The 141,393-nt window shown below is 51.3% G+C and overlaps 2 protein-coding genes, 1 long non-coding RNA gene and 1 pseudogene across 40 annotated transcripts; 1 reads left to right on the forward strand and 3 right to left on the reverse strand.

Moving 5' to 3' along the window:
• Positions 1-20,618: 20,618 nt before the first annotated feature.
• LOC100624421 (proteasome subunit alpha type-1 pseudogene) lies at positions 20,619-21,429 on the reverse strand (annotated as a pseudogene).
• A 7,765-nt stretch (positions 21,430-29,194) lies between these two features.
• On the reverse strand, positions 29,195-94,839 carry FAM120B (family with sequence similarity 120 member B). 27 transcript variants are annotated; one of them, XR_014839082.1, is made up of 12 exons: positions 94,772-94,839; positions 82,076-83,797; positions 79,718-79,898; positions 68,369-68,470; positions 61,419-61,660; positions 59,461-59,633; positions 55,420-55,512; positions 40,518-40,724; positions 39,037-39,145; positions 36,238-36,330; positions 31,052-31,100; positions 29,195-30,327 (listed from the first exon to the last, which is right to left on the reverse strand). XR_014839082.1 is itself a non-coding variant. In XM_085015075.1 (12 exons), the coding sequence occupies exons 4-12, from the start codon at positions 83,774-83,776 to the stop codon at positions 31,060-31,062; spliced, it is 2,700 nt and encodes an 899-aa protein (XP_084871201.1). In that variant the 5' UTR covers positions 83,777-83,797; positions 88,050-88,147; positions 89,301-89,566; positions 94,386-94,839; the 3' UTR covers positions 29,195-31,059. The 27 variants fall into 27 exon arrangements, 15 of the variants coding, with proteins under 15 accessions (XP_084871201.1, XP_084871205.1, XP_020941179.2 ...); XM_085015075.1 differs by lacking the exon at positions 61,419-61,660 and adding exons at positions 88,050-88,147; positions 89,301-89,566 and having other exon boundaries at positions 29,195-31,100; positions 94,386-94,839; XM_085015079.1 differs by lacking the exons at positions 61,419-61,660; positions 94,772-94,839 and adding exons at positions 88,050-88,147; positions 93,354-94,567.
• Positions 94,840-102,115: 7,276 nt separating this feature from the next.
• DLL1 (delta like canonical Notch ligand 1) lies at positions 102,116-119,416 on the forward strand. Of its 12 annotated transcripts, none has more exons than XM_085015132.1 (12): positions 102,116-102,611; positions 107,860-108,257; positions 108,442-108,738; positions 109,416-109,476; positions 109,689-109,946; positions 111,815-111,875; positions 112,374-112,504; positions 112,626-112,795; positions 112,911-113,127; positions 114,470-115,265; positions 115,667-115,784; positions 115,872-116,515. In XM_085015132.1, exons 2-12 carry the CDS (start codon positions 108,204-108,206, stop codon positions 115,875-115,877), a joined length of 2,169 nt encoding a protein of 722 aa, XP_084871258.1. In that variant the 5' UTR covers positions 102,116-102,611; positions 107,860-108,203; the 3' UTR covers positions 115,878-116,515. The 12 variants fall into 12 exon arrangements, with proteins under 12 accessions (XP_084871258.1, XP_084871251.1, XP_084871257.1 ...); XM_085015125.1 differs by having other exon boundaries at positions 102,130-102,611; positions 107,857-108,257; XM_085015131.1 differs by having other exon boundaries at positions 102,189-102,424; positions 107,857-108,257.
• A 14,068-nt stretch (positions 119,417-133,484) lies between these two features.
• Positions 133,485-135,673, reverse strand: LOC110259813 (uncharacterized). Its single transcript, XR_014839186.1, has 2 exons — positions 135,495-135,673; positions 133,485-134,941 (listed from the first exon to the last, which is right to left on the reverse strand). It is a non-coding gene; the product is annotated as an uncharacterized LOC110259813 (long non-coding RNA).
• Between the last annotated feature and the right edge of the window lie 5,720 nt (positions 135,674-141,393).

Here is a 141,393-nt window from a genome sequence, read left to right on the forward strand (position 1 = left end):
TTTTTTACAGCATTTTAAAAATTACTCAATTACATTTACAGATGCACAACAATCATCGCAATCCAATTTTATAGCATTTCCAACCCAAACTCCCAGCCAGTGCCCCCACACCCCAACCTGTCTCATTTGGAAACCATAAGTTTTTCAAAGTCTGTGAGTCAGTATCTGCTCTGCAAAGAAGTTCACTGTGTCCTTTTTTTAGATTCCACTTTTAGTGATAGCATTTGATGTTGGTGTCTCACTGTCTGACTTCACTTAGAATGATAATTTCTAGGTCCGCCATGTTGCTGCAAATGACATTATTTCTTTTTTAATGGCTGAGTAATATTCCATTGTGTATATGTACATCTTCTTGATCTACTCTGTCGATGGACATTTAGGTTGTTTCCATGTCTTGGCTATTGTATAGAGTGCTGCATTGAAAATTGGAGTACATGTGTCTTTGGGAGTCATGGTTTTCTCTGGAAAAATGCCTAGAAGTGGGATTGCTGGATCAAATGATAATTCTATTTTTAGTTTTCTGAGGAATCTCCATACTGTTTTCCACAGTGGTTGCACCAATTTACATTCCCACCAACAGTGTAATAGGGTTACCTTTTCTCTACACCCTCTCCAGCATTTATTGTAGACTTGTTGATGATGGCCATTCTGGCAGGTGTTAAGGTGGTACCTCATAGGATTTTGATTTGCATTTCTCTAATAATGAGTGATGTTGAACATCTTTTCATGTGTTTTCTGGCCATCCGTATGTCTTCTTTGGAGAGTTGTCTGTTTAGATCTTCTGCCCATTTCTTGATGGGATTATTTGTTTTTTTGGTATTGAGCTGCAGAAGGTGTTTATAAATTTTGTCAGTCACTTCATTTGCAAATATTTTCTCCCATTCTGTGGGTTGTCTTTTCGTTTTGTTTAGGATTTCCTTTGCTGTACAGAAACGTTTACGTTTAATTAAGCCCCATTTGTTTATATTTGTTTGTATTGTCATTACTCTAGGAGGTGAATCTGAGAAGATATTGCTGTGGCTTATTTTGGAGAGTGTTTGGCCTATGTTTTCCTCTAAGAGTTTTATAGTATCTGGCCTTATATTTAGGTCTTTAATCCATTTTGAGTTTATTTTTGTGTATGGTCTTAGGAAGTGTTTTAATTTCATTCTTTTATATGTGGCTGTCCAGTTTTCCCAGCACCACTTACTGAAGGGGCTGTCTTTTCTCCATTGTATATTCTTGCCTCCTTTATCATAGATTAGTTGACTGTAGGTGCGTGGGTTTAATTCTGGGCTCTCTATCCTGTTCCACTGATCTATATTTCTGTCTTTGTGCCAGTACCATATGGTTTTGATGACTGTAGCTTTGTAGTATAGTCTGGGGTCAGGGAGCCTGATTCCTCCAGCTCCATTTTTCTTTCTCAGGATGGCTTTGGCTACTCTGGGTCTTTTGTGCTTCCAAACGAACTTTAAAATATTTTGTTCTAGTTTTGTGAAAAATGTCCTTGGTAATCTGATAGGGATTGCATTGAATCTGTAGATTGTCTTGGTATAGTCATTTTGACAATATTAATTCTTCCAATCCAAGAGCATGTTATGTCTTTCCATCTGTTGTGTCATCTTTGATTTCTCTCATTAGTGTCTTATAGTTTTCAGAGTACAGGTCTTTTGTCTCTTTAGGTAGGTTTATTCCTAAGTATTTTATTCTTTTTGATGTGATGGCGAATGGGATTGACTCCGGAATTTCTCTGTCTGAACTTTTGCTGTTAGTATATAGAAGTGCAGTAGATTTCTGTGTATTAATTTCATATCCTGTGACTTTGCCAAGTTCCTTGATGAGCTTTAACAGTTTTCTGGCAGAGTCTTTAGGATTTTCTAGGTATGGTATCATGTCATCTGCAAATAGTGATAGTTTTACTTCTTCCTGTCCAATTTGGATTCCTTTTATTTCTTTTTCTTCTCTGATTGCTGTGGCTAGGACTTCCAAAACCATGTTGAATAGTAGTGCTGCTGGCATTTTTGTGCTTTGGAAGAGTAACATTTTTTGAGGCAGAAAAACAGAAGCTTCTGGAGGAACTGCCCAGAACAGGCCATGTGCTCAGAAATGCCTGTCACTTGTGGTCATTTTCAGAGAACACCCAGATGGTGGCTCTGCAGCCCCTGCAGAGCCCACCCCTCCCCTGGCCCCACACTGCCAACACTGGCACCACAGCTGCCAAGCTCAGACTACTCTGAGCCTGGTGACATCTCCAAGGACAGGGGGCACATGTGTGAGGGACAAGGTCTCTGGAAGGACAAGGGCCCCGGAGGATGATCTGTGACCAGAAGGGATTGGCTGCATAACACAGGGATCACAAAGCTATGAAGGTTCTGGGGGTCACAGCTGCCCCAAGCCAGTCCCTGGACCGCCCCCGCCCCCAGCCCAGCCCAGCCCTTCATACCAGGTCCTAACAGGAAACAATGGTGTCCACAAGCCCAGAGTCTCCAGGTGAGGCCTTTGGTGGCCACAACACTGGGCCCTGAGCCCCATGAGCCCTGGGAACCTCCTGTAGTTGTGCCCTGCCTCACATGTGCCCCTCACACACGTGCATGGCATCTGTGGAAGCAGCCACAGCACTAGGGTCTTGGTGGGAAGATCACATTTTCTTCCCCTGCCCAGACCCGCTGACCCCAGAGGGGAGCACGGTCGTCACTCAGGGAGTTTGGAGAAAAGCTGAGTGTCTTTTCCTGGGTTTAAGAGCCACGTGGACACCTTCATGTGCACTATCTGTCCTGCCCTCCCCCTTTTTGCTCTTGACCTCTTGGCCTCTTCACTATTGATTTCTGTGAGCAGGAAACCAATTTCTGGTTCTGATAGGGGTTACAAATATTTTTTACAGCTTATCATTATCTTTGACTGACTTACAGTGGCAGTTTTGTTCTTCACAGAATTTTTTTTTATTAGTGCATAATCTTCTTTTACTATTATTATGGCTTCTGGGTTTTGTGTTATATTTAGGTCTTCCATACTTCAATATTAAAACAAACAAACAAACAAACAAAAAAACCCTCCCGTAGTTTCTCTTAGTACACTTCTGCTTCTTTTCTTTTGCATCGAGATCACTGATCCGTCTGGAATAAACTTTGAACCTGCACTATGGTTTTCCCAGAGGTCTACCCCCTTTACATCAGCACAGGAAAATCAGGTTCCCCAGTGATGGAAACACTTTCGTCCTAAATAACATGTATTTTGTGTCTCTTTCTGCACTTTCTAATTATTTGCTTGCCAGTAATATATAGCTTAAAATGTAACTTCACAAGGTGTTTAAAAAATCTGATAGGACCAATTCCTCTGATATTTTTTCTTTTAGGTTTGTCCTTCCTACTTTTCTTCCTTTCTTTTATACGAATTTAGATTAAACTGTTTGAAAGAGTTATTAGTTGTGATTGCATTCAATGCACAGATTAACATTGCGGAAACCGGCATTTCTGTGACACAGGCCGGTCCCTCGGGACCCTACGGTTCTCCTGCCATAGAGCTCTCCGATGTCTTCTGACCACACTGGTAGATATTTTATCTTTTCTGAGTGCTGTGATAGAGGCAATCTTTTCTTCTATCATCTTTCCTAGCGGCTCTTATTTCCAGACAGGAAGGCTACTGATACATTACTTTGCCAAATTCTCTTAAATCTTCGTACTTTTTTTCCCATTGGCTTCTCTAGGGTTTTCCAGACATGTAATGAAATTATCTATAAGAAATCATCACTTTGTCTCAGGCTTTCCCATTTTTTAAATTTTGTCTCTTTCGCTTGACTGAACGGCACGGGCCAGAGCCACGGGACAGTGTGAGGGCGGATGAGGGTGGCGAGGGCCTGACTTCTTCTGACCTCGGGGGTGGGGTGTGGGGCATGGGGTGGGGGTGGTGTCCTCAGAGCTGCCCATGAAGTCAGCTTTCCGGCTGAGAGGATGGACACATTGAAGAAGTAATCATCAATTTCCATCTTATTCGGAGTGTTTGAAAAGCAGAGTATGTTTTGACCTTCATCAAACATTTGTCAGCATCTATAGAGATACTATTTTTATATTTTCTCTATTAAGTGGTGCTTTATATCAAGAGACCTGATATTGAGCCATTTCTACTTCACTGGGAAAAAAAAAACACTTAATCATGGTGTATAACCTTTTTAACACACTGCTGGATTCTGTTCACTAATAATTTATTTAGGATTTTCACACTGCTGTTTATACATTAGTTTAGGTGATAGTTTTCCTTTTGCCAAGCTGTTTGGTGTCTATGTTATGTTTGTGTCATCAAAAAACTGGAAGCTTTCTGTGTTTGGGATGGTCCCCATACTGCTGGAACAGACAGGAGACGGCACAGTGGGAAATCCGCATGTTCCACCCTTGGCCCAAGCAACCTGGAAATAGGTCTTTTAAGTGCATCTGTTAGAAATTAAAAGATAAATGAGATATTACAAAGAGATTTCGAGTTTAAAAATTGGTTGAGATGGTAAAGTCTAATAGGAGATCTGCTTTGGGTAAAAGCCCAGGTTTGATTTGCTCGTAGATCCATCTGGTGACCAGCAGTGTTTGCTGGTTAATCTGGAAGCTGAAGGACAGGTTTTGATTTTATTTGACTAACACTCTCTTATGCTCACAAGCGGATAAAAGGCGTTGAATAAGAAGCAAAGCAGCTGCTTTCTTAGCTCCAGGAGATAAGGAGGACCTGCCTCCGGTGAGCCCTGGGCGGCACGTGCTGCAGAGCCTGGAGACGCTGGGCAAATGGAGCCGTGAAAGGAGGTGGCAGCTGACGGCTGGGGAGGGCTGAGGGCCACTCGGAGAGGCCGCACTGACGGAGTGACCGCAGGACTCAGCTCCCAGCAGTGGCGCCCAGCCTCAGGAACTGAGGGAGGGCACTTTCTAGAGCCACAAGTGCCTCTCTACAGCAGATTCTGTGAAATCCTGGGGGCCACCAGCTCCGGTATCTACAGAAAAGCTCAACGGCAGCCTGGGGCTCTGTGCTGAGCGGCGTTCGGGGAAAGGCCTGGGTAGGGTTTGGCCATGGTGGACTGACTCCTGCCCAGAGGCGGCTTCTCCTTATCCCACCTGGAGTCCCTCAAGGACTCTGGCTTCTCGGTGGCTCTGTGGAGACCCCCGGATACTCCAGGCCTTGCCACTCCACTTCTGCCCACACCTGAGTCTGGCCGCACACAGCACTGAGGAGGCCCCAGAAAACTCCAGGGCAGACCCTGTGCCACCCTCCTGCCTGGTCCCAGATCTGGGTGGTGCCACCAACTTGGAGGCCTGAAGCCCCTCCACCTGGGAGGGACCGCCACGCGATGCCCTCTCCCGGTGATACTGGAGCGGTCCCTGTGGATGCAGCTACTTGTGCGTGAGGGCTCCAGAGCCTGGCCTGGCCTCCACATGTCGTGCCCTCAGACACGGGCCAGTCCTGACCCAGAGAAGCAGCCCGAGGCCACAGCGAGACCCCCGAGGTGGCCCCATGACACTGGTTCACACACTGCGAGCAGCGGGGGAAACAGAACCCAGATCTTGTGTCAGAAAATAACTGTAAGCAGATGGGGCAGAGGGTCCCCGGGGAAAGAACCAGGCGTGGCTTTCTGGCCGTGCTTGTCCTCGAACAGGGCGCGATGATGTGATCGTAAGGGAGGTGGGGAATTCAGGAGCAGAGGGCAGACAGTCAAGAAAGCACAGCTTGGCAACAAGACAGAGTCCGAGCCCCTCCTCAGGGGTGTAGGCAACCATCCGATCCAGTCCTGGGTTCGGCAGGACTAGGGGAGCAATGCTGACTCAACTTCAATCCGCTGCGGCTTGGACTCTGTCAGCCTCGGCCCTGATTCTATGCTGAATTCTCTGCTCATGCACCTTAGCTTAAAATCCCCCCCCGTTTTGCTGCTCTGAGAAAGAGCCCCCAGTCCTCCTTACTTGCTGCAAATAACCAGTTCTCCTCCCCGTTTTGGCTGGCCTGTGTATTTTGGCTCAATGCCCACCGAGAGGTGAGCCCGGTTCTTAGGCAACATGCCAAGGGTTTGGTTTTGCCCGAGGCCCCTCCCGCCTCCCTGGGGGCTCCAGCCTCAGTGCCTGACACCTTGCTCCTCTGGGCGGCTGGGCGTGCCCTGCCCACTCCCTCCTGCAGCTTCCCAGACCCAGCTGAGAGCGCAGCCTTGGGGGCGGGGTGTGGGGTGTGGGGTGTGGGGGCAGCATTCCCATGGCTGCCCCCCAGGGAAGTTCCTGGTGCCACTGGGAGGGACGGGATCCCGCAACTGGGCCCACAGGAGACCCTGCTAACGGCTGATGAAAGCCTGCCCATTTGTCCCCCTAAACTAGCTCCCCAAGAGTGCACAGATGCTCCTTGGCCAAGGGGCAGCGTCCCAGCCAGTTGGCACGCTCAGACACCAGCCTGAAACTTGGGGAATCTTCTCTCCTGGAGTCGCCCATCAGGGGAACAGAAATAATCCCCCGCCCAGCTCTCCCACTTGTCAGCTGAACTCCCAACTGTACCTGCTCTGAACTGGGAGCCGAGGGGCCAGGCCAGAGCTGAGGGGCTGAGCCAGGAGGCCCAGAGCCCGTCCGCCCCTCCCCCAGCCCCATTCCAGAGCACAGATAAAAGGGAAACCTGAGCAGGGTGTGTTTGTGGTGCCACCGCCAATCAAGGACTCTGTCGCCACGGCAACAGGGACACTTCATCAGCTCGAGCAGATGGTCAGTGAGCAACAGGCAGCATATGCTCCCTAAACCCTGACGTGGGCACAGATGGAGGGTGGGCAGGGCGCGCACTCCGGGAACCTGACATTTCCTCCGCTGCCCTCCCCTTGGCGCTGCGTCACGGAGATTAGGCTGCTCCGACTCCAGGCAGCGGGGCTCCAGTCAGTGAGCAGGACCCTGGCCCCTGGACAACAGCAGAGGCCCAGGGCCTAGGTAACAGCCCTGCCCTCTGGGCTGTTCCTGCGGCCTTTACAGCAGCAGCACGGTTCCTTTTGGGGATGGAGAGCACAAAACATCTCCCCTAGCGGTTTCAGAGACGGGGGTGGGGCAGGTCCCAGCTGGGGCCAGGCACGGAGCGGGGAACTTTCACACTCAAGGTCGGGAAGCACATGGTCACGCTGGCTGCTCCCCGGCCAGGGTGTGACCCTGTGGTTCTGTCTTGTGCTGCTTGCAAAGAGTCACTGCATTTGGTCTGACCCTTTGCTGTGAGGGTTAAGTGTCGGCTTCCACCTCAGCCTGTAGGAGCCCTCGGTGCTGGAAGAAAGGGCCTCGGGGTGACTGGAAATCACCAGCTGTCTGGTTACACCCACTTCCCGAGAGGCCTCGGGCCTCCAGAGGCAGGTGTGACCACCACCTGGCCGGGAGGAGGGCTGGTCTTGGGCAGGGGTTCGACCCCTGGCCTTGCTCAGTGGGTTAAAGCTCTGGTGTTGCTGTGGCTGGTGTGTAGGCCAGCAGCGGCAGCTCCGATTCGACCCCTAGCCTGAGAACTTTCTCATGCTGTGGGTATGGCCTTAAAAAGACTAAAAAAATAAAAAATGAAGTAGTAGCACAGGGTACTACATTCAATATCCTGTAATAAATCTTGATGGAAGAGAACATAAAAAAGAATACATATACACACATATAAACGTATAACTGAGTCACTTTACTGTACGGTAGAAATTAACACAGCATCGTTCAACTATCCTTCGACTTTTTAAAAAAGCATGTCTTGCTCTTTCTTATTGGCTTGCTTTAAATAGTTATTAGACTTTGCAAAATAAAGAGAGAGAACAGTTATTAATATTGATTCCTAGTAAAAATGATTTAAAGAAAATCGTTTAAACTCAGCATCATGTGGGGAGGCCGGAGGGCCAGGCTCACCTCACTGGGTGGCAGGAGCTGGGCCAACCTCAACGACAGACCAGCAGCTGGCAGGCCACGTGGCCACAGTAAACGCGAGGACGGAGGACAAGGATCGGAAGGTCGGGGGGCAGCCTCCGTGCAGACTGTCTTCCGACAACCAGACAGGCCGCCCACCAGGAGCAGGTCTGGTCGAGGGCGAGTCCTTCGGGGCAGGCGCGTGCAGGCGGCAGGGCAGCCAAACTGATGGATTTAAGGGTTGGGCTGTCAGCGCTGATCTGCTTTTTAGCAAGTTAATGTATCTGCATGAAGTTTGAAGCTGGAGGTGGTTCTGAGTCTGAATCTCTCATATTTTGGTATTTAATCTGACCCTTTCTAAAGCCTACACTTCCCTGAGACTGTTCCAACCCGACATCCCGAAGGGTGGCAGAGACGAAGGGAGACAAGGAGCCGCCTCGGGCTTGTTACCTTTGGAGAACACAGCAGGTTCCCCTCTTACCCGATGCCTGCCTGCCGCTGCGGTTCCTGGACACCTTCTGTCCTCCCCTGCGGTGAGCTGCTTGCTCCTCTGCCACCCTCGGGTCTGGCACTTTTCCTCTTCATGGAAAAGCCCGAGGGGCTCCCGCGAGGCACGGGCGCGTCTGGGCTGGAGGGAGAGACCCAGGAAGACAAGTGCCCGGGACACACAGACTGGAGCCCAGGGCGGCCACAGCTGCAAACACGTCCTCCACATGCAGCCCTGGCAGGCGTGTGACTGGGACACTTCCCACAAGCCCCACCAACGCCCTCCCAGGCCCGGGGCTGACCTGCATGGTGGGGACACACCCCCGTGTGTGCAGGGGGCGTGCAGGGACCCCCAGGCCAGGATCAGAGGCGCGCATCCTTGAAACACCTGGCTGCTCCAGCACCTGCAGGGCACTTGGTCCTCAGGCAGGACTGCCGGCGACAGCAGCAAGCGTGAGGCTCTCATAAAAAACAGGGCAGCATTTGGAAGGTCTGGGGAACTCAGTGAGCCAGAATTTTCCCAGCGACCAGCCACCTCACACAGGGAGCCCAGGGCACAGGGCAGACCGACGGCGTCACACACACTGGCTGGGCCACCTGCACACGCCGTTCTGGGTTCCACCGCAGTTGTTAGAGAACGCCCCTCCGTGGGGTTTGGGGTGATTCTAGCCACACGTTTCTGAAAAGGCCCCCAAAGCTACAGGCCTGGAGCCGGTCCTCCTCTTCTCTCAGCCAGACAGCCTGGCTGCACAGGGCTGCTGTTCTTCCCAAACCCGGGCCCTGAATATGGGTTTGCAAAACCGTAAGACCAGGCTGCTGCTCTCACTCGTTCCTTTTGGGAAACGAGAGGAGTCACCTTGGAATAAAAAATATTCGTGTGTAATAAAATTTATTTTAAAGTGTTCATGTGTGGTGTATTCTTACTTTTAAATGAATAAGTGCACATTTAAAGTCTTCCTCATTTTCAATTTTCAATGCGGTAACCGAGTCCTCCACAGTTTCTAGGTGTAAAGGGTCCAAGCCAGCAAGAATGAGAACGGTGCTCGAGACGATGAAAAGCACGTTTCCTATGCTCTCTGTGCACTTGCTACGGCCCATCGCAACCTGGAGAGGACCGTTCGGTGACCTGCTGCTTCTCTGTGAAAGAGAAGCCTTCTGCATCCAGAAGAAATAAGAAGGTGACTTTCCTGACATGTGTCCTGACAGAAGCTCAGTCTGACAACCCCCACTGCAGCTGCAGCCACTTCTACGAGGAGCCAAGGACAGAGCCTCACTGGCAACCCGCTGGCCTCGATTCAAACGAGTTCAGATCAGCTCAAGGCTTGGGAAGGTCCACTGGTAGAAGCTCCAAATATCAGAAAAGAGCAAAGGAAGAGGAGGATTTCTGAGCGGGGAAGAAAGAGTATGGCGCTTTGGTAAAACTCCTTCAGAATGAAATAAAATTCTGTAGCCTTCCATTGGTGCTGCTCCTTTAGGACCTAATAAGTATTGTTGCTTCATGGTTCCTCAGCCACTGCAATACCTTCCTCTCAGAAGTGGCTTCTTCTGAGGCCAACGCCAAAGTGATTAGAGAACTTCCTCCTTTCAAACTCAACTGGCACTGCCCTCTTCCAGGCACAGGGCAATCTGAACACCTGCAGCCTGGGACAGAAGGCAGAGTCGGCTGGGCTCGCAGCAAAGGGCCTCAGAGGCTCAGACAGTCTTAGCTTGATTTGGATCTGAAGTGAAGGGCTGTGGCTTGAAACATTTGATTCAACAGACAGATTGGTGGCTTAACTGACTTGAATGATCAGATTTTCCCGTGGTTAACATCAAGAAAAGGGACAGCATATCTATGTCATTTTACACAAACTCGTGATCCAGTTGTGACGCAAAGGACGGACAGGCTGAATCAACACCAAGAAACAGATCTTGGACAGAGTTTTGCTCTTGGTACTAGATTTGCCACAAAGCAAAAGGGTTTAGGAGACAGTGAAACTGGAGAAACAGCCAGCAAGAAAATCCAGAGCCCCTCAAATCCTCCTGGAAGAGGTTTCTTTCCTGGCTCATCAGTTTTACTATAAACTCCATTAAAATTCAATGACCGTGTACAGCAGGAATTGACAGAACATTATAAATCAACTACAATAAAAGCATTTTTAACAATTCAATCACCTCTAGTGGAGACTAGCGCACAGGCGTGAGGCTGTGAACAGGGGACCCTGCTCCTTGCCGCCCACAAGTCACTGCCCCCGACCATCCTCCTCCTCTGCTGTGACCGCTGGGAAGCGGGGGTGCCGCGGGGCCCTGGGAAGGCCCTGCCTCTCCTGTGCTTGGTCATCAGCACACGGATCCCCAGGACTTCCGCACGGCCCGCTGGCCCTGACCCAGCTTCTCAGGAAGGCTTTCTCGGGAAACAATAAAGAAGCGAAGGCCAATCTGGCTTTTTTTTTTTTTTTTTTTTGGTCTTTTGTCTTTCTAGGGCCGCTCCTGCGGCATATGGAGGTTCCCAGGCTAGGGGTCTAATTGGAGCTGTAGCTGCCGGCCTACACCACAGCCACAGCAATGCCAGATCCGATCAAGCCACGTCTGTGATCTACACCACAGCTCACAGCAACGCTGGATCCTTAACCCACTGAGGGAGGCCAGGGATCGAACCCACAACTCATGGGTCCTAGTCAGATTCATTTCCACTGCGCCACGACGGGAACTCTGCCAATCTGGCTTGAGAGGCTGCTGCTTCTCCTCCTTTTTGCTTCGGATGACTTGCCAAATAGAAAGGGTCAAAGCTAACTTTATCTCTTATCTAGCGTCAAATGAAGATACTCTCACCATCCACCCTCTCACTAGGAGCCGTGAACACCCTGCAGACCAGGGCTGTTTCTGCAGGAGGCAGGGCTTAGCTGGGAGGCCACTGGGCAGTGAGGGTCTTGGGGGCGAACCAGGCCCATGGGCATCACCAGAGTCCATGAAGGCGACATGGCCGAAGAGCTTTTCTAACCAAACAGGACCTTCCTGTGCACTCGGCTCAACGCGAGGGGATGTCACCAGCTGGGGGGCTGTGTCACCTCTGTGTGATGGAATTTCACGGTCAGGTCTGAAGAGCTGGCCTCCAGTCCTTAATGCTTCACAAAGAATTCCCACAAGTCACAGAAGAAAGGACGTGAGTCAGTTTTTATTTTTTATTTATTTTATATTTTTGCTTTTTAGGGCTGTACCCGTGCCACATGAGGTTCCCAGGCCAGGGGTCGAATCAGAGCTAGAGCTGCTGGCCTCCGCCACAGCCACACCAGATCTGAGCCCCGTCTGTGACCTACATACACCACAGCTCATGGCCACGCTGGATCCCCAACCCAATAAGCAAGGCCAGGGATTGAACCTGCAACCTCATGGTTCCTAGTTGGATTCGTTTCCGCTGCGCTGCAACGGGAGCTCTGAGTCAGCTTTTAGTAAAGTAACCAGAAGGCAGCCCAACTGGATGTGCGTCAGGTTGGTACCAAACAGGAGGAGGTCGCAAATATCTTTCAGAAGGGCAAACGCAGGCCCTGGTGAGCGGCCCAGGGTCCCCTCTCCGCACATGAGCTGCAGGCACCGTGTTTAGGGTCCCTCTTCCAGCCAAAGGTCTCAGTCATGGTCTGACAAGGTCATGGTCCATGTGGCTGAGACGGCAGCACAGGAGGGCGAAGCACCCACTGGGCACAGAGCCAGCCCAATGCTGAAGACCCACTAGGATGCACAGCCCCCTGCCTGCTACCAGCTGAAGCTCCACCACCACAGACAAAACAAGAACCCACCACACACCACATGCACTTTGCCTTTTGTGAAAAAAAAAATTGGGGGGGCTGAGCTCAAGGCATACTGAGTTCCCGGGCTGGGGATCGAGCCCATGCCAGAGCAACCTGAACTGCTGCCGCAACGGTGCCAGATTTTCACCCCTCTGTGCCACAAGGGAACTCACGTAAAATTTTCTTTATTGGAATAGTCAGGAAATACTCCTGCCCACTTATTTTTCTTTCTAAGTTGCAGCAGGTGCCTGAAGAACTTGAAATTTTAAACAAAAAGTTCAAAGGGTGGGAAAAAATGAACATGACCAATCACCTGGGTGCTGAAACCTGAAAAAAAAATCAGATTAAATCCAAGTAATCAGAACTTTAAAAACACACACTTTATCTGCGACGTAAACAGTGTCACTCCCATAACACGCGTTCCTGCTGCAGACACACAGCACAGTGTAGGCAGAAGGCTTCCTAAATCCAGCACCCCCAGCAGGGGCCCCTCCTGAGGGTCTCAGAATGACTTTGCTGGTGCAGGCCATACCGGATGCTCTGCTAGTTCACGGAAGCAGAAAGGGGGCTCCAGCCTGGGTACCGAGGGGTGTGAGAGGCAGGAGGACCCGACACTACAGCCTCAAGGATGGGGCTGGGGTGCTCGGGGAGGGCCCTCTGCAGCCCTTGTCCCCCTCCCCTGGTCCTGCCTTCAGAGCTGGCACTAGAGGCTCCACAAAGGCTTGACTGCCACTCTCTCATCAAAGCACCCCTCTGAGCACAGGCCACACAGTCCCTGCTGGGCTTATGGTAACGACATTACTTGTGTTATAATTTAGTTTCATTTATCTTAGATTGAAAGCTGTGCTAACATGGATGGAACCTGCGACTCTCGTACTGAGTGAGTCAGAAAGAGAAAGACAAGTACCATATGACATCACTTCTGTCTGGAATCTAATATACGGCACAAACACACCTGTCTAAAGAAAAGAAACAAACTCGTGGACATGGAGAACAGACATGTGCTTGCCAAGGGTGGGGGGGGGACTGGAGGCACTGGGAGTTGGGGTTGGTAAATGCAGACTATTACTTTTGGAGTGCATAGCAATGAGGTCCTGCTGTACAGCCCAGGGAACTAGATCCAGTCACTTGTGATGAAACACGATGGAGGAGCACGTGAATTAAAGTGTAATGTTTGTATAACTGGGCCGCTTTACTGTACAGCAGAAACTGACAGAACACTGCTAATCAACCATGATAAAAATTTTAAAAAGCTGTGTTAAGGAGCTGAAAACCTAAGGAATCTAATGCATGGGTGCGCGACTTTAAGTAATGTTAGAAGAAAAACAAATTGACACAGGAATCACTTTTCTCCTTTGCAGAGTTCCCCTGTGGCACAGTGGGCTGAGGGTCACCAGCACAGGCTGGAACTGCAGCCAGCGTTCCATCCCTGGTCTGGGAACTTCCACATGCGGCGGTGCAGCCAAAAAAAAAAAAAAAGGTGTTCATGCGACTTACATTTGAGGATGGCAACACCAGGGCCAAAAAGGAGGAGGCGGCCAAGCAGAGCCAGGACTGGGCCCCCTGCTGCTGCCACGGCAACCTCGCCAGACACGGCCGGCAGCCTCCCAGGCTGGTGTTAGGCCCAGGGCCTTCCCAGGTCCAGAGCTCTGACAGGTCCAAGTGACAGAAGCAGTCAGTCATGTCTTCTCACGAGTAACATCCATCACTCATATGTGGCACAAACCACAACCCTGTGCCACACGTCGCGCTCAGGCCAGGAGAGACGGTACATGGAGACGACTGTCTGCCCTGCTGCGGGTCCCTCGAGGACCTGCCCTAAGGGCCACGGGGCAGAGCGCGCGCCTCCTCCCTCCCGGCTCTTGCATGCGTCTCGTTTCGTGAGGATGCCTGGCTAATTCCTAGAAGCAAAAACGGCAACCACAGCCAGTCATTTCCACTCACCAGTGGAAAACTCTAAACTCATGCCCACATGACCTTTTTAACCAATTTAAAACATGGAATCAAAACCAACGGCTGCCCCCGGACACAATGCATATTCTACAAGGATTTTTGTCGGCGGGGCCACCACTGTGAGAATAACTTCTTGTGAAGCCGTGTTTTTTGTTTGTTTGTCTGCTTTTGACGGCCGCCCCAGAGGCATCTGGGTGTTCCCTGGCTAGGAGTCGAACTGGAGCACAGCTGCCGCCTACGCCCCAGCAACGCAGGGCCCGAGCAGCATCTGAGACCCACACTGCAGCTCAAAGCGATGCCAGATCCTTAACCCACTAGCATCCTCCTGAACACCAGTCCGGCTGTTTCCCTGCTCCACAACAGTAACTCCAATGCAGTCATGTTTTAGTGCCCAGGCTGGGTGGGCTCTGCCAGCTGCCCTCCGAGGCCCCTCACCAGGAGCAGAAGCCCTAGAGGCACCGCTGAGGGTCTCCCGCAGCTACAGCCAGGCCTGCTCCGCTGACTGGACACCACGGACCACTCACTCCTCCTGTGTGGCCCCTGGTGGCCTCAGTGCTCAATGTTGTCCTCATCTGCTGGGTCACAAGGGACAGCACTGACCCCTCTGCCCCACCCCTGCGGCTCTCCTCCCCCACCCCGACCTCCCTGCCTCCTGCACCCCCCCGCCCCTCCTCCACCCATGGCTCCCCTCAGCCTCCCCCTTCTCCACAGTCGGCAGGTGCCAGGGGTGGGGGGGCAGGCACTGTTCCCACGTCTCTGCAAATGTTCCGACCCCCCCGCCCCCAGCCAGCTGTGGAAGCAATGGGGCACGTGCTCAAGGTGTGTGGACACACTCTCTCGGGGGAGGTAAGAGGCTGCTCCCAAGGCCACCCACGGAGCAGGTGGCAGAACAGGAACCACTCCAGGGTCTTCCTTCCGGCTCCTAAGCCGCACAGGTGGTGCCTCAGTAGCAACAACCCAGTTCCCACTGCTTCCAAGTCAAGTACCAAACTCCTTACCCACCCAGGCTAGAAAGCTGGGGCTACCCCAGGGCACCTCGCCACTGCCTCCGGCCCCCTTTCCAGTGGGCACTCAGAGCTTCAGACTCTTTAACTCCCTCCATGCCTCCTCTAAGGACACTGACCAACCCGAGGAAGGGGTCCAGCGCCAGGACTTGCCCCATGGCTCCGGGACTGAGGAGACAGCAGCAAAGCCTCGTCCAGCACAGACATGTGGTCACCTTGTTAATGCCTCACTCGTCAACAAGAGCGGGCGCTCAGGAGCAGGCCACTTAGTGTTTGAGGAAAGAAAAAAAAAAAACTAGACTAAAAACAGAGATCAAAACAAACACATAGAAAAAGAACCTTGAAACTGTTTATAAAGGAAGAAGAAAAAAATAAAACAAACTACAGGTGTAATTAATGTCAGATACGACAGAAAATGCACAATCGTGACACAGGAGGACGCCACACAAATGAGAAAAAAGCCGCAGAGATCTCAGAATTTAAGTACAGAAAAATTCAAGAATTAATAGAAAGGATGGAAGATAAAGTGGAAGAAATTTCCCGCAGAGTAGAGTCAAAAGACAAAAAGGTATCAGGAGAGAAAACAGAAATCGTGTCCAAGCTCTGAGGTTGAGAGCAGAGGAAATGAGGAGGAAATCGTCCCAGAAATCGTTCGAGAAAGTTTTCCCATCTGAACGACGGGCACCAGCTTCCTGGCGCCCTCTGCTGTGCAGGGGCTGCGCTGGGGGCTGGCTGGCGCCCCCACTGGCTCTCTCAGCAGGGGGCTCCCTCGGAAGCTCCTGCTGGTGGGTGGTCGCCTGGGCGCCTACAACTGGGGTGGGGGCTGGACCTCCCGGCTCTGGGCCCGTCAGGACAGCCACACCTAAGGCCGTTCCGTGGAAGCTCACCTGCACCTCTTCCTTAGGGAGAGAAGGGAAGCCCCACTTTCCCCATCACAGGCCAGAGGCAGACCTACTACGCCTGCAGAAGGCGTGGAGTTAATTCAGCAGGGGCCGTTACATTACACCGCATTAGCTCTTAGGCCTCAGAAGCCCAACTATGCCAAGCAGAGCTGTAACCCAAGTGCCTCAACACTCAGAAACCAAAACCTAGGGACAGTCCATCACAAACAGTCAAGGTGACCGGAGTGACGGCCTCCTCAAGCGGCTCTTGTCTGTGAAGCCTCCTAACAGATTCTGCTTTGGTGCCGCATAGTCTGAATTGACTTCTTTCTCAAATAAAGTCTTAAAAATTTCGTATGCGTTAGTCTGTCTTTTAACAACGTGAACGAGAATTAAATCAGCAAAGACATGGGAAGTTGAAACAGATACGGCAAAACCTTGACAAGAATCTGGAACATTCGTTCTGAAGTTGATACTTCCGTTACTGCACGTTAACCAGTGGGAAACCAAAGGCAGGTTAAGAGAGGGAGGGAGGGAGCTGCCCAGCGGAGGGCGGGCGCAGGGGGCACTGGTTTCATTGCATCACGTAAGTCTTGATGTTTCGTGTTCATTTTCATTTGCCTCAAGTATTTTCTAACTTCCCTTGTAATTTTTTTTTTTTTTTATTTTCCCACTGTACAGCAAGGGGGTCAGGTTATCCTTAGATGTATACATTGCAGTTACAGTTTTTCCCCCACCCTTTCTTCTGTTGCAACATGAGTATCTAGACAAAGCTCTCAATGCTATTCAGCAGGATCTCCTTGTAAATCTATTCTAGGTTGTGTCTGATAAGCCCAAGCTCCCGATCCCTCCCACTCCCTCCCCCTCCCATCAGGCAGCCACAAGTCTCTTCTCCAAGTCCATGATTTTCTTTTCTGAGGAGATATTCATTTGTGCTGGATATTAGATGCCAGTTATAAGTGATATCATACGGTATTTGTCTTTGTCTTTCTGGCTCATGTCACTCAGTATGAGATTCTCTAGTTCCATCCATGCTGCTGCAAATGGCATTATGTTATTCTTTTTTATGGCTGAGTAGTATTCCATTGTGTATATATACCACATCTTCCGAATCCAATCCTCTGTCGATGGACATTTGGTTTTTTTCCATGTCCTGGCTATTGTGAATAGTGCTGCAATGAACATGCGGGTGCATGTGCCTCTTTTAAGTAGAGTTTCGTCCGGATAGATGCCCAAGAGTGGGATCGTGGGGTCATATGGAAGTTCTATGTATAGATTTCTAAGGTATCTCCAAACTGTTCTCCATAGTGGCTGTACCAGTTTACATTCCCACCAACAGTGCAGGAGGGTTCCCTTTTCTCCACAGCCCCTCCAGCACTTGTTATTTGTGGACTTATGAATGATGGCCATTCTGACTGGTGTGAGGTGGTATCTCATGGTAGTTTTGATTTGCATTTCTCTTATAATCAGCGATGTGGAGCATTTTTTCATGTGTTTGCTGGCCATCTGTATATCTTCTTTGGAGAACAGTCTATTCAGGTCTTTTGCCCATTTTTCCATTGATTGATTGGTTTTTCTGCTGTTGGGTTGTATAAGTTGTTTATATATTCTAGAGATTAAGGCCTTGTCAGTTGCATCATTTGAAGCTGTTTTCTCCCATTCTGTAAGGTGTCTTTTTGTTTTCTTTTGGGTTTCCTTTGCTGTGCAAAAGCTTTTCAGTTTGATGAGGTCCCATGGGTTTATTTTTGCTCGAATTTCTATTGCTTTGGGAGACTGACCTGAGAAAATATTCATGAGGTTGATGTCAGAGAGTGTTTTGCCTATGTTTTCTTCTAGGAGTTTGATGGTGTCCTGTCGTATATTTAAGTCTTTCAGTAATTTTTTTTTTCTGGTAAATCAACTACAATAAAAAAATTTTAGAAAGTCAATGCTTATTAGCTAACTATTTTGAAACAATTATTTCTGCTCCATTATAGTGCCTGGTACACAGAAGGCGTAACTTTTTTGACCCATCGGTTGTTTAGTAGTATTCCGTTTAATTTCCACATACTTGCGAAACTTCCAGTATACCTTCTGTTACTGATTTCTAACTTCATCCCAGGGTGATCGGAGAAGATCCTTTATGCGACACATGTTGTTTTAAAACCTACCGCGACGTGTTCATGGCCTGGCACGTGGCACATCCTGGAGAACGTCCAGCGCACTCGAGAACGTGGGTGCAGGCGCCGCCACTGGTGACTGTTCTCAACACGCCTGTTAGACCAGGGCCATTTCTCGCGTGAAAGACCGTCCTTGTCTTCCGATCCTTCTGTCCATTTTCCAAGTGGGATAATGACGTCCCACTGTTTTTGCTGAACTCTTTCTCCCTTCGATTCTGTCAGTTTTTGTCTCACATTATCTCGAGGGTCTGTTACTTGGTGAGCAAATGTTTATAACTGTTACTTCTTCTTGCTGTATTGAGACTTGTATTAACAGATACTGTCCTCTGCCCTGTGTAACCCTTACTAACTCTACTTTTAAAAACATTTTATCAAAGTATGGTTGATTTAGCGTTCCTTCAACTTCTGCTGTACAGTCACACATGCATCAGGTTCTTCTCCAAGAGACTGGACACAGTGCCCTGTGCTGGACAGCAGGACCCCCCTCGTCCAACCGTTTGAAATTAAACAGTCTGCATCTACCAACCCCAAACTCCCCGCCAGCCCCCTTGTCTCCCCCGCCCGCTCGGCAAACACAAGTCTGCTCCCCATGTCCACGATCTGTCTCTGCTCTGGAGAGATCGTTTGTGCCATTTTCGGCTCCGCTTGTGTGTGGATATCACATGGTGTTCGTCTCTTTCTGAATTACTTGTATGAGGGTCTCAGGTTCCACCCATGTTGCTACAAATGGCATTATTTGGTCTTTTTCATGGTTGAATAGTTTTCCACTGTGTATATGTACCACATCTTAATCCATTCATCTGCTGATGGACACTTAGGCTGTTTCTATGTGGCGGCTATAGTGAATACGGCTGCGATGAACCCACGGGTGCTTGTATCTTTTTCAATGAAAGTTTTGTCTGGATATGTGTCTAGGAGTGGGAATGCTGGATCATATGGTAGTTCTACGTGTAGTTTTCTGAGGTACTTCCACACTTTTCCATAGTAGTTGTACCAATGTACATTCCCACCATTAAAGTCCATTTTGTCCGACAGTCGAAAAACCATCTCAGCTGTCTTTTGGCCACTTTGTGTATGAAGTATCTTTTCCCATCCTATCCTTTTCAACCAATTTGTCTTTGGATCTAGGTGAATTTCTCAGAGAGCATATATTGTTTATCTGTTTTATCTGTTGGCCCAATCTCTGTCTTTTGATAGGAGAGTTTAATTCATTTAAATTAAGATTGATAAGGAGGAACTTCTGATGTTTTGCTCTTTGCTCTCTATGTGCTGTGTAGCTTTTTGGGGGTCTCTCATTTTCTTCAATCCTGCCTTCTTTGGTGTTTGGTTGATGTTTTTTGTAATGACATGTTTTGATTCTCATTTTCTTCTGTGTGTCCGTCTGTGGTGACCACAGGGATTACCCTGAGCATCCTCAAGTTAGAACATTCCAAGTAGAATCCATACCAACTTAACTCTGATAGCCTAACCTGCTCCTATGCCGCTTCATACCCCTTTCTGCTACCTTTATCGCAAATTACATCTTTTTTAAATTTAATTTTATTTTGTCTTCTAGGGCCGCACCCGAGGCATATGGAGGTTCCCAGGCTAGGGGTCCAATCGGAGCTGTAGCCACCTGCCTTCGCCACAGCAACGCCAGATCCGAGCCGCATCTACGACCTACAGCACAGCTCATGGCAACACCGGATCCTTAACCCACTGAGTGAGGCCAGGGATCGAACCTGCAACCTCATGGTTCCTAGTCGGATTCATTAACCACTGAGCCACGACAGGAACTCCCACAAATTACATCTTTATACACTATGCTCAAATTAATAACTGAATTTCCATTTTGTCTCTCAAATCAAATAGAAATCTCCCTGCTCATACCTGCCTTTGAACCACTCTAGAGATTTTTTCATTTCAGTTTCTGTACTTCTCTGATCCAGAATCTTTTTTTTCCCTAAATCTTACCTCCCTAGATCACTTGATAGTCTCATTTTGCTCATTGTTCCTTGATTTTGTCCATGTCTTCTTTTAGTCCTTTGAGCATCTCTAAGACAGTTTCCTTAAAGTTTTATCTTGTAACTATGACATCTGGGCTTCCTCGGGGAGAGTTTCTTTTATTTTGTTACTTTGAATGGGCCATGCCTTCCTATTTCTCTGTATTCCTTGTGATTTTTTTTTTTGTTGAAAGCTGGCCATTTAAACCTTACACTGTTTTAATTCCGGAAAGCAGATGCTGCCCGGCTTCTATGACTGCGGTTGGTTGTTGCTGTCTCTGTGCTGACCGGCCTGAAGGGAACACGTAAGTAAGGTCTTTGCTTGTCTCTTCTGAGCCTGCGCCCTTCCCTGGCCAAGTGTGCTGGCTTCCTAAACTCCTGTGTATGTACTTGCTTCTGTTTTTGTTTGCTTTGTTTTGTTTTTTGGCAGGTAAAACAATTTTATTTCACAGTTGTCTTTAAAACCACAAAGACAGTATGTTCTTCATGTAAAAACAGTAGTACAGACAACTATACTTTCCAGAAAACGATTATACAGACCCTCTTAAAGAAAAATGCAACCCATTATATGGCCTTGGTGGAGTTGCTTGGGAAAAACTCACATCTGGACCAATTCCTAACACACACCATTACCCCACATTCTGTATCTTTTGGCTCAACGTATAGACTGCTGTCATCAGCACTGTGTTCCTGCTTCTTACACGCTTGGTGAGACACGTGTACACTGGTTTACCACGTAAGGTTCCACTGGTTCATCAGCTTTTCTGCAGGCTCACCAGTAGGCTGAGCAGGCCGCGCCCTTCCCTGTGCTCTTTCGTCAAGGCCTTCCAGGAGTGGAGACACATCATCGTCGTGACTCGCAAACCCGAAGTCTTCACCAACAACTCCAATGGAAAAGGTCTTTGTAGTTAGGTCCTGTTCTGCGCACAGACCGTGCTTAACCAGTTCATTCAAAGTGCGTTCCACAACCTTCAACGTACGTCTCTCCGAGTAAGCACAAACGGATTGAGAACAAGCTCCAATGGACACAGCTCTGCAGCTGAAATAGTCAGCAAATGGACAAGTTTGAAAATGTGAGGCCCACATCATCATAACCAGCGATAAGCAGCGCAGCACCACACGGTCCCCGGCCACGTCGTCGCATTGGGATCTGGGTTTTGCTTCCAATGAGGCACGAGACGAGACACAGCAGAGGTCTGCCAGATACAAACCTGGAACCCAAACACTCCTGACGCATACAATTACCTGACAGTCTAGCATCAGCAGTACGTCCCGCAACTGAGGTGTCGATGTGGTTATCGACATGGAGAACTCTTTTCTGAGGAGCTGCAAGCGCTGACTGCGCCCTTCAATGCCACCAGCACTGCATGGGTTTTTGACGTCATAGCAACTGCGGCTGAACCTTGTTTGACAGCTTCCACTGCACATTCAACCTGAATGTGGCCCTGAGGGCTCCAAACAGTGACATCATTGTCATACTGGTTGCGAAACACGGTTCCAGCCAGAGCCCGAGCACGGCCTCTGGTAAACCTGGGAATCAAGGCGCCAGTACTTGCTTTTGAATGTCTTAATCCTGAAGTGTCTGGCTTCCAAAGGAGCAAAAAGGGGGGAAAAACCCTCCACAGGTGCTGCTCCTTTCAATGCTGTGGAAGCCACTTCAGCAAGTTGGGGGCTGAAACAGTGATGGCCCGTGCCTGCCCCGCTGCGATCAGGAGCAACCCCCACTGCACAGGAGCCCGACCCGTGGCCAAGGACCTCACTGCCCATCCTGGCTCTAGTAAGCTGCATCAGCAACATGGGCACGGCTGACTGCCAAGAGGAAAGAGGATGGGCAGCCAAAAGGGGTGGAAACTAACCACAACTAACCAGGCAAGCCTTCCCCCGGAAGCTGCAAGCCTTCAAACAGGCTCCAGAGTTCCGAAATCACTCCTTCAGAGGTCTCTGCCAGCACAACCGCTGTCCAGGCAGAGACGGGTCCCCAGAGACGCCTACTCCACCGTCTTCCCAGCATCACTCCCCTCTGCTCCCCTCCCAGAAACTCTTAAATGCAGTCCTTTTATTACTATTTCCTGAAGTAATTTTGATCGGTTTCCTCAATAAAAATGTAGAATGATGAACTAATTTCCAAGTGGGAAAATTTTTGTTTTCCATCCTGTTGATTTCTCAAGTTATTTCCTGTGGTCAGAAAACACGGCTTGTGGGATTTCTGCTTTTCACTAAATTGGCGGCGATTTACTCTGGAGCCTGTAACACATACTTGGATTTTGTGAACTGCCCATATGTGTCTGAAAGTAATATAAACAAAAAGGCACCTATTGTTCTGTAAGTTTATTAGAATAAACTTGTTAATGGGCTTATTCGTGGTGTCGTTGTTTGTCGACTCGATCTGTTCTTCTCTGAGGGAGGTGTGTCAGACACTGCTGTCAGGTCTGCTTTCCCTCGTGTCTGCGTGTGATCTGACTTACGAGACCAGGCGCTGGAGCGCGTGGCAGACGCTCCTCTACCACCTTCCTTCCTGCTCCCTTTCCTTCCTTCCTCCAGAGCGTGCCCTGTGCTTTACACTCGCTAATCTGCTTTTTCTAAAAGCCTCCAGATTTATTCAGGATCTATCCTCCAAGCAAGTTACATTTAGTCTCCCTGTTCTTTGATTTTATTCCCCAGGAACACTCATCACTTTCCTTGTAATAGTCTGGGATTTTAGTCTTCAATTGTTTCTGCCTCCTGCTTTTTACAGTTAGTAATTGTTAGCAACAACTATATATTCTAATTTCTTTGTTCAACACTGTTTCTTACCTCCCATGCAGTCCTGTTCGATGTAAGTGTTCGTTTTTTTTTCTAGAGCATGTCCACCTTCTTTTGGAAAAGATATGTTAGTCAAAATTTTATGGTTCCTGAAAATGCATTAATTTTTGCTCTGATGCCAGAAAGCTAATTTGACTGACAAGAGGATTCTGGACTCAAACTTATTTTTCTCTAAAGGAAAGCAAAGAAATGACAGGAGTGCTGGACATTACATAGATCAGAGAGAGGCTTTTGCAAAATGGGAGGGAAAGCCACTGGGGAAGATGTAACTGATGCTGCAGGGGTTGGAGGGGTGCTGCTGACCAGGTGGTGGGTCCGAGTGCACCACTGGAGACTCGGGGTCAGGTCAGCCGTCGTCCTCTTAGTCTGGACCGTCTAGTTCTCCTGGTACTTAGTTACACAGTTTATGTTTGACGATACATAGACGCTTGAAAGAGGGCAAAGGCGGCTACAGGAATGCAGAGAAAGCAAGGTTGGCGGCTGCGACTGAGGGTGGGGAAGAAGGGTTGGAAGACTAGGCAGAGAGGATGTGAAAAGTCTGGGTACTGGGAGAGTGGGGACGCCTTCTCTGCAGTCACGGGTGAGCACTCAGGTTGGGGCTGGTAAGGATGACTGTGGGTTTCTCTCCAGCCCCATTCCGAATGCAGAGGGTCTGATTCAGCCTAGGTCTGTGGTCCTACCACATCAACGGAGTAGTGAGAGAGGCAAACAGTCGGGATTGGATACAAGGAAGTCACTCTGATTACCAGCCTTTGAAGGTCAACAGGGGGACGGGTGAGAAGGAATGGGAGGCCCAGCGGCCTGGAGTCCTGACCTGACCGAAGGGTCACCCGGATCAAGAAGCAAGAAGCTGTGTGGGTGGACAGCACGTGTCTGAAACCGAAGTTCTGAAGGGGCTGGGCCACTGGTAACGAGAAGGCCAAGGTGGAATACACGGTCACTGGAGAGGGAGGTCGAGGGATTAACATTAAGCTACAGGCTATGAAGTCACCGCAGGTTATTACCAGAGTCAGGCTGGGAAGAGCGAGCCAGGAGCCTGAATCTTGAAGAATCTGAGGGCCATCAGGAAGGGTGGTGGTCGGGTGGTGACAAGAGATTTAAAGGCCACTGTTTCCAGGGAGGGGCAATGGTCTGTGTGGGAGGTTCTATTTTCCAAAAACAGCCACAGCGATACTCCGGTCCCCTGTGCTCTTCCAGACCCACTCCTATCCCATCAAGAGGAAGAGCCCCTGACCCCCACCTGAATCTGGACAGGCGTGTAGGCTGCCTTTTTGGATGGAGCAGGCAGGGGAACTGAGGTGTGACGAGTGCGCTTGGGTGCTAGAGGGCCATGTGGCATCTGCCTGGCTCTTCAGCTCTTGGGGTGTTTGTCTGTGGTACCCAGTGGCCATGCTGGGAAGTAGCCCCACACTAGGCCCCATGGGCAGCGGAGGTTCACGTGGAGAGAAACAGAGGCCCCAGGGCAGAGCCAGCATCGGCCAGGCACGGAGTGAATGAGCGTGTGTGTCACTTCACGTCTCCAGCCGAGGCTGCGGACACGGCGGAGCTGAGACCGGGGGCGCCTGGCAGCCTTCCTGACGCAGAGTCGAGGGCTCGCCACGGACGCTTCCCACTGCTGGGTGCGCACAGTCTGTCAGCAAGTTCTGATTATCACAGGAACAGTCTGGAAGCGGGAATGAGAACTATGAAGGTACAGGGAAGCAGCTACTTAAGGGGATGTCAGGTTTTGGTCAGAGCAGGACGTGAAGGCATAGCCAGAGAAGAGGCATTTTCCTCTTTATTTCTGTGGCATTTCAGAGGCCACAGAGACAGGGACGCTTGCAGAGGGGACAGAGGCTTGGACTACGGTGGCAGCAGTGGACATACTAAAAGGAGTATAAATTCAAGATCTACCTCTTTCCGACAGACTGGATGCATGGAGCGACTGAAGATTTCCAACACCAGGAAACCAGGAACAAGGAACAGGGAAGAAACACTTGCCACGTACTCACCGGCAAAGGGTTAGTATTCGTAATGCGTAAACAGGTCCTACAGATGGATATTAAAACATTGGCCAGGAACAACTTGGCCAAGGATGCTACTTATTTTGTGAATAAGTCATTCACAAAAGGAAATACTAGGAGCCAATGTGTGTGAAAAAAATAAGTGCTGTAAAAATCTAATATCTAAATCTCATAGAAATGCAAACGAAATTGATGAAATACACTTTTTGACCAAGAACGTGTAAAAATTTAAAAGACTGAAGGTCTTAGTACAGTGAGAGGTGGAATGGTCAGCATACTTACATACCAGTGGAAACTGACCCCCGAGAGGTGGGGAAAGGGGTGTCGGGGTCTCAGAAGGTAACATGACGAAATCAGAGCCTCTGCCTCCATCTCTCTGTAAAAGGAGGTGGCTCACAGTGCATGTGTCCCAGCGGGCATTTCTGATGACAGAACGCTGAATAAAGACACATTTCTGATCTTTGGGTCCCTTTCAAATAAATGTCTCTCCTGATTATACAAACTATAGAGGAATGTGAGAAATGAAAAGTCTCTTGTAATTTCATCCCCACCATAAAGACAACCACTGTGGATCAGTCTGATGCCTACACCTGACTGTCTCACACGCGTCTCCGTTCTAGCGGATACGTACACGGGAAACTGATCCTCGTGGGAAGATAAGCTCTGTCAACCCAATTCACACCACCATCAAGCACGTAGTTGACATTTGTGTGCATGTGGTCAGAAGACCTATTTTCTTTTTTTCTTTTTCTTTTTTTTTTCTCTCAGCCCTCTACCTTTTATTTTTTATTTATTTATTTATTTTTTAATTTTCCACTGTACAGCAAAGGGATCAAGTTATCCTTACATGTATACATTACATTTTTTTCCCCACCCTTTGTTCTGTTGCAACACAAACAGAGTATCTAGACAAAGCTCTCAATGCTACTCAGCAGGATCTCCTTGTAAATCTATTCTAAGTTGTGTCTGATAAGCCCAAGCTCCCCATCCCTCCCACTCCCTCCCCCTCCCATCAGGCAGCCACAAGTCTCTTCTCCAAGTCCATGATTTTCTTTTCTGAGGAGATGTTCATTTGTGCTGGATATTAGATTCCAGTTATAAGTGATATCATATGGTATTTGTCTTTGTCTTTCTGGCTCATGTCACTCAGTATGAGATTCTCTAGTTCCATCCATGTTGCTGCAAATGGTATTATGTCATCCTTTTTTATGGCTGAGTAGTATTCCATTGTGTATATATACCACATCTTCCGAATCCAATCCTCTGTCGATGGACATTTGGATTGTTTCCATGTCCTGGCTATTGTGAATAGTGCTGCAATGAACACGCGGGTGCACGTGCCTCTTTTAAGTAGAGTTTCGTCCGGATAGATGCCCAAGAGTGGGATCGTGGGGTCATATGGAAGTTCTATGTATAGATTTCTAAGGTATCTCCAAACTGTTCTCCATAGTGGCTGTACCAGTTTACATTCCCACCAGCAGTGCAGGAGGGTTCCCTTTTCTCCACAGCCCCTCCAGCACTTGTTATTTGTGGACTTATGAATGATGGCCATTCTGACTGGTGTGAGGTGGTATCTCATGGTAGTTTTGATTTGCATTTCTCTTATAATCAGCGATGTGGAGCATTTTTTCATGTGTTTGCTGGCCATCTGTATATCTTCTTTGGAGAACAGTCTATTCAGGTCTTTTGCCCATTTTTCCATTGATTGATTGGTTTTTCTGCTGTTGGGTTGTATAAGTTGTTTATATATTCTAGAGATTAAGGCCTTGTCAGTTGCATCATTTGAAGCTGTTTTCTCCCATTCTGTAAGGTGTCTTTTTGTTTTCTTTTGGGTTTCCTTTGCTGTGCAAAAGCTTTTCAGTTTGATGAGGTCCCATGGGTTTATTTTTGCTCGAATTTCTATTGCTTTGGGAGACTGACCTGAGAAAATATTCATGAGGTTGATGTCAGAGAGTGTTTTGCCTATGTTTTCTTCTAGGAGTTTGATGGTGTCCTGTCGTATATTTAAGTCTTTCAGCCATTTGGAGTTTATTTTTGTGCATGGTGTGAGGGTGTGTTCTAGTTTCACTGCGTTGCATGCAGCTGTCCAGGTTTCCCAGCAATGCTTGCTGAATAGACTTTCTTTTTCCCATTTTATGTTCTTGCCTCCCTTGTCAAAGATTAATTGACCATAGGTGTCAGGGTTTATTTCCGGGTTCTCTATTCTGTTCCATTGGTCTGTCTGTCTGTTTTGATACCAGTACCACACTGTTTTGATGACTGTGGCTTTGTAGTACTTCTTGAAGTCTGGGAGAGTTATGCCTCCTGCTTGGTTTTTGTTTCTCAGGATTGCTTTGGCGATTCCGGGTCTTTTGTTGTTCCATATAAATATTTGGATTGTTTGTTCTAGTTCTGTGAAAAATGTCATGGGTAGTTTGATAGGGATTGCACTGAAGAAGACCTATTTTCTTAGAAAGTTCCAAGTACACATTATTAACGTGGCTACCGTGCTGTTCGTTGGGGCTCCAGAACTTGGTTTCGGCTTATAACTGCACGTTCATACATTTTGACCGACATATCCCTATTTCCCCAACCCTTCCACCTCTGAAAACCACCACTATGCTCTTTCTAAGTTCAATTTCTTTTAGATTCCACTTAGAGGTAATACCATGCAGTATCTGTCCTTCGGTGCCCAGCTTATTTCGCGTAGCCTAACATCCCGCAAGCTCAGCCACACTGCCACAAGTGGCAGGATTTCCTTCTTAGGGCTGGACGGTGTCCCTTTGGTGGGTACACCACACTCGACCCATTCCTTCGCTGATGGACCCTTAGGCTGTCCCCCAGCAGGCTCTGCTGAATACTGCTGCAATGAACACTGCAGCGCAGGAGTGCAGCTGCAGCTTCAAGACACAGACTCCACTGCTCTTGGATACACACACACCTAGGACTGGGCTGCTGGATCGAATGGTAGTTCTATTTTTAATTCTCGAGAAACCTCTATGTTGTTTTCCACAGTAGCTGCACCAATTTACATTTCGACCGACGGTGCAAGGTTCCCTTTTCTCCTCATCCTGACACCTGCTGTCTCCTGTGTTTTTGGTGACCAGCCATTCTGAAAGCTGTGAGGTGACATCTCATTGTGGGTTTGATTTGCATTTTCCTGACGATTAGCGATATTAAGTGTCTTTCATGTACTGTTGGCCATTTGTATGTCTTTGGAAAAATGTCCATTCAGTCCCTTTGCCCATTCTTCAACTAGATTATTTTGCTTTTTGCTACTGGGTTGTAAGGGTTCCTTCCATATTTGGATGTTACCCCTTATCACATACGGTTTGCAAATATTTTCTCCATTCTGCCCTTTCATTTTTTTCCTGTCTTTTTAGGGCCACACCCACAGCATATGGCGGTTCCCAGGCTAGGGGTTGAATTGGAGCTGCAGCCACTGGCCTACACCACAACCACATATATAAATATAAATGTATACATGTAAATATATAGAGAAAATGTTAACAGAAATAAAGGGAGCAACAGCAATAAGAAGCTACATTGGTTTTTAAAAGATAAACAGAATGGACTAATCTTGGTAGATTAGTAATTAGTAATTAGTAATCTTGGTAGACTAACCAAGAGGAAAATGATGACTCGAAGAAATTACAAACAAGGGATGATATATAACTGACACCACAGCTCTACAAAGAATTGTGACCACTAAGAACAATTACACAACTAGATAACCTGGAAAACGGATACATTCTTAGAAACGTACAACTCACCAGGACCGAATCATGATGAGACAGAAAATCTGAACAGACCAATCAAAGAGAAGGAAGACTGAGTCAATAATCAAACCACCCAAACAAAAGCTCAGGACCAACGGCCTCACTAGCGAATTCCACTAAACATTTAAAGAAGACTTAATTCTAAATCTTCTCAAACTCTTCCAAAAACTAAAGGGAAAGGAACACTCCCAAACTCATTTTACAAGGCCGGCACCACCCTGACACCAAAACCAGATAAGGACATCACAGGAAAATCACAGGCCAACATCCCTGACGAGCACTGATACCAATTCCTCAACAAAATATTAGCAAACCGAATTCAACAATACACGAAAAAGGTCATACACGACCAACTGGGCTTCACTCCAGGGATGCAAGGATGTTTCAGCATTCCCAAACCAATCAGTGTGATACATGCCACATTACAAAATAAAGAATAAAAATCACATGATTATCTTGATAGATGCAGAAAAAGCAAATGACAAAATTCAACATCCTTTTTCTTCGCAAAGATCTCAACACATTAGATGGTAAAATGTCTTCCCAACAATTAAAGAAATGCGAAATTACATTTAATTACGAGTAATAAATATATCATTTTATTTTCATTTTTAAACTGATACATGGAACTTTCATTAGAAGACTTCACTGCAGAGATAATTTCTGTAACAACATGAATATTACAAACAATCACTGCATTGTTCTTCAAACGTAATAAAGAGTATATCAACTCAATGGCTTACTTAAGCTTGCCAAAAGAACACCAATATCTGACCGACACGTTAGAGTTTACTTATAAGGGGAAAATGATAATAGTCACGGAAGTCTACTCTTTTAGTCTCAGGAATGAGAAATTTATTTCAATGTTACACAAATAAGCAGCAAAGGAATGAAACTTCTAGAAGCAGTGGTCGTCTCAAATTAGCAAAAGGGAAAGAACAGGGTGCTAAAATTTAGATAGGAGACATTCATACGTGAAATTTTCCAAAGCTGGGAGATAATGCTCTGTGTCCTACAAGACCACGTGAAAAGCAATTAAACACGCCAATTTCCTTCAGAAGGAACTGCAGCAGTAGCGAGGCTACTTCAACCATAAGAGATGTAAATACAGTAACACAGAGGAGGCTGTAGCCCTTTTTGGTAAATACTAATGGGATTTTAACACCTGACAGAGCACGAGCTGGGCATTCAGGGCCGTGAGTTGGGGGAGCACATGGCAGGCAGCGCCACGGCCTGGACTGCAAGGCCTCAGGGCTCACCCCGCGAGGACAGGTCTGTAAGCACTGGGCGTCCTGGGCTCCGAGGCGTGGGGTGTGGCCCGAGGGGTGGGCAGCCACCCCAGCTCCAGGCTAAGGGGACAGGCGTCACCAAGAGCTGAATCTGGACGTTTTCCATTATTGATACTCCAGGGGTTGAGCTCGGGACAACTGGGGGCATAAAACCTCAATTCTTGGATTATCTGCAAATTCTTCCAGGAACAGGATTTCTCTGAACTTGGATTCACTTAAAATGCTTTTTAACAAGAGCCTTTCAGGGCTCACAGAAAAAGAGCAACACATGTACCGCTCCCGAGGCACTGAACCTGCGGCTTCCAGACGCTCAGCGGCGGCCTCTGCTCCTCGCGCCGGCGGGGTTCCCGTCTGGTGTCTGGTGTCTGTGGGGACCCAGGAGTCTTCCCCCGCGCTGCTGTAAAAGCTCTGGGCCGAAGCCTGGCAAACGCAAAATGAAAAGGATGCACGGCAGAAACAGACCGTGAGCTGCGTGCTGTGCCAAGACAACGCGGTCACCTCTCCCACCAGGAGGGCGAGGAGGAGGGCGGTTGCCCTCTCTCTGTGCAAACACCCCGAGGACCAAGGACAGACAGGGGTGGACGTTTACTCCTGGTTAGACCTTATAGCTGGAAAACAATTCCTGAAAATGAGACGGCTGTCAGACTCCATGTCTTCTGAGACAAGGTGGTCTGGGAAACTCCCTCACGACCCGGTGTTAACATTTTAAAAAGCGGGATACAGTAAGATTCCAACTCGTTAAAAGAAACCAGCCACTCCTTGTACACACAGATGAGGAGACCAGCATGAAGAGGCGAGTACACTGGGGCCATGGATCAGGCACAGACTCTAAAAATGCGCTAAGGAAGAGACGGGAAAGAATGCTTTGCTCTTCACGTGACACCAGGTCTGAACCCACAGGCCATCTCTCCTCGGAGAAGAGGGTGGCGCCCCGTTCCTTTGCTCTGACGGAGGCCCTCGGGGGGAGGGCTGGATTCTGCCCACGCACACTTTTTCTTGAAGAAGCAAACCCATCCTGAAACCGAGTTAACTCAGCTCCACGTTGGGAGGATTTCAATCTGAATTCTTTCTAAGTCTGGCGCTTGACAGGAAAGATCCACGGTACAAAGTCGGGTTCACCTCGATCTTTGATGTGGGGACTTACCCAGATGACTAGTACTTTCTCCATTGGTCAGGCTCGTACTGTCTACTTCCTGCGCCAAACACACGAAAACAAACACTAAGTATTAAATTTCTCTACAATTCCAACGGAAAAAGACGCACATTTCTAAGTATATGTAACAACATCTGAGTTGTATCCTCTTTTCAGGTGTGGCCACCTGTCATGCATGTTTTGTCCCATTCAGGTGGGAAGCAGTGGTGAGGCCATCCTGTTGGGGGAAGGGAGCAGTGTCACACGTGCTCCTCCGCCCTGCAGTTCCGGCCACCGCCCTGCGTCTAAAGGCCGCCACTGCCAGCGCTGCAGGGAGATGGAACCTCTCGGGCTCACAGACACCCCGCTCGGTGCAGAGACGCTCTTTGCAGCGTGGAGCCCAGAGCCTCCTCTCCCAGCCCGGGCCAGCTGTCCGCTGTCCGCGTCCCACGAGCATCAGAAGAGAACCATCCTCCATGGCAAAGGCGATGCCTTTCACAGCTACAGTGCCACACGTGTCCTGGGAAACCTTCTGCGCTCTGCTGGCTGATGGTGGGCAGCCTGGTCCCTGACACCTCCCCGGGGCGGGGGGGGGGGGGGGGCGCGGATGGTCACAGCAGTGGCCAGAATGAGGTTTCCAGGCCCCAGGCTTGTTATCACAGATGACCAGAGGCAGCTTTACAACGCCTGGGCCTCTTACGGAATTACTCCAGACAAGTAAAACTGAAGAAATCACAGGCAAGCTTGTGGCTACTGACTGTGGAATTTAGCACATCGTTTCTCACCAACTGCAGGAAGAGGTGGCTCTTCTCACTTCAGCTGCTGGCTAGCATTTTAACAGCTCTGAGAGCTTTGATGTTCACCCCTCAGTGAGTAGGGTCCCCACCCCAGTTTACTGGATCTCGGCCCAGAAAGGCCTGATAGGCTTTTGTGGTTCTCACCTCTCCCCACCAGGCCCAAATGGGGCGGCCGGCTCTCAGCAGGCCTGGGCGGCCGTGGGAAACCTCCCAACTTTTGGCAGTAGCTGAATCCTGCCAAAATACTGTTTGGAGGCATTTTTAGTTTTTCACTAACACAAAGAGTTTGGCCTGTAAACTGTGTCTAGGAAAGAGTGACAATTTTCTACTTTGACACCGTAGTATCTCCAAAAAAATACTAAGAATTCAAAGGTGGATATAACCCAGCCAAAAATACGCTGGTCAAATGAAGCTTCCGTAATCCAATCACAATATGAAACTGAAAAAGTAGGTTGCATGACCCCCAAAACATGTTTCTGTCCTACTAAGACTGTGTGTGTGTACACGACACAGGTTTCATGTGGCACGTCCGCAGCCAGGAACCACAGGTGCTGAAGGTGAGCAAGCACCGTGCAAGCTAAATGCACATGTATGCACTCGGCGTGCTTGGCGTCCTTCCCATTTCTCCCGCTACCACATCCCTAGATTCCGGGATCTGACACCAGCTCAGCGCTCATCCCCTCAACTTTGCCTCCAACCGGAGGCCTCCTGGAGCCCAAACGCTCCAGCACCACCATCCCTGACTCCGTGTGGCTACTACAGGGCGGAGGGGAGGTGTTCCTTCAAGGACCCCCAGTGAATGTGTGCACTGCATCCACCCCACGCACAGCCCGCACCCTGCTCCCCCAGGACGCCGGCCCAGCGCGGGAACCACTGACTCCTGTGCCTCCGGCCTCTGCTGAGTTGCTGGCTCCTTAGTGCAGGGTCCTGTGACTGCTCTCGAGGCCCGGCAGTCACCGCAGGTCTCGGGCAGAGGGGAAGGGGGCTTGCTTCCAGGCTGGACGGACTCACAGACACGCACGGGCCTTCCGGCAGGTGTCCTGCTCTCCCAGGGGACAACCTCCCACCCTCCCTCTCCACAGACCCAATCACTTCCCGAACCGCCCCTCCAGGAATTTTAAACTCTGCCAGAGCCCATCACCCTCCTCGCCAGCCCAGTCCTCGGAGACCCAGTCTCCAGCTGCCAGGTGCCCGGCTCCCCTCTGGTCCAGTCCCGGGGGAGCCACCACCCCGGCCTCTCACAGGCCTCGGCATCTAGGCCTCCCTGCTGCATCGACTGCCTCACCCCCACCACTCTTTTCACTGACAGCAGCCTGACCTCAACCTGCCTGGGGACTACTCACACAGGACGCGGCCACAGGCAGAGCCCGGGCTTCCACTCGACCAGCAGGGCCTCGGCTGCTCCCCAGGGGCCGGCCATGCAGCGTGTGGGGTCTCAAGAGTGAGTGAGAGCCTCCCTGGCAGGGAGCTGGGGCCAATGGTGAGTGTCAGCTTTCCACCCCAAGTGAAGTGACTCTGTTTCTAATCGGCATGAAGAGAAACGTCCAGACACTGATACCACCTCCTGCCCACAGAAGACAAGGAAACCCAACTCTTCGTTACTACTGATCCAAGGAAAACGGCGTCTCCCTCTTCAGGGTAGGCACGCTCCTGAAATTTCTGCCATCACAAGAAGTAAAGAGGAAGCCAACATTCACAGCCTTTTTCCTCGGCCCTCGGCCGGCAACTAGAAAACTCAGAGCAGGTGGAGGGCGGCGCCCCGGCGAGGACCTGGGGTTTGTGCGACAGGTTCTGCTCAAGTGGTGACTGAAAGCCCGTGGGCCAGCCCACAGGCAGGCTTTGCTTTATTTGTTGCTTTATTTTATTTTTAAAAAGCAGGAGTTCCTGCTGTGGCGCAATGGGATCAGCAGCGTCTCTGGAGCACTGGGACGCAGGCCTGAGCCCTGGCCTGACAAGCGGGTTAAGGATCTGGCGTTGTTGCAGCTGTAGCTCAGGTCTGATCTCTGGCCCAGGAACTCCATATGCTGCAGGTCAGCCAAAAAAGAAAAAACAAAACAAAAAAACAACACAGCTTCTCTGAGATATAACTGATTTTTCTTTTTCTTTTTTTTCAATCTTTTTGCCTTTTCTACGGCCGCTTCCCGCAGCACATGGGGGTTCCCAGGCTAGGGGTCTAATGGGAGCTGTAGCTGCCGGCCTACGCCAGAGCCACAGCAACGCGGGATCCAAGCCGCGTCTGCAACCTACACCAGAGCTCACGGCAACGCCGGATCCCGAACACAACTGAGCACGGCCAGGGATCAAACACACAACCTCATGAGTCCTAGTCAGATTCATTAACCACTGAGCCACAATGGGAACTCCTGATTTTTCTTTTTAACAGAAAAAACTCTAATAAAACAGATCAACGTAAAATACGAAGAAAACACTTGAGCCGATGCCAGAAAGGAAATGAGACCTAAGGCTGAGGCCCCGGCCCCTCCTCTCCTGCCCTCACAACAGCCTGCAGGAAAGCCTGGCCCAGCCCAGAGCTCAGGGAACCGCCCTGGGGGCTCTGCGACTTGTTCAGGCCTGGCCTCTGGAGGTTGTGGACCCAGAACTGGAGACGCTGGCTGCTTTCCGAGTGAAGCAGAAAAGAGCCGTGATGTGTGCTATTCTAAGGGGCGTCAAGTTCAAGGGTCCACCAGATCCGACTCTGCCCATCGGGGCAAGATGAGGCCTGCCTCTTGCTCTGAGGGGTAACTGACCCACCAGGAAAAAGCAGCATCGAGGGACCTGGGGACCCAGAGTGTGAAGGACCCCACTGGCTACCTGGCTGGATGCCTGCCTTGAGCCCAGGAGGCAGTGGAGGAGCTGACTAAGCTGGTGGGCCTGCTGGCGGACAGTCTGAAGTATAAATGCGCCCATGGGGCCACGTGCTCCACTGCAGGCACCATGTGTCCCAGGCCGAGGCGCCCGTCCACCCGGGGTCACAGCCCCTCCCAACCCATGCCCAGTTCAACCTGCAGCCTGCCCACCCTGGCTCTGCCGCCCTCCTGAGGCCAGTGCGAGGGTGGCTGCCATTCACAGCTGGCTGCGCACCAGAGAGGGGCCTTCGGGATGCTAGGCAGGGCGCTTCCCTGGCAGGTCAGCCAGCCTGACTCAGCTGCCAGCCTCCCTGGGCCCCGTGCTCTCTTGGGCCCGACCCTGAGGGGCAGGCGTGTGGCTGCGAGGGCATGGTGGATGGGCCCTCTCTCATCATGCCAGTTGGCGTGGAGGGCTGTGCCCAGACAAGGTGGCAGTGACCCCACAGCACGGGTGTCACCTTTGGATTCTAGGTTCGTTTACAAGGACCCTATCATTTTCTGGGCGCCCTGTCTGTGGCTGAGCCCAACAAGCTACAGTATCTTCTCAATCAAGTTCAACTCAAACACAGGAGATGACAGGAGGACGCCAATTCCTGCCTGTGAGAGTTCAGACGGCTCAGTGGGCGCTGAGGTGGAAGAGGCCCTGTGCTTCATGGACCAGAGCTTACCTTGTATCACACGCATAGGACGTAAAGGAGGAGTTCCCGCAGTGGCTCAGCAGGTTAAGAAGCTGATTAGCATCCATGAGGACGCAGGTTCAATCCCTGACCTTGCTCAGTGGGTTAAGGATCTGGCGTTGCCGTGAGCTGTGGTGTAGACTGGCAGCTACAGCTCCGATTTGACCCCTAGCCTGGGAACCTTCACATGCCGCGCGGAAGCAGCCCTAAAAAGAAGAAAGGAAAAGAAAAAAAAGAAGTAAAGCAGTCGTTTTATTTTCCAGATCACACTGGAAGGCTCTTAGGTACATAAGCCAAGTCACAGAAATTATCAGAATTTCTACCACTGTTGGAAAGCCGCTGTCTGTGCTCCCATCTGATTGGAAGGGTGAACATGTACGTGACCTTTTACAAGAGCCTCCCTCTGAGTCAATTATAAAAACGGGGTGTTGGAGTTCCCGTGGTGGCTCAGAGGTTAACAAATACGACTAGGAAGCATGAGGTTGCGGGTTCGATCCCTGGCCTTGCTCAGTGGGTTAAGGATCCGGTGTTGCCGTGAGCTGTGGTGTAGGTCTCAGACGTGGCTCGGATCCCGCGTTGCTGTGGCTCTGGCGTAGGCTGGTGGTTACAGCTCTGATTCGACCCCTAGCCTGGGAACCTCCACATGCTGTGGGTGCGGCCCTAGAAAAGGCAAAGAGGACAAAAAAAACAAAAAACAAAAAGTGGGGTCTTGAACAGATGAAGAATAGCAAGGAGCAGAGGCAGACCAGCACTGGGCACAGAAATCCTGTCCCCACCTCACTAGGCACAGGAACGCCTTCCGTTGAAGCACTTACCTGTTTATGTAAATACACAACCTATGTCCAAAGCAGGTGTGAGGCAGACTCCAGACCTCTTACCTGGGCCCTGGTCTCTCCAGTGCTGCCCTTGGCCAGACCGGCTGTGCCCGGAACTCGTCCTGTGGGAGCTGGATTCCTGCCGTCCCCACCGCCCTGTGGGGACATGTGATTGGCACGTCAGCAACACCCAGGCACCTAACCCCAAGAAAATCACATTTAAGTGTGCGGCAAGGTGGCCCTGGGCCGGGCTGGCGTCCTTAAAATCACAGGGATGCCCGCGAAAAGCGCAGGTTCTGGGGTCGGGCGAGCACTGGGCAGGGGGGGGCGGTCACTGAAACCTGTCTAGGAGGGTCTACTGGTCCCTCAAGCAGAGCAGTCAGTTCTGAGCTCTGCATCCCTGGGCAGTGGTCCCACACTGATGGCCACCAGCACTCAGGGCTCACGGGCTCGGTGACCCCGACCACCTGTCCTCCCCGCCAACGTCATCAATACCTATTCATCCCCTCCACCTTCCCTCGCTAAACCCCGAGGCCCTGACGACCCTCTCCTGTGCGTCCCTGCTGGAAGTCAGCACGGGCAAGTCTAGGGACAGGTGTATATGTGACTTTGAGAGCATCGTGGTATCTCACGCTACTCCACAAATAAAGGAGGCCAAGGCTGCCCCACATCTGGCCCCAGTGCGCTGAAGATGCGGAAGGTGCTGGTCACTGGCACCAGCCTGGTTCTGGGCAGAAGGCAGGACAAGACGCGACCCCCAGCTGCACCCATGACTCGCCTCTGGTCTCTGGCCTCCAGCCCCGTGGGTAGAGGGCTTTCCTGCAAGCATCCCTGGGATCACGCCCCCACCGTCCCTCCACCTACTCATGGCTCCCTCCTGGCCCCGGGGTCCCCGGGTCTAACACCACCTTTCAGGGGTACCAGTCTTTCCTGCTGTAGCTCCAGCTCCTTCCTCCTCCCAGCACCCAGAGTCCACAGGGGCTCAGGGCCACGGCCCTCCTGCCTGAGCGAGACCACCCGCTGTCCTATGTACCTGCCAGAGGACAAGCAGCATCCCACCCCAACCCCTCCCCGCCAGAGGTAGCTGTGCCTGGCTCTCCTTGCCAGCACAGGACAGCACGGGACAAGGTGGTAAAGCCTGCAGGCACCACCAGCACTGTGCCTAGCCCTGCAGCACATGGTACTCAGCTGGGGGTGGGGGTGGGGGGGCTGCCCTTCCAGCACAGAGACGTGGGTGCTGGGGCTCAAGGATGCCAAGCCAGGGGTGCGAGGCTGCATTCTGCCACCAAGAACCTGCTCGGAGTTGGCAAGTCACGGAAGGCCTGGTGGGTGAGCCGCAGAATCACAGGCTACACCTCATTGTGAAGAAAATGATGACTTTCTGGGGGACAAAATATGAGACAGTTTCCAAACCATGTGAGCTGGCTCGTCATATCTGCCGAAATGGTTTCCTCCATAACTGGGAACAATCTGATGGGTCACCCAAGTCTGCTACATGTCCACGCGTCAGAAAGGGGCCCCGGGCAAGGCCACGCGTACAACCCAAGCCTGGGTGCCCGACTCTGAAACGCAAACGGGCTCAGGCATCAGACTCTAGCAACGACTGTAGCTGAATACAGCCTGCATCCTGCCGTCTGCATCTCCAGGCAGCCCGTCCCTGCCCTGCCAACCGCCCCCTTCATGACAATGCCTTGCAGGGCTCACAGGGCCAATGGCCTGAGTGACGGCCTCGGGGAAGAGGTGACATGGAGTGTGCTGCCCCCTGAGTCTGTGAGGTGTGATCTTCTGCCAGTGTCCAGGCGGCGGCAAAAGGTAAAGGGAAAGAGAGGCCAGGGTCGGGCCAGCCGGTCCCTTCAGGAAGGCCCTGCCCACGCACTGACCAGCAGGAGCGGGACACGGCTCAGAGCACAACGCCCTCAGGGGGAAATGTGCAAAGCAGGCTCCTAAAGACAGTCTGGGGGCTGGGATTTGGGTGATTCTCTTCTTCCATCAAGAAAAAATGGGGCTGCTCTAGTTACAGGCAGAGATCCTAACCCAATGAGAACATGGAAAAGTAATTAAAATGAACTCATTAGCCAAATAAGCTCCTCCACAAGATGCCAACTTCAGTGAGAAAGAAGCACCCAGTCAGTGCGATACGCTTCGTCGTCTATCACATTAGCTAGAAAAACCAACTTTTAAATGCTGCCAAGGATTCGCGAAACAGAAACTCTTAATCCTGCTGGTGAAGCTGTGACGTGATCACGTGTTTTCAGAAAACAAGTTGCAAATTTATCTAAAATTCGTCAGGTTTCAATCTGTAATTCTGTGAACGCCACTCAAAACGAAAAGCATTATGTGAGGAGAGGAAAACGGAAGCTCAAGGCAGGGGCTGTTAGTGGTGAGAGGGACGCACCGGTGGCCGCGATCACCCTGAAGCCAAGTGCACGCGGAACAGGACACACAAGCGCAAAGTGAACATAGAAAACATGGCAATGGTGCGTCATCTACCACACCTGCTTCCTCCTGGGGACAGAATTAAAGGTTATTAGAGCTCCCTTTTGATGATATTCTCTGTCTTGCAAGTTCTTCTCATACGCCTGTACCATGAGGAAGAGTAAATCCACACCTCTGTCAAATAAGGGACTGTCGCAAGCTGCGTGTGCCCTTCGGGCCTCCCGGAGAAGAGGCTCTGCCCCCAGGGGAGCGCGCTCCACTCTCAGCAAGCGAAGCTTCTGAAAACTCCTTCCTAGCAGGACCGGAGTGTAAACTGCCCGGAAGCAGGCTATCAGCTGAATTTTGTGTCTTCTTCCAGTCCCATCAGCCTCTGCCTGGCCTTCCTTACCAAGCAGCTACATGGCGGGGGTCGCCCGCGAGGCCCACCTGAGTGGTGTGGTCGCCAGTGCCGCCTGCTGCTGATAGGTCTGTTCTCCTTGACGCAGGCCCTGCACACGGCCGACTTCAGGGCCTGGAACTTGGTGAGTCGGGACCTCTGCAAACAGACCAGACACAGGCAGCGTCAGACATGGGTAGGCCCTCGGGAGGCGCAGCGCACCAGGGACTGTCCCCAAGTACCTGGCTGCAGTCTCCCTCCACGCTGCGATAATAAGAGGCTCCCAGAACCTGACCTTCTCCTGTGCCCTGGAAGGGCCAAGAAGCAGCGACGTCTCTGTCCTCAGGAGGCCAGATGAGCATTTCCAAAAGGGCCTTCAAGTTCTGCTGTGACACCTACATCCCCACCACACAGTCGTGCCTAAAAACCTGTGCCGGGGACGTGTCATCACGTCAACTCCTCTACGTTGTAAGACAATGGAAACAGCAGTGCCACAGACAACGGGAACACGTGACCTTCCCTTCCCGCCCAACTTTCTCTGTGCTATTGAATATTCGAGTTCATCTGCCTTGACTTGTTTTAAACCAGTAAGAGGGAATCATTTTGTGTGTGCATGTGGCGGGGGGGGAAGAGGAAAGGAAGGGGAGGGTGGGGAGGGACTGCTGGTGGGTGACGTGCAGGCTGTGGCATAAGCCTGGCCTACCGTTCGCTTCTGCTGATTCTGTATTGAGAAGCTGTATCTATGGGACTTTGTTGTCAGTACTTGGCTTTGCTGATGGTACACCATCTTGGCTGCTTCTGAATTCTAAACACAAACTCCTATGAACTCTGGATAGTGTGTGCGTGAGACAGCGCTCTGGACACACGAGCAGTGTCTGCTCTCCGATGTGAGCGGTAGAGCACAGCAGCGCACAGGCCACCAGCTCTCTCTGCTCCCAGGTCTTGGGGCAACAGTAACAGCACACATTCCAGATGAGCCTGGGGCGGCCTGACTTGGGAATCATCCAGGAACCACGGAGCATTGTCCTTACAAAGCCAGAACCTGTCAGCCTCCAGGGACTATTTTCAAGTACTAAATCTTCACTACCTCTGCCACAATGATGAGTCTGCCTCTGCAGGAAACATGCATTCTGAATTCAAGGGGGGAAAGGAGTGAAACGCTCGAAAAAGTAAAAACTGTGAGGCTGGGTGGGACGCTGCTCAGCCCCCCAGCTCATGTCTGCGCAGGAGCTTCAGCTATGGTGACCCCGAGGCCAAGGCCTTGCTCACGCCTCTGGCCTCCTGGAATTGCACAGCCCTGGAGTGGGAAGGCCACCAGCAGCCTTGGGTCGTCTGCATCAGTTTCAGAGCCTGGGCCATCCAGCTCTGCAGAGGGATGCCTGGTGTCTGTTCCTGGAGTAAAGGGACTTTCAGGACAGGGTCACTGACTCTTTGACATCCCGTCAAGAACACTGAGTTTTCATGACGCATCTCAACAACTGACTTCAAGCCCACTCACTGCTCCCAAATGTGAAGAAAACAGTGAACTCACGTTCTGCTCTACAAGAACCTCCACTGTGCACCCTTTCTCAGACTGCAGGTACTTCTGATGAAACAGCTTCCCGTCGAACAGGTTCCAGGGCATGAAGTCAGCTGTCTTCCAGGGAAAGCCGCAGGCGCTGTTGACCAGCACCAGGGTGGTGAGGCCGCGGACCAGCAGGGAGCCCAGCTGTACAGCCCTGGGGTCGACGTGGTCGAGCTGTGGAGACAGACACGGAGGTCGTGAGAAGGGCCCTCGGAGCTGCGGCGGCCAAAGCTCTGATCCACCAGGAAGTGACGGGCTTGCAGCCTTGGGGGCCTACCTTCCTCCGAGAAACTAACTGTGAGCACTAATTATTAAAAACACCATTTTACATGAATGCCTATCATTTAAGAATAAAGCGGTTATTATCTCATAAGGCTGATGGGCTGATACTTCTTACAAATTAAAGTGACACACACAAAACGCTTTTTTTTGCTGTCAAACATCCCTCCTGTTCTTGGACAGAGAGGGACTCTGCCTGGTGGGAACCGGAAGATGCCTTTCACCCTTGGGTCACTGTGTTTCTGAAACTGGTTGCCTGTGCTGACCATGCAAAGTGACCTGCCAGCCTGTACATGTCCCCAAAGTTTTGTTGATGAGGGACATTCAAGCCTGTCTGTCATGTCAACATGTCTGCTGCTTAACATAAAGGGCAGTGAATTTAAACGTCATCTGTGTCTAATAGTTTATAAAACTGAAATTTATAAGCCTTTCCAAGGCAGGCTTCACCTCACTGAAAGAAAAGAAACCCGACCACCACTTTAAGACATTTGTCATGAACAAGGACTCCCCCAGGGTCAGCGGGGGTGGATGGAGTGTGTCTGTGGCACAGGCCACCCCTGGCTGCTCCTGGCCATCGTCGGCACTCTCCACCACCTGCGTGTCTCTGATGCAGGAAGCCCTGGCACTGTGCAGCCAAGCACTCAGGTCTACGCTGTGCTGTCCACGCCAGACACCGGATGGAGAGACTCCTCTCCTCAGATGCACGAGCCCCGGTTCAAGGCTCAGCGGCCATGTGTGTGGCACAGATCCAGCCGTCCACCCCTGGATGGCTGTGGTCTAGAGTGGACTTTCGTGCCCCTCTCGACAAACTGCCTGGCCGCAGGTCAGGGCACCTACCACCGCTGCTCCACACCAGACGGACGGACACAGACGCTATGTGTCTTCCGAGTGTTGGGGGCAATTCTCTAAGGAAGCAGATTTTGAACAGTCAATTTTGGTTCACTTCTTCTATACCTGTCTGTTTCGATTTTAAATGAAGTATACCATCCTCCAAAGCACAGATCCTACGTGGGCCACTTGACTTCTCACAAGCAAATGAAGCAACCAACGCCTGGGCCACAAGGCCAACGTCACTAGCATCGCAGAAGCCCCTCTGCCCCTCCCTTCCACACCCACGGCCCCCCGAAGGTGGCAATCGGCAAACTACGGACAGGCCTGTGCGCTGGTGACTTGATGGACGGGTTCCAGCATGCAGAGTGTTGCCCGGCTGCTGCCCGGGCTTCTTGAGGGTTCACCCCGCTGTGCGGGAGCAGCTGGGGGGCTCCCTCTGGGGCCAGTGTGCAGCTGTAAGCAGGGAGCTTTCCTCCTGCCCAGGAGCACACTCTGTCCTAAGTGCCCAGCTACTGTTGTTTCCTAAGCAGTTCATGTGTTTTCTTAGATGTGTGGGTAATTTTTGTCACCGCTTTTGCAGAATACATCTGGACCGTGTACGCGGACTCTGCGCCCAGCCTGTTAAACCTGCTCAGTGATCCTCCTGATTTTGCCCTGTGACAAACACGCCAGCTGTCAACGACGGTTCTGTGTCCTTTTTTTTCCAGTTTAACAAAGCAGTCAAAGACGACACCCCTGACGCACTCCCACCACGGAGGAACCACTTCCACTATTTCACCACAAGGTCTGATTTCTGCTGTGGAGACTCTTTCAGATTACAGAAATTCTCTTCTGCTCCTGGTTTGCTGAGGCTTTTCACCACGACAACTGGAGTCAACCAAATACGTTCTCTGCACCATGTGGGGCGGCAGCGAAGTGCATCGCACTGGCTTTCAGACGGTAAAGCAACTCTGTGTCCAAAAGTAAACCTCAAGCCGAAAGGGGCTCCTTCCAAGAGAAAAGGGGGCACGTCCGTCCTAAGGATGGGTGCCTCCCAGGACTATCCAACCTTACCGTGGCATGTCCAGCTCAAACGAAGGCACAAAAATGAAAATGAACAGAACTGAAAAGAAAACACACGTCTCCACAGTCCATGGTGGAAGGCCAGATCCTATGAGATGACAATGGTTTTTCACAGTTTTAAAGGGTCATTTTAAAGAAAGAACATGCAGCAGAAAGCCTAAGAGCCATAAGGTCCAAGAGCCCTGCTGAGACCCCTCCCTCCGGAACTGACAGGACAGGCCAACGGAAGACTCCAGACCCGGGGGGTCTGAACACAGTCAGCACTGACCCGAGGCCGCCCCGCAGGCACTGAGAGTGCACGTGGGTTCTTGGAGGGTGACGCGGCAGCAGGTCAGGCCTGCCCAGGAGTCGCACCTTGGAATCCTCTGTCCGTTCTCTGACAGTAGAAAGGAGCCAGAAATCAATAACGTCAAAAAATTAAAACTCTAATTACTTGAAAATCAAATATATTTCTAAATAACTTGTGGGTGAAAGCAGAAAACACAGCGGGCACTACAAAATCTTCTGAATGGCAGTGAAAACACTGCATTTCAAAACTTTTAACAGGAAGCTAAAAGCTATTCTCAGAAGGAAATTTACAGTTACCTTAAATTAATATATTTGAAAGGAAGGGAGGCTGAGAATCCGTGATCTCAGCAGACATCTCTATAAACCAGAAAAGAGCAAATCCAGCCCAAGGTAGGAAGGAAGTAGTATAGAAAAGAACAGGAACTAATGGAACAAAATAAACTTTTAAGGTGCTTCTTTGAAAAGACGAGCACCTGAGCCAGTCTCTGGATGAGGTGCCACCACCTCTCAGCGTCAGCACCTGAGCGTCCCTCCAACCCAGGCAGGCATCCTGAAGGCAGCAGAGGGCTGGTTCCATGTTCTTCAACTTTTTCTTGGAAAACGATTACAGATTCACAGGAAGTTTCAAAGATAGCGCAGAGAGTCCTATGGACCTGCCACCCATTTTCCTCAATCCTAACCTCTTACCCCCGACAGCACGGCATCAAAGGCAGGAAACCGGCCATGGTACAAGCCACAGACATGCCACATGCTCACGCGAGGGTGCGCGATGCCGTTTCTGCACAGGGGTAACCTGGACAGCTGCCACCTGACCCAGCACCACAAAGACCCCTTGTCCTGCCCTTCCTCCCACCTCACCCCGAAGCACTGGAGGCCTTGAGTCTTCCTTCCGTTCCCGCCTGTATCACTTGGAGGATGCCAGATAAAGAGAATCACGGAAAGCGGATGATTCGGGATTGGCTTTTCTCACTGAGCACAAGGGCCCTGAGACCCATTCAGGGAGTTTCATCAGCTCGCTCTTCCTTTACCGCAGAGCCTGCTCCGGGGACAGAGGCACTGTGGGTTACACGGTCACCTATTTAAATCGTTCGGGCTGTTTCCGACTTCCACTATTACAACACAGCTGCTGTGAACATCCACCTGCAGGTTTTGTATGAACATAAATCTCCATTCCTCGGGGACAAAAGCCAGGAGTGGGACTGCTAGGTCCCGTGGTACGTGCGTGTTTAACTTTTTAAGAAATGCCAAACTGGTTTCTAGGGTGACAACTGAGATTTTATGTCCCCACCAGCAAGGTTAGAGACACTGACATTACACACCTGCCTCCTGGCCCTCACTTGCTGCCATCACTGTTTCAAACCCTGGCTGCTCTAATCCATACGCAGTGATCTATCACTGGGGCTCTGCGTTCCCCTGACGGCTCATGATGTTGAACGGTTTTTCACGTGCCTCTCGGCATTCTGAACATCTTCTTCAGTGAAATGTCCACTGACATGTTCCTTTGCCTACTTTCTAAGTGGCTTGCTTTTATGGCTGAGTTTTGAAATTCCTTATATTTTCTAGATTTAAGACATTTGTCAGACATGTGTTTGCAAATATTTTGAGTTCATGCATAGCCTGTCTCTTCCTCATCTTTATAGACAAAAGTTTTAAATTTTGATGAAATCTAACTTATTAATTTTTTCTTTTACAGACGATGCATTTGGCATGAAATTCACAAATACTCTGCCTTGCCCTAGATTCCAAAGATCTATTCTTTCCCGAAGTTTTATAGGGCTCTGTTTGGACTACATTTAGACTCTACTGGAGCCCTATACCAAGGGCGAGGTTGGGCCAGGCGTCCTTTCTTGTCTGTGGCTGCCCAGCAGCTCCAGCATGGTCTGTTGGCAAGGCTCTGCATGGTGCCAGGGTCAGCAGACCAGACTTGCTTGGTTGTTTCTTGGTTCTTGGCCGTTTCCCGCTGATCTGCGTCTGGCCCTCTGACCATCCACACTGCTTGGATTCGTGTGGTTACACAGCAAACCGTATTATCAGGTACAATGATGCCTGCACTGCACCCTTCTTTAAAAGCTGTTTTAGCTATTTTAGTTCTTCTGCCCCTCTATATAAATTTTAGAATAATCTCATCTACAGAAAAAAATTCTCACTGGAACTTTGCTGGAAATGGTATACCAACCTGGACACCTGCCCTCTTGACAATGCACAGAACCCTGCAGCCACAAGCACAGCGAGTCTGTCCCTCCACTTACTCAGATTTCCTTTGATTTCTTTTACAGAATTTCATAATTTCCAGCATACAGATTCTACACATTTGTTAGATTTATACCTAGGTAATTCATTTTTGAGGAACAATTTAAGGGGGGTCATCATTTAAATTTTAGTATACGGAAATGCCATTTGGGGAGCTCCTGCTGCGGAGACACCAGATTGACGGCATCTGTGCAGTGCTAGGACCCAGGTTTGATCTGCGGCCGGCACAGTGGTTAAAGGCCATGTAGGTCGGAACTGCAGCTCAGATCTGTTCCCTGGTCCAGCAACTCCACAGGCCGGGGCGGGGGGGCGGGGGGGAGCAACTGATTTTCTTGAATGCTGACCTTGAAGCCCAAGTTTGTTTGTTTGTTTGTTTGCCTTTTATCCTTTTAGGGCCACACCACAGCATACGGAGGTTCCCAGACTAAGGGAACCACAGCCACAGCCACACAGGATCTGAGCCACGTCTGTGACCTACACCATAGCTCATGGCAATGCCAGACCCTTAACCCACTGAATGAGGCCAGGGAGCCAACCCGTGTCCTCATGGATCCCAGCGGGGCTCGTGAACCACTAAGCCATGACAGGAACTCCCATCCCAAGAATTTAAATGGACACTTGCAAAGAACAAATGGAGAAGAGGTAAAATGAAATAAATGAGAAGCTGACAAGGGTTGCTTGTCACAGGACATGGGCTGGCTCCAGCAGCCTTGAAATGTCCCTAAAATACCCACAATGCCCAGCAGAAATAGCTGCAGGTTCTCTGAGCTTACCGAGCATGGAGACAAAACCTCCGCCCGGCCCAGGTCTGTGGTTGCCTCGGGACTGGTAATAAGCCTGCTACCCTAACTTTCTCACCTGCAGCCCGACGGCATGCAGTGCACGAAGGCATCCTTTGAACACATGTGTCATTTCCACTGCGACCCTGACCTACACCTGAGGGTCAGAGTGGATGACCCCAGACAACAAAGCGGTGAAACCGCAGCCGTCCAGAGTGTCTTCTGGTGGCTTACAGAAAGGACCGAAGAACAGAGGAAAGAAGAGAAGATGCAGCTTGGTCTGAGGCCAGGCTGATGTGACAAGGTACAGGAGGAGCACCGTCCAGGCGCGGGGGACCCGGCTTGCAGGGCGAAGCCTCTTCTACCCACAGTATTACTGCCTGCACCGCCCACTCCAGACCGTCTCCTTGGCCCTGATCTCAGACTCGGAGCCAGCCGAACAGACATATTCCTACCTGCACAGCCCACACATGTCCCATGGCTTCACAGCTGAGCTCGGCTCTTCCTCCTCCAGCCCGCCTCAGACAGCCCTTCCAGCCGCACAGGGACCCAGTCAGAAGGAAGGGCTGCTCCAGGGACCCTCGGCTACCCTGAGCTGACAAGGTTATGTGTAAGTATAAAACCGTAGAAAGGACCCAGATTTAAAAGAATGGTAAAAAGCGAATCTTTACACGAAATTCAGTGAGGTAATACCTGAACTATTAACCATAATTCCACCGTTCTCCCTTGACTGTCTTAACACTTCAATCACTAAGGCTGAGCCATCGACACCCAGGTACAGGAAAGGGTAAAATTCTCACGTTCTGACCTCCAACTTTCAAAAGCCTCACACCAGGAGTTCCCGTTGTGGCGCAGTAGAAATGAACACGACTAGTATCCATGAAGATGCAGGTCCATCCCTGGCCTCGCTCAGTGGGTGAAGGACCCGGTGTTGCCCTGAACCGTGGTGCAGGCCAAGGCGTTTCAGGCCGGCTGGAAGCACGTGAGGAGGATGTGCACAAAGAGCAGCGTTAGATTAAGAGAGACCCTGCGGAGCAAGGGAAGAACACAGCTCTGAGGGCGGCCTGGCAACACTGGAACGGGGTCACCCGGCACCTGTGCAACTGCCAAGCACAGGTAACCTGGAGAGATGTCACCTTTGCAAGGGCTTAAGAAAGAGGCGGCGAGGCTGGGTCTTGGTGGGCATGGCAAGCTGGGGCCTGGGGAGGCCCACTTTGCGGGCGCTGGACTGGAGGACAGGGACTGGGAGACAGAGGTCGGAGGGCCAGGAAGGCCAGGCCACTTGCAAAAGTGCCCATTCTGAGCATCAAAATCTTTAGTCTATACTAGGGTATGAGTGGCCTGGAAAGGGGAGACCAGAGGTAGAGACCAGGCTCAAGTCGGAGTGGGGGAGCCCTGACACTTGAATGTCTGCAGTACGAAGCGGAGAGGCGGGTAGCATCTGCTTAGGACTGAGGGCAAACAGGAAGGCCGAAAAGCCCGACCTGGACGCTCTGATGTGAAGCCCAGCCGCTCCGAGTATCGCCAGGAACTCAGGCGGGGGAACCCTCCTCTGGCTGTGAGCTCGGTGTGGGCCGGCCACCAGCTCAGGTCCACGTGGAGGACCTGCTGGCCAGCTGTTTGGAGACAGAAGGGCACAGCACAGCCCCTCGTGCCACATGGCCCACGCGGCACCTCTCGCAACCACTCAGTTCTGCTGCTGTGGCGGGCGGGTGTCCACCGAGGACGGGTCAGGGAGCGGGCGCGGCTGTGCGGGTGGCAGGCTGGGCCTGGCCTGCTTCTCCTCACCCTGCAGTGCACGGGCCGGTGTGCGCCACTCTGGGCCAGGCCAGCGGGGCTGACCTCCCGACGCTTGACCTGCGTGGCCCTACTTAACCAGAGCCACCACCCCTCCTGCCAGCCCTGCCCAGCGAACCTGTCTGCACACCGGGGCGAGACGCAGAGGGAGGACCGCGACCAGCCCCTGCGGCCTGTTCCTGCCCCAGGCTCACCTCCACCGCCACCTCCAGGGCGTCCTTTGCAGCGCTCCTGCTCACAGACGTACCTTCTGGACCACGTGATATGTGACCTACAGGGGACATCGGGCAACACCCATGAAACTGAGGCTGCACGGCCACACCCAGGTGCTGGGCTCTCTGGCCTTACTGGCCTCGTGGTTCCAGGCACCTGAAGCCTTGAGATAAAGTCCCTGCACCAACCTCTCTTCCTTCCCAAAGTCTCTCAACAATATTCTGCCCAGGAGAAGCCTCCGAAAGTCGTAGACGCAGCAGAGTGAATAAAGATGAAGAAAGCGCGGAACCCAGGCCTCTGACCCATTTCTCCGACTGGGAGCCCTCATTACGTGTTTACACAGCAACTTAAACAGTCTTCTCAAACTCTCAAAAGACTCTAATTCTACTGTTCATTCGTTCATCTAACTTTGAGTTGCCTAATAATGAAAGCATTTTTTCCAAATCTCTTTTACACGATCCTGTGCTGCTGTGGCTGCTCCAGTGATTTAATCAGCAAAGTGTCACCCTCAGGGCTTTATTCTGATGTCCTCAAAGCACTTTGATTTCTTTCCGTGGAATTTAAAGTATTGATTTGGGACATGAAGATGCACCAGCCCAGGCAGGATTACGCAGAGATCTTTCAATGGAAGACGTCGACTCTGGGATGTACCCGGGATGTGTTTGCACCCACTCCAGAGCTGCGTGGCCGCCGGAGAGACCGTGTGAAGCGGGGGACCCCATGGGGGAAAAGCGCCTTGGCTCCTTCCCACGGCCGACCTGCTCTGGGGTCTGAGCCCAAGACGCAGGGGGCTGAGACTGGTCTGCCCTGGGTCCCACACGCCACTCCAAGGACAACACTGTCTTCAATGCTGAGGCTTGCTGGGCACTGGCCCTCTGGCCAGCAGGCACCCCAGAGGCGCCGAGAGGGTCCAGCTGCCAACAAGCCCCAGAGTCTCATGTCCAGTAAATGGGCTAAGCCCTCGCCAGGGCAGCAAAACGTAATGCGTACGCAGACTCCCTTCCAATGTGGTTTGGCTTAAATTTTAGAACAGAATTTCCTTTCCACTAACTCATAATGCTTCTCCTTTTAATTCCTTCAGGGAAAACGACCTGGAACTTTCCAAGGAGCCACAGCAGTGCCAGGAAAGGTGGTAGCCGTCTTCTGTGAGCCAAGCCTCAGGCGGCTCCGACAGGGATCCTGAGTCCCTGGGGCGGAGGAGGCGAGCCCTGTGTCCCAGCGGTTGGGAACCTCCCCCTGAGAGGAGGCCAGAGTCCAAGCAGGGGGTGGGTGACGGTTTAAGGCTCTGCTGGTTTCAGGGACCCAATACAGCAGAGATAAATGATGGGCAAAGAAAGCCACAGTGCCCCTTGGCTCTTCCCCAAAGAGAGTGAGAGCAGATCTGCAGCGCAGTACACCCTGGGGCGGAGCTCAGGGGCTCTGGGAGCACTTGATCTGGCTGTGGATGCCAGCCTGGGGCACACTCTGCTTGGCTCAGTGACAGCATGTTTTACAGATGAGCTTTATACAGTATTCTGGGCACCTGCCCAAGTCGAACAAAACACTATGCTTTGGGTGGGTAGTGGGGAACAAGGTAGCTACGTCCACCCCTTTCACACCCTAGACAGGCACAGGTGAGCCAAGCTGGAGGGTCTGCTCACAGGACAGTCAGGAGGCGGGATTCCTGGAGGCCCAGGGCTCCTCCCACCCCTGAATGGGCAGGAACAGGAGAGGCCCAGGGCGAGTGTCCAGAGCAACACATACCTGGTGACACGGTACCTGGTTATCCCTCCGGCCTAGGCAGCCTTGTCTGAAATTACGGGGCGAAGGGTCTGAGAACCCACCTGCCCCCTCAGAGCTGCTTCCAGGCACTGTATTCAGTCTGCCGCCGACAGAGGCGCCCTCCCAGCCCTGCTCCTGTGTCTTTCTCCTGATGCCGACACGTGTGTTCTCACACAGCTGTGCAGACCACACCCTCCAGAACACACGGACGGCTAGGACGTGACGGGAAGACCAGCGAGCACAGACAGAGAGGACAGAGCAACAGCTGGAACCTGACTGACAGGGGCGGCCCGGCCCCACCAGGCCCTCAGCTCTCAGGAGGCCAGGGTCCCCGGTCACTGCCTTCTCTGCATCATGCGGAGCCTGCAGTCCTTGACTCCATGTACAGCAGACTTCCCCATCCGTATGTGAACGTGTGTGTATATATTCAAATATGGGAGGAGTTCCTGCTGCATCTCAGTGGGTTAGGAATCTGACTGCAGTGCTCAGGTCACTGTAGACAAGCAGGCTAGATCCCTTGTCCAGCGCCATGGGTTACACGGGTCGCAGCTGAAGCTCGGATTCAATCCCTGGCCCAGGAACGTCCATGTGCCTGGGTGCAGCCGTTAAATTACATAAATAAATAAATGATATGATCTTCACACGTCTAAATTAATCACCCGGATTTTTAACAAACATGTAAATACAGGTACCATTTAAAAGCTGTATGTTAGTTTTTAGACAGGAAAAATAATATTGGGTAAAAAACTAAGAGGGCATTCAAAAAACTTGCCACAAGCCTCAGTGAGCAGGAAGGCCAGGCGCAGCAGCTGCGTGGCCGTTGCTCCTGCTAACGGGCTCCTTAAGCAGTCAGAACAGAGGAAGACCTGGGGAGGGACCAGCCTCTCCTCCAACAAGTGGGGAGCCAGGAACAGACAACCCAGGGCACTCTGCCTCCAGGGCCAGAGTGGAGGTGGTTAAAAGCCATCATCCTCCTTGAAACACTTCCCACGGTGGCTCTGGCATCAAGTGGGGAGAGCACAAGCCGTCCAGTCGCAGGACTCAGAGAACCAGTGACCAGTGACAGCTACCCAGGCCCCTCTGTGCTGGAAACGCCAGCACCAGGGGAAGGGGCCCAGTGCGTCTGGATGGGTGGTAGTTGTAATCAACCGTGATGCTCCCGCAGTCCTTTCCCACAAGAAAGGGCAGACGCAGAAGACTGCTGGGCACCAGGAGCCTGATTCCGCTTCAGCTCTGCCAGTAACCAGGCGGGGGGGATCACACATCCCAGGCTGACAACACCCCCATGGCCACGCGCCCCAACCTGGTAGCAAGCAAGGTGGTGTCCCCTTCGATATATGAAAGAGGCACATTAGGTTCTGCTGTACCTTCATGAGAACCTGTCCAAGGTCACGCAGCAAGTGACAGAATCAGAACCTACCCTCACCTGCACGACCCCAACCACCAGCTCAGTCTGCTGCCCTAAACACCTCAGCTTCCCATCTGCATGACGCAGCAGGAGACAGCAGGGAGCCGGGTTCCTTTCTCCTTCTGCCTGGCTGTTTGGTTTCACTGGGATGGAAGAGGAGAGCAGTGAGGGCCCAGGCTCTGGGTGCTGAGCAGGTGGGCGGGAGAGGAGGCCAGAAGGAAGACATGCGGCTGGGGCTGCAGACTCGTATTAAGACGTAGGGCTGCTCTAATAGTAACTCGAAACTCACGCTTTACAACTGTTTTTGCAAAGGAACAGCAAACAGCTATTTACACTCAAGAGAGAATGGTTGAAAGGCTTTCTCTAAGGTCAGGAACAAGACAAGGACGCCCACTCTCTCCACCTCTATTCAATGTAGTACTGGAAGTCTTAGAGCAATTAGGCAGAAAAAGAGCTTACAAGATTGGGAAGGAATTTGTCACTATTTGCAGATCACATGACATTTTATGTAGAAAACCCTAAAGACTCCAACAAAAAACTTTTGAAACTAATAACTGTGTTCAGTAAGGTAGCAGGATACAAAATCGACACACAGAAATCTGCTGTGTTTCTATACAGTGATAACAAACTGTAAGAAAGAAATTAAGAAAACAATCGCATTTACAACTGCATCAAAAAAAAAGATGACTAAGAATAAATTTAACCAAGGATGGGGGAGGGTTGTACAACAAAACCATAAGACACTGATGAAAGAGACTGAAGACAACACAAACAGATGAAAAGACACACCATGCTCATGGATTGGAAGAACTACTATTGTTACAATGACCATACTACCCAAGGCAATCTGCAGATTCAATGCAATCCCAATCAAAATACCCAAAGCATGTTTCACAGAAATGGGAAAAACAATCCTAAAATGCATATGGAACCACAAAAGACCCCAAATAGCCAAAGCAGTCTTGAGAAAGGAGCTGGAGGCATCACATGCCCTGATTTCAAAACATACTACAAAGCTACAGTAAAGAAAACAGTACTGGCACAAAAACAGACATACAGATCAGTGGAGCAGAATAGAGCCCAGAAAAAAAAATCCAAGCAGAAATGGTCAAAGAATTTACAACAAAGGAGCCAACAATAGACCACAGGGAAAGGATAGTTTCTTCAGTAAGTGGTGTTGGGAAAACTGGACAGCAACATGCAAAAGAATGAGCCTGGACCACTATCTACACCACACACAAAAATCAACTCGGGTGGATTAAAGACTTGAACCTAAGAGCAGAAACCATAAACCTCTTAGAAGAAAACAGGTATTACGTTCCCAGACATCAGTCTTAGCAGTGACTTTTGGATGTGACACCAAAAGCACAGGCAGCAAAACAAAAATAAGCAAGTGAGAAAGCATCAAATTACAATGCTTCTGCAGGAGTTCCCATTGTGGCTCAGTGGTTAACGAATCTGACTAGGAACCATAAGGTTGTGGGTTTGATCCCTGGCCTCGCTCAGTGGGTTACGGATCCAGCGTTGCCGTGACGTAGGTCGCAGGCACAGCTCGGATCCCATGTTGCTGTGGCTGTGGTGTAGGCTGGCAGTTGTAGCTTCAATTCGACCCCTAGCCTGGGAACCTCCACATACCGCAGGTACAGCCCTAAAAAGACCAAAAAAAAAAAAAAAAAAAAAAAAAAATGCTTCTGCAAACTGAGAGATATAAACTATGGTGTATAAAATAAATAAGCTACAAGGATATATTGCACAACACAGGGAATAAAATCAGTGTCTTGTAACAACTATAAAAACTATAAATGGAATGGAAGCTTTAAAAATTGTGAATCACTGTTGTTTACCTGTAACTCATAAAATGCTGTACATCTACTATACCTCAACAAAAAGGGGGAAAAAAAAAGCTTCTGCACAGCAAAGGAAATCACCAACAAAATGAAAAGGCAACCTACTGAATGACATTATTTGCAAATCATATATATGACAAGGGATTAGTATTCAAAATATGTAAATAACTCATACAACTTAAACAAAAAGCCCAACAATCTGACTTAAAATGTGGCAGAAGATCTAAAGAGACACTTTTCCAAGAACACATACAGATGGCCAACAGGCACATGAAAAGATGCTTAATACCACTAATCACCAGGGAAATGCAGATCAAAACCACAATAAGATCACCTCACGCCTGTGAGAACGGCCATCATCAAGACAAGAAATAACTGTTGGAGAGGGTGTAGAGAAAAGGGCACCCTCCTACACCGCTGGTGGGCATGTCAACTAGTGCAGCCGCTTTGGAAAACAGTACGGAGGTTCTTAAAACTTCAAAACAGAACTACTGTATCACCCAGTAATTCTATTTCTGGGTATTTATCTGAAAAAAATGAAAACGCTATCTTGAGAAGATCTGTATGCCATGTTCACTGAGGCACTAATTACAGTAGCCAAGACTTGAAAACAACCTAAGTGTCCACTGATGGGTGGATGGATAAAGAAACTGTGATACACACACTCAGTGGAACATCATCTGTCATTACAAGAATGAGATCTTGCTATTTTGCCACAACATGGATTGAGGGTGTGATGCTAAGTCAAGTCCGACAGAGACAAATGATGACACACGGGATCACTGCTAATGGAATCTTAAAATAAAACAAACAAAAACAAAATTCACAGACACAGAACACAGACTGAGGGCTTCCAGAGGCAGAGGTGGGGGTGGGCCAAACGGGTCAAGGGGTCAGAAAGGAACAAACTCCCGGTTATAAAAGAAGTCGGTCATGAGGTAATATACATAGCAATTCCGTGCTGCGTATTTGAAAGTTGCTAAGACATTCAATCTTAAAAGTTCTCTTCACAAGAAAAAAAAATGCCCTAACTATGTGTGGTGATGGACCTTAAATAGACTTACTGTGGTGATTACTTTCAATATACACAAGTACTGAAATGAAACTACTACAATGTTGTGTGTCAATTATACCTCAATAAAAAAATTAGTATTAACCTATTAAGAACTCAAGATTCACTTCTCTTTTCCTTTTTAAAGGGACACTGGGGCTGCATATGGAAGTTCCCAGGCTAAGGGTCAAACTGGAGCTGCCTCCGTGACCCACAACACAGCTCATGGCAACACCGGATCCTTAACCCACTGATGGGGTCAGGGATCAAACCCACATCCTTGTGGATACTAGTTGGGTTCATTTCCACTGAGCCACAACGGGAATGCCCACAAGATTCACTTTTGAAAATAATTTGTTTTGAAAATGATGTAGCAAAACTGCAAACACAATGTCACTGTTTAACTGGACTGCTGTGAGAAGCAGTATGTGAATTAAACTCAGTGTGTTCGAGTTCTGAGATTAGATGAAAAGGTGGTTTATAAATGAAATTTATTCTTTTTTTTTTTTTTCACTAGAAAGACAAGTAAACACTAATTCAATTAACTGAAAGCTAAGGATAAAACTCATGATCATTATCCAAAGACGTTTACAAGGAAGGTCTTAAGTGTCCATCACAGCTGACCGGGCCCTGCCGTTTCCCATAGGAAATAACTATCGGCTCCAAAAGCACGTGGCCACAGAGAAGCGCTGCTCGTTAAGCTGTGAATGGGCCATTTTGTGAAATTAAAGGAATGAGCAAACACTCATGAATGGCAGGGTCTGAATAAACAACACGGGATGTGGACGTCAGGATGAAGCGTCATCTCCGCCGTCAAGCGTTCTTTCCCGCACAACTGGCCGGCCAGGCGCTGGCGGATGACACGAGGGAGGGCCCGCCGGCGGGGACACTGTGTCCTGGGGGACCGGGCCCACGGACAGAGCACGCAGGACAGCATGGGCATGGGCCAAACTACCAACAACCAGGAAAATGCACAGACAGCTACCTTTTCCTAAAGTTAGTAAGGCTTACAAAGGAGCAAATAAGCTGTTCTCGTCAGGTTACGAGCCCATGGAGACAGGCTTAGGCACTGCAGGTTCCCCAGACTGGAGGGAGGCCGCGCTGTGATCCAGCCAGGCCCACCCTTCGGCTTTCACCACCCTAGCAGGGCTCTGGGTGCACCACAGCACCGCATCATGAAAACATCCTGTCTGAAGAGCCCGTCCCATCTTTTCCGTGAAACGTCAACCCAGTTTTCAAAGAGGCTGGCCAGTGTGCTGCCCCTCTGCCTGGGCGGGCTAGCCCAAGAAGGGACAGTTGGTACCTCCAGGTCCACAAGCTGAACAGTGGGCTTTCCTTGGAGGCACAGGGCCTGGGCAATGAAGGCGTGCAGATCCTCCAGGCAAAGGGTGTCCACCTGCAAGGGAGAGAGAGCAGCGTCAGCCCCGGAAAGACTAGCTCTCTGACCAAACACAGGCACACTGACACGTGCTCCCCGGCACGCACACACAGGCCCTGGACGGCAGAAGAGACACCAGTGAGCTGGGTCTTTTCTTCCACTGTCCACAGTCCCCAGGGTAAAAACCTCCATGACACCCAGGGCCAAGCTGGCCAGGGGCCTGGTTACTCACTAGGAAGGCAGAATGCTCCAAACAGCTGGAGGAATTCTGAGCTACGGTCAAGTCTGAATCTTGGAGCATTCTTTGACAAAAATTTCCAGGGCTGAGAGTTCACGGGTTTGCAGATGATAAGACTCACAGCGAGCCTGAGCCACAAAATCAGAGCTGGGATAAACACCCGCCCTCGCCAGCCCCAGAGGCCAACTTGTGTCCTCGGATCCCAGTTTAAAGGAAATTGGGATTCCCAAAATACGAGTCCCCCCCACATCCTTTGTGGAAGCAGAAAGGCTAACCAAAGTGTGAGCGAGAAGCAAGGAGAGACAGTCCTGGAGAACGAGACGGACCATGGAAATGAGGAAGGGGCGGAGAGCAAAGACAGCGCCAGGCCTGTGCCAGTCCAGCCCTGGCCACGGTAGCACCTCTGCTACTCCTCACAGGATGGCGAGGCTCAGCCCCCAAGTGCTGCCGGTGAATAAAAGCGCGATGGCAACCACTTGCTAAATGATTCCACTGCTGTCGCGGGGGAAGGCATTCTAAGGCAAGTAAACATTTTAGGGAAAAAAAACCAGGAAAATAACAAACCTAAGGTGAGCCATATCGATTCTTCCTAGAAGGTAAAAATGGCTAATAGGCTTATTCCTGATAAAAACTGCTCCCACCCTAAAAGGAAGACTGTTCACTGGGGACTCCAGCTTCCCTGACCACAGCTGCTGCACCCTTCCTGGGGGTGGGGGGACGCAGAGTGCTGCTGGATCCAAGCTCATCTATGCTGGTCCTGTCACCATCCGAGCCCATATTTACTCCGAAGCAGTCGCTCCTCTGTATAAATGACTTCAGGAAAAACAAGACATCTATAGAAGTGCAGCCCTCACAACCAAGAAGACAGACCAAGCACAGTATATTTTAAGTTCATAAACCCTCATCTCGCTCTGTTTAGACAGGTTTGTTGCATATACTTGGTGCTACTTCTTGCCATTAGCAACTTTTAAAGGAATCTGATTTTTTTTGGGGGGGGGCGTGTTCATGGCATGTAGAAGTTCCCAGGCCAGGGATCAAACATGTGCCACAGCAGAGACAATGCTGGATCCTTAACCACTAGGCCACCAGGGAATTCCAAAGGGGACTATTTTAAAAGACCGACTTTTGAGAAAAGAGTAATTATGTCAAGTCATATTTTTTCAGTAAACCTATTTCATGCTCTGCCACCATCTTTGTAGTTAACAAATCTAAAACATCAAAGGCAAGACTCTCAGTAACACCGATTTTTTTAGTTAGGGTTTCACAGAATAGATATGATTATTATAAAGTACTTGCTCTACTGCAGATTATGAAAGACATGTACATTTTCTATGATGCAAACTCATCCTTCCAGAAAATGTTCTCAGATAAGCCTCTACTAGGAAGTGCTGTTCTTTTAACTTGAAGGCGGCATTAAATGAGAGGGTTTTGCTCCCCTGCAGGTTTAGGGCACTGAACGTGTGCATTCATCCCATACTGCACATCCAACATCTACTTCAGGCTTAATTATATAAAAGCACAGTAGTTTTAACATTTTACCTTTTTAGCCTTCTTAATCCTGAGAGAATAGTTAGCCCTGTAAATAACAACACAATAACTTTTAACCAAAAGGACAACACTGATGTGTCCATTTGCTGTTTTCTGGTTTAAAAAGTTTCAAACTGAACGCATCCTTTAAAGTCAAACCAACCTTGAGTCCATCTCATGCTGACCTATATGAAGCAGATTTTGATTTAAACGGTAATTACTAGCAGAAAGAAGGCAAAAGGAGAAATTTTCCTCTTGATGCTTGTCTTGCTTCAGGTTTATACAAATGTGTGTGAAGTAAAGCAATTGTTCTGTTTTGGGGTCTTTTCTGTTGGGAGTGTGGCTGACAGTCATTTGCACAGCGGACAAGGAAGCAGTGCTGGACTGAGCGACTGTGAACAGGCTCAAGAACCCTCTCTCCTGCTGGAAAAACAATGCAAAATGCAGTCCCAGGAATGCTAACTCCCGGCATCACACACAGTACTGAGAAGAAAAACACTTCTTTTTCTTGATGAGAACATTCAGCTTTTGGTTGTCTGCCACTTCCCAGTGCCCACTGCGGCTCAACCTCAGCCACCTACAGATTAATGAACAACGGACAGAAAGTATTAACTGATGTTACACGCATATTTAATAGTTAAGACTAAGGAAATGTATTTTTACTGTTAAATATTAAATAAGCCTTCCATCCTTTATTAATTTATACTTTGCTGAGGCTGGTGCAAATAAAGGAAAGTTCTACTCAAGACAAAACTAAAAATTAAACTGGTGCATGGAGACCAACGAGAAAGCAGTAACATGTCTGAGAAGTATTTAACCACAGTGCGTTTGTACAAGAGGTAAAACGCAGAACTAGCTGTAACATGGCAGAGGACTGGGAGAAAGGACAAAATCCATACACGAGTCCCTTGAAACGTGATTCTACTGCAAGGGTTTCTCAATGACAATCAATAATTCAGGGTGAATTCAGGTCTGAAAAACAGAAATATAATTTTCTATTCCAAGCAAACAAAAACTTAACGGTTATGCTAAAGCAAGAGAAGACCCATCACATTCAGAGATGAGCGGGGACAAGATGCTGGGGTCAGGAGAATTTACGAGAAGGTCAGATGGCTAGAGAAACAGACACCTGGGGCACTCCCATCATGGCGCAGTGGTTAACGAATCCAACTAGGAACCATGAGGTTGCGGGCTTGATCCCTGGCCTTGCTCAGTGGGTTAAGGATCCGGTGTTGCCGTGAGCTGTGGTGTAGGTCACAGACGCGGCTCAGATCCTGCGTTGCTGTGGCTGTGGTGTAGGCCGGCAGCTACAGCTCTGATTGGACCCCTGGCCTGGGAGCCTCTGTATGCCGAGAGTGTAGCCGGAAAAGACGAAACAAGAAATAGATATCTGCTAGCAAAGGACAGTAGACCCAGGGGAGGGCAGTGGAGGTGGAAGGGACGTAAGCCTTTCCTCAGCTGAGACGCGCCAGTATCGTCATTTATGTGGAAACTAGCAGAAGGTGAGTCTTTTCAGTGGTCTTTGTAAGCATCACACGCAAACCACTCAGACGTATGAATGAGGACGTGGTGCCACACCCCTGTGTGTGGCCGCGGCCCTCGGTCAGCAGGTGAGGAGGGTTGACGGTGACAACCGCAGTGGCGGGCTTCCACTTTGTGCTTTCTACACAGGCATCCCCAGTACCTCAGGGAGGTAACCCCCTGCTCAGACTGGAAAACGAAGCCAAGTGCTCAGTAAACATTTGCCAGATGAATGAAGGCCTGTGACCTAGGAAAGCTGAAGTCATCAGTCCAGAAGCACAGGGCTACCGAGGAAAAGCTGGCACTCCCGCCAGGTCAGCCAGGCTGCAGTGCTGGACCTTCTCACCATGACAAGAAAGCCACCGCCAGCAACAACCAGCCAGACAGGGACACGAGAACACCCCCATCCAAAAAGCTTGGCACACATGAGCCACGTGCCACAGGGCTCCCGCAGCTCCCTGATGCCTCGGACCTCTCCTCCTTGGGTGCAGAGCCCACCTCTGCGTCCGGCAGCAGAAAGGGCTTCTCGAATGTGCACCAGCAGACCCCTCACTGGAATCGTGCGCTCCAAAGGCCTGGTGTCTATGGAATAGACGCTGGGCCACACCCAGGGCACGGCACCCCGAGAGAGGCAAGGGCTGGGGCCGGGGACGAGGCAGTGACAACCAGGGCGGGGTTACCTGCACGAAGAGGTAGATCAAGAGGCAGCACAGGGCCTCAAAGGGGCTCCCAACGGCCTGCAGCTCTTCCCTCGAGGAAGACAGGTCGAAACAGGCCAGGAGTGTGTCCAAGCGCCGGGCCTGCACTCCTGGCTCCTGGCTTAGCCACAGTAGCTTCAAGCTAGGCGTTCCCCCTGTTAAAACAAAAGCCCGTTTGCCATTATTCTTTGCACGAGCTTCTGCAGAAACACCAGACACCGCCGACTTACTGTCTGTCAGTCTGCTCTCTGTTATTTCCTTAGACCAGTGATTGTCACACTTCAGTGTGCAAAAGAACCAAATGCGGAGATTTAAAAAAACACATTTTCCTGGGTTCTGCATGCAGCATTCTGCTTTGCTAGCTGAGCTGCCCGGGAGTCTGCACTGGGGTCAGCAGGGCGCCTATGGGCCCCAGGCTTTGGGAAGCGTATCCCTAGAACCATTAAACAAACAGAAATCCCTAAAATAGTTTCAGCGTTACATTTCTACATTTTATATGGACGTTTAAATTACTAAAATCAAGGAAAAAGAAAACCTCTCACTCATTACCTAAGTCCCAATGAATGGCAGCAGAGTGGGGGAGACAGCAGGCCTGCTCCCCGCGCCCACAGAAGGCCAGCCCTGGGCCGCCAGGGCCACAGGCGCAATTCTCCGCAGCACGTCTGGAAGCACGAGGACAGCTGGAACTACCTGTCCTGTGCTTACTATGGAAAAAAATATCGCTAACCAAATGGTATCAGAATTAAATGACAAAAAAGGAAGTTTTTCCCGTTTTCCTTACGCTTCTCACAATGTCATTTAATATTCTCAGCTGCGTATTTCCCACCATCAGAAGTGAAAGAACCCAGCAAAAGTTGCTTGCGTTTCTGAATTGGCTGAAGTGTTCCTCCCCTACCCCCCATATACTTTTCATTATTTATTAAACTATATTCTCTTGGAAGAAGGAAAATGAAGATAATTGGCAAAAACAAAAAACTATGGCAGAAATTATTAAGGTAGAGATATTACTCAAAGAGAGTCACAGGGCCAGCTATTACTTCTTAGAAACATACTATTCGGGAAAATAATCATTCTGCACGGTTCTGCAAACTGGGCAAACTTGGGTGGAATTCTGCTCATTGTCTGTTCTTGCACAACCCACAGACTAAGAATAATTTTCACATTTTTAAATGGTTGAAAATAGCAAAAGATAAATGATATTTCACAACAGGAGAAACCCGCATGAAGTTCCCACTTCAGTGCCCCTGAATAAAATTTTCCTGCATCACACCGAAAACTCTTGTTCATGTGTGTACTGACCCTTCGCACTTTAAGTGCAGGATGGAACAGCTGCACCGGACACTCTCTTGCCCCTGAAGCCTAAAACATACCCTACCTGACTCTCCAGAAGAGTGTGCCAACCCCAGACCTAAGGAAAGTGATGAATATTCTATTATTTCAATTATTTCAAATGCACTAAATACTAAAACGCTGAAAAACATTTTTCTGACTATAAAAAGTCATGCATTATAAAAATACAGAAACACAGAAAACATAAAGAAAATAAAAGTTGTCTACAATGCTACTGCCCAGTTAAAACCTATGTTAGACTCTGCTCCCATCCTAATGGCACGGCTGAGAGGTCCACTCCCCCTCAAAGTGCACAGACAGTGCAAGCATTTACCCTGAGTTTCACCTGCTTACCTGTAAGAGTTTAACACAAAAAACCCAAAAAGTCCTTGAAACCAAGTGGAAGCGGTAAACTTGGGATTCCCTGAAGACTAGCAGTGGCAGTGTTTGAGACCTGCTATTCATTGCCAGCAGGGACAGAACGGGGGGGGGGGGGGGGGGACGGGCTAGATATGCAGGTGAGGGACCGCCGGGTCAGTCATTGCTGGCCTCCGTCTGGGCCAGGTGGGGGGAAGAACTCCGTGGGGAGACTGTGAGCCACCCCCGCTCACCTGCGCTGCCCAAGTCTGCTTCCGGGTGCCCACACGGAGATCAACGTTGCTGTTTCGGAAAAGCGAGGGAGCGAAGGTCGAGCAAGCAGGACACGACACGAGCTGTGAGGGTCTCCCCAGAAGAGCACTGAAGGCGGAGGAGCCACACGCGCGCTGAGGCAGGGGCACCAGGGGCTGTTCACGGAGGGGAGACCCGGGGCCTCTGGCTGAGCTCTGCTCCATGACGGAGGTTTCTTTGGGGACTGAGAGGAGGCAGCAAGGGGCAGCTGCTAAGACCCTTCCTGCTTTCCGCCCCTCCCATGCACCCAAACGTCCAAACCACGCATTCCACGTGGACTTTGGGGGCACCACGCCCTGGCCATCAGGATGGGTGCTGAAGCCATGAGTGGGAACAAGCAGGGCCGGCTGTCTGCCTCGGGGAGTGTGCCTCCAAGTGACAGTGCCACAGAGGAGCAGGCCCCCAAGGGCAGGAAGCAGAGGGCGTGACCTGGAGGCGGCCGCGAGGAAGTACAGTGACTGGCGAGGGTCTCTGCCCTGAGGCCATGGGAAGAAACCCACGGGCTAACCCAGAAAGGGCACGGTCCGCCTGGAAGACGACTCAGGCTGCAGCAGGCATGGGCTGGAGTCATGGACCCAAGAGCAGGAGACAGGCTGCGGGGAGGCGGACCCCCGGCGTGTGGCTTCTTCACCACCACACAGAAGGTCCCAACAGATGACCCCTGAAAGCAGAGGGGCAGGGGCTGCTGAGCCCCCATGGGTGAAAATCCATGTACTGCTATCTCTGCTCGAAAACAAAGGAACTGATGAGCGACTTGGACAAGGGCAGGAAACCAAGACATGTGGACAGAATCGGGACTCAAACCCCAGTTCCTTCCACCCCACAGACGGGGTTCTCCAACTGAACACACGTTCTCCCCGCTGAGCTCACCCCTCCCCGGCCTGGACTAGAGGGTCAGGTCCCAGCCACTGCTGTGCTGCCCAACGGGCACCGAGAGGGGCTCAGGATGGAGACCAGGACCAGAGGCCCCTCAGATGTAAGATGTCTATTCCAGGAGGGGTTTAACGGACCCAGATTCCTGCATCCTCCCTTACAAAGGAAAGCACTAAAAGCATGAACTTACTTGGGATGTCTGCTCTTTGTGTGCTTAGCCAGCATCTCTGGGGCAGCTTCCTCAGAGCTACTGAGACTGCCTACCAGGCTATAGTCCTGCATAAGGTTTCTGGAAAAACTTACATTCACAATTCATACAATGAAAACACAGAGACTGTATTTACTGAAACACTAAGTGGACCCGAGCATTTCCAGCCTGTGCTGTTCAAGGGTGGAGAACAGTTTAAGGCACGGGCTCTGCAGGGGCTACACAGGGCCTGGCTGGGCACCCAGCGCGACACGCACCAGGGCCTGCCCACGGCAGGAATGAACGGATCCTCAGCCTCCCGAAGGTGTGACACGTACGGGGAAAAAGCTGGTGAACAACTTACAGATTGACAGGTTTTATTTTTCTTTTCGCTTTATCCTTTATCAGATCAACAGTCTAGTGCCATCTGGGAAGCTGCAGAAATGAGAATTCCTGGGTTCCTCTCCAGACCCTCTAAATCAGAAACTCTGGGCGCGGGAGCAAACTATTTCAACATGCCTCCAGGTGATTCAGATGCAGGTCAAGTCTGAGTATCACTCAACATTTTTCGACAAAACAGCCCAGGAAATCACTTGTACTAATGAAAAAAAGAATAACTTACTGATAATAAAAGAAACTGGTTCTTGAGAAGGCCTAATGATATAATAGATTATAGAACACCACCAGAACCATGTCCTCAAAAATCTCTGGATATCAGAGAATTTTAACCCTAAATTCAATCGATAATTTAGTCAAGGAAGATGTAGTGAATGCCCATCTGTGTGTTAACATCCCCACAGCTCTCTCCAGAACTGGAGGGTCTTTAGTGGAAGGGAACATATTCTGAGGCGACTGTCTTTTGAGGCCTCAGATAATATGTCATAGAACGTGGAGACCCTCTGATCCTGCTCCCTAAGGGCCTTGCTCATAAGGCTGTTTCTGCTCCTAAGTGCAGTGGAATGTCAGCTCCTCCCTGGCACACACAGAGACTAACTTCCCAGTTGACGGATCTTCCAGCCTCATTTGAAGCAAGGACCCTGGGTGGGAATTTCTCTACAGGACTATTTAGATCAGGTCTCTTCTGCTAGGAAGTCACCAAGCAAAGTGGTTTTGAAGTCTGCTGCGATAACCTGCAAGGGCCGAGCCCACCAAACACACAGAAAATTGTTAGCAGATTCAGCCTAAAAGAAATATATATATATATATATGTATGTACGTATGTATTTTTGCTTTTCAGGGCCACACCAGCTGCATATGGAGGTTCCCAGGCTAGGGGTAGAATCAGAGCTGCAGCTGCCAGCCTACACCCTACACCACAGCCACAGCAACCGGGATCCTAGCTGTGTCTGCGACCTACACTGTGGCTCACAGCAACGCCAGATCCCCAACCCACTGAGTGAGGCCAGGGATTGAACCTGCATCCTCATGGATACTAGTTGGGTTATTTTCCATTGCACCACAACAGAAACTCCCTAAAAGAAATCTATTTTGATCAGAACTGGAAGGCAGACTGGGACAGTAAGAGTAGCTAACACTACCCTGTGTGGAAGAGAGCTCTGCTCTCCAACACACACACATACACACACACACACAGAGGCACACAGGCACAGACATGCACACACACACAGACATACACATGTGCGGGCACACACACACAGACATATACATGCACAGGCACATATACACACAGAGACACACAGAAGCACACAGGCACACACATACACAGAGGCAGGCACACACGCACAGGCACACACAAACAGGCACAGGTGCACACACACACAAGCACACATGCACAGGCACACACAAACAGGCAAAGGTGCACACACGCACGCACTCACACACAGGCACACATGTCGGTACTCACTCACTGAGCTTGCAGGGATTGAGACCCGGCCAGCAAAGAGCAAGGTAGCCCCTGCACTTCACCCAGAGTCCCATGAGCAGCTGAGATGTTCCAATGAACATTCCAGAGATCTAAGCAAGCAATCTAGTCTGTAGGTCATCAACTACATGCATCTGAAACACATCAGTTTTAACAAACCAAACAACGTCATTTGGCAAAGGTTTTTGTGTGAACTGATGGGCAGCAAAGCCTTGGACTTATCCAGAGAGATGAAGCCCTGGAGGACCGAGCAGAGGGGCAGGAAAGGAGGCCACTTCTGTGAATAACCACTCTGCAGACTGTCTGAGGTGCCTGGGAGGACCCGACCCAGGGCACAGGCTGCTGGACGCCCCTCTAGTAGCAAAGCGATGGTCCTGTGTGTGCTTCTACAGTAGAAACACACGAGAATAAGGACACTCCTACACACCAAGCCACGGCACTTCTGAGTGCTTTCTATATGGAAATAATACAATCACCAGGTTTCAGAGATATCTTATGACTATTTTCCTTGCCTATTCCCAGGGTAATAACCATAAAACTATCCGGCTTGTGTCCACTCTCAGAACATGAGAGGCGACACTTCTGCAAGTTAATATGCATACATCTTATGTCTCAAATTTACTTGTGAAGGTTTTAACTCATAAGCTCAATTTAAGTGAAAATTTATTTACTTAGAGCATTCGGTTTGATAGAGCACCCCTGGCCAAAAGAAAACAAAAAACCGACTACTCGCATTCATACTGAATCTTTACTCTGGTTGGATAAACTTCCGTAACTACTTATAGTAAGCAAACATAGTCATTCAGATACAAATGGAGCAGAATGCACTGGTATCTCAATATACCAAAGTCTACATGGACCAGGATGTCTAATTTCATGCTTGCACAATGGCAGTGTTACACTGCTCCTACCTAATACACTCAAAACAGTGACTGTGGCTATAAAAAGCAGTCAGTGCAAAATTCAACCATTGGCTTGTGATTTAAATGTGTATCTGTAACACATTTATTTGACAAAGCTTCAAGTTATTTCTACAAATGGAGAAAAACAGCACTGAGGTTTTAAAACCCTCGCTCTTGATCCACAGCATGTCGGAGGCTCCAGAGGCTGGTGCGCTGACAGCACCTCCTCAGCAGGTGCACGAGCTCTCACCACAGAGCCATGGAGATAGCTGTTTACCACCCACGGAAACCTCTAAGGCCTGACAGGACTTTTCGAAACATTTTTTAAATCTTTTGGCCACACTCGCGGCATATGGAAGTTCCTGGGCCACGGATCGAACCTGAGCTGCAGCTGCAACCTATGCCACAGCTGTAGCAATGCCAGCTCCTTAACCTCGTGCAACGCAGCAGGAACTCTAAGACTTTCTTGACCTGTATCATCAAGTGTCAAGAGGAAAACCTTCACCAGTTCAAGGAGGAGGAGCTGAAACAAGGAAACCTCACACAGTTGTGTAGCAGACGAGGAAAGGAGACGAATCTGGCCCTTCCCATCGTAGATATGCCCTCCGCTTCATTTCACTTTGAAAACAGTCTTCCAGGATGGTCTGCAAGGCTCTTGGGAATGAAACGTCCTCACGTGGCCAAAAATACTACGCTGATTTCTGAACGGCCTTTAAAAATCATTCTAGAGAGGTGCATTCCCAACTAGACTCAGCCTTCCTAGATGTGTGAAAGCTGATTATGACTGAAAAATGGCTCCATGAAGAGAAAAAAATCACCCCCACTTTGTCTGAAGAAGAGTCTGCAGTTCTGGAGACAAAAGGCTCCTTCACATGCCTGCCTGTTGTGTGGTCCAAGACCCACCCTGCAGAGGCTGGAGCCGGAGTAAGTGACGCGTGTAGAGAATGAACACCCCATGTGGACCCAAGGATCCCGTAAGGGTAGGTCTGGGGAGGAAAGCGGCGTGGCGAGGTACAGTCGTTTTGTGTCATCAGGAACATCATCTTCCATGATCTCGTTGAAAGGTAAGTGAACTGCAATATCTATAATACTATACATGAAATACATATAATGTATCTGAACATGGTACCCCTGTGCCCCCCCACTCTGCACACAAAGACGGGGCACTGGTAGGACATGAGCATGCGAATGAGTTCCCTGAGTAAAATATATCAGTAAGGAAATTTATTTTCCTGCTCCCTGGCTGTTCAATTTTATTTCTTTCCCCTTCCTAATTTTTAGGCAATCTATAATTTTTCCACTTCCTTATATCTCTCTTCCACTTTGTTAAAAAATGTATCTCTGATTTTTATTTCTACCATTTAAGAAAGCAAGCGTTAAATCATATGTGCTGACAGAGGAAAAAGTCTTTTTTTAAAAAAAGGACACTGACCACTACCTTGGGAGACTCGGTGAAAATGTAACATTCACGAGATTAATCTAAGTTCTCTCAGGTATGGTGCCCTAAGGCAACGATCCAACGACAGCTCTGCTGCTGGCCCTGCCTGGAAGGACGGCTCCGACCTGGCAGCAAGGACACCTTGCACCTGGGCTTGAGGGGCCCACGCAAGGCGAGAGTCATGCGATGGCAGCCAGTTTTTAATCCCACATTGTCAGGGCAGTGGAAGCTGCCTGCCACAGGAATCTGCCCATTTTAGTGTAAAAGCCTTTGACACTTCTCATGGATGCAGAAGAGCATTTATATATTACAAACTTATCATTTTGTATTGCTATTAACATACACAGAATCCTTCACCTGACCATCAGCAACAAAAGCTCAAAACCCCATTTCCAGTTTCCTGGCAAAGGAGGGCACATGCCCTCCCTCAGGGTGGGGTACCACGGCTCTTTCTGGACACGCCACCCGCATGGGCTGCAGGTCAGCAGTGCCAAGGAGGATGTGTCCACCAGCCCCAGAAGCCGTCCCTTGGATAACTGAGTGACTTCCAGAGGTTACACACATTGTATGCAGTGGCCTCTAAGATTAACTCACATAATGAGCAGCCAGACATTCTGTCTAATTCAAACCAGGGAAAGAACTAACACAATCCCTTTCCACATTAATTTTGGAAAGATCCTATAAAATGAAAATATTACAAGCCATTTCTGGAAAATCGTTTTGGCTATGTTTCACAAATACTTCTTGTTGTAAAATCGAATGTTGCTTCATCTTAATTTGTTTCCGTGATAAGCACCTTTTCAGGTTTGTGTACATCCCTCACCACCTGAGAGAACAGGGAAGATTCCTCCACTTCTCTTCCTACAGAATTCTACTTATGAAGAAATGTTTTGCAGTAAATTACAGGCTTGAGTGATGGAAAACAATGGTGACTTGAGAGAATTCAACACACATAAGAACAGAGTATGAAAATGCTGTAAGAGTATCTGTTCTCTGAAACAGTAACGAGGACCACTGGGAACAGACGCCAAGCCGCCCCACCTGTCTGTATGGAGACCCCCCCCAGCTAACCTTCCTCAGATCCTAAGAACTCAAAGGAAAGAAGGATTTACTCCAACTGATTTTTAGGAGAACTTTGTTTGTGCTTCCCTCCCATCATGTGTTGTAAGATTTCTCCCTTGAAAAAACTTATTTTTCCAGTGAAAATAACTTTCCTTTACCTCCCTTCCCGGTTCGTCAAATCCACCTTCAGCAGCAGAGACAAGACAAACACGGGCTCAAGCAGAGGATCAGGAACCCACTTTGTCGGAACTCGGCGGGTACCCATGACGGCAACCAGACGCCACATCCTGGGGCCTGGGCTGTGAGGACACGGGGCCACAGGCAGGGGCGCGCGGCCGGGCGACTTGGTGGACTGTCTCCGGGGAAATGTGCACAGTGCCCCTGCCTCTGCTGTTTCAGAACTTTAGACACACTGCTCTTGAGCCCACGAGAGCAACGGCAACGAGCGTAGGTGCTGTTCTGGAAAAGCATGTCCCACAGAGGCCACCCCTGGGCCCGCCTCCCGCAGTGAACCATCAGCGCCCCGTTTAGGTCAAGGTCGTCTGTACCTGGAATGTTCATCTGCAGAGGCCTGACGAGGTCCGGGTGCCTCAGCGGGTTCCCAGAGTACACAAACCACTCCTTGACAGTGGGGCAGGCGCTGGTGTCACCTGCACAAAGACAGCCGCGTGAGTGGACGCGCGCGAGCACCGATGCAGCGCCAGCCAGGGCCAGGCCCGTGCTCTCAGCACAGGGAGTTCCCGCAGCCCAGGCCACTGGCAGACCCGGGGCATCTGGCATGGGTGCCCCACCCTCTGGCCTGAGGGTCATCCACTTATCCCAGCAAGATCGAGAACCTGGGTGAGCGACAATCGGGGCAGAGAGGTCACCACCTAAGTGGCTACTGCAGCGTCCAGCCTCCCTTCCCTGCCACCTTCTCCCTGTCCCAGAAAACCCTTGGGGGAACTGCAGGGACACGACAGGCCTTCCTGTTCTCAAAGTCACCCCTTTATGCAACTGCCGAGGCCTCTGCCGCGTTGGGCAATTCACAGCTGGTAGAAATCGCCTGCAGCAACGGCCTTTCCGTCTGAGGCCAGAGGACGCCTCGCTGCCCAAGCCTGGCGGCCTCCCCTCGTCTTGCGCGTCCTCCGCGACATCTCCCTGAGCCTCGCGGAGCAGCAGCAGGACCGCCGCCACCTGCAGGCCCCGTCCCCCTTGGGGCCTCGCCACCTCCCTTCTGGTACTGGTTGCTGCCCCCTCTTCAGCCACAGCCCCTTCTAAGCCACTCTCCACATAAATGGAGGCTTTGGGGGTTTTGCCTTTTTACAAATGAAAATCTGACCAGGGCAGTCGTTCTAAAGAAGATGCCTTGGCAGCTGCCCAGGGACCCCCTGCACCCACTGCAGTTCCAGGCTTCGTGCTCAGCTTGACCCAGAGCGTGATCTCCCCGTGCCCCCAACTCTGCAGCTCCGGGCCAGGCTTCCACAGCGCATTTCTAACCCATTTCCAGGGGAGCCGAGGCCGCTGTTCCCGGGACCCCAGAGAACCACAGCTCCAGCTCCTGGGTTCTGCTCCACTCGGCCTCGGCCCCCAGTCCCTGTGCTCACCTGGCCTCCCCTTACCTATGCCCCCTCGACCCCCCATCCTGTGAGGACCACTTAGCTAACTCCTCCTCCTCACTCTCAGCTTAGGCACCAGCTCCTCCACTGTGGGCTCAGACGCCTCCCAGCGCCTTCCCCCAGTTCTCTGGCCAGAGGCCCTGAAGGCCTGCATACTTCCTCTAGCTCCCCACCCTGACGTCAGCTCCGGACAGCAAAACCTGTGTCTTCACATAACGCCAGGCTCACAGCGAATGCTCAACTGCAATTCAACTCGGTCTAAATTTCCAAAAAAATTTTTAAAGAGGCAAGAAGGAGTTCCCATCGTGGTGTGGCGCAGCAGAAACAAATTCGACTAGGAACCATTAGGTTATGGGTTCAATCCCTGGCCTCGCTCAGTGGGTTAAGGATCCAGCGTTGCTGTGAGCTGTATGTAGGTCGCAGACACGGCTTGGATCCTGTGTTGCTGTGGCTGTGGTGTAGGCTGGCAGCTGTAGCTCCAATTGGACCCTTAGCCTGGGAACCTCCGTATGCTGCAGGTGCAGCTCTAAAAAGCAAAAAATAAATAAATAAGTGAATAAAATAAAAAAATAAAAAAGAAGGAACATCTGAGGAGTATTCTTATAGTTAAAAAGAAAACCCCTCTCTGCGTAATCCCCTTGGCCTGGGTTTTCATTACATTAAAATATAGCCAAGTGGAGTTCCCACTGTTGCAGCTGGGGCTTGGAGTCGATCCTTGGCCTGGGACATTCTGTGGATACAGCCAAAAAAAAAAAAAAAAAAAAAAAGAAAAAACAAACACGAACAAAATACAGCCAACTGAGTGAATGCTGTCTTAAACCGCTATTTCAGAAAGGAATGAGGTCTCTCATGCCAAAAGACAAACTTTACTAAGTTTTAAAAATTCACACTCAACCACTGCCATTAACCTAGCCTGCCAGCTGACTTCTTGAGAAATCACGAAAACGTTTTAAAAATCTCATTTCAGAGTTCCCGTCGTGGCTCAGTGGTTAGCGACCTGACTAATATCCATGAGGATGTGGGTTCAATCCCTGGCCTCACTCAGTGGGTTAAGGATCCGGCATTGCTGTGAGCTGTGGTGTAGGTCGCAGACACAGCTTGGATACTGCGTTGCTGTGGCTGTGGTGGAGGCTGGCGGCATCAGCTCTGATTCAACCCCTAGCCTGGGAACCTCCATATGCTGCTGGTGCGGCCCTAAAAAGACAAAAGACAAAAAACAAAACAACAACCAAAAAAACAACTCATTTCGTATCGCATGGAAATGACCTTCTTTCATCTGAAACTGTTCATAGCACCAAAGTTGAACGTTAACATCTCCGAGTTTTAATTCTAAACACACACAAAGAATGCGAAGACAGGTTCACGGTGGGAGCTGGCACCTTTACTGAGAAACCCCAGAGACCTTCTACTATTTTCTTTCTCAAGACCCAGGGAAGTCATCTTTTGGACAAATATTCCAAGAGAAATGCCACACAGCGTCAGCTGTTCAGTTCCAATTGAGAAGCAAAGAGCTGCCCATCAAGACAAATTCAACAGGATCAATGAACGAGCATCAGGTTCAATAAACCTGCTTCAGCATCAACGAGGAAGCATCAGGCTCAATGAACGACCATCAGGGCCAATGAACTTGCATCAGGTTCAATGAAAGAACATCAGACTCGGAAAAGAAAACAGGTCCCAAATCTCTCTTTTCTCACAATGTGGACCAGCACCAACACCCAATAATTTCCTCATAATTTAGACCAGCACCGAGAGCAGACTCTCTTTTCTCCATAGTTTAGGCCAGTGAGGGTGAAGTGCATACTAATCACAAAGTATTTCTTAATAAAAGAAAGATTCTGCTTGTAAAGTGGTTCACGCACATCTGATGAGATGGACGAGTGCTCAGGACAAGAATGAACCTGCCACGTGCTTACAGCTATTTATTTACTCAGAGCTTTGACGAGGACTCTTAATTTTCAAGTAACAAGCCAGAGGATAAAAGTTAAATCAGAGCAGCTGCTATCAATGTTCATTCCCTTAATAAAATCTTACCTGAAATTGTGGGGAAGAATACAGGAAAATAGAAAGAAAAAACGAGTATTTTTTGGAGTTCCTGCTGTAGAACAGCGGATTAAGGATCCATCACTGTCTCCACAACACCACATTGATGGTGTGGGTTCGATCCCTGGCCCAGCACAGTGGGTTAAGGATCCAGTGTTGCCACAGCTGTGGCGTAGGTCATACATGTAGCTCAGATTCGATCCCTAGCCTGGGAACTTCCATATACTGCCAATGTGGCCAAAAAAGGGAAAAACCAAAACAAAAAACGAGTATTTTTGCTGAGGTAGAAGACAGGTATTTTCTTTATATTGCTGGTTTAATCTATAATTATGTGTGGCTTTTGTCCTTAAAAAAACAGAAAAGCTGTCCATTTTTTTGGGTATATACTTTTGAAAAAAAAAGTCACCTTTGAGGTCAATCTCTATGATTTGTAAGAACTGATGCCCTGTAGGCACTTTGTAAAGGTGCCACAACTCCCCAGCCGCCCATCACGAGACCATCAGCCTGCTGCAACTCCCATGGGAGAATGACAAGAAAAAAAGGACAATTCACCTTCACCATTAAAAGCTGCCATAAGCACAGCCTTTCTCTGGAGCAGTGAACTAGCGAGGTGGGAGAACAGAACAGAGCCGGCATCTTTCTGAGTTTCTTCTATTTCCTAAAATGTATCAAGTTTCACGGTGATTTAAGCTAATCTTACCATTAGGGAAACTAAAAAAATACAGTTAAAATCATTGGTAAGAATGGGTGCGAAGCCAAGGACGGGCTGAGGACTGGGCGATTTCGGGGTTTCTTCCGCCCTTTTGGCCACAATGCCGTTGAGCTGTCTAAACACCATATATTCAACTATATAAAATATACACAGGAGTGACAGTGACCAACTGCTCCCTGGCAGGCACTCTCCAGCATTCTAGATGAACCAGAGCATCCAACAGATCAGTTACCCACACTTTGCCCATGATTAGGAAGTCTGAGGTACAAAGCCATTAACACAGTGCCTGCCTTCTGGCTCAGAGCTCGTGTCCACAGCTGTGCACCTGCAGGAGCCCTGGCACTGAGAGCTGATGACCAGGGAGTAAAAGGCACCTTCTCCTCTAAACCTCATTCCAAACTTGTGGGCCCCACCTGCCTGTCAGACAGCTGCTCACCTAGTGGGATTTGAGACCATTGCTCTCCTCCCATGTGTGAAATTCAACCATTAATTAGAGCAACCCTCCTCTAAGGAATGCCTTACTATATACAAGTATTGCTGAAAAGGTTACACTTGTATTTTTAGGGAAGTTCTGAAGCTAGGAGTTGAATCAGAACTACAGCTGCCAGCCTACAACACAGCCACAGCAACATCAGATCTGAACCACATCTGCGACCTACACCACAGCTCACGGCAACACCAGACCCTTAACTCACTGAAGCGAGGCCAGGGTGTGGCCAACAAAGAAAAAATCCTCATGGATACTAGTCAGATTCTTAACCCACTGAGCCAAGATGGGAACTACCGAAATGGGAATATTTTAAAAACACACTCCACACATTCATTAACAGTCACCTAATTCACGCTGAGGAATGCCCCACAACAGACCCTGCCCACTCAGCTACAGCCTGGAGGGAGGAGGGCCACCAGACAATACCCACGGGCAAGGCTGCAAGTCCAAACCATGATAAGCTTAAGAACGAAAAGCACAAGGTGCCTTCAGAGAGGAAAATAATTTTTTTTTTTTTTTTGGTCTTTTGTCCTTTTAGGGCCACACTCACCGCATATGGAGGTTCCCAGGCTAGGGGTCTAATCAGAGCTGTAGCCGCCAGCCTACGCCACAGCCATAGCAATTCAGGACCTGAGCTGGGTCTGCGACTTACACCACAGCTCATGGCAACGCCAGATCCTTAACCCAATGAGCAAGGCCAGGGATCGAACCCGCAACTTCATGGTTCCTGGTCGGATTCATTTCTGCTGTGCCATGACGGGAACTCCAAGAGAGGAAATTCCTTTTGATGAGGAATTTGGGGAAATTAGTTTTTAAAGGCATGCAGTATTAACAGAACTGATCAGAGGAATGGCCTGAGCCAGAAAAATAAATTTTGTTATTTGTCAGCGTGGATTTGTTTTTTAAAACAAAGAAAGCCAACAAAATCATCCGGGTGTAAGGGGGCAGACCCAGCTCTGACGGCTCCCCACTGAGGAGTCACAAAGAGCAGGAGCCCGGATAGGTGCAGGGCCGGCAACCCGAGGCTTCCAGCAGGAATCTGACTGCCCGGGAGGAGCTTCAAGGGGGAGGAGAGGAAAGCATCTCTCTAAGAGCTGAGGATGAAGCCGTGCGATGTTCCCACACGGGGGAAGAACAAACCAGGAAGTAGAAGATGAAGAAACACAGCAGGGTCCAGCAAGTCCAACAGCACCTCTCAGCAGTTCCAATTAAGGAAGAGACATGCAGACAGAGAAAAACGTAAAAGCATACAGGATAAAACTTTCCAATCAGAAGAAAAGTCACCAAAAAAGGAGCAAGAATCACACCAGCACTCCACTTCGTCAGCGCCCAGAGCTCTAGAGGAGGGTGGGCGGCTGAGACGGGACGGCCTGCTGACTACTCTTCCAGCCAAATAAATCCAGAAGCCAAGGCATTCTCCTGGGGGCAGGTTTTGCCCGGAGGCACCGTGCAGAGCAAAACCAGTCCTGAGGGGACCTGGCTGCTGAGACAGCTGCGGGCAGAAGAGAGGGCTCCAGAAACCTGCAGAGGAGCACCCTAAGGGCCTGGCTGAGGACAGTCCTACACGACCAGGGCAAAGCTCAGTGGGGCCAGGCAGGACAACCATGGGGAGGCCGATGGACCGACCCTAGAGCTGCCTAAGGCTCCCCGACCCTGGGCCCCCAGCAGCCGAGGCGCAGAGGCCTCGTCAAACGCTAGCATTCAGGCAGCAGCCCAGGGAAGGCCGAGCCTCAGGAGCAGAGCCGCTCTGTCTCTTTTTAGTGTCTAGAGACCCCCCGATCAAGGCTAAGGCAAGCCCTGTTGGGTCTGGAAAATGAACTGCCTGGCAGAACTCAACTCAAGACTCTCCACAGATCCAGAATCTTCTAGAACACAATAAAAACACGGGCCCTAGGAATAAGCAGAAACACATGGATTCACGAGGAGAAAAGTCATCAATAAACAGACACAGACCCAGCAACATGGGGGTGATGGAATTAGCAGACAAGGACCTGAAAACAGTTACTGTGAGTAAGTCTAAGGATTTAAAGGACACCATGAAGACAGGGAAGAAGAAATGGAAGATTTGTTTAAAAACCTGAAAAACACAATATCCGAAATGACCACGTCATTGGATGGGTTAGTAGCAAAGCCTGTAAATGTGAAGACAGAGCAGTAAGAACGACCTGAACCGACGCACAGAGAAGAGGCTTCAAAAGGAGGGTGGTGCCTGCGGGACACTGAGCTCTGAACCATGCACGTAACTAGGGGCCCAAAGTGAGAGGGAGAGAGACAGGAAACAGTGTTCAATGATATGATGCTCCACTTTGTTCAAGGTCAGTACGGAATATAAACTCACGGACCCAAGGAGCTCAAGAGTCGTAGGCAGAATAAACACGGAGGAGACTGCCAAACTCAGCCTGAACTAAGGCTGAAAACCAGTGACCAAGAAGAAACCCTAAAGACAGCCAGGGAAACACACACTCCAACCTGCGGGCACAACTGTTTCAGAAGGAACATCTCATCTCATGAGAAACACAAGCCAGAGACAACACGAGAACACCCTGGAAGTGACGAACAAAAATACCTCAACTCCTACATCCAGCAAAATTACACTTCTGAAAGAAAGAGCAGCAGAAACAGTGCCCAGAGGAGACGTCATCTCCTGGTTATTCTGAAAGACAAATGACCGTTCGGAGGAAGAGTTCGAAAATCAGAGCTCACGTGCCAAATCTGGCTTGCTTGCTCTAATACAGTGTGAAAGCTAATAATGCTTTTTGTACAATTTTATTTTATTTTACTTTATTTTTTTTTTTGTCTTTTTGCCATTTCTTGGGCCGCTCCCGCGGCATATGGAGGTTCCCAGGCTAGGGGTCGAATCGGAGCTGCAGCCACTGGCCTACGCCAGAGCCACAGCAACGCGGGATCCGAGCCGCGTCTGCGACCCACACCACAGCTCACGGCAAGGCTGGATCATCAACCCACTGAGCAAGAGCAGGGGTCGAACCCGCAACCTCATGGTTCCTAGTCGGATTCACTAACCACTGTGCCACGAAGGGAACTCCATTTTTTTTGTATAGTTTTAAATGATTGGAAAGTTATCAAAGAATATTCCACAACACAGAATGACAATGTAAAATTCAAATTTTGTGACATGGGGAAACTAGATAAAACTTCATTGGCACAGCCCCATCTTCTGGACGCAATGTCCATGGCGACATGGCTCCACAGCAAAGAGCTCAGCAGCTGGTCCAAAGCCTAAAATGTTTATTACTATCTGACCCGCCACAGAAAACGCTTGCCAACCCATGGTTTAAGGTAAAAATAAGAGTCATGTATTACGGGGTTTAAAACAGATGCATAATCTCACAAGGATCCTACTATGTTTCCAGTTATGCGACATACGCAAAATGACCAAAATATAGAGCTGGAGGACAAACTGGTGGTCACCGGGGGACAAGGACAGAGGGCAGGTAAAGAGTACATGGAACTCTATGTGCTAATTCTGCAACTGCTGTGAGTAAATAACTACTTCAAAATAAAAAGTTTTACAAATATACAGGATAGCAAAAATGACAAGGAGAATGAAAGTACACCATTGTAAGTTTTTTGCAGTATACATTACATGGTATCACACTGAAGATAAAATATGACAAGTTAAAATTATATTTTATAGGAGTTCCCGTCGTGGCGCAGTGGTTAACGAATCTGACTAGGAACCATGAGGTTATGGGTTTGATCCCTGGCCTTGCTCAGTGGGTTGAGGACCCGGCGTTGCCGTGAGCTGTGGTGTAGGTTGCAGACGCGGCTCGGATCCCGTATTGCTGTGGCTCTGGCGAAGGCTGGCAGCTACAGCTCCGATTAGACCCCTAACCTGGGAATCTCTATGCGCTGCAGGAGCGGCCCTAGAAAAGGCAAAAAGACAAAAAAAAAAAAAAAAAAAAGATGTATTTTATAAACCCTAGAGCAACCACTGGAAAAAACAAACAAACACAGGTAAATCTAGTAATCCAAATCCAACAATAATCCAATATAAAATAAAATACTAAAAAATATTCCATTAACACAATTCTGACAAAGGAAGTCAGAAAAGGAGAAAATAACGGGAAAAAAGAACAGAGCAAAGGGGAAAATGAAGACTTAAATCCAATCATGTCAACATGTACATTAAACATAAATGGCCTAAACAATCCAATTAAAGGACAGAAATTAAAAGATTGGGTATGCTGCTAAAAGAGAGGTACTTTAAGTATAAAGAAATAGCTTAGGGAGTTTCTGCTGTGGTACAGTACGTTAAGAATCTGACTGAAGTGGCCTGGGTTGCTGTGGAAGCATGGGTTCAATCCCCAGCCTAGCACAGTGGACTGAAGGATCTGGCACTGCCACAGCTGCAGCACAGGTCATAGCTGTGGCTTGGAGTCAGTCCCTGGCCAGGAACTTCCATATGCCACGGTGGGTGTAGCCATTTAAAAAAAAAAAAAAAAAAAAAGCTTAGGAGTTTCCTATCAATTACAGATGCGGTGTTGTCACTGATCTGGCCCAGGTTACTGCTGTGCCTCAGGTACGATCCCTGGACCACGAACTTCCGCATGCTGTGGGGATGGCCAAAAAGAAAAGAGAAAAAACCCTGAAAGTAAAGGGTAGAAAGAAGAGAGCAAATAATCATAAAAAACTGGGGCATGAATGTCAGTACCAGACAAAGCCAACTTCAAAACAGGGAGTACAACCAGACTTTCCAAAAAAGGGAAAACTCATAAAGTTGTAGTCAAATCATTAAGAAACATACACTCTTCAATGTACATGCACCTAGCAAGAGAATCTCAAACATACCTCAAGTAAAAACAGAGCCGAACGAATAAATAAAAAACATCCATGATAGAATCTGGAGATTTCAACACTATTCTCTTAAGAACTACAAGCAAGCTGACAAAAAGTCGGTAGATGTGTACAGCCCTCTTAGCACTCCTGGTATTTACTGAACACTGTACTCAACAAGAGCAGAAAATACATCTCCTTAGGCACACAAGCAACAGAAAGTCAGCATTCAAGCAAGCTGCACTGAATTTATTACCCTCATCATAAATGTATCTGCAATAGCAGCTTTTTATGTTTGCACTCTAATAATGCAAAGTTCATGAAGATAGCCAAAAAGCTGAGAAAAAGGAAAAGTGAAGATCATTTATGATGATAAGTTCAATTTATGTAATTTTCCTGTTATTGTGGTTATGCAATAAAGTCACTTTTTTTTTTTTTTTTGTCTTTTTGCCATTTCTTGGGCCGCTCTTGCGGCATATGGAGGTTCCCAGGCTAGGGGTCGAATCGGAGCTGTAACCACTGGCCTACGCCAGAGCCACAGCAACTCAGGATCCGAGCCACATCTGCAACCTACACCACAGCTCACGGCAATGCCGGATCCTTAGCCCACTCAGCAAGGCCAGGGATTGAACCTGCATGGTTCCTAGTCGGATTCGTTAACCACTGAGCCATGATGGGAACTCCTAATAAAGTTACCTTTATGGCTCTCAATAAATTACATTAACAAAGTATGAAATTTAAGTTAGTGAAGTTTATATATTTTAATCTCATTTATCAAAATACTCTTGGAGTTCCCACTATGGCACAGTGGGTTAAGAACGTGACTGCAGTGTCTCAGGTAGCTGTGGAGGCATGGGTTCCATCCCTGGCCCAAGGCACTGGGTTAAAGGATCTGGCCACAGCTGCAGCTCAGATTCAATCCCAGGCCTGGGAACTTCCACATGCCCTGGGTGCAGCCATTTAAAAAAAACCAAAAACGAAAAAACCTCTAAAAACGATTACAAGCAAATATTATTCTATAACATAAAATTTTCTCATGATGAAGGTACCTTTTCTTCATCAATGTGCCATCATTCATGTTAAGAAAGAATATGGGCAGAGCCACATAAGATAAAGAGATGGAAAAAATTATTTCAAAACTATTTGGTTTCAAAGTTTATTATACAGGTTCTTCTGTTTCTGTTTCCAAATCAGTGTAAACATCTCTCTCAAGTCCTCCTCAGGACACGTCGGTGTCTGATCGCTCACAGCATCTATGGGAGAAGGCGGGACATACCAGCTGGTGCTGGGAAGCTAATAAAACTGGGTGCAAAGAACTGGCCACTCCCTCCCCCGCCCCCAGAGAAAAAAGAACAATCACAGCACTTCAAGCGGATGGCTCTATCCCACCTTTAGATTATGGAAGTGTTTGCCTTCTGGAATAATATTAATAGTAATACTGGTAGGTTTGGAGAAAATGGAGTTTAGGCAAAAAAGCCACAGGCATCCTTTCACCAGGATTTTTCTTCTTCTACATCTTGCTCTGACGGACCCTGCTGGACCCCGTTTTTCAAGCCAGCACCTCCCATCAGACGGTGACGCTGCAGCAGCCTGTCTCAGGTCAGCAGGCTTGCACAGAGGTGACTGTGTGCGTACAGCAGCACCGGTCTGTACTAGGAGTGCTCTCGGGCACTCCCAGTGCCCCCAGACTGTCCCTAACGGAGCTTCAAAGGGTCTGGTTAATTTCCCACCTGGTGGTAAAGGTCCTCCTGGTTTTACTGGTCTAGCCCTGGACAGTCCTCTCCTTATACTCTTGTACCTACTGCACAATTGAAATAGAGATGGAAAAACATGAACTTAATTACAAAAAACTCCAAAGGAAAATTCTGTTTATATTTTAAAATACGCTGTACTAGATTTTATGTAATCATTTTATGAAAGTCACATTTCAGGGAGCGTAACTAGACATTGTCCTCTAATAATACACATACCCTACACTGCTAAAGGAGGAAGGGTTTTCATATTTTTTAAAAAGTATGAATCCTTTTAAGTCATAAAAAAATGGCATTTTACAGAAACAACGCACTCTTCTTTTCGTGGATGCTGCTCAGCCGCTTGCCAATCAGATGCAGATGCCCCACGGCACCTCCTCTTAACTCTGCCCAGATGTGAGTGCACTGGCCACTCCAGCTGTCACAGAGAAACAAAGCCCGAGCCCAGGGAGGATGTGCTCTAGCTCGTCTGGCTGCTTCTCAAACTAACCGAGAGACGCCGCACTCACCTCCGCCGCCCCCCAGCAGGAGGGAGTACACGCGCTGCCGCACGGGGCGGTAGACGAAGGCCTGGCTGGGCAGAGCCTGGTCCAGCTCATCCTCCAGGCTGTTGCTGCATTCGACCTCCCCACTGCTCAGGATGTTGTACACCAGGTAGCTCTCCGCCTGCACGTGATGCGCCCTGGCGACCTGCCAGAAATGCGACAGCCGGAAACAAACTGGTGACCTTCAGTGGGAATCGCAGCACCTCCTCAAAGCAGAGTTTTGAAGGTCTCAGAAGTGGAGTAAATGTCACTCAAGTTCCTGACGTCCAGCTGGCCTCTGTGCTTTCTGGCCCTTGGGCTTCTAGCTCAAAACTCGCTATTCCTCCTCCTCTAGGTTTCCGCCTCCTGCTGCCCGTCACTCTTACTGCTGCATCACCCCATCATTCTGTCCACCTGCTAGCGAGCACTGGACACAGGGCTCCAGCTCCCCTTGCCCGGTCTCTCTTCTCTGCAGCCCACCCTTCATACCAGCGATGTTCCATCTTCCTGGCAACAGAGGCCCAGTCGCTAAAAGCACCTGGATGACTACACTGCTTCAGCCTGGCAGGGAGGAGCCCCCCAAGTCCCCATCTCCTTTCCCATGTACGCCACTGCCCTCGTCACACGTGGAGCCCAACCTTCACCTTCTGCAAGAACCCCCCCATGTGCTCCAGGAAACTGGCTCCTTCAGCCCTTCCCAAGCAGCTCCTTCAATCTACCCTCAAGGTCACCTCTCCATAAACCCTGTTGCCCTCTCTGGACAGGAACTCCCCTCCCCAGCCTGAGAGGGCTCCCCTCACATTTACCCTCACTGGTTACCTAGGCTCATCTTTCCTATTAAACCATAAACTCCTTCATTCACTTGTTCAAAAAGTTTTTATTGAAAAAAATCTACATGCTGAAAACTCACTTCTTTCTGCTTTGCATGTAGCACAGTGTTGGCCCATGACTGAACGAGATGCTGATTTAAATGGGGACCACTTTCTCAATCGGTGAGAAGCTAAGGTCAGAAGGCCTATAATAACCTACACACAGGTTTTGTTTCCTGTAAAGAACATTCTCACCACTGCAGGAATAAATTCGCCTAGATTACTGTCCAGAATTTCAAACCAGTCTACCACTAATGGCACTTCAAACTTGCTGAAGATACCTGAACGGCAAAACCTCTGTGGTCAGTGACCCCTTATGCACACCTAGGAAGCAGGGCCAGTCAGGCCACCTTATTATTACAGATCTGAGTCTTAATCCCTTTCACTCCCCACTTTCTTCACATGTAAAATAGGTTTAACAAAGGTGCTGACCTCACAGAACTGTCTCGAGGATTAACTGAGCTAATACACAAGGCATGGCCACGGGCGTGAATTACTGCTGTCAGGCAGACACGCCACGGAGGATCCACCTTCACTGTGAAAATTTCTTTAAATGAGAAACACAGAAAAGCAAGCAACTGTAAGTCAATAAGGATCCCAAGTTGTTACTTGATGCTCTAACTGAAGATCAGTAGAAGTAACCTATTTCTCCCCAGTGCCGCTCTGGGTACAGAATCTGTCGGGAACCACTTAGTTAAAGGTTTCATGACCCTCCCAAGGCAAGACGAGCTTCTAACTTATCGTCTTACTCCCCTTCCATTTCTTACTCTATTATTTCAAAAGAGTTGGTACTTTGAGAAATTTATTTATAAAGTTATAATAAATTATATTCACTCTACCAAGAAATCTTCAATGTTGGCAACTGTACAGAATTTGAGATGTAACATTCTTTTCTGGGTGTACACAGGGTTTTCAGAGAAGTTCTCTACAACTATAATTTTAATTCATTAATTATCTCATTATCTTAATGTCTTTTATCTCTGCCCTTAACTATACAGCATTCCACACTTCAAAAAACTTTTAACATACTCACCTCATCTGAAAATTCCAAATTCCCCATGTGGCATGTAGTAATCGCCACAATCTGGCTGGAGCTTATCTTTTCCAATTTTCTTCTCCTTTCTTCTCCTTTCAAACCCCAAGCTCCAGCTTATGCTCTACCACTGTGCCCACACCACCCTCCAGCACCACCCCTGCGCCAAGGCTTTGCCTGCTCCAAGCAAACAGCAGGGTCCATGAAGACCTGGATTCCGTTACGCCTCTTCAGATTCCTAGCGCTCGCTCCTCTAACAGTCATGTAACAACAGGCACACGCGTTAAACCACATCTCCTCCCTCAACTCCAAGGGTTCTGTCCTGTGTCCCCCACAGTATCTTAACCACTGCAGGTAATCCATAAATATTCGCTGATAACACCATCAATGGATACATTTTCCATCATGACATATTAGATTTGGGTGGGTACATCCACATACCTGTAAGATTTCAGGATCTGAAACCATGGTTACTTGTTGCTTCATTTCAGGCCCCGTATTTATGGTGTCTTCTTGTTTAATTTCAGGGTTTGTAAACATGGGTGCTTCTGGATTAAATTCAGGGTTTGTACCTACAGGTAATTTCTGCTTGGATTCAGAGCGCATACACATGGGAACTTCTTGCTTGAATTCAGGATCTGAACTCAGGGATATTTCTTGCCCGGACTCAGGATCTGTACACACGGGAACGTCTCGCCCGGACTCAGGATCTGTACACATGGGAACGTCTTGCCCGGACTCAGGATCTGTACACATGGGAACGTCTCGCCCGGACGCAGGATCTGTACACACGGGAACGTCTCGCCCGGACTCAGGATCTGTACACACGGGAACGTCTCGCCCGGACTCAGGATCTGTACACACGGGAACGTCTCGCCCGGACTCAGGATCTGTACACACGGGAACGTCTCGCCCGGACTCAGGATCTGTACACACGGGAACGTCTTGCCCGGACTCAGGATCTGTACACACGGGAACGTCTTGCCCGGACTCAGGATCTGTATACATGGGAACGTCTTGCCCGGACTCAGGATCTGTACACACGGGAACGTCTCGCCCGGACTCAGGATCTGTACACATGGGAACTTCTTGCTTGGACTCAGGATCTGTACACATAGGAACTTCCCAATGGGACTCAGGGCCTGAAATCATGGATACCACCGGCTTGTCCAAAGTTATTACACCTTCAGGTTTTTGGAAAAACCATGGAGACCTCTGTCCTGGCAAAAGATACGATGCAACTCCTTTATAAAAAAGAGCTTTGTTTGTTCCCAGAGGTAGTATCTCTTCTAGCTTTTTCTCACCTTGATGCAGTCGACGAACTTTAGCTATGTGGTCTGCCACAGCTAAAATAATGTTGCCTTTTTTGTCAAAGTTCTCCCTCACAGAGGTATAGGAGGACAAGCACTTGTACCGAAAGCTTTCGAACATGCCTTCCGGGATGACGTCATTGCCAAGCAGGCAGGCCAGAAGAGGAAGGTCGGACAGGCCAAGACCCAGACTCTGACAGAGCTTCTCCCGGCAGAGCATGACGGTGTCCAGACTGTCCAGGCAGAGCTCGCTGATGGAAAAGTAGGGGCACGTGTCATAAATTAAGTAGTCAGTGTCTTCTCCCAGAATCCCAAGGCAGTCGTTCTGGAGGCCATAGGAAGCCACCTCATAGTCGGCCTCCTGCAACGAACACCGCGTTTCCTGCCCCAAGGTCTTCAAAGCGAAGCGAGTGAACACGGCCAGCCCCGAGGGGATGAAGAACATGTTCCTGCCAGGCTGCTCCTTGTTGGACTTAATATAGTGGAAGATCCGGGCTATCTCCCTGTTGTTCTTGAGCCTGCGCTTCACCCACTCGTCTCTCTTGTTCTGCTCCACCATGCCATCAAAGAAGAATATCAATTTGATGCCAACAGCTGTAAAAGTTTTTACAAATTCTCGCAGAGCAGAAAAGTATTCCCGCCACTGGCCACCACAGATCCAAGAGTCCGGCGTGTACCAGTACCGGAGGCAACACATGGCATCGACCACGATGGTAGGAGTACCTCCAGGATGTCTGCTTCGGTGCTGCTCTGCCAGGTCTTTGAAATTTACTACTGTACATATGTGTGGGCAGCTACTTCCCACAAACCCCTGTAAGCCTCTCACACCCATAACTGAACTCCTGAGAAGGATCTGGAAAGGAAAAGAAATGAGTAATTATGGCCTTGTCACCTTTCAAAGCAAACACAAGGCAGCACTGAACATTCATTCACCCTGTGCCTCCAACACAACAGGGAGCCTCCCACTTGCCAGTAAGCACTGAGCTGGACTCCTCCCAGGACAACACGGGACAGCACGCTTAGGCTTCTCACTCTCATTCAAGAGATTCTTCAATAAAATTTGAAAACAGGTTAACAGTTTCAAAGAAGTAACACTCCCCATCCAGGAGCTCAACGAGAAGTTCATTTGGAAAACCTAAACCATAAAGCAGATACATGCAACATGGCTGTTTCTCAGAATATTTTTGCTGAGTAAAAGAAGCTGGACCAAAAAGAACTCCATTTATCTAAGACTCTAGCTCTTGAGAGCTGAGCGGATACAGCGGCCAGAGAGCCATCTGGTGGGGCAGGGGGAGGGAGGGACTTAGAGAGCAGAGAGCAGCAAAGAGCTGTGGGACATGGGCACTATCTTGGCTGTGGTGATGGTGTCACAGTGAACACACGCCGAACCTTTCAGATTGTGCACTGTGCACACAGCAGCTTTCTCTGTGTCAACTGTATCTCAATAAAGGTGTGCAGGAGTTCCCATCATGGTGCAGTGGAAACAAATCCAACTAGGAACCATGAGGTTGAGGGTTCGATCCCTGGCCTTGCTAAGTGGTTAAAAAGGATCTGGTGCTGCCTCGGGCTGTGGTGTAGGTCACAGACGCGATGTTGCTGTGGCTGTGGCTCTGATTGGACCCCTAGCCTGGGAACCTCCATATGCCTCAAGCATGGCCCTAAAAAGCAAAAAAAAAAAAGTTCAAAAGAAAACTACAGGAAAATACACTAGGCCAAATTCAGCATCATTTGAGATGGAGACTGAATGACTTGGATGGAAAACTACCTTTTTAAAATGTTAAAAAAAAAAAACCCCATAGTTCCAAGAGTTAGAATTCAAAATCTGGGAAAATCTAAGCAGACTCCTTCTACATAATGAAAGATGAAATACAGGTAGTAACACCCAGCAATGGCCAGGCATCTCTTATCTTAAAGGCCTTTTCTTCAGCTTTGGTCTTCCTTCAGAGTCATCAGGGGTCCCCTACCCTCTGATAAAACAAAACAAGCCTTATTATGCAAACAGCAGCAGCAGAACAAACGGTGCCTCCCCAGGCTGAGGACTGAGGGCTGAACCCCCAGCTGCCTGCCACAGCAGTGACAGCTCCCACCGAGCCAGGCACTCTGTCGATAACCCTGGTGGGTAAAAACCATAAGCTCTACTTCACAAATGAAGACACTGTAAATAAATTATTAGGTTGAGGAACGACACCCTCATAGAGTATCTTTTATGAAGTAACTGCCTGTTAATGGACACTGGCTCCTAACAGTAGAATTTGAAGTTATCTGTTTAAGAGCCGTTGACCAAAAAAAGAGTCTAAAAACTGAGTGGACCTAAACAGCACACATTTAAGATGAAATGCGGTGAGGCCTTGCTCATTAAATTATTATCCATAAACCCATATACCCCAAACCACTGCAGCCCTATTCCTAGTGTCAGGCTGATCTTGGGAACATTAGGAGGGAAGGTGTGTGTTTTTGCAGCAGAAAGAAGACTTGAGAGCAGGACTGTCTCAACCACCAGGCAGCTCTCCAGTCGGGCCCTCCGGGCGTGGTGTGCAAGGGGATATGCTTCAGAACACAAAGAAGAGTGGTCAGGACGGGCAAGGAAACAGAACGGATTTTTAAAAAAGCAGCAAGGTTTGTGGACGGGAAGAGGGCCAGGGGCCTCTGGCCACCTCCACACTGCCTCCTCCACCAGCTCCCCGGGGGGCGAGGACCCTCTCACGCAGGCAGCCCCTGGAGACGGAGCTGGGAGCCCCGAGCACAGGCCCGCCCTGGCTGCCACTCCACGCAGACCTGGGCGGTTTGTCAGGCAGCTCGGCCACATTTGCGTTGGCTGCCTTCCCTCACAGATAAAAAGACATTTGTTTCAAGCATTTTTCTACTAAAACTGCAAGTGACAGCACTGAGCTTCTTGAAACACTCTCCTCTTTATTTTGCAAGAAGTCGGGCTCAGCCTCTGCTTTGATTTTATTCAAATGTTTTTTCTCCTTTCTTACCCCAGTAGTGAAAAGCTCACTATTTTTTAAACATGCACTGGTTTTTCCTCTCTTTCACACTGCCAATTTCTCACAGTTTGAATCACAAATTACCTCAGGAATGTTACGTTACAATGTGCTCTTCTATGGTACTTACAAAGAAAACCTGGGATAGGCAAAGATTTGTGAACTTGGGACATTAGGGGGTAGCTTCCGGTATCTCAGCTCTTCAAGGCTTAAATACTCACACCACTAGCCATCAATGCAGTTAGTGTGGCATGAAATGAAATGCTTAAAAAAGATAAATTCTACAGACGTACCTTTTAAAATAATTTTCTTTTTTTAAACCCTTTTATTGCTAAGAGCATATACTTAGGGTTTACACTCTCTAAAGGTAGTTTTTAAGAAGACTGCAAATATATATAAAATATAAATACTATATATTATGTAAATATAGATCATAAAATTATATACACGCATATATAAAATTTCATTTATTCTACTTGCAAATTATACGGGAAATTTTCATTATCTAGACAATTGTTGTCTAGAAAGAAGTTAAGTCTTGTTAGGTAGAAGTCTTATTGCCCTAAATTCACTTCCATGAATGTGGGTCTCAGAACAGGAGATGTCACCCTGTCAGGTCCCCAACACCCAGCAGTGTCAGGCAAGTGAGGGCCCAGCAGGTATCTGTGAATGAGTGAACAGAAGAAGGTAGCAAAGGACAGGCATATAGAGAGAAATCAGGGCTCAGCCCATCATGGCGCAGCGGTAGTGAACCCGCCTAGTATCCAGGAGGATGCAGGTTCAATCCCTGGCCTTGCTCAGTGGGTTAAGGATCTGGCGTTGCTGTGGCTGTGGCGAAGGCTGGCAGCAGCAGCTCCAATTCGACCCCCAGCCTGGGAATTTCCATAAGGTGCTGGGGCAGCCCTAAAAGGGAAAAAAGAGAGAGAGAGAAATCAGGAATCAACAAGATTACAGACTCCAACCGTGGGCAGAGAAAGCATACACAGGAGAGTCTGCCCCATGAAGCTGACACGCTGGTCCGGGAAACAAGCATCAGTGCAGGGGTCTGGGAAGGAGCAGTGGCAGGCTCTGCACAGGGGGCGGCCTCACTTCCAGCCGAGGCTTCCTTCTCTTTACAGCCAGACCAACCGCAGCGTGCTGGGTCACCAGCACGTGAGGACATGGAGGGAAGAGAAGAGAGAACCCCAGGAGCTCCTTTCCTTACCATCTTTCTAACTGAGAGGGGCCTCTGGCACACACTCAGAGACGTGAAGAGAGGCAGGCCTCACACGTGCCCTACCTGCCACTGAGAGGGGCCAGAGGCTACACATGGACAGTCACCCTGGACACAGGGACAGCCCCAGGCTCACCAGCCGGTGGAGCCACGTTTGCGGGAACCAGTACTAGCAGTTGTGGCCACCTCGAGGCACATCCAGCAACCCAAACATAATGTTCAAAGGTGAAGAGACACGACCCAGGCAAACACAAATCAACAAGGAGACCGTAAGATCAGAAGCAGTTCCAAGGGAACCTGAAGAGCCGGTTGACCAAAATGAGCTTTTTAAGGAGGAGACAAACCAGGTTACCGTCTTGTAGAGCAAGAGAGCCAGCTTTATCAGACAGAAGCAACCTGCATCTCTACAAGACGAACGTCTACACGTTAACGTGCATCATCACAGTGTCTAGGCCCTGACCGAGCCTAACAGCAAAGTATAACTGAGAGGGGCCTCCTGTTAGAAACTGAATGATAATCTCGGGGACTCTGGGACAACGGCCCAGGTTTCAGTGACAAACATACAGTCCCCCTTACCCTTGCCTCCTTCCTGAGTCTTGGGTAATTTTCTTTCAGCGGCAACATGCTGGCTGGGCCCAGGCCCTCTGGGGAGCCCCCCTCACAGCCTGAGGTGGAACATATGAAGCCTGCTCTCTCCTCTCCACCCCACTAACCCCACTTAACAAGAGGAGCTTATAGGGATCCTTTCGACACAGCAGGGCAAGAATAGGGATTGAAAACTCCAAAAGGAGGCTCTGTGTTCTAGGCCAGTGCACGGACACAGCCAGTGATCACTGTTTACTGGGAATGCACGAAGGCACAGCCACCCCAGGGCAACACTAAGCTGGGCCTCTGCTCCAGGCTCCTACCTTGACCCACTGGCCAAGACATGCTCCTGGATCACACTTGAGGTGGGCTCCCGGGCCCTCTTCCCTCCAGGATGTCACCTTGGGCTCCAAGTTCACCCCTGCCAATTTCAATCAGACTCCTGCTGAGTCGGTTTACGAGAACACCCACTTCCTTGACGCATGATCACCCTCAAGATCTGCTCGAATTGCTCCCCCGACTCTTGCTTCTCACCGACCCTCACCCCACTGGAGGCCCTCCATCCCCAGGTGTCTTTGCTGTGTTCAAACCTGAGCTCACCTCCCTCCCCATTCAGGGTTAAACTGTCTGTCTTAACAAGCATCAGACTACTGTCTCAAAGAAGTGAAGGAGAGACGGAAAGCTTGCAGCCATCAGGTGGCCTGGAGGTCCCTCCAGAGCACAGTCTGGCCATGGCCACTGCACTGAGATTCAAGAAACTGGTGGCTGGAGCTGGCAGTTCGACCCCTTTCATCTGTGTCTGAGGGAAATGCCAGAACACTGAGCAGCACAGTTTTGCTGACAGAAGGAAAGCTCTAGAACAAAACTGAGCTGAATTCAAATTCTAACCTCCACTTATTAGCAGTGAAACCTGGAGCAAGTGACTTCATTTTTCTTATCTGCAAAATGAGGTTTATAAAACTCAATTGTTGGGAGACAATTTTATTTATAATATAAATTTAGTCGTCAAACATTTCTCATTAGTTGCTAAAAGTTTAGTGAAATAAGTTTAGTCAAAATTATTAAATTATTTCAAAATTTAAAACAAAGCCATATAAATTTTAGTCAGGCTTTACAGTATTTATGATTTTTACAAGCTATATTACTTCTCAATATCAGAATGTACTTATTTATACTTTTTTTCTGATTAAAAAAGCAGCCACACGCAGTGGTTAACGAATCCGACTAGGAACCATGAGGTTGCGGGTTTGATCCCTGCCCTTGCTCAGTGGGTTAACGATCCGGCGTGGCCGTGAGCTGTGGTGTAGGTTGCAGACGCGGCTCGGATCCCGCGTTGCTGTGGCTCTGGCGGAGGCCAGTGGCTACAGCTCCGATTCAACCCCTAGCCTGGGAACCTCCATATGCCGCGGGAGCGGCCCAAGAAATAGCAACATCAACAACAACAAAGAACAAAAAGACAAAAAAAAAAAAAAAAAAAAAAAAAGCAGCCACGAAAACATGTAGCCATCTTCTTTACAGAAATTTCAAAGACAGCACAAAGGGGAAGGGAAAAAAAAAAAGACTCATAATCTCACCTTCCAAAGATGACTACAAAAACATTTGAGTACGTATATCTAGTCTTTATTACTCATTATCACTCTTGTTCTATCATCTACTTTTGGGTCTTCCTTTGTCATGAATTTAATCCCAAATCATTGCGTTAACCTTCCCGTACGGTGTCACTGTGAACAGATGCATCGCGTGGACATAACGGATGCCCGGCGGCGATGCAACCGGTACATGGCGTGGACGTAACAAGCGTTATTCCACCCGCCTGCCAAACATTTAGGCAGCTCCAATACTGCAAGCCACAAATCAGGATGGGAATCACACCAGAGAATATAAGTCTTTGAGCTTATCTCTGACCATTTCCTCAGGACTAATCTGAGACGTGAAACTACAGTCAACACAAAAGCATATTTTGCTAATTCTTCTCCAGCTGCAGGTAACATTCACACTGAGTTCTCAATAATATCAAGTGATTTTATTTGGACATAAATAGAGTTTACTCGTTCAGCAAGTACCTCTACCTCAACACCACACCAGACAAGGAGCCATGACTAAGACAGACAGACAGATAGGTGCCTGCCATCCAGCAGCACTTGGGATTACTGCAGAGCAGGGGAAGGCAGGGAGCACAGACTGTCCAGCAGGAAGCCCCAGGCCACACCTGGGACCTGCAAGGCCATCCTGAGGAAGGGCATTCCAAGTGCACCTGACGAGAGGCAGAAAGCCTGGCAGGCACAGCCAGATGGAGAAAGGAAAAGCAGGCACATGGGAGGTACGGACCCAGAGGATGAGGTGGGAACTTTTTTTTACTACTACATGTATGTTTCTAAGGTGCCTAAAACATCTGTACTATTAAATACTTTAATCTGCAACCTTATTTGCTATATTATAATAGTGTTCTTCAACTTAGAAAACAGGGCAGGGGGACCCCTCGACTCTTCATTATGGCCAGAACCTGTGATTCAAGGGAAGAAGAGTGTGGTGATAAGGTGCAGTGACCAGGTTTCCAAACCATCACACCGGGGCATACTTCATCCTCAGGTACACTTCATCCCAGGGCACACGTCCTCCTAAGGCACACTTCATCCTAAAGTACACTTCATTCCAGGGCACACCTGAGGCATTGCTCAAGGCGCTTAAGCAAATATGTTTCAGAGGGGCTGCCCTGCCTGTGCGCTGGTGGAGGGCTGGCAGCAGGCAAGCCTGGGGATAGGATCTGCTCCAGACTCGCTCATCCTGGCAGCCCAACATGCCAACAATCTCCCGATTCTGGAAGAGCCCCAACACAGGGGGATGCAAAGTCCTGCTTCCTACTGCAGAAGTCAAAGGAGGCAGACAGAGCCTCTTCTGATGCACTGCCCTCCAATACACCAAAGGCATGAGATCCAAATTCACTCCACAAACATTCCTCTGGTGACCCAGTGACCAACAAGACCAAGTCCCTAGGACATGCATCCTCAAGAGGGAGAAATGGCTCAGGGTCCATCAGGAGAGAAGCCAGCCTGCAGCTGTGATACACCTGCCAACACGCACCAAGCTGTGCATTTTCCCACAGCAGACACCCCCTCTGGTCCCACTGGCAAGCCGTCAAGCTCTGCTCAGACTCTACTGTGAGGCACACCTGCCACCAAAGGCAGGCAGAGCCAGCTGCGGGGCGGCAGCCAGCAGTGTGTGCTGCGAGGTCACCTTCCCAAGGTCAAAGACAGTAACAGCAAAGCCTTGATTTGAATCCACCTGCCTCCAAAGCCAGTTTCTGTCACTAGGGGACCCCCCATTCCCAATACTGGGCACTTCAGAGAGATCTGGTAGCTGTGGCACACAGGGAAGACTGAATCACTGCAAAGAGCCAGCCTGGGGTGCGCCTTCCTGAAGGGGCCCTGACAGAAAGGTCAGATTGACGGAGCACACCAGGAGGCTGGACCCTTGGCCCTTCCCCAGGCCACACAGGTCCCAAAACCCTCACAGGTCAGCGAACATAGAAAAGGAAATGCTTGCGACCTGCAAAAAGGTATGCCTCGTTTATCCAGAATTCAGAGTAAGACTCTAATATAAATTTTAAAATTCACAGGTAAAACTAAAATTATTTATTCATAAGAGACTTCTCAGGCTTCTGATTTATCATTTATAAATGATTCTTCTACACAGCTCTAACTATTAGCTCCTATGTCCACAGTAGAGAAAAGCATGGAAAGGGCTGAGGCAGGCCTGTGCACACTGACGGGGGCTCAGAACTGTTGACAGCTGACCTGGGGAAAGCAAAGGGACAGAAAAACTAGAAGAGGATAAAAGAGGCTTAAATACTCGAAACAAGTAACAGGGAAAAAAAACCCTATGTGCCCCAGTAAGCCCTAATGTCTGCATCACAACAAATTGTTTAAAATGTTTACCTAAGATCAGTAGGGAAGGTTTATATCACATTCAGCACATTCTATTAAGAAAGCAGGGAAGCTGTAGCTCTGATTCAACCTCCATATGCCACGGGTGCAGCTCTAAAAAGCAAAAAAAAAAAAAAAAGAAAGAAAAAAGAAAAAAGAAAGCAAGCAAGCAGGAAAACCCTCTATTTTAGAAAGAAAGCTCTGCTATTTGAACAGTTACTGTTCCCTTGTGCTGGGTGTCAGGATCGTGTTTTTACAAATAAGTTACAGTAATCTGTATGAATCTGTATTGAGTTAAAGTACTAACGGGAAGAGCACCCATTCCTGCACACTGCGGCTACGCAGCTGGACAGTACAGAGGATGAACTTGGTCTGTGTTACAGTAAGTGTTCCGCAGTGACCTGACTTAAACGGATTCCTCCTATTTCAGTAATACCTGTTTAAAAGGAAAGGGTGTTTAACCTGGCTAAGCAATGGTCCTCACTCACCGTTTGACTAAAGACAAATCATTTGCTCTTTGTGCATCACGGAGCTCCTCATTTGGTTTTTTTTGGGGGGGGGTTGTTATTTTTTTTTTTTTTTTTTTTTTGCTTTTCAGGGCCGCACCCATGGCATATGGGGTCTAATCGGAGCCACAGCTGTCAGCCTACACCACAGCCGATATGCACCACAACAACTGCAACCTACACCACAGTTCACGACAACACCGGATCCTTAACCCACTGAGCAAGGCCAGGGATCGAACTGCAACCTCACGGTTCCCAGTTGGATTGGTTTCCGCTGCGCCACGATGAGAACTCCCTCATTTGCAAAAATACTATGATTTACCTATCATTTTGGCCAATTTTAAACTACTACTATAACGTTTTTCAGAAATCTCATTGTATTTATATAATTTAAACCTTAAATAACATGTTTTAACTTTTTAAAGACTTTTCCAACAGAACACCTTACAAAGAAACAGTAATTGACTCCTAAAAGCAAATGAAAATGTAGTTATTTACACTTGCCATGAAGTTCTATAAAAGTACTGATAGCGTAAGGTTTGCCTCACTTTCAAACTGCTAAAATAAGGATGCAATTCATTCCTCTGAATGAATTTCCGTGGACATAAGAGTTGCTTTTATGGTCTCAATTAACTGGACTTCCCTTCTTACTCTCAGCCTTTTCTCCAAGGAGGTGGCAATCCAGCAATGAAAACAAATCAAATACATGCATGGCTGCAAAGGTTCTGCCCACTGTATTGGGTTGCCAATCTCTGACATCTCTTCCTGACCCAAAAGGAAACTAAAGCCAGGTTCCAGCAGGAACCTGAACAGCTCCATTCATTCATATTTTCTCACTAAACCTCAAGAGGAAGCACACGTAAGGAGTAGGAGGTGGAGAAGAGAAACTCTGAAGGACAAGGACACAAAACCAAGACAGCAGGATGTGACTCATGGTCAGTTCCACAGGGATCCAAGTCGTGTAGGGCTTGAAGTTTATAAAACTGGAAGTTCCTCTTTTTAAAAAGAATACAAAATTATAAACACAAGACCTCTGAGGTCCTTCCCAGTGCTTTAGAAGGGGCCAGGTAAAGTAAGGACCCTTGAGGTCTGAACATCATTAGCTTTAAATCTGCCCCATAAATGACACCAAGTCTAGGCTTGCGGAGGGGGGTTGAACCTCAGAATACTAAAAACTCTAAGTGTCCTCAGACCTCACCTACTGCAGTCTTCTCAGTTCACAGGTGGGCCAGGAGTGATTACAGATTTCCATGTCTGGAGGACGAGGTGGTTAGAAATTACACTAGCACATAAGGTGGTCAAGAAACGGTATGTGTGGAGATGAGCAGTGGGCGACCTAACACAGCCAAGTGTTTTCAATGTCTCCCTGAACACAAGCACTAAGGAATGCACAGCTGGAGTCCTGAGACAGAGGGACGGCAAGGTGAGTGTGTTTGGGGCGGCGGTGAGCAGCTGTGGCACAGCTTAGAGATAGCAGAGCCGGGGTGATAGGGAGATCAACATACAGAGAATGCGTGGTGTGAAGTCTGTGGTGGTCAGAGAGGGTAGCTCCTAACAGCATGGTCCAAACATGGTCAGCACGTAGATGGGAGGCCACGACTCAGAAATGACAGAGAACTGGAGGACAAAGCCAAGGATGACACCAGACACGGAGGAAGCACAGAGCACAGCTGCAGGCCATATTTAGGAGGTGAAAGGAGAGGAAACTGATGCTGCACATCTGCCATTCCATGTCCCTCACTCTTTGAATTATCTACTCAAATGCTCCGGCCGAAAATCTGGAAATCAATGGAAATACCACCACCTCTTTTTTCGCATCAATCTCATCTCCAAGCTCTACTACCATTTCCAGATCTTCAGTTCTGAAACTTCTCTTTCCTAAACGACTGCACACACACTCTTACCAATTGCAGTCACCCCACCACCACCCTACACCTGCCAGACCCTTTTAACATTAGGACCCGGATCACATCACTTCCTTGCTCCCAAATCTCTTGAGCATCCTTCCATTCCTATCTCCAAGCAACATTCTTTCCGGAACACGTCAGACTGTCTCAATCCCACATGTCTTCTGTTCCCTCTGCTGGAAATCAACGGCCTCTTGCTCCTCAGCACCTCCCAACTCTTATGGGAAATTCAGCTCAACCCTCCCCCCCCATACAGAAACTTCTGGGCCCTCGTCGGCCAACTTGAACTAATCATCCTCTCAGCTCCTGGGGCGTCATCCCACCGGCCTTTCCTTCCCTGGAGAACTGGTGCTTGCTGGGTGCTGGGACCCCGGCTCAGCAAAGCTGGACGAGTGAGGGAAGGCGCCCGAGTTCGGAGACCAAGCGCAGAGATCAGAGGACGCCTCCTTAGGGGACGGCAGGAGCAGCGATGCGGCTCACTAGGTCCAGGGACCGCACGCCGACCCGGAACTGCACACCTCTCTCTGGGGAGGGGTTGGGCCAAGACGGCGCCAGAAGGCGCAGGCAGGGTGCCTGGTTGTGGGGTCGGACGGTCAGGGACACGCGGCCCAGGGACCGTGACGGCGCAGAACCGCGAGCTCGGCCAACCGCGCGGAGGCGACGGCCGAGAGCCGGTCCGGACGCGCTGGGCCCGCAGGCCCGGCCCTACCTAGAGACGCGCCAGCACAGAGATGCGCCCGCGCCGCTCCCGGCCCGCCGCAGTCGCTTCGCACTTCCGCTTCCGCTCGGGCGCTTCCGCTCGAAGGACCGCCCTGGGGCGGGGCCTGCGAGACGGACCCGGGAGGCGCCGGGTGGCGGGCGGGGGGAGGAAGGGGAGGGCCGAGATGCGCGGGCGCCGCGGCCGTCGCCGCGGAAACCTCGCGGTTCTTCCGAGGTCGGGGTCGCACCTCGCTCGGCTTCCGCAGGCTCGCCCGGCCGCGCCGGCTGGGGTCTTGACACCGCGGCTCGGCTTTAGGGCGCTCGGAGGGCGGGGCGCGCTGCTGGGAGAAGGCAGAAAGTCCCTGAGTCCCGGCCCTCGCAGGAGGCAGGCGGGCCTGAACGCGTGGGCTTCCCGGCCGAGGGACCTTGGTTAGACGATGGCCTTTTGCGTTGAGGACAGCGCTTCCCGGAGCGCGCCGACGAACACAGCAGAGCACGGCAAGCTCCAGATGAAGGGGAGCTTCTGAGCATTGCTGTGACCACGGCCCTGGAGCCCAGAGCTGTTGATGCGCAGGCTTGCGGATCTGGAACGGGGCGAGAGAGCCGAGAGCTCCGGACGAGCAGCCGCCGCAGGGGAGGAGGCGAGGACGCGAGTCACCTCGACCTCGTTTCTGCAGCTGCCTTAAGACCAGTAAAGTTCACAGTAGGCTGGGAGATAAGGCAGGCTTCCGATTATACACAGTTGCCATTCCTCTGGCCACAATGTCACCCTTTTCTCTACAACCAAAAGAACATTTTGGCAGCCAATCTAGTTTTTATTTTTTAAGTAAATAATGTTTAATGTATTAATAATGTCAAGTTACTTAAGGTACATCGGAAAACCTGTCTTTACACATGGCATACCTCAGGAGGGCTGCCGTAAGCACCAGGGGCTAGAGGCTACAATCAGGGAAGTAAGATGGTCAGATATTGTTCCTGCAGAGTCTCTTGCAGATCAAGCACTCAAAAAGCATTACCAAATTGAAGTGACACCGGATGTATGTGTGTATTAGACAGTTTGGAAAGGAATCTCTGCATTCGGCTTTCATTTCCTGTCGATTTTTTTCCCCCTAACATCAAGAAAACAGTTCTCAGCACCAAATACTTGTTGGGCACCATAGGGTCAACACCAACAAGTGTGTGAAATTGTCTCTAGTCTTCAGCACACATGTGGTTGGGGAGACAAATACCCACCTCAAAGATGAGGGAACAAGTGAAACGTAGAGTAAGTTTTATAACATGGAGGGTGAAGAAGGCAGCAAAAAGACCATGAGAGCTGAGCCTGGAAGGATGGGTAGGATCTGAGACAAGATCAGCGGAGGAACGACTTGAGAGGCAGAAGGAGCAACCTAGGAAAGAGAGTGCCAGGGTTTCAGCTGGTGTGAGGGAGCAGCCAGGGACTCCAGGCTTTAGGAGCAGAAGCCTCACTGACAGACAGCGCAGACGTGGGGCCGGATTGTGGAGGCAGAGGAGGCAGGCGGACCATAGCCCCGACCGAGTGCCTGTATGAGTCTTGCCCCTTGGCAGCACTTAGCTCTACCCCGCAGAGCTTCCAAAGAGCACTGTCTGCCTCCTTCTACACATTCACAGATGACCAAGGGTCCACGACATTTGAGGAAGTTGGGGGGGAGAAAACAGAACACTAGGAAGAGGAAAAAATGTTATGAAAAACTTTATTATCTGCAGTCTCTGAAGATAATATATCAGTGAAAGAAAAAGTTATATAAAAATATTCAGAAAATAAGAGCTCTTGAAAGTTAAAGCAATAATTTATTTACTGATTTAGTCTCTTTTTTTTTAGGGCCACACCCTCGGCATGTGCTAGATCCCAGGCTGGGGTCGAATAGGAGCTGCAGCTGCCTGCCTACACCACAGCCACAGCAACTCAGGATCCTAGCTGAGTCTGCAAACTACACCACAGCTCACGGCAACACAGGATCCTTAACCCATGAAGCAAGGCCAGGGATCGAACCTCTATCCTCATGGATCCTGATGAGTCATGACAGAAACTCCTAAAGCATTAATTTAAATTTAAAAATTGATAAAGGATAAATTTGATAAGTTCTCAGATGTTAGAACAAAAAGGGAGAAAGAGACAAAATTAAAAGATTAAGAAATTTGATGTCTGAAAAATAGTTACACGAAAGAGAACAGAAAGAGGAAAAAACTACTCAAGCAATAATCTAAGAGTTCTCAGATCTAAAAGACATGTTCTCATATGAAAAGGGTGCATTGAAAGCCCAGCACAACAAACCCATGAAGATCCATGAGGAGACACATCACCACAAAATGCCAGGACCCCAGGGATAGAGAGAGTATCCTAAAGAGTTTCCATGAGGAAGAACAGATCACCTTTAGGGATAGAAATCAGAACAGCATGGAATTCTCAACAGAATTCCGGGAAGCTAAAATTCAATGGAGCACTAAATTTCAAAATTTGGAAGAAAATTCTAACATGAAATTCTACTTCAAATCAAAATACCGGTTATAAGTGTGAGGGTAGAATGAAGATACCGTCAAATACAGGAGTTGCCATCATGGCTCAGCGGTAAGAAACCCAGCTAGAATCCATGAGGAGGTGGGTCCCATCTCTGGCCTCGCTCGGTGGGTTAAAAGGTCCACTGTTGCTATGGCTGTGGCATAGGCTAGCAGCTGCAGCTACAACTCCAATTCGACCGCTAGCCTGGGGCCACGAATGCAGCCCTAAAAAGACAAAAAAAAAGATATCTTCAGATACACAGCCCAAAAATAATATCTACCAAATACTTTATATCTGAAAGCTGCTGGAGGATATTCTCTACAATGAAGGGGTCAAGAAAAAGGAATATTTAGGACCCACACAGTAGCGAATCCAAGCGAAGAGAGCGGTCAGAAATGCCAGGATGGAAGCAAGATGCCATGCAGACCGAGGTAGGAGGCCTTCTGCAGACAAGCTTCAGGAAGAAGTCAGTCCACGGAATGCCTGATGTGTTTGAGTATTTTAAAAGGATTTCTTCAGAGTTTGGTGACAGTACATAACAGGTACAAAGAAAAGTCAATAAGCAAATAAATTAGGCAATTGTTGAATCCAGCAAAGAGAAAATGTAATTCTAGGAGTTCCCGTCGTTGCAGTGTCGCGGAAATGAATCCAACTAGGAACCCTGAGGTTGAGGGTTCAATCCCTGGCCTTGCTCAGTGGGTTAAGGATCTGGCGTTGCCATGAGCTGTGGTGTAGGTCGCAGACTTGGCTTGGGTCTGAGGTCGCTGTGGCTGTGGCGTGGGCCGGCAGCTATGGCTCCGATTGGACCCCTAGCCTGGGATCTTCCACATACCGCGAGTGCAGCCCTAAAAAGCAAAAAAAAAAAAAAAAAAGAAAATGTTATCCTAGCGTATGCCTCCCTGTGAATAATGATTCCGTAATTTTAGTGAAGTAATACTGAATGGCAATTTAATCAAAAGGATGTTATAAATATTTTTTTTAAAATGGTTTCATAAACATGCATGTGTCTAGGAGATCAGGTGGAAGTGTTAAGTCTTTATCTTCCAGAGTTAGGAAGCCCAAAGCAATTGACACAACTGAAAAAAAGAAAGACACAGCATTATAAATTTCTTTATGAAGAAATATGAGATGGAGTTCCTGCTGTGGCTCAGCAGTAACCAACCTGACTAGTATCCGTGAGGACCGGGGTTCGGGAGTCTGATCCCTGGCCTTGCTCAGTGGGCTAAGGATCTGGCGTTGCCGTGAGCTGGTGTGGGTGTCAGATGCAGCTCGGATCCTCTGTTGCTGTGGCTGTGGTGTAGGCTAGCAGCTGCAGCTCAGATTTGGTCCCTAGCCTGTGAACTTCCATGTGCCACACATGCAGCCCGTGTAGACTTAATTGTAAAGGAAAAAACTGGGAGTGAGAATACACAGTGTGGGCAACTGCTGTTTTTTGTTGTAAGTCTGGAAGTACTATTTGAATCTTAAACTCTAAATACCTTATTTTGATAAAAGGAAAAGAGTTGATTTACGTTTTAAAAAGTGATTTAGTAAGTAGTACAAGTGGTAGTGAGTGGCACAGTTATTACTCAAATTCAAATCTGTCCAAATCCTGAAGGCTTTTTAGAATTTTTTTATGACCACAGTGACGGAAAGGAAAACCCAAAGATTACTTCCATGTCTCTTTTCTGGGAGACTGGAAGTTGGACACAGAAAGCAGTGTAAAAGGAACAAAAAGAAAATGTGCACGTGGCTGTTCCCATCCTTCTCCTTTCCCTCCTCCTGTGTCGCCACCTGAGGGCCCTTTCCCATACCCTGTCGTACACATCAGATTTGTCGGTTTAGGGGAGAATCTAAAAGCGGGGGAAGGATTTACATAAAAGAGAAAAACAAGGAGGAAAGGAAGGAATAGAAAAGAAAACTCTAGGTTGAAAGTAGGGAGAAGTTGGGAATGAAGGGAGAGTAAAGTATTTCTTAAAAATTGGGAAAGAAAAATAGTCGCAACCATAAAAACACACTTCTACATGGTATACACATGAACTGTTACAGAACTGTTTTATTGCCGAGAAAGAGGGTCACATAGAAAGAGATTGTCCCTCTTCCTCTAGGGGTCGTCTGTATGTCTGTTTGCAGCTTCTTGGAGGCCTGCAGGCTTCTTACAGTCACAAGAGAGCGAACCCACGTTGGAAGCTATCACAGCAAGACCTGTGGGGCACAAAGACGGAGGGTACCTTGCGCCTTGATGACATGATTGAGCTGAAAATTAACTGAGACCGCTCTGCCTCCTCATTCTATGAGGTGGTGTTTTTTCCTTACAGTTAAGAGTATTGAATTCAGGTTTTCTGTTACTTGCAGCCAAAAGTATTCTGTTTCAGCTTCTGCCCATGAAGGAATAATTCCTACAGAACTTGCCCTTGTACCTAAACAGCTTGAACACTATACAAAGTATGTGAAATTACTGTTTTCAGACGTAGACAACTGGAAGTGAAGGATGGAGATTCTTAAAAGAAGACTGTTCCTTGATAAGGTCAATTAAACTGATATGCCTGTAGCTACATTGATCCTGATTAAAAAAAGGAGATACAGATTACTCATACAAAGGATAAAAGATGATTTCACAGATTTTACTCACACTGAAGGGGTTAAAAAGAGACTATTTACACAACTTTATTTTTTTAAGTTTTTAAATGACTTTTCTTTTTTTCACTATAGCTGGTTTACAGTGTTCTGTCAATTTTCTACTGTACAGCAAAGTGACCCAGTCACACATACATATATACATTCTTTTTCTTACATTATCCTCCACCATGCTCCATCATAAGTGACTAGATATAGTCCCAATATTTGCGCAACTTTAGATGAGATGAAGAAATTCCTCGAACCATATGAGTCACCAAACTTGACCAAAGAGGAAATAGAAACGCTGAGTATCCCTGTATTTTGTAAGCCCTATATTGATTTATTAAGTTGAATTTGTAAGTTAAAACCTTCCAACCAAGAAAACTCCAGCCGCACTCCAGCCGCAGGGGTTTCACTGGTGGTGAGACGTATTGGTCCTACACAAACTCTTTCCGAAAATAAAAGACCAAGGAACCCTTCTCTACTTGGCGTACAACTCCTCTGGTGGCAGACAGCAGGTCTGATTTCACTCTGGGCTTCCAGCCCCGTGAGCAGTGAGTCAATGAGTAAATGAACTGGGCTTCTCACTGCCGTGTGCTTGGGTCTGACCCTAGCCCCATCTGTGAACTGTGATTGAGATGAGCCAGTGGTGGTTTTCTTATTTGTCTTAACTGCGTTTGGTGCAGTGGTGGCCCGAAACTTGGTTCTAGCCCCCGAGAAATGCAGGTGGTGATGGTGGGTCATTCCTATAACACATTCGGGCCAGGCCCTTGACCTGAAAACTGCTCCATTTCTTGCCTCAATTAACCCACTAATGTTAGCAGGAACAGTTCCAACTACTGGAAAAACAATTTATAGTTTATGAGTGTTCCTTCAATATCCAGACCCACCAGCCAGGCCTCTCCTTAGCAGCACCACTGTACGTCCTCTCCGAGAGCATTTTACAACCATTTATTGGGGATGATGCATGAAAACCAGTCCTGTGCTCCCTTCCCTTTTCCTAAGATAAAACAGTGTTCTGAAAATCGACCTTGACGGGGAGCCAGTGCTGCCCCTACTCCGTGTTTCCAGGGAGGTGGCAGAGGGGAGGTAGTAAGAATTTAAATGACAGAAGGAAGGAAACCCAAAGGCTAGAAAGTATGTCTTACATTTTGAGATCAGGAAATATGTTGTTGTGAAGGTGAAAAATTTGTCCCCCTTTTTTCTCCAATACTTAGGCTGTTTATTGGGGTCCCTTTCTCTCCAGCCCATTTACTGGAGTAGGGCTTTGCAAAGCCGTCTCCTAGCAGCCGATGCAGAAGGCCCATTCAGAGTACAATGGACGGAAAGGAAAGAAAGAGCTTGGTTTGTTTAAACTGCCTCTGTCTTCATTCACAGCCTGATGTCCGTCTGCATTGTGACACCCACAATGGCACTAAGGGACTCATTGTGACCGAAAACAAACCAAAACAGAATACGGGGATGCTAAGATAAAAGAGTCATGCAACAAAATTGCTTTAAAAAATCTAGATCGTACATCTGAGATTTATGTTACCTTTTGGCTGTGTGGCCTATTGACCGGTGTTTATAATAACCACAAGAGTTTAATAAACAAAAAGATAAATGGGAACTTGTACATTTTTAAGGCGCTTCCACAGAGAGGATGGGTCTGCTGGGTTGCTTTGAAAGCTGTCTCATAATCGTCGTTCTTTGTTTGCACAACATTTGGGAGCCACCCTCGCACGTTGTGTTTATTTTCCTTCTGGTACACATGCCCTCGTGGTGCTCATGTGGCCCAGCAGCGTCCCCCGCAAGTACCCACGCCCGCCCCCACCCCGCCCCCACCCCCTGCGCGGACCAACATCAGATGTTGCAGGAACCCACGCCCAGTTCAGCAGGCAACAGGTGGAAGGTTGAATAGCTTCACACGTTTTTCGGGAGGGGGGAGGGGAGAAAGAGGAAAAAAGGAGGGCGGGAGGGCAGGCTTTTGGGAGCCGATTTAAGGATTAGATCAGATGTTATTGCTGGTGAAAAATTAAACAGCCCGGTGCTCTGGGGAGTGCAGATTAATATATTTAGTGACTGTGCGCACAAAGGCCGCTCATTGTAGCCACGTCTGAATGCCTGTGAATAGGATGGAACATATGCAGCCTGTCACCGCAGGTGCCCACATCTGTTCCTCTGCGGGCAGATGCTCGCAGAAAGGAGGTGGGAGGCAGGGGAGGACGGCGCAGTCGCGCAGGGCTGCTCCGGTCCGGCGGGGACACGCGGGCGGGGCGGCGTCCGGGCGGTTCTGGCTCGGCCCGCGCTCCGCCCCGCGGGCCGGGTGATTGACGGGCGCCGGGACCCGCGACAGGTGCCCGCGACCTCCGGGTGGGGCGCGTCCTGGAACCAGGCCTCAGGAGGGCCCGCGGCGCTCTCGCCGCCCTTTCTTTCCCATCGTCATTGTCTGACGCGGTCGGGGGCTTGCGACTCCCAGGTGGAGCCGCGCCTGGGTGCAGGTGACCGGGTGACCCCCCCACACACCCACACACCTGGCCCTCCCAATCCAGCGCGCGCGCCCCTGCGGTAAGTGTCGGGCCTGCCGCCACCACCCACTCCATGCAGCCCTCTGGAGCGCCCACCGGCGCCGCCTCCCCTCCAGGCAGCCCTCCGGAGCGCCCGGTCCGGCGCGTTCAGTCGGGGGCCGCTCGGACCGGCGCGGAGCAGCTGCGCGGTCATCCGATCCGGACAAAGGCTCCCGGAGCCGCGCCAGGTAAACAGTGCTTTGTCATGGAGATGAGCGCGGACCGCCGGGCAGATGATCCCGAGGTCGGAGGAGCGGCCTCCGCGCCGCCAGCTGAGCCACGCGACCGCCTTTCTCATGCAAACCAGCGCATGCCTCCGCAACCCAGGCCCGCGCAGCGCCCCAGGGCGCGGGATTCCCGCTCCAGACCACGTGGCCCGGCTGTCCTTCCTCCCCTCGCCGCGGTTGTCTGCGCCCGGCGGGTGAAGGGAGGGCGCGGGACCGCGGGGGGAGGGGGCGGGGGCGGTACCGTCAGGCCCACCGGGTCATCCTTGGCTCGGTGCTCCGGTCCCCGCGCCCCCCTGTCCCGCGCGAACCTGCCAGCCAGGTCGTGGTCCTAGATGTTTGAGGACAGCCCTTCCTCCGAGGGAAATGTCCCAGGCAGGGCTGGGGAGGCTGAGTTGTGGGGCCTCCCTCGGTGCTGAGTAGCATTTATCCTCAGGAAGAAGAAAGCCTTGGCGCCTGAACAGAAGCCAGACCTGCCCCTCTTTCCCGCCGTAGACTGGACAAATGGACTGCTTGGGTTAGGACGTATCTCCAGCAGGGCGATAGGGACATACCTTTATCAGGTGCAAACACACCGTGTATACGTTCGGATCAGTGTGTCTTGTAAACGTTCATGTGTCTCCGGGGTTCCGTCCTTAAGAAGTAAGGAAATACCCATTCTGGCGACCGGGCACAGGTGAGGTTTTACCCATAGACATCAGTAAGAGCTTCCCACGTGCCCAGCAAGCAGGCCAGTTCCTCTGCTACTCTCCCTGCTGTTGTATCCAAACCCGTGACTGATGGAGAATCAGCAGAAGGGTGTGCTGGTGGGGCGTGTGAAACTAATACCAATTAATAAACTTGCTTTAGGTTCCCTTCATCTTCTTTTTCAAATAAGCTGGCATGTTTGATCAACACCAGATTTTCTGCCTGGAAGTTTTTCATTTTCTTGTTCTAAACAAGGACCCTAATTCTTCTAAGGAATTAGAGAACCTCTCTGTTGGGTATACAGTATTCAGTTGGTCTAAGAAAACACAAACTCCACTCAAGTCTCCAGACTTGTTTACACAGAAAACTGAACCTGGGGCTGGCTTAGAGTCTGGAGCCTATTCTAGGCATTGTTTGCTGCAATCTGCCCAGACCCTCCTCCCTCCAGTCACAACCTGCACCCCACACACATCTCCGGAATAGAACCTTTCTTTAGCCCAGGGGGGTGGAGACAGATTGGGTGACCAGAGTAATAGCTTACATTCACCTCTGAGGATGGGCGTATTTAATTTGGTAAAAGGATGGTCGTGAGGTGTTTATTTCCAAGTGGCCTAATAAAATGGTGGGTAAAATACTTAGGGTCTCCAACAAACAGAAGTCAGCTGTAGCTGTTGTGGCCATGGTTCTGATTATACAACCGAGGCTACCCGGGCCCGCTGGGGTCATTCAGGCCATAAGCTATGCATGCTTGGCAAAAATAAAACACCAACACCAGGCGGCAAATCCCTCTCTCCACTCCTATGTCTGATATATTGGGTGCCTTCTAAGCCCTAATGAGCCTCACTTTGTACAGTAAATTTGCCGAGACATCAAAAAGTATTTAAAAGAAAGTTTCCTGCTTTTTCCTAATGAGCAAGGTGAGGATTTATGGTGTGTGGGGAGGAGGGACTCTGGCTGCTATGGCCAACATGGAGGCAAGTCTATTTAACATACTCTAGCTTAAGCTCCCTCCTGCATTTGGGGGGTTCAGAGCGCTTAGTTGCAGGAGTATACAGACATGCAGTTAGGGAGTGAAAAAACGCCATTTGGTTCGGAGCAGATGGCTGGCTAGGGGGCTGATGGCGTCTAAAGGCGTGTCATCCCCCTTCAGCCTGAATCCCTAAGGGCTCCCCTTGTCTTTCCAATCAATGAAAATTAAAGTGCAAAGAAAGGATGAATAGTTGGACCTCGAGTCTCTCCTTTGTTCATCTCAGCTACTGGTGTGCAGGAGTTAAACTACAACAGACTCCTATAGAAACACTGAAGTTAAACAGTCTCCCAGCTCAGCTTTGAAAGGGAGAGGGGGAGAGGAACCAACATAGGGTGGGTGGAGAGAGAGAGGGAGAGAGAGAGAGGGAGGGAGGGAGGGAGAGAGAGAGGGAGGGAGAGAGAAGAGGAAGAATAAAGTAGAGGAAAGAAGAGCAGGAGGAGGAGGAAAGACAAGAAAAGGGCTTTCTGCTTGATTTCCCCAATACAGAATTGTGTGGCATAAATTAAGTTGGAAAAGAATGAACGCTTTGGGCAGGATTCTGATGGATTTTACGATGCCTTTCAGTTCCGCTTTGCCGCCGTAATCGAGAAATCTGTGCCATGTCAATTTAACAAATACTTGATACTGAGGGGGGTTTGTTAAAGATTTGGGGCAGGTCTTCCCGCCCCCCCCCCAAGGTTTAAGCCCTTGCGTGGAACTTTTATTTCAGTTTTCTAAAAAGGCATTCAAATAAGCCTGTTTCTCACTTCCATTTTCTAATTAAAAGGTTCCTGATATTTCATTTCTTACTGAAATCTAGTCTCAGTCTCAGAGCACAGAGGATTTAGAACTCACATTCCTTTCTTCTTTTGCCCTCTCCTGCTCCAGGAACTGCCTCACCTCTCTCCCACCCACCTCTCCCCCCCACCCCCACCTTCCTTGCAGTAGGGAGCAGAGCTCTCAGAAATGAGCTTTCAGAGGAAACATGGATATAGTGAAAAAAGGATGCTGACACTAGGTGGCAAGATTAAATTAGGATTCGATCTGGCCCGGTCCTGTGGTGATGCAGCGAGTCCTTGCAAAATCCCCACAGGGCGGCCACACTTGTACTGCCACCATCATGGGGGGTGGGGGCAGAGCAGGTTTTGAAGTCTCCATTTGTTCTGCACCAAACTGTATGGGGTTCTTGTGGGGTCCAAGTCTGCCTTTCTCACTTCAGCCTTAAACATTATACACGCATTACTTTCAATTCATTCTTTGCTCCCTCGGGAAGCAGCAGTGGAACAATTAAAATCTGTTGATCCTGAATCTTGACAGGTATTCGGGAGCCTGCTGCCTAACTAGTGGAGGGATGGCCCTAGACTTCAACTGATTTTTAGATTTGCTGTCTACTGTGGTTTTACTTGGTATTTGAGAATTTTCCTTCTTCTTGTTCATTAGACGGTACACTGTGATCTGAACATCTGCTGCAATGACAGTCACATTTTGCCAGGACAGTGCACGTTCTCACCAGTAAGGTGGCTGTAGCACTCCTATAGCGAGGCTGTTGTGGCCCGGCGCCCTGGAGCTGTGCTGCCAACAAAGTGGAGTTTACTCCAGCGCTCACACCTTTCCTCCGGATGAAGCTGCCCTAGGTGTCGGGGAGGGGGAGGTCAAGGGAGGAGCAGATATGGGTGGGAAAGAAGCCGCCCAGCACGAAGCTGGATGCCAGAGTAGGAGTCCATGGCCCACCTTAATTCTGCATCGCGGCCGCAAGCATGAGAGCAATTTAGATCCTCATTGTGTGAAACGTGTGTTCTCGGCCCTCCCAATAAACTCATTTCCCTTTAAAAAAAATGAAAACAAAAGTTCTAGTGTCTGATGGACGTGTAAAAACCTAATAAGGTGATGGTTGTGCAAAGGTTGCGGGTTGGGGGGGCAGGCTGGAGGGTCTTTAGAACATGTGCCGGACATTGTTGCAGAGGCCGCGGCGCGCGCGGAGGGGAGCTCTTTCTCTCTGCATTGTGCGGGGAGCAGGTGCGGTCTGCATTACCATACAGCTGAGCGCACAAAGAGCCACTGATTCAGCCTCGCACAATAACAGACTGCCTTAATGACAGCCACGCGAACGACACACACCAAACTCACTTTTTACCAAGCAGAGGGAGGCCGAGGGGGGAATACCCAGGAGAGAGGTCCTGGGGACCCCGGAAAGGTGGCGGCGGCCGAGAATCGAGCCCGGAAGGGTGTGTGTATTGGGGATGGAGGGGAGGCGGTAGTTTACTGCGTCAGGATCCCCCCGCAGTGGGGGACGCGCTACCCGGACCCCGCCCCCCAGCGGCTGCGGATTGGTGCGGGAACACCCCAGGCGCGAGGCAACAGGGTCCCCGGGGCGCCGCGCTCGCTTCTGCGTTCCCAGACGCGGAGTCGCGGTCCTCGTCCGGGAGACGTCTGGGTGTCAGACCTTCCCAAACTTCCCGAAACTGCCGCTGCGCTCTCGCCACCCTCTGCCCACTGCTCGGGCCCGCCCCCTCCCTCTTGTGCCCCGGTCCCCCGCCCCGGAGACTCCTCCTTAGGAAGAGGCTGCCCGGGAGAAGGGGCGGCCCACCGGGAACTGGGCCTCGGACTTCGCACCCGCCCCCCCAGGCCCCGGCCGCGGCCAGAGAGCGGGTCGGAGGCGGGCGCCGCGGCGACGGGAGAGTTCCCCAGGCCGGACGCGGCCTCACCCGCCGGGTTGCTCGCGGCGGGGCAGGGGCGCAGCGCCGCCCCCGCGCGTCCCCGGGCCTCTACGAGTCTGAGGCCGGGAGGAAGCGCCGAGGAGCCCGGGCGGCGGCACCAGCCTCGGGCGCAGAGGGGATTCTTGCGGTGAACATTTTGCAGGAATGTAAATGAGTGCGTTTCGTGGGATGGGGGGGCGGGGGCGGGGGCAGGGGAGGGCCGAGGGCGGGGAGGGTGGGGGCGGGGAGGAGGGTTGCACATTTTACAGCTCACTGACCATTTGGCGAGCCATTGAGAGGAGGGTTTGGAAAAGTGGCTCCTTTGTGACAGCTCTCGCCAGATTGGGGGGCTGCTCATTTGCATCTCATTAGCCATGCGGGCGGCCGGCTGGATATAAGGCGGCGGCGCGGGGTGAGCTCGAGCCCCTGCGCGCCCGCGGAGCCCCGGCCGGCGCCGCACCCGACGCGCAGCCTGGCGCGCAGCCTTCGCCGCGACCCGGTCCTAGACCCCGGGTGTTGACCTGGATGGCACTGGCTGGGTCCCTGGGAAAGACTCAGGTCCAGGGCGCTTCCCGGACCACGGCCGCCGAGTGAGCCAGCCGGGCCGCACCCGCGGGTGCTCGCCGGCCTCGGATTACCGCCTCGCGCGTGGGATTTCCAGAACGCAGCTCGCTAATCGGACTCGCGGGCAGCTCTGCAGCTCCTTGGGAATTGAGCTAAATATTTGGACGTTTCCTCTCCCCCTTTTCTTTTCTTTCTTTCTCTTTTCCTTTTTCTTTCTTTCTCCTTCTCTTTTTTTTTTTTTTTTCCTGCGAAGAAGCTTAAGACAAAACCTGGAAGCAGACGACCCCTACCTACTGGTGGCTTGGAAGAAAGAGGGGAAAACCGAAAGTTGCTGCTCCAGGAGCAGTCTCTTCCAGGAGCCTTTTTCTCTCGTGCATCCCCGGAGCTGCCATCGTCTCCGCTGGGCGGATCTAAGGGACCTCGGCTTCCAAAGGAGCCGGAGACGGACCCTCGAGGAGAGAAGCCCGGATTTTACCAGCCGGAGGCAAAGCGGCCGCTCTCTCCCGCCCACGCTCCTGGGGGCACCTTCCTCCCCAAGCATTCCCTGCTGACTTAAGAAGAAGGGGACGCGAAGAGAGCGAGCGCGTCCAGCGGTGCACCATGGGCCGGCGGTGCGCCCTGGCCCTCGCCGTGCTTTCGGCCCTGCTGTGCCAGGTAAGTTGCCAGGTGAAGTCCCCAGGGCCGCGCTGTCCCGCAGGCTGCCCGCGGGGTGCCCCGGAGCCCTGTGCTGTCAGGTGGGGACCCGGGGCGCAGACCCTGAGGGGCACTGGGCCGAGGGCAGGACGCGGCAGGGCGGGCTCCCGGCGCGCAGAGCCCCACGCCCTGACCTCCCCCGCAGGTCTGGAGCTCCGGGGTGTTCGAGCTGAAGCTGCAGGAGTTCGTCAACAAGAAGGGGCTGCTGGGAAACCGCAACTGCTGCCGCGGAGGCGCGGGGCCGCCGCCGTGCGCCTGCAGGACCTTCTTCCGCGTGTGCCTCAAGCACTACCAGGCCAGCGTGTCTCCCGAGCCGCCCTGCACCTACGGCAGCGCTGTCACGCCGGTGCTGGGCGTCGACTCCTTCAGCCTCCCTGACGGCGCGGGCGCCGACCCCGCCTTCAGCAACCCCATCCGCTTCCCCTTTGGCTTCACCTGGCCGGTGAGCGCCGCACCTGCGGGGGCGGGGCGGGCGGGGCCGGCGGCAGGTGGGGAAAGAGGCGACGACCTGCCCGGCTCGGAACTCCTGCGGGGGCGCGCGGGTGGGCCCGGGCGGGTGGGAGCCGCGGTCTCAGAGCCCGGGGATACCGATTCCACGCCCGGAATGACCTGCAGGCGGCGGGGCGGGTTGTGGGATGACAGCGGGGTAGAGTGGACAGAGAGGCCGAGGACCGGGGACATTTCCGTATCCGGTCTCTGTGCCTAGCTCTCAGGTTGAATGGGCCCCTTCACGTGGGAAAGTTCTAGTTCCCCAGCTCCCGGACCCGCTGGTCGTTCTGTCACCCTCTTAGCCTGACAGTTCGCAGTCCAGTCCCCTCTGCAGGGTTCCTTTGCCGGAAGAGTGCACACAACCCCCTCCAGGCCCTCCTGCTCCGCGCTGTGTTTTTACTTTCTTTCTTTGTAAAAACGCAATGTCCTATATTATCAGGCTGAAAAAAGACATCAAGAAACCCTTCTTTTAAAAGTTCTCCCATTTCCTTAAGAAAAGTGAAATCAGGCAAGACAGGTACAGAGACCCTTCCCAGGACCCTCTGCTCGCAGATGTGCAACCACCTGATTGTTCCAAATGCTTTGGTTCTTTTAAAAACGTTTCTGGTTTATCTTCCATCTCCTCCCCAGGGAACTTTCTCTCTGATCATTGAAGCTCTGCACACGGATTCTCCCGATGACCTCGCAACAGGTAAAAACAAGCCAAAAACCTCCAAAGCTGCAAACTACTTCTCCAGTTAGTATGGCTATGATTTCAGATCTCCTGAGAAACAAAGTCTACATCTCTCATTCTGCCTGTTCCTCTGGAAGGTTCAGGCGAGGGTCTTCGGCCTCCTTTCACCTCCCGCCATTCCTCAAGCCTTTAGTTCCCAGTCAGAACCAATAGGCATCCTCTCCCCACAGAAAACCCAGAGAGACTCATCAGCCGCCTGGCCACACAGAGGCACCTCACCGTGGGCGAGGAGTGGTCCCAGGACCTGCACAGCAGTGGCCGCACGGACCTCAAGTATTCCTACCGCTTCGTGTGTGACGAGCACTACTATGGGGAGGGCTGCTCTGTCTTCTGCCGCCCCCGAGACGACGCCTTTGGCCACTTCACCTGCGGGGAGAGAGGCGAGAAAGTCTGCAACCCTGGCTGGAAAGGCCAGTACTGCACTGAGCGTGAGTCCTTGCGGAAGGCCACCGCTGCCCTGGGCCTGCTCCCTGGGCCGCCGCCCCCCTCCCTTCCCCCCCGGGCGGGGGGGAGTGGGCAGTGTTTCTGAGATGCTGGGGTCCTGGGATTTCAGCCCTGAAGGGCGTTCTGGTGGGAAACCGAGGCCAGGGAACCAGAGAGCCTTGCTAGTACCTCACAGTGAGCCAGTGGTGGGTTGGGGTCCACTCAGCCGCTTGAACTTCCGCTATGGGAAGCTGCCTTTCTTCATCTGGGAGGACTCTGGAGCCAGGGCCAGGGGTCAGGAAGTCAGCCTGAGGGAAGGGAGGGAGGAAGGAAGAGGAACAGAGAGGAGGCTGTGTGTAGGCCATACTTTTACCAAAGGAGTTCTCTTTGCTGAGAGACAGCTTTTCATGGAAAAGTGCTTCATCTTCGCTCCGGCGCTGGGCCCGGCCTTTCTGCAGAGACAGTGTACTTAAAAACGTTCCATGTCACACACACACACACACACACACACACACACTCCTTATGACGTTTTTCACTCGTGGGGTCTATGGCTGAGGGTGGGTGTGTGCTGAGGCCCGGGTCTGCCAGCCCCCGTGGGGACGGGGCCCCTTGCCTGTCTTCCTGGGGGGGCTCACGGAGCTCCCTGCCTGAGGAAGAAGTACCTTTACCAAAGTGACTTAGGCCCTGCTGCCTGCAGTTCTGCATTCTCCGGGTGGGCTGGGATCTGCCCAGAATTCAGGAAGCCTGGGCAGGGGCTTGTGAGGCCCCTGAAGGTCTGGACCCTCGCTGCCTCACTGCCACCCCCACACTCCCCGGGTCGGATGGCTCCATAGTTGGGGGCAAGGGGGTGGGCCCTGGAGCTCCCCAGAAACCTTCTGCCCAGAGCAGGGAATCTTCTCTTGTGGGACAGAGCCTCTCTGGGAGCTATAGTTTCTCCACTTTTTTTTGCTTCTGCAGCAGGGAGGTCAGAGGCGCTCAGCTGAGTGTCCACAGCTCCTCTGAGCTTGCCTTGGCCTGAGCGGCTCTGTTGTCTTAAAAACTTGTGGAGCGGCTTGTTAATGAGTTTCCTGACCCTGAGAAGGGAGCCAGCTCAGGCCTGGCCCAGGCCTCCCCCACCCCCTCGGGAACCTGGCCTGCCTGCTGCCTCCCTCTTGGCTCCCCTCCCTCTCCTTCGCCCTGGGGTAGCCATAAACTTAAACTTTTTTCTTCTTATTCAAACACTGGAGTCTCCCCGCCCCCAGCTCGCGCGTGCCTTGCATTAGCTCTCTCCAGGGATAGGCGGCTGGGAGGGCGCCCGTGGCCATTGGCGGAAAGGGTGCACGTGCGTGTGTGTGTGTGTGTGTGTGCGCGCGCGCGCGTGTGTGCGCGCGTGCGTGTGTGTGTGTGTGTGTGTGTGTGTGTGTGTGTGTGTGTGAGAGAGAGAGAGAGGGGTGGGGGCACGGGGGCGAGGGGGAGGCTGGTATTGTTGCACTGGGGCAGCTGCTGGGAGAGGACAGACAATAGAGCAGCTGTCTTGCCCTGGTACTCTGCACACCAGCTGTCCACCCTTATCTACGCACACACTTTCTGGGTATTAAGAGGTGGAGCTTTGTGCATAGAATTGGGAAGTGGGGGAGGAGGAGGGGGAAGGACTTCTGACCCTCTCTTAGAAGAAAAGGGGCTGGTGGGGGTGGGGGCTTCCGTGCTCTTTTGTCCCTGAGCCCCGGTGTTAAGAAGAACGCTCCTCCTGGGCTGAGTAAAGGCCGAGGTTACCAGGCAGGATGGTCGCTACCAGGATTCCTCGTGGGGCTCGCTGATGGGCTGGCCTGGCCTGCAGCCTTGTAAGCTGGGGGGCACTCTGGTGGGCTTGACCCTGCGCCTTTTCTTCTTGCAGCCATCTGTTTGCCGGGGTGCGACGAGCAGCATGGGTTTTGTGACAAGCCAGGGGAATGCAAGTAAGTTTGTAAAAGTTGTTTTCTTCCTCCTTCTTTTTGTTGCGCTTTTACACGTAGTGTGTCTGTAAAGCATCTCTAGATGATCTTTTGAAAAGCTCAGGTAAGATGAGCTGGTTGAGGGGGGTCTGTTTGGTGTTTCTGCTTAATAGATACATGGGCACGTGTAACGTCAAGGGTTGTCGTCCACCTGAGCTCTTCAGCAGTTGTGGAACTTACAGATGGAAATTTAAAAAGAATTGGCACAGAAGGAGAAGGGTTAGTTGGTTCTCAGACTTTGCAGCCAGCTCATTCGAATCACCTAGAGATGCTGCTCTGGTAGCCAGGATTCAGACCCTCAGGGGGGGCCCCCAGGTACCGTGTGTTTCAAAGCTCCTGAGGATGGTCCAGTGTTCCGCCTAGTTGAGGACCAGCATGCTGCTGGAAGCCAGGCTCTCGTGGGAACGGTGTCCTCGTGAACCAGTAGCAGCAGCATCCACTGACTCTGTCCTCTCTTCTAAGGTGCAGAGTGGGCTGGCAGGGCCGGTACTGTGACCAGTGCATTCGGTACCCAGGCTGTCTCCACGGCACCTGCCAGCAGCCCTGGCAATGCAACTGCCAGGAAGGCTGGGGGGGCCTTTTCTGCAACCAGGGTAAGCCTCCTGTCCCCTTACAGGCCGCCTGGCACCCCTCACTCTGTCACAGGGAAGTCCTGTCTCCCAAATTTAACCCTGGGATTCCCTTCTCCTCCTCTTCCTGTCTCTGCCCTGGCAGATCTGAACTACTGCACACACCACAAGCCCTGCAAGAACGGGGCCACCTGCACCAATACGGGCCAGGGTAGCTACACTTGCTCTTGCCGGCCGGGGTACACGGGGGCCAACTGTGAGACAGAGGTGGACGAGTGCAAGGCCAGCCCCTGCAGGAATGGAGGGAGCTGCACGGTGAGTCCTGCCACTGCGGGCTCTGCTGCTGAACTGGGAGCCCTGGTTTGACGCCAACCATGTGGGTCCCTGGAGCAACATAGGAAAAGCTTTCTTCAACTTCTCCGTCCCTCAGGACCTCGAGAACAGCTTCTCCTGCACCTGCCCACCTGGCTTCTATGGCAGGATCTGCGAGCTGAGTGCTATGGCGTGTGCGGACGGCCCTTGCTTCAACGGGGGCCGGTGCTCTGACAACCCCGAGGGAGGGTACACCTGCCGCTGCCCTGGGGGCTTCTCTGGCTTTAACTGTGAGAAGAAGATGGATTCCTGCACTTCCTCACCCTGTTCCAATGGTAAGGGGGCCACCTGACCCACTTGAGACTTGGTCAGCTGGTCGACACTGACGAGGACGTGGCAGGAGCACAGGACCTTAGTTTTATGCTGAGCTCATCATTTTGTGAGCTACCTTGCATTTCAGGAGCTCTTTTGTCTGAGCAGTGAGAAACTTCCTAGCAAGTCTTTCCTGGAGTCTGGGAACACCCAGGGAGTGAGAAAGGCAGGCAGGTGTGTTCCTTCTCTGTGAGGATGCCTCAGGCAGAGAGATGCAGTGATTTCTCCTGGTGCCTCAGGTGCGGGAGACCCCAGGGATCCGCGAGTCAGCGCCAGTGCCAGCCCAGCCTCTCTGCTTTAGGAGGGAAGCGCAGCTGTATTCTGTCACCAAGTACATCTGTCTGGTGTGTGTGAGGAAGCGTGGTCTCTGTGAGTGGTGGGATACCCCAGGCAAACTCGCAGGGAGGGAAGCTGGGCCCCAGGCAGGCCAGACCATTCTGGAAGCTTCTGGAGCTTCTCTGCTAGACTTGATAATCAGTGGAGAGAAATCATTTTGCTCTGCTTTCCATGTGCTGTCCAGAAAGTGTGGTCGTCCTGTGGTCAAGCGCCTTCTCTTGTTTGTTTCCTGCCACTGAACGGATAGAGCCATGGGTGTTTCCTCTTTTTTTGGTCTTTTTGCCTTTTCTAGGGGCGCTCCCATGGCATATGGAGGTTTCCAGGCTAGGGGTCTAATCAGAGCTGTAGCTGCTGGCCTACACCACAGCCACAGCAACTCGGGACCCCAGCCACATCTGCGACCTACACCACAGCTCACGGCAACACGGGATCCTTAACCCACTGAGTGAGGCCAGGGACCGAACCCACAACCTCATGGTTCCCGGTTGTATCTGTTAACCACTGAGTCACGACGGAAACTTGGATGTTTCCTTTGAGAAAGGAAGACTAGCAGGCTTGCTCTGGGATGACGAGACCTGTCCCTCGTGCCCTCCCTCCCTTCCTTTTTTCTCTTCTCTTTTTTTCTGTTTTCTTCACTAGCTGTAAGTGGGCAAGCATGCCATGCTCTCTAAGTCTTTTTCTCCCCTCCGTAAACTGGATCCCTAGTGGGTTTGCTGTGAAGATGAACACAGTAATGCAGGCAAAGCGTTTTGCATGGTGCATGACAGGCGGTATCAGCTTGTGGTTTCCTAATTTGTGGAGTTAGACCAGACTCTCCCCCCTACCCCCGTGGGCTTGCATCTGACCTTTGTTGTCTTAAGCAATGGCTTCCTTTAGGCCCTGGCCGTCTGGTCTGCCCGTGTCTCTACTCTGGTGTGATGCAGGAGCAGAGGCAGCAGATGCTTCAGGGTGTTCTCTGCCCTGCTCCAGGTGCGCAGTGTGTGGACCTCGGCGATGCCTACCTCTGCCGCTGCCGGGCTGGCTTCTCTGGGAGGCACTGCGAGGACAACGTGGACGACTGTGCCTCCTCCCCGTGTGCCAATGGAGGCGCCTGCAGGGACGGTGTGAACGAGTACTCCTGCACCTGCCCCCCCGGGTACACGGGCAGGAACTGCAGCGCCCCCGTCAGTAGGTGTGAGCATTCGCCCTGCCACAACGGGGCCACCTGCCACGAGAGGGCCCTCCGCTACCTGTGTGAGTGTGCCCGGGGCTACGGGGGCCCCAACTGCCAGTTCCTGCTTCCTGCACCACCCCCGGGCCCCGTGGTGGTGGACCTCACCGAGAAGTACGTGGAGGGCCAGACTGGGCCGTTCCCCTGGGTGGCCGTCTGTGCGGGCGTGGTTCTCGTCCTCATGCTGCTGCTCGGCTGTGCCGCTGTGGTGGTCTGCACGCGGCTAAGGCTGCAGAAGCGCCGGCCTCCCGCCGACCCCTGCCGGGGGGAGACTGAGACCATGAACAACCTGGCCAACTGTCAGCGGGAGAAGGACATCTCTGTCAGCGTCATTGGGGCCACGCAGATCAAGAACACCAACAAGAAGGTGGACCTCCAGGCAGAGCCCGGCTCGGAGAAGAATGGCCTCAAGGCTCGAGATCCCGCCGTGGGCTATAACCTGCTGCAGGACCTCAAGGGTGCTGCTGCCACCAGGGACCCACACAGCAAGCCCGATGCCAAGTGCCAGCCCCACGGCTCTGCGGGGGAGGAGAAGGGCACCCTGACACTCAGGGGGTGCGTGCTGGGGGCTGGAGGGGATGTGCGGGGAGGCCAGCTGGGCAGGGCACCCCCACGCTCGGGGGCTGCTGAGGGCCAGGCGGGGGAGGGTGCCCCCACGCTCAGTGTGCTGGGGGTCAGCTGGGGAGAGCTCCCCCACATTCAGAGTGCTGGGGGTCACCTGGGCAGGGCGCCCCCATACTCGGGGTGTTGGGGGGTCAAGCTGGGGAGAGCTCCCCCACACTCAGTAGGTGCTGGGGGTCAGCTGGGCAGGGCACCCCCACACTCAGGGGCTGCCAGGGGCCAGGCTAGCTGGGCAGGAGACCAGCTTAGGGTGTGGCTCCAAGCTCTGGTCATCGAGCCTCCCGTTAAGAAATGTTTTCGTGTGTTGACTTGGTTCTCTTTTATTTTCCTTCTAGTGGAGAAGCACCTGAAAGAAAGAGGCCGGACTCTGTGTACGCCGCTTCAAAGGACACCAAGTACCAGTCGGTGTACGTCATATCCGAGGAGAAGGACGAGTGCGTCATCGCCACCGAGGTCAGTGCGCGTGCGCGGCGGCCCGGGCCGGGGCGAGGGTCCGCGCGGGGCTCTGTCGCGCTCACGCCGCATGTCTGTGGCCTCTAGGTGTAAAGTGGAGGTGATGTGGCACATTCCCGTTTCTCTTAGAAGAAATAAGTTCCAAGGATTATGCCCCAACGAATGCTGCTGAGAGAGGAGAGGAGCGCGCCAGGACTGCTGCTGAAGCCAGGCCCTCCTCCTGCTCGGGGGGCGCCGCGGGCGTCCGGGGGCCTGTTGCACTGCCTTTTTAGGACGTTTCCATTGCACTATGGACAGTTGCTTTTAAAAATATATATATTTAAATGAATGGACTTAATTACTGCATAAGGAGCATGCACTGCTTGAAGTGTATATTTTGGATTCTTACGAGCCAGTCTTCTTGAATTAGAATCACAAACACTGCCTTTATTGTACTTTTTGATACTAAAATGTGGTTTTTCTAGGTGGAAAAAAAAGTGTGTTATTTTTGGGACTTGTAAAAATATTTTTCATGATATCTGTAAAGCTTGAGTATTTTGTGATGTTCATTTTTTATAATTTAAATTTGTGGTAAATATGTACAAAGGCACTTCGGGGCTATGTGACTATATTTTTTGTATATAAATGTATTTATGGAATATTGTGCAAATGTTATTTGAGTTTTTTACTGTTTTGTTAATGAAGAAATTGCTTTTTAAAATATTTTTCCAAAATAAATATTATGAACAACACCAGAGGTGTACTTGCTCACCCCTCTGCGTGGACGCGGCCTGCGCTCACGCTTACCTGAGGCCCTGGGACAGAAACGGCCTCTTTTCTTCCGTTTCTAAGGCCTTTGCTTGGTTTCATTGAATGGGTTAAAAGCAACCTCCCTCGCGCCTCTGCCCCTTTGGAGAACCTCAGAGGTGACCCTCAGGAAGAGGAAAGGGGCAGACGCTCGGCTGCTGGTGGGTGGGCTTCCCGAGCAGCCGCACAGGCACCACCCCGTCTCGTGCGGTCAGTGCCCGGGGAACCTCAGAGCTGGCCTCCTTCCTTCTGAGGCTTCCTTTCATCAGCACTGGAACAAAGCCTCATCTGGGATCAGATACCCAGGAGGCACATCTATGTTGCCATGGCAAAGGCTTTGGGTCCTAGAATAATACTTACTCATCCATTTGTTTGTGGGGTTATTTCTAGCTCATTCAAAAGAGTTCGCTGCCTCCTAATTCACCCACAGTTGCTGTGGGACAGGCCACAGAAGAGGTGACAGCCTTTTCTTCTTGCGTGGTTACTGCGTGCCAGGCCTGCCTCCACTGCATGGTCTCCTTAACCGGCGGTGCCACCCCGAGGTGGTATATTGTGACCTGGTCTTCAGGCGGAGGAGGCCGAGGCCTGGGGAGGTGAAGTTACTTGCTCGGAGTTTCTAGGTGGCAACGTCAGCGTCCAAGTCTGGGCAGTCCAGCTTCAGACCGCAGTTTGATCATTATTTGTCAGAAATTCAGCTTCTTACTGAGAACAAGATGGGGATTTAACTGACCCAATCATGGTGCGATTTGGTCCCAAGGATCCATGCAGATTGTCAGCTAAGAAAGTCACTGTTGGGAAAAAGTGGTTTATTTCTGGGATCAGAGGGGAACAGTCAGAGAGACTAACCCGAACTTTCTGGGCTTAATTAATTACAGGGGAGACGTTGGCTCTTGTCCCAGTGACTGTGATGGGTTTAGCCCATTGGTTGTTCCTATACAGTCAGAAGTTCTGGAATCTTCTGTGAAGGACAGCGAGGCACCTGTGTGTTGACCAGTCCTCACGTCCGTTCAGGTGCGAATTAAGGATGGTGATGCCTGTGCAGCGTCTGGAGAACGAGACCGCACCTGGAAGCCAGCCGGCTGGAGCTTCCATATCTGGACACAGCCCGTCTGTCCCCAGCCCCCGGGTAATGACAGCTAACGCGAAGGAACTCCGGCGCCAAGATCTCGTCCCTGGAAAGAAGTCAGTGGAAGGGCCACGTGTGCCTGAGGGAGATCTAGGCTTCTAACCCTAACCATCCTGAAACCACGCCCTGCTTACTTTAAGGGGTAGCAACACATTTTAGAATAACTGAGGGGTCATCAAGTTTTTCTCAGGAGTCCACAGGATCCAGTAAAGGAGTGGCGTGACCCCGTGCCAGCTTATACGTGCCAGCCTGGAGCAATTAATGGCTCTGTCACCCCTTCAGAAGTGACCTGACTTGCGTAATAAATTAAATGGCTTATCTCTTTTCAAGAATATGAATATTCTGGGATTCTTGTGAAGCCTGTTCCATGAAAGAATCTGAAAGTGCCTAAAGATACTCTCACTGTCACCTTCCTCAGCTTTCTTGTAAAACCAGGGAATAAAGTCAGCTTTCATTGGACAAGCAGCCTGCTTATGAGCAAACCGGAGACTTCCAGGGCAGCTTTGCAATTCCCAGCCCTTGCTGCAAGCGGTTCCCTGAGTCGCTTCTGAGACTCACATTTTAATTCGACCTTTAATCAGATGGTTCCTCGGCTTTTAGGGTTTACGTCATTTGCGGCAGGAAATTCAGGTACAGGAGTCAACAGCATCCGCATAAAAACATGGGTATCCAGAGCAGCTGTGTTCACTAGGCCCAGTAATGCTGGGGTCGTGTTCTCCAAGTTGGCCGCTAGGAACCAGGAGGGAAGGCACAATGGTGCATTAAAACATGAGGCAGAGGCGGAGCCTTCAGTGGGGGTGAAGCTGGCGCGGGCCTGAGCTCCTGGGTTCCGAGGAGCACACCGAGTGTGGGTGACGCCAGCCCAGCGGACCTCAGCCCCTTCTCTCCTTCAGACCCTTTCCTGCCGTCCCAGAACATGGAAGGCGAGTCACACAGACTTCTCCTGAGACGTTTGCCTCTAACTTTTCATAGGGACATGACTTTGGACGGGCAGACGTGTTGTAAGAGTCGTGCAGAGAATGCTCATCACTACAGTGGGTGTCACTGCCGTCCCCGCGTCTGCACGGACCGTAGGCTGTCTGCAGTCAGGACGAGCGTCCCCTCTCACCCACGTCTGTGGAGACTCAGCATTATTCCTAGTCGGCGGCTCGAAACGAGTTGCTTTCCCAGGGTGGAGTGGCTCCCTTCCCTCTGGCTGCCTGCCCTGATCTGCCCTCCCCAGCCCCTGCTCTGGAATCGCCTTTTCTCAGTAAGCCCTGACTCCTTCTGGTGGAGGGTTTACTCACCGTCTTTCTCAATGTGTGTATTTGGGACCCTTGGAGCAGCCAGCAGTTACAGGGCATAAGTAGGTGACCTACGTAGGAGCTCCAAGTGGAGCCTTGGCGAGCGGGCGTGACTGACTCTCACGCACACTCTACGTGGCTGAGTAGACACCCAGCCATGCCCTCAAGGAATTGTTCTTGCCAAGAAAGTTGGACTTGAACCCGGTCAGATGTTTTGATCTATTACTGGCTTACAGGCGTCCAGGGGCTGGAGGACGCGGTCAGGACACCGCTAGGATCTACTCTGCTGAATCCAGGGCGAGGGAGAGGGAGGAGAGCTCCCAAAGATTGGAAGAGACTTAGCTAAAAACAGTTTGAAAAATTCCAGAGTCAGCTGGAGAAGTGTACCCACTGAGTGGATGTTTTAATGATATTAAAAAGTACCTGGACATTTTTTAGATGTGAGAGGTCATTACCGTTAGGTCAAACCAAAAAGAGGACTTAACTTTCAGAGAAAAATTCTGAAATGCTATGGGCGAAACAATGTTAAGCCTGGTACTTGCTTAACAACAGCAAGCTGTGGGGTGGGGGCAGCGGCAGGGGGCAGATGAGACAAGAGGGCCACCAGCGGACAGTCGCTGGGGCTGGTGCTGGAGAGGAGTTTTGCACCCACCCTCCTGTGTGTGGGTGCAAAACTCCCATGAGTAGAAGCCCTGGGACAACTTCCCCAGGGAGAAGATGTCCCAGGCACCACAATTTACCACCGTGTGTGTAATGTGTGTCTTGCAGATGCGTACAGGCTGCATAGTGGGTTACAGGGAGGCTTCCCGTCCCTGCACGATCAGATGAGAAATCGTATAAGACCAAACGATATGCACATCCCACAGGTCAAGACACAGTGGGGTTTGCTTAGGGCTTTGGTGCCAGCCCCAGGCTCTGCCCGTGCTGGCCAGACACAGGGACTATCGACTCTGTCAAGCCCACAAAGGAAAGACGGTAATGGTCTTTGCTCTGTCGCCTTGCAAGGATCTCGGTCTCCATGTTGCTACAGAGGCTCCTGAAGCACAAACCTGAGGGCAGGTGCTCGCTTGAGACCAGCTGACTTCTTCTGCCTGCTTCCAGCGTAAAGTCAGAATCCTTAACCTGGGCTGTCGGGCCTGCATGTAAGCTGGCTCCCGGCTGGCTTCCCGCCTCCCTTTCTGCTCTTCCCCACTCTGCCCCTTTGGTTTGGCCATTGGCACCTGCCTCTGTATCCTCTCCCCAGTTTCGAGACCTCTGTCTCAGATCCACCTGCTGGAAAGCGCGGCCCTCCTGCTGGCCGGCTCCTCCTGCAGGGTGGCAGGTGGGGGGGCGCCCTCTCCAACCTGCCCTCCTCAGCTGGCCTGTGGCTGAATAGTCTGTGTAGTGATTGTGTGTGGTCGGGTGTCCCGGAAGAGTGAGGGCTCTTCACGCGCCCAGTCCCAGCCTGGGGCTTCAGTGAGACAGGGTCCCAACGCACGGGAGCAGTGATCTGCGTGCACTCTCGCACACTCGGGAGGGAAATGGGTGCATCTGTGTGGGGATTTGGTCACGAAAGATGTTTTAGTCTTCCCAATGTCACTACTGGTTTGGGACCATAGGACGAAGCCAAACGTAGGTATTGTTTGAGTGGGAGACCATGTTATTTTACCTTTATTCTAATAGGAGAACGTGCACAGCTTTGGCCGGATGTCTAGAGTCGCCTCCACTTTTAAGGAACACACTTGCGACGTGTTTTTGTAACGTCAGTGATGTTTCCACGTTCCCCTCGGGCAGCACTCCCTCACTCCGAGGTGGGAGGAAGTACTCTCCTTTTGCTCAGGGGGTGCACAAGAACTCTCAATGGGTGTGGGCATGGCCCCTTTAAGAATTAGAATGGGTTTCCGGGGCTTTGGGATTTCGGCCCTTTCTTAGATGCTTAGGAACAACTTGGGAATACAAAGTTAAGTTATGTGCAATATTAAAAGGGGTGCATTTATAAGGGAAGAACATCGCACATTTCGGAGGAAATTCAGCTGAGATGAAAAAGCAAAGGTGAGGTCCCTTCCTGCTGCTCTGGCTCCAGGGAGGGAAGGGAGGCTGGTGAGCTCTGCAGGGTTGCAGGTGTCAGCAGCGGGAAAGGTTCTGCAGGCATAGTCCTAACCCGCAGTCCTGACCCCACAGGTGCTGCTGCGGGAAGCAGGGAAGGAACAGAGGAACAGCACAGCCCCTGGAAAGGGGCAGGTCATGGACACTCCAAATGCAGGGACCCGTCCATCCGGGCCTGGTCTTCTCAGGCACTGGCCCTGGTCCTGGTTTTCAGGCCCCTCTGCTGACTCCCACCCTATTCCAAAGGCACAACCTTTTGTCCTACACCCAAGAGGGCCCCACGGGAGGTAGGACTCTTCCAGGTGACTTCCGAGAAAGGGCGGGGGGGGGGCTCACTCCTCCACGGCTCAAGGTGGGGACCACCTTGTGGGTCCATCTTGGTGGCTGGGCCTCCTAGGCCAGCACACTAAGGCTAACGGACCAACCCAAACAGAAGCTGGAAGGTTAGTGGGTTGCAGCTCTCTTTCCTCCTTCCTGCTGTGCAGCTCATTCCAAAGCCAAGTGTCCGATTCTTATTTGTCCGCTATTTGTGGGATCTTCGGGCTGCTCCCTGACAGCCCAGGAGAGTCCCTTTGGGTGCAAGGTGGCCAGGACCCTCCTGGCTCCTGAGGGCCCTCTCCTCGTCAGTCGTGGGGTGGGGGCGCCAAGGTGGAGCGGGCAGGATTCTCGGTCAGAGGAGGACCACTGCCCCGGGCCGGGCCGCGGGTGTTTGAACGTCACCTGCCTTGAGCCGTTTGCCCGGTTGTCAGTCTGGACGAGGCTTCCTCGAACATCTCTACACACATCACTGTGATTGGGTCTCTTTTTCATTACGAAAAGTTTCTAGAAGCGGAATTAGTCTTTGGGAGGGAATAAACATCTTAAAGGCTGTTTATAAATCCCCGGAGAAAAGTCTCATCGATGTGTAACCCTACCAGGGGCCCCTCACCAACAAGATGAATCACGATTAGAAACTTCGTTTGCCAAGTTGCTTAGTGAGCAGTGACCAGAGTTACTCCGTCTTAATCCGTTGAACTTCAGCTTGAGTCCTGGCGACCCCACCCTTCCCACTGCGCCAGGCCCCTGCTGTCCACTAGTGAGGACCGGTTGGGCATCACGTGTCCAGGAGACGTTTTTCATTTTGAGTTCATGACGCTCTGGGGTGGGAAGAATTATTTCCTCTTCCTGAGACACAGAAAGGCCCCAGGTTCCGTGAAGGGCCAGCTCTGAGTGTGATACTTTCTCCCCGGAGGGCTGGTGTGGGCATTCTCCCCTCACACCCGGCGTGTGTTCAGGGCCAGGACTCTGGGTGTCTTGGTTTATTTTATAGGTGGGTGTACTTTTGTCTTAATTTTTGTTTGTTTGTTTGCACTTCGGTTGCAACCCTGGCATGTGGAAGTTCCTGGGCTGAGGACTGAACCCCAAGTCACAGCAGGGACAGTGCTGGATCTTAACCTACTGAACCGCAAGGGAACCCCAGTCTCGTTTTTCTTAAACTCCTGTATTCACAGTTAATTTACATGCAATAAGATGCACACATATTAAAACAGAGTTGGGGAGTTCCCATCGTGGCGCAGTGGTTAATGAATCCGACTAGGAACTATGAGGTTGTGGGTTTGATCCCTGGCCTTGCTAGGTGGGTTAAGGATCCAGCATTGCCGTGAGCTGTGGTGGAGGTCGTAGATGCGGCTCGGATCCCGCGTTGCTGTGGCTCTGGCATAGGCTGGCAGCTACAGCTCCGATTCGACCCCTAGCCTGGGAACCTCCATATGCCGTGACAGCGGCCCAAGAACTGGCAAAAAGACAAAAAAAAAAAAAAAAAAACCCATAAAAATGCCACCACCACCAACAACAAAAAAACAGAGTTGGACGAGTTGAGAAATACGGACTGTCAGGAGATCAGCCCCACCGTCCAGATGGAGGCCCCCCCATCCCCCCATTGACCTGAAAGCCCTTTGCACAATCCCGCCCACAGTCAGCGGATTCCAGTAGCAGAGGTGCTGGGGGTCCATGCACAGGGACCCTTCCCACCCTGTGGGCCCTGGCTCTGCTCCCGCATCACACACATCACTTTTCCTTGCTTAGGAATTTTGTAAGAATTGTTTTACCCAAGCCCTGTCAGCTTTCCTTTTCCTGTCCCCACCTGCCCCTGGAGCCTCTCTGGGGCTGCAATCAGCTCCTCCACAGGCTGGGTCTGTTCTGCTCCTGGAGGCCTCTCTTAGTGGAGGCAGGGCCTCCAGTGGGGTCTCTGGTGCCGTTGGGAGGACAGGATGGGGATGGCCGAGCAGCTGGCCTCTCTGAGGTGGCTTCACAGAGGGATTAGGAAGCAGCCGTGGTGGCCCTGCTGTTCCTTGTGCTGTCCCTCACGGTGTCCAGTAACCCGTCACCCATCGGCACCTAGAACAGGGTCTTGGAGGGATCGGTTGGGTCCAGGTTGTGAAGGCAGGACTGGGGCTCATGCTGAGGGGGTCAGAGGCAGGGGGAGGCCTGGAGGCAACTTTGCTTGGGTGGAATAAACCAAAGTCCACACGTCCACCGACAGCAATAAAAAGAGTGTGCTTCTCCTTTTTTGCTCCCTCCCACCACCTTCCAGGTTGTTGTCAGAGAAAGTGTGAAGCTACCTCTTCAGCACAGGCCAGCAGCAGTCCTGGCTCAGCCCCTGGCCTTGCTGCCCACCCCCAGCCCCTCTGCACCTTCAAAGGTTTTTGTGACACAAAGACACCTGTTTAGAAAGACCGTCTGGTGAAAGAGAAGAGGTCTCCCTGGATTCCATTTTACCTTAACTCGGTTTAAATCAGGGTGCTTGTGCTCCCCTGCTTCTCCCAGCCTCTGGGCCTCGGGCCTGAGCGGCTTCACCTGCGTGCTGGGATCGCGGCTGAGTCATACCCTCGCCCAGCCTGTGGGTCCTCATGCTGTTCCGGAGCTCCGGACACTGTGGGATGTGCCGCCAGCTGCTTGGGGGACCCGGCGCTGCGTCTTCTCAGCTGGGGGGCCAGCAGCAGGAGAGCACAGGGAACATTCGCAGGAAAAGGAAACAAGCGGGGTTTCCTGGCCTGTCGCCCTTCCCGAGGCTGGATGGCAGAGTCGGGCGGTAAGTTTGTCCCTTTTTGGAGACGGAAGCAGCGAGGGGCCAGGCGGTCCTGCTCTAGCAGAGCCAGGATGAGCTTTCTGGTGGCAGCCTCCTGGCCACTCTTGCCGTGGAGAAGCTCTCACACACCCGAGGGAAAGGAAGGGCAGCACTGTCCTCGCCGAGGCCACTGCGGTGCCAGGGGAGCAAGGCCAGTGCCACTGTCTGGGCAGAGGAGGCAGCCAGGGCGTCGAGCGGTGGATGCTGAGCCTCCCGCAGCCTGAGGTGGGGGTGACGTGCCCAGGCCGGGTCGTGGCGCCAGTCACATGCCAGTGGGGTCTTTGTGTCTGCAGAGGGGATACCACTGGCTGGAGTTCCCACCACCCAAGCACTTTGCACCTGATAGAGTGAGGTGGCGTTTGGATAATTTCTCCCCTCAGCACTGCGGTTCAAATGGCCAGATCCCACTGACGGACCTGTGTTGCAAACCCCCTTTGGAGCTCGTGCTGCTAACGTCCTGTGTTGTGCTCAGCATTGCCAGGTGAAAACAGAATAGTCGGGAGTGGGACGCTAACAATTTCATGGAGATCTAACTGGGTTGTCAGGTGTCCGTGGCCGGAGGGAAGCAGTTTCAGAACGACAGTGACTGTCAGCATTTGGTCCCGTAAGGACTGGAAGTGAAAGCGGCAGAAGCTGCTGCAGTGTCAGCACGAGCAGGAATCAGCGGCCCCCACGCCAGTCGCTTGAAATGACTCCACAGAGGGCAGTGTCCAAGGTGCCCTGCTATGCCCAGACGCCCTCCCAAGGCCAGCCGACCCCTCCTTGCCTCCCAAGCCACCAGTCTGCCATCAAGTGTCCACCCTGAAGCAGGGCCACTGCCCTGCATGGGCTTCCACCAAGTGATTTCACTGAGTCCTCATTCTCAAGGCCACACCACGAGCAGAGACAACAGAGAGCTTTCTGACCTTCCCCACTGCCACTTCCTGGGGCCGGGGCCACATTTAAATATCTTTTCTAAAGGGTTCGGTCCACAGAGCCTTGGTACTTGTGAGAATCTTGGATTCTAAGCAGAAGGTGCAGTTTCCCCCCTGTCACCAGGCAGACGTGGGTTGGGACAGGGAGCGGGTCTGCCTGCCTCCATCCGCAGTGACTCTCCCCGCTCCCCGAAGGAGCCGATCCTCTGCTGACCCCTCTGCCCCTCTTCCCCGAGCCTCCAGGCGGGGTGGTGCCGAGCTCTGCACCCAGGGCCCAGGAGGCGCGATACCCTATGGCGGTCGTGAAGCTCACGCCCCCTCCGAGCCTGGCCTCGCCGCAGAGAGCTTGCCGTCTGTAGGGTCCCGGTAACCCTGGAAGAGAGGAAGGAGAAGAAGGGAACTTCTCATCTCTCCTTGCGACACTGGGCTTTGTATTGCTTGCCAGAGGGGAGGGGTCACTGCTGGTCCTCTGTCCACCCATCCATTGGGTGTGCTGAGCTCGGAGCACATCTTCTCAGCAAGGTCTTCCTGCCCTTGAGTCCCGGGACTAGGTCTCCCGGAAACGATCGGAATTGACCTGGGACTTGACAGCCCTGACCCAGAGCTCGCTGCGGCTTGGTGCTGCGCTAGGCACTTTACAGCTGGAAAACCGGAATCATGTTCAATCACCCGCAGCGCGTAAGGTGGCTGGGAGACCCTGTAGACGTGACTTGGAACCAAGGTGACGGCGGGGAGGCCGAGGCGTGGCAGGCATCCCAGGGTTTTCTGGGCTCTTCTCTCCATGACAGCCTCCGCCTCTGAAGGAGGTGGATCCACCTCGAAATGTGCCAAGTTCTGGGAAGTAGGCTCTGACCTCTTGCTTCACTTTCACTTTCTTGCTTGGGTCTCCTGAGGAAGTGAAAATTCCCAATTAGCATGTGACACTCATTCAGATCAGGGAGTTGGTGCATTTTCCCACAGAACTGGAGAGAAAGTGCCGCCTGCGGGGCGTCACTGCTCAGGTTGCCAGGGAGCCGGTGTCAGGGCAGCTCTGTCCTGGAAGCCGGACGACACATATCATGTGTGCGTCTCTCAGGTGGTGTCCTGCTCCTGCCCCCTGGGCCTCCAGCCCCGGGCTCTGAGGCCTCCTTGTGCCCCTGCCCACCTCCTGCACGTGTGGGTGCTCATCCGTGTGCGTTGAACAAATTATTGGCAGAAAGATGGAAATGGAAGAGACCCCTTCTTGGCTGTCCTTTCTAGACCCCAGAGTCCTACAGAAATAGAACCCAGCTAACGGTTCGGTGAAGGGTGTTAGGGGCGTGGATGACAGAAACTGACCCAGAGAGGGCAAACAGAAGAGGCCCCCAAACCTGCAGACACATTGCTTCCTGTGGCCACAGGACTCTGCCTCTGTGACCCATCAGCGACCTTAGGATGGGAGTTTGTTGGTTTACTGGCTGGCCCAGTGCAATCAAAATCCTAAGAAGGGAAGAGCAGGGTAGCGGCCAAGGAGATGTGACGATGGAAGTGGAGGTTTGGAAGATGGAGGCAGGAAGACGGGGGGGCCAGGAGCCAAGCCATGTGCTGGCCTCTGGGAGCCCAAAGAGGCAGGAAAAGAGTTCTGCCCTGGAGGTCCCAGGGGCATCAGCTCTGCTGAGGCTCAGATTTCGCATGTGGGACTTCTGCCCTTCAAAACTGTAAGAAGATACATTTGTTGCTTTGAGCCACCAAGTTTGTGGCCATTTGTTACAGCAGCAAGAAGAAGCTGGTCCCTGGTTTGTCTCCTCAGGAGGGAACGAGGACAGACGGAGAGGGGTGAACACGGCTCCAGCTGGCTCTGGCCTCACCAGCAGCCAAGGTCCGGGTCGGGTCCCCTGTCTCCTCACCCCAGACCTCCTACAGGAGTGAAGAGTCCAGATAAGTTGCCCCTCAGTCCTTGCTGAAACAGGCACGTGCAGTGTCTGGGGAGCAGAGTGGAGGGTGGGGACCCACACAGGGTGAGGGTGCTGGCGGGGGGCGACGGCTCCTGCAGGCTGGGGGAGGCTGGCTCTGCTCGAGACGCACCTCACAGGTCCTTTGTCTCAGCAGCAGTTGGGCGCCGTCAACTGTGCTCCAGAACCCAGAGGGTTTCTGCACTGAAAATGCTCCGTTCTTTCTGAAACGCCCCGAGAACCTTAATGATGGGAACAAATAACAGGTGCCGGGAGCAGCTGCTACTGATTCATGACGCTCCTTCTTTAAATATGTTTTCTGTGGGGGAATCAAGGGCTTTCAGAAGCATTTTGCTCTGAAATATTCAAGGAATGTTTCTTGTTTTTTCTTATTACAGCAACAGTTTTAATATTTATGAGCTGATTCATGGGACCTGCAACAGAGCTGGAGAAACAACGGGTCAGAGGAGCATGGAAACTGCAGCCTCTGCAGTTGCTTTGAAATGGCATGTGGCTCTTCCCGGCATCTTTCTGAGAGGCAAACCCAGGCTGGAACAGCCTCCCAGAGCTGTGTAAACGGCGCGGCGTCACACGCGGGTGTCGGTGGGTGAGGCCCCACGCGGGGTCCTGACTCAGAGGCCTTTGTGGTTGGCTGGCATGCTCTCTGGGCCACAGCTCTCTGGCACTCCCACACGTCCGGTGGGGTCTGTCCTGAGGGCAGGTGGGCTGCAGGTGGCACCCTCGGTGTTGCTCTGCTGGGCCACAAGCTTGATGAGCAGAGCGAAGAGGATTCTGGTGCTCCTGGCAGAGCGTCTGTGGTCCTGAGGCAGACGTAAGGGTTGTGTTCCCAGGACCAGCGATTCCACAGGTTAGGTATTCACTGACCTGGGGTCTCTGTTATTAGCTGGGTTCTGTCCTCTTAGACTCTGGGCTACCAAATACCAAGAATTTCTACTTGATTCTCTCATCCATTTTTTTTTTTTTGGCCCCGCCCTATGCATGCAGAAGTTCTCAGGCCAGGGTTCAAACCCGCACCACAGCAGGGACCTGAGGCACAGCAGTGACAATGCTGGATCCTTCACCTCCTGAGCCACCAGGGACCTCTGATCCTTCACTTTTTTGTCACCTCCTAAAAGTGGGACTTGAGTCATTAGGCTGATCCTTTGGTTTGATGATGCAAACGCCGCTCCTGACCCCGTGGCCCTGGCACTCAGCTGGTTCAGGGCGAGGGCTGTGGACACGCTAACTGGCAAAGGGCGGGGGCTGCTCTCCAGAGTGTTTTGCAGTAGCTGGCGTGGCCTGTTTATCACGGTTCTGGTGTGTTCAGTGCAGGGGCTTGGATGTCTGAGATAAAGAACAAGACGCTGCTCGCGTGGCCTCAGCCTGAGCTCCAGGCCCCAGGCTTCCAGGCGGTGGTCTGTGAGTTGTCTTGCGTGGGTAAGAACCAGCAGCCAAATCTCTGACTTTGAGTTAAAACCTCCAGGCTCCTTTGGAAGCAGGAGAAAAAGCATTGAGGTGCCCTTTGCTGCTGCTGATCAATTCAAAGCGAAATGGGAAACTCTCCAATTAATTCAAGTGACAAACTCCTAGACAGCTGCTGGGGGGCCATCACTTTGGGGTGCTGGGGGGTCCTGTGTCCCCCCCCAAGCCTGTGCCGTGAAGGGCCTGAGCGCACCCTACAGGGAAGCCCCTGAGGGCGAGCTGGGGTTGGTCTTCGTGCAGAGGTGTGAGGCTGCAGGGGTCCCCCGGGGCAGGGGGTGACCTGAGGGTTGTTCGGGAGGTGACTCTAAAGCGGCGGTGGTCTCCAAGGCTCTTGTCTTGGGTGTGGCTGCTTCCCTTCCCATGCTCCCTGGGCACTGGATTCTTTCCTGGAGCCGCCGTAACACATCACCTCAAACCTAGTGGGTTTAAACTATAGAAATGTGCTCTCCCACAGCTCTGAGGCTGGAATCCTAGGGCAGGGCTCCTGGTGGGGCCGAGGGGCCCCTGTGCCCGCCCTCCCTCCCTGTGGGGGCCAGCCCCGTGTCCTTGGGCCTGCGCGTGGTCTCTGCCCCACGCCCCTCCCTGCAGCCTTCTCCTCCCGCTGTGAGGACCCTGGCTCGCTGAGCAGGGCCCACCCTGGTCCAGGGAGCCTGTCCCCGTCTGGATTGTCTGCAAGGATCCTGTTTACAGACAAGTTCCCCCGCTGAGGTGCTGCATTTGGAGGACACTGTTTAAGCAAGCACAGATACTGTCACTACCATCCGTGAAAATGGCTTTTAAGAAAGTGTATCTGGAGTTCCCGTTGTGGTGCAGTGGTTAACGAATCCGACTAGGAACCATGAGGTTGCGGGTCCCTGCCCTTGCTCAGTGGGTTAACGATCCGGCGTTGCCGTGAGCTGTGGTGTAGGTTGCAGACGCGGCTCGGATCCTGCGTTGCTGTGGCTCTGGCGTAGGCCGGGGGCTACAGCTCCGATTGGACCCCTAGCATGGGAACCTCCATATGCCACAGGAGCAGCCCAAGAAATAGCAAAAAAGACAAAAAAAAAAAAAAAAAAAAAAAAAAAAAAAGAAAGTGTATCTGTTATACATTTTCCTCAGGGAGTATTTTCTGAGGACCTACTTGTTCAAAGCGCAGGCAGTATGAGTGAAATAGAAAACAATTTTCATGAAAAGACGAATGTGGAAGCTGTATGTGAAACTAGGAGGACACCCCAAGACAGTCTTTGTGAGCAGACACACGATGGAGTGTTCTAGACTGGCCGTGTGCCAACAGACACTGCAGGAATGATGGGAAGCTTCTAAATTGTCAGGAGAATGGTCTTAGGCAAAAAAACAAAAAACAAAAAGCAAAAACCCAGGAGGGAAAAGGCAGTAGCAAAGGCCCTCACCTCCGGGTCAGCTGAAGGACCCACAGGTGGCCGAGCCATCATCCAGGGACCTCTTGGGATCACCCGGAGGCTGGAGCGGCCGTCTGGTCTCTCCAGACCACGTCCAGGCAGGAGGGAAGAAAGTCGCCCTTCTCTTAGTCTAAAAAATCCATCTCACAGCTTTCACCGTCCCTTACTGACAAATAGGATTTTAAATCCCTTTATCTGGAGACACGCAGATAAAGGGTATGCTTGTGGCGAATAAACAGAGTTGATGTTCTTGCCAGCTGTTAGGGACACATGCAAAAATCCAGTGACATCTCGTTAGCATTGATATTTTGTCACAGAAGTATTTTTCGGGGGGTGGGGGCTGTTTTCTGAGAAACCACATCTCAGAATCCACAGTCTCTTCAGCCCCCAGTCCGCAGCCTTTGACCTCTTTGAACGACAAAGAAGAAAGCGATCAAATGGACCGAATCCTCTGGGCCCAGTTGGAGCCTGTAGCTGGGCGGTGCCGCCTGTCAGCAGCGAGCAGGCCTGGCACCACCTGCCCCTGCCCCTGGCTGCACAGGGGAGGCTTTTGCCGAGACGGAGAACATGGGGTGTTGGTGGGGGTGGGGGAGGCTTTCCTGCACGCTGGGCTGTTCTGCCCCCACTGGAGCAGAGGTGGGCAGCTGATCCACCTTTTCCTCCTCTTCCCTCTCAACCGCCTATGTTCTGGGGTCTTTAGGCTTTGTTTTGAAGGTAAGTAATGCCCAGGAAATGCACTAATTAACACGGTGAACTTTCTCTCGGAAATCGTCAAGCCTTTGCCACTGTTAAGAGGCACGTATTGGATAACAGCTGCTTCTAGACCTGTGAGATTCCCTTGTCCAGGGGCTGGGGCTGCTGGAATGTTCCTTCTGAAGGGACTCTCGGCCTCCCATGGACTTTTCAGGGACATGGGGGTGTGAGGGCTGCTCTGGGCAGGGCTGGGCCTCCCTCCCCTGGTGTTTAAGAGACAGCCCCTGCACCTCCCGCCCCCAGGACTGACAGTCCCCTTGAGGGGTGACTACTGCCAAAGGCTCTCGTTTCACAGGTGGAAGACAGGCCACTCCTGCTGTCCGACTCAGCCCTGCGGTCCCAGCTGGCCATGAGGAGTGTCGGCCACCGGGCCCCGAGTGGCACAGCCAGGGTCTCCCCCAGCTGGGTCTTTCCACGGGAGTACACGGCCAGCAGGAGATAGCGGAAGCCTCAGAATGGACACATGTGAAAGAGAGCTCCTTCCGGGGTCAGCACAGGAAGGGAAGAGCTGGCAGTTACTTCCGTAACAGCTCAGAGAAACATGAGTCTCTGCACAAAGCGAGTGTTCAGGTTTTGGTGTCGCTTGGGGGACAGACACCCCACACTTTCCACCTGTGGAACCTGGGGATGGCCTGGCAGCCGAGGGGCCACCCACATGAGGGAAATGGAAAGAGTCCCGCGGTTCTGCTGGTTCTGCTGGTGGAGACCCGGCCACGTCCTCGAGCGGGGCTGGTGGACGCTGCTCGACTGTCCTCGTCACCAACCGCCAGCTTCATCCCCGCAGAACAGAACATCTGCCTTCGAAACTGACACCACAGGGACCCTGAAAACGTCCTGCCTAAGCCAGAGCAGCGCAGGCCGTTCTGTGCGCAGATGCCTCGGTTTGGATGGTTGACACAACCCCGACTCTTCCTTGCGATTTGGCACAGAGAGGGGAGCAGTGCCTGGGGCATCAGCCCAGCGGAGGGTGACAGGCTCCAGGTGCCAGGCCACAAGGGCTGTGCTGGGCTCGGCCTTGGGCTTGATAACTATCCCCCCAGTAAGGTTTTTCCTTGTTTTTAACCGATGGCACGGATGAGACAGAACCTGGAATATTTGAAGACAGGGCGTTCTGTTGACGGGGCTGGAGTCTAGCCACGGGAAGTAGCAGCTTCACTATGGCCCTTGGCAGGGGCAGGCCTCCGTCGCAGCCCGTGAGCCTTCTTTTTAGGAGAAAGCTCGGGTGCGGGCCCTCGCCCCTTACCTCCTCTTTTGTTGAACACATGGAAGGCTGTGGGGTCCACTCACATCCTCCGCTTGAGAAGCAGTGAAGACTGGGTGGAGTAATCAAGTGAAAGATGCAGTGCAGCCTGCGCTCGAGTCCAGCAGGACAACGGTCCTTAGGACCAAGGACCGGAGTTTGGGGGACGATGACATTCCGAGGGGGACAGCTTCACTAGACGGAAACCCGAGACGAGTCTACATATCTGAGCATCTGCTACCGCCCTTCCGCGGATGGGAACAAGCACCCTGACAGCCCTGGTCTGACCTCACAGGGTCCACGACGCTCTCACCAGATGCGAAGGAGGAGCTGGTGATGTCGGCCTGCCGTGGACTCCAAGACGAGGACGAGGACGAGGATGAGGCCGTCTCGTCCCCTCCCCACGTGCCTTGGGGGATAAACTGCAGCCCGCCTGCCCCTCGGGGCAGAGCCTCCATGCCTGCCCGCTGGCATCTCTCACAAGCATCCTTTTTTTTTTTTTTTTTTTTTTTGTCTTTTGTCTTTTGCTGTTGTTGTTGTTGCTATTTCTTGGGCCGCTCCCGCGGCATATGGAGGTTCCCAGGCTAGGGGTTGAATCGGAGCTGTAGCCACCGGCCTACGCCAGAGCCACAGCAACACGGGATCCGAGCCGCGTCTGCAACCTACACCACAGCTCACGGCAACGCCGGATCGTTAACCTACTGAGCAAGGGCAGGGACCGAACCCGCAACCTCATGGTTCCTAGTCGGATTCGTTAACCACTGCGCCACGACGGGAACTCCTCTCACAAGCATCTTATCTGAATGAATCTACTGCTTGCCTGGCGCTTTGTCTCCTGCTGAATTCCTTCTGCACTGAGACCCAGAGAACCTGGACCTCAGCAAGTCCAGACACTGGGTGAGTGATTTTAACTTAAAAACTGTTGGTTTAAGTCCCAAATTTGGTTTTGGCTGGGTTCGAGTCCTGGCACATGGGTTCAAGTCCCAATCTGGGTTCTGGCTGGGATGAAGTCAGAGGTGTTGAGGTTTCAAAATCTTTGCTCGTGAGAGGCTGCAGCCACTCATGCACTAATGGGGCCTTCCTGCCTAAGCCTTGGACTGGATGGGAATTTCATCAGCTTCATATGATAACGTCTTCATATGATTACTACAGTCTTCAAAACCATCATTTTAAAAGACTGCTTAATATGCCATAAAGCATTTATTTAGGAAATTCCTGCTGCTATAATAACACCGGCCAACAGCTCTCCCAGCTGCCACACCAATTACTAAGTCGAAGAGCCTGAGTGTGACTTTGTTCTTGGCACTCATTGCCAAATGTCACATCTCTTCCCCCCAAACAACCGATGTCAATGCCCTTGAGGTATGAAAAGCCTGTTTACCACAATTCATCATGGATATTTTACGACATAATGGGTAAAGCGATGATTTTAATTACATTATTTGATCATGAGCAAGTCCGGCTGTTCATAATTTTCTTTCACCCTTAAATAGGAACGGTTTCCCTACCCGTTTGCTTGATCTCATCACATCAGGAGTGGCCCCTTTTTCAAAGTTGCTCCAATCCTCAGGCTTCCTAGAGTTATCTGAATTTATCAAGAACAGTGATATTCTCAATCTTTTCATCATCAAAGAACTTTTATTATTTTCCTCATAAACCTATGCTCATTTTTACTTTGATATGTTTTACCATTTTGCCCATCAAAGGCATATTTCATTGCCAAAGAGAACAGCTGTGGAGTGTTGGATGGCCTGTGTCCCAAATCTGATTCCACATAATTCCACCAAAAGCAAAGACCCTGTTCTAACTAATCTGTGCCGGTTGGACAATGGCTTGGGGTCTCAGACGGTCAGCTCAGGCGGTGCCAACCTGTGCCATCCTCTTCCTGTGACCACTGGGGACACAGGCAGACGTGCTGCCGGCATGTTGGCTTCCTGAGGGGCGGGCGCACAGAGAGAAGGGGTCCCTCCCTCCGTCCTGCCCCCCAGGCCCCAAGTGGTGAGGAGGGCCGGTCTCAGAGCCCCAGCGTGCACTCATTTCGGTCAGCTGGGGCTCGGGCTTTGGGGAGCTCGTGGAAATGCCCCGAGATGCTCCGCCTCCGCGTAGACGAGGTGGGTGGAATCACGGCCGGCTTCTGCGGCTTGAACTTCGGGCTGGCGACACGCCGGCCCCGCGGGGCCAGCCCTCGGCAGCTGGAGTGGTTGATTTCCCTTAGGTCCGGGCCCACAGGCGCCAGGCCTTTCTGGACGGCAGCAGCCAAGGGCTGCGGGAGTCCGGGGGCAGGCTGGCCGCCGGGCGTGGCTCCTCCAGGCCCCATCTGAGGATGGGGGTGCCCGTCTCCCGCTGCGGTGGCTGCGAGGTGACTCGGGGGACGCGCTCCGTGAAGGACATGTGTGCTGACTCTCGTCTCTGCCCCCAGAGCGGCTCTCAGCGTCTCCAGCCCCGCGTCCCCAGCGGTGAGGCGCCCGGGGAAGCCTGCTGGCGTCCGCGTGGAAAGCCCGCAGCCCCAGCCTTGAAGTGGCTGCACCTGGTCCATGTGGCATGTTGGCCGGAGGGACCCTGGCCTCGCGCGGCCGTGGGCGCCCGTGTCTGTGCCCGGGCAGCGCCCCCGCGGCGGCTGGGCACATTTGCCCCGCAGGTCCTCAGCTGGCAGCTCGAGGCGGCTGCCCCAGGAGGCCTCTTGTCCACCTGGACCCTCGGCCGGGACAGGGGGAACCAGGTGCTCTGGGCCCTGGTGTCGGCGGATCGTGAAGCCAGGCCTTTGTGGGGCAGCCATGAACCAAAAAAAGAAACGCTATTTTGATTCGGTCACTTACTGTGGGAGGTTTTATTTTTGCCGCGTTGTGGTGAAGGAAGCCACCGGTTCGAGCTCCCTGGAGACGCCGAAGCCCCCCCACCCTGTGCTCTGGCCCTGGGACGGACGGGAGCAGCTGACTGCACAGCGCCGGGACCCGCTTTCCAACCGGATGAAATCCCCACAGGCGAGCACGTCCTCCAGTGTTGGCAGCTCACACCCCTGGACTTGGGAGGTGGCCCCCGGGGGGAGCTGGGGGCGGCATCTTACATGCCCTTCACCTGTGGAGGAGGTGGGCGGGGGGGGAGGGCTCAGGTCGGGAGCTGAGAAAGGGCTGGCGACCCCGCCTCTGCTCTTTCTCTACTTCAAAAGCAGCGTCCCCCCGGCCAGCTGTGTCCTGGGGGAGCCAGAAGTTTAGCGAGCAGGACTATCAGTTCCAGAATAGAGTAATCGCACAGTCATAACCCCTTTCGTCTTTCTCTCAACGTGTCTTTTCAGAACACTGTGCCACTCAGTCTTCTAGTGTCCAGGTGAGTGGTCCGTGTTCTTGGTGTCTCTGGGAGGGAGGGAGTCCAGAATGCAGGCCTCTCCAACCCCGAATCTGGATCTGTCTTCCCTCCCCTCCCCGCCAAGTCTGGACCTCCCACCCCCACCGCCCCAAGCCCGGATCTGCACCCCCCCATTCCAGATCTGTACCCACCCCAGTCTGGATCCGCCCCCAGTCTGGCTCTGCCCTCCCCCGCTTCTGAATCTGGCCTCCCCACCCCGGATCTGCATCTCAGAGTCCCGAGGCCCAGGCACCACAGACTCGTCTGCCCAAAGTGCTGTCCCCACCTGATGAGCTGGAAGCTGCCGTCTCTGTCTCTCGTGTCTCGGAAGGCAGGTGAGACAGTGGGCTGATGAAGCTCAGTGCTGTGAAGGGCTCTCCTCTGGTCTCCACTCGGGTTAGTGTCTTGTCCTCAGTGGCCCAGCGCCTGAGAAGTCCTGCTCCTGAGCAGCAGTGACTCTCCCGTCTCTGTGACCTTTGCTGCCCCCGCCGTTGGTGGCTCTGCTGGGACATATGCTGGACACGCAGCCAAGCAAAAGCTGACAGGGGCAGAAATGCAGTCCCAAAGGAAGGGGGCGGGAGAGGAAGCTTCCAGAACCAATCCATGGCGGCCTCCATGGGGGCAGCAAGGGTAGGGTCTGGGCTGGTCAGTGTAGGGGTCAGGGAACTGTGACCTTTCTTCTGAGTTTTCTTCTGATGGTGATTCCAGAGGAGGCAGCCCAGAAGAGAACGGTGACAGTGAGAAGCCTGGCTGGTCCCTGTGAGCACGGGTGCAGGCGCAGCCCAAACGGTCCAAGGTTGCTCTGGGGAAGCGCCCCGTCCTCCAGGCGCCGTTGGCTGACCCCGCCCAGCTGGGTCTTGTCCACGCGAGTGAAATGTCTGTGGGACACTTCACTTATTGGGTCCTGGCCAGGCCCATGTGTCACGACACCAGGATCCTTTAATTCCCGTGATGCTTAGGAAGCACAAATAGTGTCACCGGGACCAGGAGCCTCGGGATCCTATGTGTGGTTGCGTGTAGGGCAGCTTGTCTCTGCTCCTCCGACAGTCCTGGCAGTTCCTAGGACCCCCTCCGGCACGTGAGGTGTCCTCCAAACTAGATTTCTAGATTCCAGGCTCTTTCTGGGAGCCCGAGGGCACATCCCACACTGGTCCCCATTGCTGGAGGCTCAGGCACCGGGCCCCCGCTTGGGAGCTGGTGGGGTGCAGCCTGCACACAAGCTGTTTCCTGTGTCTGGGGGTGGGGCAGGGGGAGCTGACATGCAGCCTGCTGGGCCCACAGAGGACAGGGCTCTGGGCAGAAAGCCCTCCTTATCCCCAAGGCTCTTGAGTGGAGGCAGGGCCTGGCCTGGCCGCACCTGGAAGTAGCCTCTTCAAGTCCTGTGACACAGTGCTGTGTGGGTGGCTTTTGCCCAGTCAGATGTCGCTGTAACAGAGCCTGTCTGGTGGGCCACCCCACCTTGGGGCCCTCACCTCCTGGCCTGTGTCATTCCAATTTGTTTTTTATTTATTATTATTATTTTTTGGTCTTTTGCTTTGTAGGGCTGCACTTGCGGCACATGGAGGTTCCCAGGCTAGGGGTCTAATCCGAGCTACAGCTGCTGGCCTACACCACAGCCACAGCAACACCCGGATCCGAGCCGCGTCTGCAACCTACACCACAGCTCACGGCAATGCTGGATCCTTAACCCACTGATCGAGGCCAGGGATTGAACTCGAAACCTCATTGTTCCTAAGCAGATTCGTTTCCGCTGTGCCACTACGGGAACTCCTCATTCCAATTTAGACAATTTGTTTTTTAAATTTATTTTATTGATGTATAGTTGATTTACAATGGCGTGCTGGTCTCTGCTGTACTGCAAAGTGACTCCGTCACGCACACACTGTTCTTTTTCACACTCTTCCGCTGTGGTTCATCTCCGGAGACTGACTCGAGCTCCCTGGCTCTACAGCAGGGCCTTGTGGTTTCTCCATCCTGTAGAGACACTCGTTTGCCTCCACTGACCCCGGGCTCCCCGTCCTTCCCTCCCCTCCCCTTCCCCTCGACAACCACAAGTCTCATCTCCACGTCTGGGAGTCTGTCTCTCTGTCGTAGATAAGGTCATTTGTGTCATACTTTAGGCCCAGGCACGATGCTGCAATGACATTCATTCTTTTTTGTGGGGGAGTAATATTCCGTTGTGTGTGTGTGTGTGTACCATATCTTCTTTATCCATTTATTGTTAAATTAAAGTATAGTTGATTTACAATATATCTTTTGGCATGAGCACTGCCATTCTCTACCAACTTTGCAGTTTCATGTTTGCTCGGGGTCAGTGAACTGCAGCACCTTAGGGCCCTGGTGAGGCCGTTATGCTCACCCCACCTGCAGGGAGGAGACTCCGAAGAGACTTGACAGGGCAGGGCTGCCAGATGAAAATGGGAGATCAGTTAAACTTGAATTTCAGATAAACTGTAGAGTTTTTAGTAACGTGTGACCCCAGGATTGTATGGGGCAAAGTTATGCTAAAGAATGCTTTGTTTGGAGTTCCCGTCGTGACGCAGTAGTTAACGAATCCGACTAGGAACCATGAGGTTGCGGGTTCGGTTCCTGCCCTTGCTCAGTGGGTTAACGATCCGGTGTTGCCGTGAGCTGTGGTGTAGGTTGCAGACGCGGCTCGGATCCCGTGTTGCTGTGGCTCTGGCGTAGGCTGGTGGCTACAGCTCCGATTTGACCCCTAGCCTGGGAACCTCCATATGCCGTGGGAGCGGCCCAAGAAATAGCAAAAAGACAAAAAGACAAAAAAAAAAAAAAATGCTTTGTTTATCTTAAATTCAAATTTAATTGTATGTCTTGTATTTTTAATTTCTAAATTTGGCCACTATTCCGAGGGCCTTCTCTGAAGCTTCATTTCAGGAGAAATGGCCCAGAACACAAAGCTGACCCCTAGGGCCGGCCGGGGGAGGGGGGTGGGTGTCGGGTGACAGAGGAGAGATTTGACTGACGGGTGTAGGTCCAGGAAGGCTGAGGGACTGATTTATAGTAACACAAGGTGAGATATTTTAGGCGTCTGCCACTGACAGGGCTTAACTTGAGCTTCACATGTTTCTTCTCTCTGAAGTGGCGGGCCTATTTCTAGGGAGCGACTCTCTTGCACCATGAGTCTGCCTGTCACTTTCAAGGGGCGCCAGCGGACCACAAGGCCCAGCAGTGACCAGAACTCATTTCTGGCAAATAATTGAAAGGCTCTGAGTGTGCGGCGTCAGCTGTGCCGGGCAACCCGGACCTCATTCGTGGCCGAGGCCGGCCTCTCCAGGGAGCTGCTTTACTAACCTGGAGCGCACGACTCCCCAGCTCTGGAGGCCTAGCGCTCGCTCCTCTTCCAGGGATGGACAGCCCTGCTCAGAGTTTTGGGAAACTCCCATCCTGACCCTGTTCTATGAAGAGCAGCCTCAGAAGAGAGGCTGAACAGCAGTGGTTATCAGGAAGGCCACATTTATGGAGGGAGGCATTTAAATATGCCAAGTATCCAACCTCAAAACAAGGAAGGTAGGATTTCACAGGTAAGAAAACAGGTCATGTGACCAGACACGGAGCTGAGCCATGACAACAGCCCTGCAATCTGGGGTCTAGCAGTTTCTCCTGTTCTGGAGCATAAGGACAGACAGAAACAGAAAGAGAAACAGAGACAGAGACAGACAGACAGACAGAGACAGAGACAGACAGAGACTGGAGAACCTGGGGGGAGCACTGCCCACGCACAGGTGTGCCCAGCCTAGCTCCTCTGCCATTCTGGGCCTGGATCAGCCCCCCTTCAGCTGTAGGGACCCAGCTTCCAGGGACCCTGCAGGCCAAGCTCTGAGCAGGTAAGAGCTTCCTGGGGCTGCTCATCCCCCACCTCTGTGGCTGCTTCCCGGGAGGTTCTCTGCCCCCAGGGTCTGGAGGGACCTTCCCAGCCCCCCTCTGCCCCCTGGCTCACTACCCCAAGGCTTCAGCTTCATGGGGTGTGTAGGCTCCCCCCGAGCCTTGTCTTTACAGCACAATCCCTGGAGGTGCTGGGGCTCAATTTTCAGGAAGCCGCACAGTTCAAACCACTGGGAACTCTTGGAGGGTCTGTCCTGGGTGACTGGCTGGCTCACAGATACACACCCACGCCTGCCTGGTCCCCAAGTGCTCAGGCCCCACATGGTCCATCTACCACTGGAAGGGTGAGAGTCTCCCGGCCCTGGAGTTGCCCCGGGGATGGTGTGAGGTCATGATTCCTTGGTGGGGAGCTTATTTTATTTTTTACATTTCATCTCCAGTGTTTATGACTAAGGTGGTGTACAGTAGGTGCTTAATAAATGCTGATGGACCTCTTGCCCTCTACAAGCATAGCCAGTGGTGCCTTGCGGCTGGGCTGTGTAAATGTGCAATTTTAAAATGTAGCTGCTGTTCTTGTTTATCATGGCGTGTTTAGACGTGTGCTCGGATGGAATTGTGGGGATGTTCTCACCTTTGTGAGAAGAGCCCAGCCTCTCGGAGGGGCCTCCTGGGGCCCGGGCAGTGCAGGTCTTCAGACTGAAGCCCGGCTCTGGGCCACCTGCAGTCGTGGGAGGACAGGAGGACAGAGGTCATGGGAGGTCGGGGCACAGAGGTCATGGAGGACGGGGGGCAGGGGTCATGGAAGGACGAGGGACAGAGGTCGTGGGAAGACAGGGGGTCAGAGGTCGTGGGAGGTCCCAGGCAGAGCTGGAGTGACTTCCCCAGCTTCTCCTGGAATAGCGCTTGCACTGCCGGGCCTCCTCAGAGGGAGGTGCAGCCGGAGGACCTGTTGCGGGGGCTGGCCCCTTGCCCAGCCCAAGGTCTCCTGGGCGTTCTCTCTTGGGTTAGAGCCCCTCTCACATGGCAGACCAGCCGCCATAGACACGGCCTGTCTTTGGAGACACGTGTGTCATTCCTAGGGCAAGGGCCCTCCTTACTCAATGACCAGAGCCCCTGCCATCTGTCAAGGCCGCTGAACTTGGGGTCAACACGCCACAGCCACCAGGAGGCCTCAAGGGTGAAGAGCAGTCCTGCGTGCTGTGGAGGCCTTCACGGCACAGCCGGCCCTGGCCCTGGTGGCTGACCAAGGTCTGCACGGCATCCGTGGGTCCCAACGAGCAGAGCAGGGGGAGATTGGCCAGCAGGGCACCAGCTCCTGGTTCTGCACCTGCAGCTACCCTGGCCTCTGGGAGCATGGGTTTCTGTGGCTCACACGCTTGCCCTGTGCTGGGAGGATCACTGGCGAGGACCAGAGCCTCAGGATTTGTGGGTTCCCTTGAAAGAGGCCAAAATAGTGGGCAACTGGGTCCTGTGTCCGGGTCCTGTGTCCAGGTCCTGTGTCCATGTCGCATGTCCGGGTCCTGTGTCCAGGTCCTGTGTCCATATCTCATGTCCGGGTCCTGTGGCTGGGTTCCATGTCTGGGTCCTGTGTCCATGTCCCGTGTCCATGTTCTGTGTCCATGTCCCGTGTCCAGGTCCTGTGTCCATGTCTCATTTCTGGGCCCCGTGTCCAGGTCCTGTGTCCATGTCCCACGTCCATGTTCTGTGTCCATGTCTCATGTCTGGACCCCATGTCCAGGTCCTGTGTCCGTGTCTCATGTCCGGGTCCTGTGTCCGTGTCCCGTGTCCCGTGTCCATGTCCCGTGTCCGTGTCTCATGTCCGGGTCCCGTGTCCGTGTCCCACGTCCATGTCCCGTGTCCGTGTCTCATGTCCGGGTCCTGTGTCCGGGTCCTGTGTCCGTGTCCCGTGTCCGTGTCCCGTGTCCATGTCCCGTGTCCGTGTCTCATGTCCGCGTCCCGTGTCTCATGTCCATGTCCCGTGTCCGTGTCTCATGTCCGGGTCCTGTGTCCGGGTCCCGTGTCCGTGTCCCGTGTCCCGTGTCCGTGTCTCATGTCCGTGTCTCATGTCCGGGTCCCGTATCCGTGTCCCACGTCCATGTCCCGTGTCCGTGTCTCAGGTCTGGGTCCTGTGTCCGTGTCCCATGTCCATGTCCCGTGTCCGTGTCTCAGGTCTGGGTCCTGTGTCTGTGTCCCATGTCCATGTCCCGTGTCCGTGTCTCATGTCCGCGTCCCGTGTCTCATGTCCATGTCCCGTGTCCGTGTCTCATGTCCGGGTCCCGTATCCGTGTCCCATGTCCATGTCCCGTGTCCGTGTCTCATGTCTGGGTCCCGTGTCCGTGTCC

Source organism: Sus scrofa, chromosome 1 (assembly GCF_054392235.1).
Source record: "Sus scrofa isolate SSC_HxYL_T2T_F1_AM1 chromosome 1, Sscrofa_HxYL_maternal_Yorkshire_Landrace_v2.0, whole genome shotgun sequence".
NCBI lineage: Eukaryota > Metazoa > Chordata > Mammalia > Artiodactyla > Suidae > Sus > Sus scrofa.

Coding starts and splice junctions, on each gene's coding strand:
- DLL1 (XM_003353151.5), top strand. CDS start 108,204: ATGGGCCGGCGGTGCGCCCTGGCCCTCGCCGTGCTTTCGGCCCTGCTG. Junction 109,477..109,688: donor TCCCGATGACCTCGCAACAG/GTAAAAACAAGC, acceptor CTCTCCCCACAG/AAAACCCAGAGAGACTCATC. Junction 113,128..114,469: donor TTCCTCACCCTGTTCCAATG/GTAAGGGGGCCA, acceptor GCCCTGCTCCAG/GTGCGCAGTGTGTGGACCTC.
- FAM120B (XM_021085520.2), bottom strand. CDS start 83,776: ATGGGTGTGAGAGGCTTACAGGGGTTTGTGGGAAGTAGCTGCCCACAC. Junction 39,146..40,517: donor AGGTTCTTGTAGAGCAGAAC/GTGAGTTCACTG, acceptor GTCTGTTTGCAG/AGGTCCCGACTCACCAAGTT. Junction 31,101..36,237: donor CTGGAGAGACCAGGGCCCAG/GTAAGAGGTCTG, acceptor TGTTTGGCGCAG/GAAGTAGACAGTACGAGCCT.